The sequence below is a fragment of the Schistocerca piceifrons genome, chromosome 6 (genome assembly GCF_021461385.2).
Source record: "Schistocerca piceifrons isolate TAMUIC-IGC-003096 chromosome 6, iqSchPice1.1, whole genome shotgun sequence".
Lineage (NCBI taxonomy): Eukaryota > Metazoa > Arthropoda > Insecta > Orthoptera > Acrididae > Schistocerca > Schistocerca piceifrons.
This window is the reverse complement of record NC_060143.1, coordinates 115,259,419-115,403,597: the sequence shown is the minus strand read 5'-3', so window position 1 is coordinate 115,403,597 and position 144,179 is coordinate 115,259,419. Positions and strand designations below refer to the sequence as shown.

Genomic DNA, 144,179 nt, shown 5'->3' with positions numbered 1-144,179 from the left:
ATTATTTATGTGAACGAAAGACTGTCCGCTGGCCGAAAAAACTATTCTTTCATGCTAGTTTTCAATTCTTTATATCTGTACAACAAATACTTGGGAAATAAAATGACGTTGTACGATTACAGAATGAACATTATAAATTTCTTCCTTCCACCAATGGACGTTCCACGAAATGTGAGCAAGAAACATCACAACAAACACACGTTGTGCAAAAGCGGGAAGCTACTGCAGGGAAGAAGCAAGTTATGGGGAAGTGGTGTAAGAAGTGCGCGGAACGAGGCAAGGGCACTGATACACCATACGTGTGTACAACCCGCCCAGACAAACCTGGATACTGCTTGAACTGCTGTATAATTTCCCATAAGTAGCAAAAACGCGATAATATCGGGGAAATTCTGATTATCAAAGACAACTTCTTTTGTTTCTTTTGACATTGCATGGCTTCTTCTTATGACGTGAAAGGTTAGAACTTTTTTTCACGAGTACTCAGAAAATGAGGTTTTCTTTTGTGTTAAGTCGACTTATTTCTTATTGCGTTGTAAAGCGTTCACTTCAGTGTTTTGCGAAAGAATTTGTTGTGCTAAATTTGTTTTAATAGCACCGCAATTGAAGTGATAGGGGACATGAGAGAAGCCTCAACGTAGGTTGTGTTTCGCTTTCTAATTTCTACACATCTTGACATCCCCTGGGCGCATATGATAAATGTAGAAGGCTAATTCTCTCATACCAGGAGCAAACGTGCTACTAAATTGACGACCTCTATCAGAGTCAACCTTAAAAATGCGCATTTGAAGTAAATATAATTTCAAATGAATCCAGTTTCCTTTTTTTCCTTCTTAAGAATTTGCGTTTTGGAAGCAAATTTTTCCTGAATGCAGTGGATTTGTTGCTTGTTTGAACTGTATTTTTTGTTACATTATCAACAAATCACGAACATTTGAATGACGCCTGTGACCCCTAAAGGTGTCAGACAACAAACAGACTTTAAAACATGCCCACAATACAGTCGAAGCTTATTTGAAGTAACGCATCTAAGGTGTCATCATTAAGTCAGTATATAACATGATCCTACAGATCTTACAAGGTCTTGACGTCAGCCTGTAGTTCAGGTGTGCTTAGGAGCGTCGGCGCCGAGCGGTACCTTCCGTTTCAGAGTGTTACCGGCCCGCACTCGAGCGTTACTGACCCGCACTCGCTCGTTGCCGGGCCGCACCGATGTCACGGCGAAAGTGTTAAAAAGTTGAAACTTCTTCATGCAATTTGGAAAGCTCCAGATAGGCCTATTCATTTTGTTGAATATTATAGAGCCTATAAAAAATTTACAATAAAATTTTAATAGCTGCAAAGAAACTTTATAATGGAAATGTTATTACATAAGCTCCCAACAATGTCAGAAGCACTTGGAAGATAATAAACAGAGAAAGAGGAAAGTCATCAGGAAATAACAATAAAAGCTTTAGCCTAAAAATCAATAATGTTGTAACAGAAGATCCAATAATCATTAGCAACATTTTCAACCAATATTTTACCAGCATCTGCCAACAACTTACACAGGGTAACAATAGTGATTCTCTGCAAGCCCAAAAACTAGATGGGAATAAACAAAAGCCGCCCAGTAACTCATGTTACCTGTATCCAGCAACTGAACAAGAGATAAGAAAAATAATGGAGAAACCATAAAATAAAGCATCCACAGACATAACTAGCCTGTCAAATAAAATTTTGAAGCTAACTACTTGGGAAATTGCTAAACCTCTCTGTCACTTAGTCAACTCATGTCCCGAAAACGGAATCTTCCTGGATAGAATGAAGATTCCCAGAGTACTACAATTATTCAAAAAAGGTGATCACATGTGCCCAGATAATTACAGACCAGTTAGCCTCCTTCCATTTTGTCAATCACTACATATTAATAATGGAGCTACACCACTATGGAATTAGAGGAACTGCTCTTGATATCATAAAGTCATTTCTGCAGAACAGAAAACAAGCAGTAGAAGTGTCACACAATCAAGGGAAACAGCTATCAGAACTACAAGATATAAAACACGGGGTGCCACAGGGTAGAATTCTAGGACCCCTCCTTTTCCTTTTATACGTAAGTGATTTACCTTGTAACTTAGACAGTGAATTGATACTCTTCGCAGACGACACAACAAACATAGCTGTGCGACCAAGCTTACAAGAGGTAATCTGGAAGATGGCCGCCAACTCGAAAGTTCGTCATGTTTCTCCCCGGAAAGTTCTATCAGTAAAAAGGAAGCGTGTACAAATTGCAAGGACGAAATAACAAAGTTAAAGGAATGTGTATCGAGCCTACAGTTTATAATCAGTCCTATGAAAGAAGATATTTCGAACTTTCAGCTCGGAAAAAGTGAGCCGAATTCTCTAAAAGTTCTGAAAAATATGGCTGCTGCCAGTGAAAAGTGGACTAAAATCACATACAAGAAAAACATCCAAGAACTGCAAAATCGTGTGAATAATGAGTGTATAGACATCGCAACCATTGTGCATGAAAACGCTTTCGAAGTGCTCTCAGTTATAGACAGTGATAATACAACGAAATGTGTCAAGTCGTATCAGATAAAAGACGACGAAACAAAGCACAACAAAAAAGCTTTAAACCTCAGGGAAAATACAATTCCACCATGAGTGTGGTCGCCAACAGTGCTTCAAAATCAATAACTTTTCAAGATGAATTATCGATACTGTGGACAAAAGACAAGAAACAATCTGTGTCAACACGCAGCACAAAAGTTCAAGTAGGCCAAATCACCATACAGCAAATTCTGGGAAAATAAACCTGTTCGTTGAAAGTCAGGGGAGGAACATAGCAGCTGAATTTCAGTGTAGAATCATTCACAGCATTACTAGGACAGCGAAATCTGGCGTAACATTTCAAGCAGTGACTTCTACAATTCATGTTGAGAAAACAGCATCAACAAAGACTTTTTCGTGTTCTTATCGGGAACGAACGATGTAGCAAGAAATGAAACAAAAAGCCTAATGATCTCACTCAAAAGGAAGCCACATGAACTTAGAAACTCAAATGTTATCACCTTCTCGGTTCCACATCGACACGACTTACCAAATTGGTCATGTGTAAATTAAGAAGTGCAGCGAGCAAATAAGGAAATACAAAATATATGCTCGAGATTCGAAAATGTAACATTTGTGGACATAAGTAGCATAGGAAGAAGATTTTCCTCAACCCATGGTCTACACCTCAACAAACTAGGAAAAGACCTGGTTATAACACAGGTTATAACAACAACCTGAATGCGGAGTGTTATGCTACAGTGGCCATCCCTCTCAAGGACAAAAATCACGAATTCACGGATGAATCAACCCCGAAATACCAGGTCAGTGATACAATACATCAACAGGACAAAAGTGACGTTTTTTTGGGACAATAAAACTTTCCACCAGTGGAACACCAGATGCAAGTGTATGTGATCCACATATGCCTCAAGCAGACCTCAGCTCAAACGAGTGCAATTTATCGTTTCTGCGTTATAATGCACAGGGTTTAGGAAACAAAATAGATGCATTTGAATCATTCATCACAGAGCTAGATCCACATGTAGTAATAGTCACAGAACACCAAAAAACGGTACACAACATGCATCAATTCAAATTAGAAGACTATAACCTAGCAACATTCTACTGTAGAACACAAAATAAAGGCGGCGGTGTCGCCATTTACGTGAGAAAATGTAAGTTAATAACAGCCACAGAAAAAGTAATATGGACAAATAATTCATTGCTGACAAAGATTTCAAAATTACAGCTCTTAAACTCACGTTTTGTACTGTTTCGTTCATTGTTATAGGTATATATAGATCCACGAGTGGAAACTTTGACACTTTCCTGGAATCGCTTGATGGAGTTCTAAGTAAATCAATGTCAGGTTGCAGAAATGTAAATGTTATCATACTAGGAGATCTGAACATAAACACCTTACTTGACAACCAGGAAAGCAAGCGTTTTGCAGATTGTATCCTCTCCTATGCGGCTAAAGACATTCTTGCACTAGTACCCACTAGAATGTCTAACACACCCACATCAATTGATCATATCATTACAAATTATGACCATATCATCTCAGCAGACATCATAAATGGTCACCTTTCAGATCATTTAGGCCAAACACTAGTACTAAACTGTAATACCAAGTTCAAACCAAGAAAAATGTATGAGCACAAGCGAATACTATCTGCAAACAACATTGCCAAGCTAAGACTTCGTTTAAGTCAGGAATCATGGGAATCAGTTATTACCCAATGGGATAAACAATAAATGGAACGAATTTATAGAAATCGTGACAGGGCACCTAAATAGGACCATGCCAATAACAAAAGTAAATATTCACAAAAACCAACCTTTAACATCAAAACCTGTGCCATTATACTGTAAAACAAAAGATCTAAAAGAAAAAATGGAAAACATGTATCGCTTACACAGACCAACTGGCTCAGAGGTACATAACGAAACCTACAAGCAGTACAAATACAAGTACTGCAAAGAAGTCAGAAAATTAAAAGCAGAAAGAATCAGCCAAGAGATACAAAACTCAGATAATGTCTCAAAGTCTTGCTGGTCACTTGTAAATAAAATAAGAAATAAGGAAACAGACACCAAAATTAATAAGGTAGAATTAACCATGAACAATAATGTCATTTCCGATCCCTTTCTGGACAACAATATTTTCAATAATTATTTCATAGACACTGTCGAAAATGATGTCTGTATGAAACAGGACAAACAGCACATATTCATGACTAGTTACAAACAGAACTGCAGTAGTACACTACCCGCAGTAAGTGCTTATGATATTTTGCAGCACATTGATAGCCTCAAAAACAAAAATTCAGCTGGAATGGATGAAATTTCTCCATATCTAATGAAGAAATGCAAACATGAACTGTTGTAACCACTACTTCATCTTATAAACTGTACACTCTAAGAAGGTGTGTTCCCTGACAAGTTGAAACTTTCTGTAATTAAACCATTACACAAAAAAGGGGAAAGAAAGCATGTACAGGACTACAAGCCCATAGCCTTTATCTCAACATTCAGAAAACTGATAGAAAAAATAATATTAAAAAGAATCCTGGAACACTCCAATAACACTGACATACTAGGGGATTTAAAATAACATTAAAAAGAATCCTGGAACACTACAATAACACTGATGTACTAGGGGATTTCCAACATAGTTTCAGGAAGGGTCAAAGTACCAAGTCAGCAGCTGTACAATTTGTTCATCATGTACTTGAAAACATAAATTAAAAGTCTCAAAGAGCAGGAGTATTCTTGGACCTCTCAAAAGCTTTTGACAGAGTACATCAAGGTGTACTCTTGTCAAAGTTTGCGAAGAGCGGTGTCACTGGAAAACTCATGCAATTGCTAGAAACATATTTAAAAGGCAGGCAACAGTGCACAGAAACCCTATATTACAACGGCGAAATACTAGAGCGGAAATGGTCAAGTATAAGAAAAACACATTTTGGGGTTCCCCAGGGCTCCATTTTAGGTCCAGTCCTATTCATATGTTATGTAAATGATTTCACAAGTTCTCTAGATGCTAAGCAATTGGTCACTATGTATGCCAATGATACATCTGGTGTCTGTTGTGCAGACAGTGAGACCGGCCTAGTCAAAGAAATTCGTAGCTTTATTGAAAAGGCAAGAGCATACTTGGTAAAAGACAACTTGAAAGTAAACATGGAAAAACAAATATCTTTCATTTTAAGCATGGTGGTATAAACCGGCACAACACTGAGACTAAGGAAGCTCTGTCAAATAGCTGTTCAGATTGTAAATTCTTGGGACTATACACAGATGACAAACTTTTCTGGAAGCAGCAAGTTGACCATGTCTGCAAAAAAATAACATCCAGTCTATATGTAATAAGAATATTATCACCATATCTCAATTTGGAAACTCTAAGGACTGTGTATTACGGGTCAGTATACCCTTTCTTGTCATATGGGATAGTACTGTGGGGCAGCACATGCCAAACAAATATGAGAAGAGTCTTCCTACTGTCAAAGCGAGCCTTAAGGATTGTAGCAAAAGTAAAACAAAGAACCTCTTGTAAAATACTGTTCACTAGACACGATATTCTTACAGTTTATGCTATGTATATACTAGAAACCATAATGCTAGTGAAAGAAGACACTAAGATCACAAAAAGAAACATGGACATCCACCACTATGAAACAAGGCGTAAAAAAGACTTTCATATGGTTACCAGAAGATTAACTCTAACAGCAAAAAGTCCTTATATCCAAAGAGCTGTCTTCCACAATTCATTACCAGATGAAATCAAAACAGTGATGGGCCATACTTTTAAAAAGTGCATCAAGCAGTGGCTTATTAAAAATGCCCCTATTATCTGGACCTAAATGAATTATGATGTAATAAGATGGCAGATGTAATAAGAAATAATGTAAAAAGAAAATTCTAATTGAAAAACGTAATTTTTATTTTTTATATACTTTATATGCATTTATGATGTAATAGGAAATTAATTTTTATTGTTTTATATACTTTATATACATTTATAATGTAAAAAGAAATAATGAAAACTCTAATTGTAAAAATTTCACTTTAATTATTTATATATGTTGTTAAAAAAGGCACATGCATGTAAAAATTACGTGTTACGAGAAAATTAAATAAATCAATAAAAGTAAAAGTAATCAAACAGTTCAAATGATCACCCACTGGCTTGAAGTGAATAGGTTAATTCTCAGTTATGAGAAAACTAATGCAATCCTATTTAGGAACAACAAAAGAAAAACAAGTGAACTGACAAATTTGTAAGAGCTAGATGTAAGAGTAGGTGAAAGTCCTAAATTTTTAGGGATCACCATGGACAGTTGTTTAGGGTGGAAAGATCGTATTTCCAATAAAGCAATAAACATACTGAAGATGATGTGTGCATGGTGTATTTTTCATACTTCAATCCTATAATGAGCTACGGTATAGAAATCTGGGGCCACTCGTCTGAGACAATTAAAATATTCAAATTACAAAAGAGAGCAACTAGAATAATAGGAAACAAAAGAACAAGAGATAGTTGCAAGCCTCTTTTCAAAAAATGTAAGATTCTAGTAGCAACAGACATAGAAAGAAAGCACTGCCACTTACTTGTTCAAACTTTAGGGCGATCAGATCATCTCTGTCAGATATTAAAAGCAAATATTATTGTAGAAAAGTCTGCTAAATTGAATGCATGCAAGAGGGTCTTCTCAGAACCAAACCTGTGTCATTTCTCATCTCAGTTACAACATGAAGGGTGGGAGGAAGTGTATACAGAAACAAATGTAAACAAAATGTTTAATAAGTTCATGACAATATTTAAACTAAAATTTGACGAAGCACTCCCCAAAACACTGCATTCAATTGGAGCAACAACAAAAAAAATGGTTGACCAGAGGTATCAAAAGATCCTCTGAAAACCTAAGGTATCTCACATGCATCAAAAATAGCCAGACTGACTCGGCTTTTTTAGAGTTCTACAAAAATTACAGGAGAACTTACAGAAAAGTATTACTAACTGCAAAAAAACTTACAAATGGCAGAACATTACTGAAGGCTGATAATAAAAGTAAAGCAATCTGGAACATAATTACACTCAGCAAATTGTGGACAAAAAGTCTGGAAACACAGATTGAAAGCAAAGATGTTGAAATCAGCAACCCAAAGGAACTAGCAAACTTTGTGAATGAATACTTTGGTGGGATTACTAAGAAATTGCAAGAGAAATTTCCAGACACATATGTTCTACACCAACAGAACCAGCCACCACACTCAATGGTGCTCTTTCCAACAACAGAGCAAGGGGTGGCACAGGTGGTACACCATCTAAAGAATAAAAAATCCACAGGGTTAGATGAGATACCAGTCAGTGTGCTAAAGAACTGTATACACAACATAAAAACCCCATTAACAATAATAATTAATGAATCTTACAGATCTGCTGCTTTCCTGAATACCTGAAACAAGCAAAAGTAATACCAGTACTAAAAAATGGCGATGCAAAAAATGTAGAAAACCACAGATCAATTTCCTTGTTATCTTGTATTTCCAAAATAATAGAAACCATAATGAAAAATAGACTAATGAACTACCAAGAAATATTTAACCTTCTCTGCAATGAACAATTTGGTTTCAGGCCCACAAAAAGTACACAGACGTGTATAGCACAGTTTACCAAAGTCGTACTAGAAGCATTAGACAAGGGAGAGAATGCAACAGGCATTTTGTTGGATTTATCAAAGGCTTTTGACACAATTGACCACAGAATTTTATTACACAATTTAGAACTGTTAGGAATAAGGGGTACAGCAAAGGAATGTTTTAATCATACCTGGAAAGCAGGGTGCAAAGAGTTGAAATCTCACATATTTGCAAAAGATTGGTATATATATGATATCCCACAGAGTGTGAGGCATGGGCACAAAATACTATTTGCTGATGACAGCACTGTAGTGATTACAGACAAAAGCTCAACACTGTTAATAGAAAAATCCAATGAAGCTCTCAGAGACATCCACAACTGGTCACTAAAGGATTAAGTACCTCTAGATGTCAAAAAGACAAATTGCACAAACTTCTGACTAAATAAAGAATCCATTGACATTACACTGAAAGTAAACAATGAGGTACTTGATTGTGTAACAGACAGCAAATTCTTGAGGATGAATCTAGACTCTCAGCTAAAATGGACAGGGCAGATGAGAATTTTAGCAAAGAGCCCAGCAATCTGTGAATCCTTGCACCAGTGTAAAATATGTCATCCTTCAAAGTAGCCTGCTTTGGGTATATGCATTCAGTCCTCAGTTCTGGGATAATGTTTTGGGGGTAAGTGCTGGAAACATACAAACTATTTTCAAGATACAGAAAAGGGCTGTTCAAACTGTAAAAAACAGTAGTAACAGGGCACACTGTAAAGAGTTGTTCAAAAAGTTAGAAATTCTGACAGTTCCGTGTGAATATATTTATCAAAACATAATGCATTAAAGAAAAACATTCATCTGTATACCAAACAGCGCAATTCACGACCATGGAAGCAAATCTAGACATTGTTTATGTCTAAACAGAAGAAACAACTCAAAAACTCAAAATAGTGTATTATATATCATGGTATTAAATTGTGCAACAGATTACCACTATAAATAAAAGATGTAAATGATCCCACACCTTTATTCAAAAGCTAAAAAATATTTACTAGACAACAGCTATTACACTGCAGATGAATATTTAAAATAACTGTATACTAATGTTCCTGAAAATTGTACTGCATAACCAATTTAACCTGTCATGATTAGAAAAGTAGAACAAAGCATAGGAGCTGTATATACTGTAAAGAGATATGTTTATTTTATAAGAAATATTGTACCAACATTTGATGACATCCGTGAAATGTACATTGTCCTACAGATGAATAAATCAGTCGATCAATCATTCAACCTAACTTTCTACAGGTTGTACATATATAAAATTCTGCTTCTTGCTTGGGATCATAAAGATAAATTCAACAAAAATGAAGATGTACATCACCACCACACCAGAAACACCAAGAAATTAAGAATTCCACAGCAAAACACACTCAATATGAGAGAAGCAGTGGTTACATGGCTGTAAAGTTGTACAATTCTTTACCAAATCGAAGGATAAGTTTAAACCGTCAATCAAACAACTGCTACTACAAACCTCTATATATCCAATCAGAGAATTTCTTTCAAACGAAAATAGCTGAAGCAAACAGGCATAGTACACTACCACTGGCACAGAGAAAAAGAAAAATGTGTTAACGTCTTAGCAGCATTGTTTTATCTAAATTTTTTTTTCTACAGTATTACTGCTGTTAAATTTTTTTTTATAAATGTAAACAAAACGGGATCTAGAATATGTATGTGCTATATAACTGTGATATACCATATACATAAAATGACGGACCCATAGTATAGAATTATTGCAATTAAATGTTCTGTAAATTTGGTACATAGATTATGTATGCCTCATAAAATCTGTTCAGTTTACAGTATCTAAAATTTTGTAACTATGATGTTAATTTCCAGAAATGTTGTGGCTAAAATTGATTAGCTATCTTAGCAAAACTATAGTTAGAATCAGTAAAAGTAATGTATTTTATTTGAAAACTGACAAAGCAAATATGTACTTGGACTTACTCCATAGATGTACATCATAACCTCCAAAATAAATAAATAAATAAATAGAAAAATCCAAAGTAACAAAACAATCTTATCATAAAAAGGAAGGAAAAGTTTGAAGACCCTCTATATGTTGCTAATATGTTGAGGAACTCAAAAGTTGGTAAGTCAAAAGTTCTTACAAATGATGTTTTTGTACCCAGTTGTGTACTCAGAAGTAAGAACTGCAATTAATAAGCTGAAAAATAAAATGTCTTGTGGATGTGATGGTATTCCAGATAAGATCGTAAAACATAATGCAAACAAAATAATAACTGAATTAGATGATATTAATACATCATTTAACACTGGTGAATTCCCTTCTGCACTTAAAAATCAATAACAAAGCCACTTTATAAAAAAGACTGACTGCATACCACATAAAGTTATAAACCATTGTCAGATTTTGCTTAAGTTATTGAGAGGATTATGTAGGAGAGACTTGAGTTTCCTAAACAAATGCAAAATTCTAAGCTCAGCACAGAATGGGTTCAGAAAAAAGAGGCCTACAGAAACAGCTGTATATCACTTCTTGGAACAGGTTTTAACTGCAATGGATAATGAGGACTTAATCAGTGGAATAATTTTAGTTCTATCCAAGGCATTTGACCTCATCAAACATGATATTTTGACAGAGAAACTGTATTGCTATGGAGTCCGTGGAAAATCATACAGCTGGTTAAAATCATATCTGTGCAACAGATATCAAAGTGTTGAAATAAGAAAATGGCCCAGATCTGAAGTGTGTGTGTGTCTGTGTGTGTGTGTGTGTGTGTCAGTGTGTGTGTGTGTGTGTGTGTGTGTGTGTGTGTGTGTGTGTGTGTGTGTGTTTTATGAAACAATGCGTGTATAGTGTGTTGCAGTGACTTATAGTGAGATATGAGTGAACAGTGTGTCATTACGTTATTAAATAAGCTATGTGTAAAAAAAGTATTGTATACCAGGAGTAAGTCTAATGAATGTCTCCAACTAGAAGTCTGTAAATGTATGTGTATACAATTTAACTTATTTTAAATTGGTCTAAACTTGTAAATATTTTGACATGTCCAATATCCTTGTAAAAAGAGATCTACAGACACATAAAACTACTACTACTACCACATAATGCCACAAAATATTACTTAACATACCAGGAAGTCAACTGAGGTGTACCCCACAGATCTACTCTATGCCCTTTGCTCTTGTTAGTTTTTATTAATGATTTTCCTAACCATCTAACAAGAGCAGAATCAGTACTTTTTGCAGACGATATGAGCCTTTTTATCAAGGGGGTTAGTGAAGCTGACCTACAAGAAAAACTAACTGCAACAACAAATGAATCAGCTGAATGGTTCAACGACAATTACTTAATTATAAATGACAACAAACCACTTGGATGAATTTTAGGCACATAAGGAGCAAAGTAAAAAATAACATAAGAGTAAAGATTTGGAAATGCCTAATAGAACAAACTTCTTTTACAAAATTTGTAGGTGTTTGGCTGGACAGTAACTTAAGATACGAAACTAATGAATAAAAAACTTAGTAAATACTGTTATATATTAAGAAAGCTTAAAGAAAACTGGAATTTTAAAACAGTACTATGTGCCCACTACTCTTACATACGTAGTCATCTAACATATGGTATTATATTTTGGGGGAATACAGGTTTCACAAAAAGTTGCTTTAAGCTCCAAAAGAGAGCTATTCATATTCTGAAGGGTGTTGCCTACAGATATCCATGCATAGGACTCTTTAATGAGTTGAAAATTTTGACTCTCCCTAGTTTATTCATCTATGAATTAGTATGTTTCCTCAAGTCAAACCAAGAATTTTCTTTTCTAAGCAGTGCAGTACACAACTATCAAACCAGAAACAGGCTTGATTTTCATAGATACATACATTCAAAAGCCCAGCAACAAAACAGTGTGACGTAACTACCCAAAATACTTCTCAATGCCTTACTAAAAGAAATAAGAAACATACAAGGCTTATATATAATTAAAAAAGAAAGAGGGTACTATTAGGTCAAAGTTTCTATAATGTTGATGAAATTATTTGCTATCTAAACAGGTACAAAGTAGTTGCTCATCTTTTGATTTTTTTTTTGTATAAACCTTTGTCTTTTTCATCTTGCATATAAAAAGAAGACAAAATATGTAAAGTGTAATTAAGAAAATGTTATAATTTGAATTGAATTGAACTATGATCAGCAATACAATAGGCAGTTAATCCAAAGCTGACAAAATAAGATATCAGATGTTCAAGAATCAGAGTTTACTTCTGAATAGTTTCTTGAAAATCGTTTGAGAAAGAGCACAGATAAGCGAGCTTGCTGTTCATGCTGGCAAGCAGGCATGAGAAATTCTGCTCCGAGTAGGGCTAGCATTATCGTCATTTGCTGACATGCTGAGCACACACTTGCAACTGCATTTCACTCAACTCACCCTGTACTCAACTGTCAAAAGTCAAGTTGATCTACCTTAACACTCTAAGATCTGACAAAAATAATCACACTTGTCTACTCTTAAGAATCTCAATATGATGTGATTCTTCAAATTCTCTAGGCATATTTTATGACAAAGTAAATCTCGGGTGAACAGCCTAGTATGAGTGTGCATAGGACACAATATTTCGGCAATCGACCACGTTGCCATCATCAGGTGCGCTGATGTACTGACCAGCGGTGGGCCGGCGCCATGTATATATAGGACAATCCCCCTCCCACTCCTGCCTCAGGCGCTTCCTATGAGTCGGTGCGGTCCGTGCACCATGCGCAGTCCAGGGGCAGCATCCGTTCTCCCGCCATCTGGGCGCTGCGTCCTTGGCATTGTCGTTCAGTAGGGTCTGCCTTTACCGTTCTCGTTATTCTCCCCTCCTCTCCCGAAGTCAGTACACTCTGGGAAACATCCTTTTTCTTCTTAATCCGCGTGATCGCGGGATCCCACACCTTGCTAAGGATGTAACCGCTGTCACGATTTAGTTGTGGCTCCATTATTCTGATCTCTATGGCTTCTTTGATGACACAGTCCCAGTATTTGGAAGTCTGTATCAGGACTTTGGTTTGATCATAATCCATGCTGTGGAGTTCCGACAGGCAATGCTCAGTGATTGCCGACTTGCTGGGCTGTTGCAGTCTAGTGTGCCGTTGTTCTCGGCATCGGTCCTCAATGGTACGAATGGTGTGCCCCATGTATACACTACCACACTGGCAAGGTATCTGATAAACCCCTGTTTTACGTAGACCAAGGTTGTCCTTGACACTACCAAGAAGGCTCTCGGTTTTGCTTGGAGGATGGAAGATGGTTTTCACTTGGTGTTTACGTAAAATGCGTCCAGTTTTTCCGTATAAGGCCCCACAAAACGGAATAATAGCCAAGGCCGCCTCCTCCTGAGGTTCATCCTCAGTTTCCGCCGGTGCTGCAGGCGTGGGACGTAGAGCCTTCCGAATTTGTCCTTCCTTGTAACTGTTCCTCCGAAACACGGTCTTCAGATAGTCCAGTTCTTGTTGGAGACAGTCCCTGTCGGAGATGGTGTGAGCTCTATGTACAAGACTTTTGGCCCAAAGTGCCATCAGATCGTCTTCTAATCAAAACATCTAGGAAAGGGAGCATCCCATCCGTTTCGATCTCCATGGTGAACATAATACTCTCTGCTGCACCTGGACTGCGGGTGGGGCACGGACCACACCTACTGATGGGAAGCGCCTGAGGGATGAGCAGGAGGGGGATTGTCCAATATATACATGGCGTCATCCCACTGCCGGTCAATACATCAGCGCGCCTGATGATGGCAACGTGGTTGATTGCTGAAATATTGTGTCCTATGCACACTCATACTAGGCTGTTCACCCGAAATTTGTTTCGTTATCTCAATATGAACCCAGTGAAGAAAGAGTAGGTGGATTTATTGTGCTTCACTTCCTGAAACTGAATTCTTGATGATAATCTCTCAGTTTGTTTCTTCTTGTGCAAGCTTGTAAAAAATAGGTTCTGGTAGCAGATTTATATTTGATGTTGTCTTTAAGTAAACAGTCTTGGCCATGATGTCATTTTAACAAGTGATTTAATCTCTGATTTTGATACACTTTCGCATTCATAGTCTACAGAGATGTTAATATATAACTATCATGTAATATTTATAATTATGATGTAATATATATAATTATGATGTAAAAGTCCATAGAGTGAGCTTGAAATACATCTGCTTTTAAACATAAATGTCTACATGATGACGAAGTGCCTTGTCAGCTTTGTTTAGGCAAAAACCTTCCAAAATCCCCAGGTTCAGGCTGTAGTTATTCATCTAGCTTTTGTTTACATGCTTTTGTATTAAGTTAATAACATAATTAAAGGTATAAAGTACATTAAAGATATACTGTATAGGTAGTGAATGAAGCTTACAGTCATTATTGGTACTCATTTATGAGAATGTGAATATCTATGTTGTGTTGACAATTGTAAGCTTAATTTTGCCTACAGCTTGTTTTTCAATCTCTCGCAACCCATTGTTTAGAAGTTTTGTAATTTTATTGAATAAGTTACATAAGTTTTGTGTCCAGTTTCAGAAATATGTATCTGAATTTTGGTGTGAATAGTTTCGTGAATTAGATGTTTCTGAAACCAAAATTACAATGCAATTTCCACATTTGAAATTTGAATATTTTCTGTTTGGGATAGATTTGATGAAAACTAGAAAGTGTGTCAGCACATCTGTCTGCTACGTGTTTTGATATGATATAAAGCCCAAATGGTGGTAATTTAATTTATAATTTACTATAATTGGGTAGAAATTTTATATATCAGTAACACACTATCATGCACTGTAGCACAACAAACCGAGAAAAAAAGCCCATCACTAGGTTGGATCTATAATGCACTGTAGCATTGAAACTACGAATTTGTACAATAAGTAAGTATAAATACGAAATCCACCAAATACTGCACAATAGCTTTGGAAACTATGAAATCGAGATTGCACTGTATGATGAGCTTAACATTTACACAGCTAATCCACAAAATGTTTTGCCCTTCTGCCATATTGTGAGATGGCACCACTGATGTCCTACCACATTCTCTCCACGTTCTGTGTGAAAGGAAAGCTTTTGTGTACTTACAAAGTTCAAACAACTAGCTCCCAATAGCATACCTTTTTATTTAATTTTTTTCTCGTTATTAATTTATATAAATGTTATCTTTTCCTCATTAGTAATAAGAAATTTGTACATTCCCATAGAAGATGGCAAAGATAGGTTTTTAAAATTATCTTTGTAACAGAAGAGCAATGTCAGGAGAATATTCAATTTTTTAACAACTTTTGTTTCAGTCTCACTTGAGAGTACTTACTTATTAGATCTCACACAAAAAGAGCGAGTAATTTTTACTCATGCGTCAACAATGTGTGTAGTAAATGCTTTGTTTGTAAAAAAATTGCAATGACATATACATACTAAAAGTTATCATAGCCACAAGAATATTTTTATTTATTACGCCAATATTTGTTCACAATCATGACTTTTGCCTGCAGTCATAAGAAGAGGCAGTAATTTCTTCCATCCTGCAAGACATTAAGCACCAAGTTCGCCGCTAAATCACACACTCTAAAGTCTATTCACCGAGAGCTGGGACGAAACATAAACAGTGTCACGTGAGCGACTACGCTCGTTTCCAGAGAAACCATTCAGTGTTCACGTGATACGTAAGGGTGTCGAAAATCCTTGGCGCACGCTTTGCAGCTGGCGGCGTTCGGTTGGCTGCCGAGCTGTCACAGCGGACCGTGAGAAACCTGAGCAACAATGTACGAAAAAAATTTAACAATCATGTTACAATAATGTTAAACTGAGTTCATTCTGTCGAAGCATATTTATTTTCATTCAGATTGCTAACAAAACGCTCCATTCAAACATAATTATTTGTTAATTTTAAGAACAATACCAGTAATAATAATGATAAAGGACGATACAAGGTTCACTCAGTTGAACTGTTTTCATTGAGGTTTATAACAAACTGCTCCTCTCTCTCCTCTATAATGCAGTCTAATTTTCACATTTGAGTTTCCACTTTTTCTACGACATGGGGGATGCACTTGTTCCAATCCTCTGCAGTCACTGTTCTTCCTGCTTCTTCTAGCAGCACTTTAACTTCTGGCATTTTGTATGTTTTGTTTTTCGCTACAACATAGCCTTTAATTCTGGCCCATACTAACTCGATGGTGTTTAATTGACGGTGGTATGGAGGAATTCTGAGAACAGTTTTCCCTGCATTCTTCGCCATTTCATCAATTGCGTATTCGTTGTGCGCTGTTCTGTGGTTTTTAACTATATCTAAAAGTTCTTTCTTCAAAATACCGTCTTCGAAATCGATGTTTTTAGATTTTAGCCACTCTGATATTTCGTGCTTATTGGAATTCGCATTGGGAACTTTGCCGGTCGTGCTGGCCGAGCGGTTCTAGGCGTTTCAGTCCGGAACTGCACGACTTCTACGGTCACAGGCTCGAATCCTGCCTTGGGCATGAGGTTTAAGTACTTTAAGTTCTAGGGGACTGATGACCACAGATGTTGAGTCCCATAGTGCTCAGAGCCATTTGAACCATTTTTGAACCATTGGGAACGTTTTCTCCAAGAACGGTACGGCGCGTTATCAAGAACAATAACTGCATTTTCATGAAACCACTTCTCGAAGATTTCGGCGCATATCTCCTCATGATAATCTTCACTTTTCTTGGATTCGAAAGTCCACAAACATCCTTCAACGAACCCTGCTTTGCTGCCAATGTGTGCGATAATCAGACGTTTCCCTTTACCTGATGGGCCCTTGCTTCCGGTGGATAATCGGGACAGAAACGCTTCTTTTGAGGAATTTATAGTGTCATCTACCCAGACGTAACTTCGAGTATGTCCTGCGTTCACCCACGTCTCGTACAAATAGTAAATGAGTCTGCCTTCATCTCACAACCATTTAATGGTTCGAAGATAACGCCGCCTCCATAAAATGATGTCATCCCTGTCTATTAGCATGCTATCGCGTCCTCGCCGGACATATTTGAAATTCATTTCTCTCAATAACTTATAAAATGGAGTTCTCCGAAAATTGCCCAGATCTGCATCTTCGTTCACGACTGTAAGCACTTTGTCAATTGTTGGCAATTCGTTACGAAAAAAATTCTTATACTTTCCTTCGTATCGCATTTATATCGAAGTCATCAACACTTTCAGAAAGTTTCTGTCGTAATTTTCCTTTCTTGGGAGACTTCAAAGAGTGTGTGGCCTTGTACTCATTTATCACACGATACACCTGTATCAACACCTGTAGCTGCAGCTGTTTTCGAAACAATGTCACTCATCGACTGCTCTGGATGTAACAGTTCCGTTTTATACACATTAAGCACCATACCTTAATGATTTCTTCTTTGCTCGCTTCTTTGGTGGACTCAAAACTGACACGTCGACCTCGCTTGCTGAATCCGTGGATGACATAATGAGGACAGCCGTATGTGATGTTAATGCAATAAGTGAATATGTAAAATAAGAAACTATGCGATGCTATTGGATGCGCACATAAACAGTGAATGCTCAGTGTGACTACAAACACATATACTTACTCTAATAATCAACAACTAGTCTTTCAAGCGTCTTTACAGATGAACTTAAGATATCCTGAAATCGCTGCTGTACAACACCCACTAATGCTCGGTTTACAATAGCAAGTTATTGCGGCAATTTACTTGCGCGGAGGAACTTGTCGCGCGATTTGCGAGACAAAACATATCGCCAAGTCGACTTGCAACTGTAGCAATTTATTGCGGAAGTGACTAGCTGCACGTTTTCCGCTTCCGGTGTGAACACCACGCAAGAAGTATCTGCAAGTAACTTGCAACTTTTAGGATTTATTTCTATTTCCTGCAAGTAGGAAGTGCAAGTTATAGTAAGTATGTCGTATGCATAACACTCATATTTAACATTTTTAATGTGGTGACTTAATTTTATGCAACCATCTTACGTATTATATGCAAACAAATTTCAGAAATGGAGGAGAAACGGGAATGGATAAAGCAGGGTACATAACATTTTATTGAAGCCGTAGAGAGCTACCCCGAAATACGGAACGTCCATAACCAAGACTTTAAGGATAGAGTGAAGAAGATGAGCGCATTAAATGAAATCTTGTTGCTATTTGACACATCTATAAAAGAAGTACATAGGAAGTAGCATAACTTGAAGACACAACCCCTTTGCCACCTGCATCCACTCGCTTGTTGTTTTAGAAGTCTAGAAAAAGACGATCTGTAATTATTACATGTTCTATTTATGAAGCTTGTCACTTTCCATTTTATGAGCATTAGAAAAAAACATTTTTATAAGCATATCATTCTGTAAAATGCAGTTTATTTCAATAAAAATTTAATTTCATTGTTGTGTTTTCACATACCTTCAAATAACTTTCCATTTTCAAGACGTTAAAAAAGGCTCTACATACATCGGGTACGATCAGAGAAATCGTGCTGACGGGAATATGAAACAAGTACATTAGGGACTTGTATGAGTCTCCTACAAAGAAAATATTGAAAAATCAAACTTTTTTTGGTCGTATGTTTCACATAAATAAATGAAATGCCTATTTTATTCGTAGCTCACCGGTAGCTATAAATCATGGAGTGACTAGCAAACGTCCCTTTGCTAAAATAGCAGTACCGAAGTTTATGTCTCGTTTTGATATGACGAGCGCTATTAACATCAACAAATACTCTGTATCATTTGAGGACATTCTGCAAAAGTTTTCAAAAGTATCCATGCTCTCGAACTAAGTTCTTGCAAAAGGTTATTACAGGCACCATTTTGCGATCTTCTCATTATCTACTCTCTAACACGAACACTTCTCTTTTTCTTTTTCACGTTTTGCATTACAATTACAAGAGCTGCAGCATATCTCACCCGCCTACTTGTCATTTTACACTTCGGCTGACACTCGTGGTACTGAAAGCATTTGTAAACAGTATCAGCAAGTTGTTGACGCAAGTTTCTTGCCAAAGAACTTGCGAAAGACTCTTCTTAATTCTTGCGCTGCTGTGTAAACACAGCTGCAAGCGGCTAGCAATAACTTGCAGCAATAATTTCTGCAAGCGACTTGCTAGTGTAAACCCAGCTTAACGAGCTCACACCTGCAACTGATACGGCCACACTGACTGAGCGCCGCGCCTGCGAACCGCACAATGCATCGCTCATAAAGGACAAACGGTTGCACCCATCGCATTCGAACAAACTACAAAATTAAATTCAAACCTTTCTGAAACTTTTCTCGCTTACGCCCCCACAAAAAAATTAATGCGGGAAAAGTTTGTCGCTTACTATATTTCGGATGATGATTTGGTAAAAGTTCAGCATCAGACGTGTGATTTTAATTTATTACTTCACTATTAATGGCTCTATTGGGCAGACGTCATCAACATATAGTACTGAAGGCAATTATAAAATTATTTTGCTGTGTGACACACAGTTTAGGAGATATGGCGTGATAAATATAGAGTAATGCGAAAAAAAAAACAACTTTTCCTGACAGCTTAAATATTTCTCTTTTTCAGTGAGAATAAATTTTAATGTAATATAAAAAAAGGTGTCGGAAGGTAGTTCTCAGATCACTTTATCATGTTCAGGTGTCAAATTATAAAAAACACTACTTTCATCTTTTAATTTCTGACGCCCCTGCCTTGTACACCCCTCAACGGCAGCGCTGTGGTCACACGCCTTGCTGTGTTTAAAGTTTGTCTCTTGTTTCGATGAATGGAGTATAAAAATCTATGTCAATAAAATAAGAGAAATTATCCTAGACACAATATTAATTTTTGCACCTTCAGTATTTGTACATTGCATTGTATTTTTCTTACGCATTGCACAAATTTAGTTTCAACAAGATTTCACACTTTAATTCCAGTATTGCAAGTAGTAATTATCTCTCATTACGTAAATTTCATGCCGATTCATACTCTTTGTGTTAGCTGTTAGGCTGACTCCCAGTGTGGTTATTCCAAAATCGACCAACAGGCGAGCACACATTCCAACCTAAGCTCTGGCTATGCTAAAGATCAATCTGTCACCAAAGGCAGATATCTTGGTTTCAAATTTGTTGGCTATGCCAGTTCACAACCAAGCTGTTTGATTCCAAACTAACCTAGACCTCTGGCTACGCTATAGATAAGTCTGTCACCACAACTAGGCTTTTTTGCTTTAACATTCATTGGCTTCATCAACTCACTATCAAGCTGTTGCATTTCAACCTAACTTGGATCTCTGGCTACACTATAGATCAGTCTGTCTTCACAACCAGGTTTACTGCTTTCACATTCATTGGCTTCGCTAATTCACAACCAATCTTTTGCATTCCAACATAACCTAGACTCCTGGCTATGCTAGAGATCAGTCTGTCACCACAACCAGGTTTTTGGCTTCATATTCATTGGGTTTGCCAACTCACAACCAAACTGTTGTGTTCCAATCTGACCTAGACCTCTGGCTATGCTCCACGTCAGTTTGTCATCTCAAGCAGTTTTTTTTTTCCTGCTAATTCAAGCTGTGGTCTAATGTCAGAACCGAACAGCAGTATAAAAATTGTGAGAAATACAGCCAAAACAGCCTAACTACACTACTGAAAATCGTGACGTATCCATAAAATAGCAGCCAGGCAATTGTAACAACAAAAAATGTAAAATCCACTGCTTCACTCCCAGCAGTTTAACCCTACATCACTGATCTCACCTAGAATTAACAATTGCAGCTGGAACCATTTTGTGGTTCCTGCCAACATTTTGAGCAGTACAGTTGTCAGTATAGGGTGCAAACCCAGGACACTTTGTTTTTTATGTGACGTACTCGTTTAGACTTTGTAAATGTAATTAACTAGTGCATAAACTATAAATTATGACTTCCTTGGAATTAAAGTTCTACGATTAAATTCTGTTATGTCTAAGCCATCCCATACCTTCGGAAATCACTATATGGAAACCATGACATATTCGGAAAAAAGGGACTATATATTAATCGCAAACAAGAGTAGCAATGTAATTTTTTCATTTGAATCAATTTAAAATGTCCTCTTACATCTCAGCTAACCAAATCTCTGATGAAAAAAACGAGAACCAAAATTAAATATTAATTCACAATTCCGCTTATTTCTATACTGCAAAATTCCTACATAGTCCATACTGTCTGTATATTAATTTGTGTGTGTAAGCGCTCGACGAAATAGTCGCTTTGCCATTGGCTGACCAGATAATGTCTGCTATGTTTGTTGTAATTGGGTAACTAGATCACGTGTCCTGTGCTCAGCTTGTGTAACAAAAGCACACCATACAGCACAATTTCGATTTCTCACTTTCTGAAGTTACCATGCCGTATTTGGTGGACTTCATATTTATACTTTCTTATCGCACAAGTAATCAGTTTCAGTGTAATATGTCCTTGTTTGTTTCATAATTCAGGTTATCTGAATAGCTGCATATTTTAAAATATGGTTTTAAGCTCACATTGTTGACAATATCCGATGTGGCAAGATTTATATTCACTCGAGACCTAAGGTTCGACCATAAATCTTCCATGAATCTGTCGGTACCATGTCTATAATGTTATAACATGCCTTGACGTTAGCTCGTCCAGTCAAGACAGTTCACTTGTCAATTACATCTAAAATGAGTGAGACCATGATCAGAGCAGTTCTTCAACAGATGCTAGCAGATGAATGATGACCATTACGATTCTTCTTTCAGAAGCTAACAATCTACTACGTGATCAGCTTATGGTAGTCAGCTGCTTGCACTGCACAAATTGGTGCAGCATTCCACTGATGATACTGAGGTCAAACCAGCTACTATTTACTCTGATCACTGACCACTGGTGGATTCCGTAGATAATCCATGAAATAGCTGCTCCCCACGCCGTTTCTGAATTGTTGAATACATCACACAGTTTACGACTATGTGCTCAGCACCTCAAGGGCCATGGATACAGTCACAGCTGACTATCTCAAGTACAAGCAGTTTTAGATTATATTAATTATGACGAGGTAGCGAAGACACAACAATACGATACACAAATATGCAACTTCCTGCAAAATACCATGACTTGTTTGAAGCTCGACAGTGGTCCTCCTCATAAGTCTGGTGCGATGAGTTGCAAAATTGACAGTATGCATACCTATTTTTTACGTCTTGCACAGACTGTCACTCCCAGGAATTCCCCCCTCCTCCCCCCCCCCCAAACTGGTCACTGTCTGGTTTGTCTGGCTGAATGTGAAACAAAACTGTAAATAGTGGACTCAGGCTTGCACTGCTTGTCAACACTGCAATGTCAGATGGCTGATGGGAAACACCTAAAGGATGGTCACAACATGTACATCTTGATCTGCTCAGCCCTCTCCCAGAGTCTGAAGGCTTCTGATACACTCTTTCCATAACTGATCGTGTCACCTGCTGTGTTGAAGCCAAACCTTTGGCAGATATAATGGCGCAAATGACAGTGACAGCATTTGTTCACTTTGGATATCATCTTTTGGCTGTTCCAACTCCATTGTGTCTCTTCAGAAGAAATTCCATATGGCGAACTACTCACTCTGCCAGTAGATTTCACTTCTTCACTGCAACCTCCAGCAACTTAGAGCTACCTGCTCTTGTCAAGACAGTGAAACAACACATTGTATGGCTCAGACTATCCCCATCACAGCCACACAGTTTGACAAAAATGTTTATACATCAAAGCCATAGCAGACTGTGAATATGATATGTTACGAGTTTATACCTGTTCTGTATCAATCACACTTAAGTCCTCACACAGTACTAATGCAACAAACTACAGTTTTATTTCCTGACAGTTCAGTTGCAGCTACAATCTTCCCACTGACGTCATACTCGACCTTGATTGGCTCAACATTATTTATTGTCAAGTTCCTATCTATCAGTTTTCCAAAGCCACAATACTTACCTTCAAGCATTCAAGTGGAGACAAGTGTCACCACATCTACTCCCCCATCACCTTCTCAACCCAGCACTACCACACTGCAAGTCTATGAGCTCCATGCAGACCAACATTGCCGCTAGAGCTGCCCTTGCTGCTCTACACCCTATCTCAGCCAATCTCACTTGTATTGAGACAGGTTGAGGATTACAACTTCACGTTCTTTTTCTTCTTTTTCACCAAGAAATGGCCCAGCCAGGCCCTGTGTAGCAGCCTGCCACAGCATGGTTGGTCATGTGCACACTTAAGGAGATTGCGTTGACAGCTACAACCTACCGATGACGCCTGCCCCAGTACTCCACGCTCCCGGAAGGCGGTGGGACAGAGGCAAGGGGGTCTGTGGAGAATACAGTATTGATAATGCAAGTGCAACTGAATAAGACACATTACACAGTGGGTTCTGCTCCCACACATTATAACTGACGCTTTCAGTTTGCTGTGAACAACTGTGTAGCACACACACACACATTCAAGTTATATCTCTTTGTGGTTAAGAAAGTGTATCGTAGCAGCATCAGTCTGTTCTTTCATTTTACTACGTGCACAAGCAAACTCCACAACTGAGATTATGCGGTAGCCAAAAGATGAGAAGCTATTTATGGTGGGCAGAAGGAAGATTTCATTATGATGAGAAGTACATTGATTCTGTATTATATCAGTTGTGGTATGCTACAAATAATACTTTTACATTTTTTGTAAATGTTTGAAATTCCGTAGATTCTAATAAATCATGAGTGTGGCCAGTCAGCGATTGTTCAGATTGTTTCAGAGTGTCTCAGGACTTTTAATTCCCTGTCAGAAGTAAGTATGCCATCCACGTGTTATAGAGTTTTTACTCTGGCACTGCTACTCTAACTTCATCTCATGTGTAATGAGGGGAAAAGCCTAGTTATTAATAAATGAGAGTATTATGGCTGTGTACTTCTTTAAATCACATGTTTAATCATACTATACTTTTACATCCATGTAAAATGTGTACATCCCATACTCATAATGTGAAAGTGAAAGAAAATGTGTGTACTTCCATAATTAATATGCAGATACTTATTCATATATGATTGTGTAGATACATAATGAGATATTTCAGAGTCCTAACCGTGTAATGAGACTCTGTTGGGAACATTCATATTTTATTCTTTGATGTGTTATATGTATGGTAGTTTATGTGTTCTCCTTGATCTTCATTATGTACATCGTTGAATAAATAGTCTCTAAAAATGTGTGTTCCTGGCAATGTGGTGTGTTGCGTATTTGATTAAAAGGTCAACTTTATAATCTCACAGAGGACTAATTAGAGTCAATATTTAATAGGTTACGGGCCCAGGAGAGATTAGTGAACTTCCCATACCAAAGAAATAAACTGATAAATCGAGGTTACATTGACAATCACTGTTTAATTTTGAAAAGTTGACCGGTATGACAAACTACAACGAGTGGAAATTCACGATGGAAATGTACCGGAAACATGAGGGACTATGGGACACAATTGCTGGCACTGACGAAGATGAGAAGAATGTACAGAAAGCATGATCGAAATTATGTTTATCTGTAAATTCATCTGTGTACCCAAAACTTCGTGGAACAACGACTGCTAAAGAAGCATAGCAAAATTTACAACCTGCATTTGAAGATAAGAGTTTATCTAGTTATATTGGGCTGTTAGAATGCTTACTGAACGTACGATTGGCTTCTGAGAAAAATATGGAGACGTATTTGCCGAAAATTATGTCACTTGCTCCACAAATTCGAAGCATTGGTAAGAAAATGGACGATGATTTCGTAGCTTCAATTATGCTAAGTGGACTCCCACCAGATTTCCAACCCTTGATTATGGCAATTGAGAATTCGGGCGTCAAGATTACTAGTGATTTAGTTAGTCAGCGAATAATTCAAGAATCGACGAAAAGTTAGTTTGCATCCACAAATGAGACCACAGATGCGGCGCTGGTAGCTAGTAAGCAAGACAGTAAACACGAATAGACAAATATCCAACGTGATGTTCGATATATCAAGCCATTTAAGTGTTATAAATCTCAGAAACCTGGTCACAAGGCGAATGAGTGTAGAAAGAAGAGGAAACCAAATAAATTTTCAAATTCTGCGAATGCAGTGAGTACTGAAAACGAAACTGTGTTAATGGCTCTAACTGCATCTTCGCATCATAGTGATGGCTGGTATGTGGATTCCGGGTGTTCACGACACATGACGAATCAAAGAGACTCGTTCAACGCTTTCCAGTCGACCACAGCTGCTAAAATGACAGTAGCAGATAATACCGATCTTCAGGCTATTGGAGAAGGCGATGTTCATCTTCGAGTTGCTTGTGACGACAAGAATAAACAGATAACTGCTAATGATGTTGCGTATGTTCCAAGCCTTGCTTACAACCCATTGTCGGTTAGTCAGATGACAATACGTGGATTGTGTGTATTGTTTGACGATGTGCAGTGCGGTGTATACAATAAATGTGATGTAATTGTTTCTGGAACACCAGTAGCAACTGCAACTCAAATAAATGGTATGTATCGATTAGATGAAGTGCATCATTACGCAAATGTTGTAGAAATTGACAGTTATGAATTGTGGCATCGAAGATTGGGACATTTGAATCGTGTAAGCAGGCATTTATTAAAAGAAAAAATGGCTGATGGACTTAATTGGATGAACGTCAATTTAGATCCGTGTATTCCCTGCATAAAAGGTAAACAATCTCCATAACCTTTTCCTAAAAAATCAGGTAGAAGAGCAAAAGATCTACTTGACATTGTGCATTCTGATGTTTATGGACCAATGAGCATGGCTTCATGGGGAGGATCACGATATCTTCTCACTTTTACAGATGATATGTCAAGAAAATCTTTTTGTTATATGTTAAAATCAACAACAGAAATCTGTGACACATTCATCGAATTCAAAGCACGAGTAGAAAATGAAACTGGTCGAAAAATCAAAATATTTCGAACAGACAATGGAAACGACTTCGTCAATCGGCGCATGAAGTTATTTATAAAGACAAATGGAATTAAACATGGAACAACAACTCCTTACACGCCAGAACAGAATGGTGTTGCAGAACGCTTAAATCGGGCAATCATTGAAAAAGCAAGATCAATGTTAACAGATGCAGGTCTAAGTAGACAATTTTGGGCTGAAGCTGTAAACACAGCAATTTATTTGAAGAATCGATCTCCAACAAAATCTGTTAAGAATGTCACTCCAGAGGAATTATGGAGTGGTCGTCGGATAAATTTGAGTCATTTACGAATCTTTGGATGTCGAGCATTTGTACATGTACCAAAAGAAAAAAGGACAAAATTAGAAGACAAATCTAAGGAACTTATCTTTGTTGGATATTGCGAAGATTCTAAAGCATATCGTCTGATAGATCCAAATTCACAAAAGACAATTGTGAAAGCCCGTGATGTGCGATTAATCGAAAACTCAAAGTGCACTTATGGAAACAGCATTCCAAACAGTAACCCAATTGATGATAATCGTATAGACAGTCGTCAACTAGCGCCAGCACCTAACATCATTGAAGAGGCACTGAACTGACACAACCTGCTGAAGCTGACAGAAATGCAGTTTATCTTGCATTAGCACAAAGTGACACTGAGAAAACAGTAAATAGCATCGTACATAGTCACACGGAAGTTGCGCAGCCAGAAATGCAACCAGAAATTAGAAAATCATCACGTGAAAGAAAACCAAATACTAAATATTTTAATGATGATTTTGCTTGTCTTGCTTGTATTTCTGAACCAAATTCGTATGAAGAAGCAATGAATTGTGATGACTGTGAAAAATGGAAGTAAGCCTTAGATAATGAATATAAATCTTTACTTGAAAATGACTGATTTACCACCAGGAAGGAAGGTAATTATTTCGAAATCGGTGTTCAAGGTGAAAGAAACGTCAAGTGGTGAAATTGAAGGTTATAAGACTCGTTTTGTAGGGAAAGGTTATTCCCAAATACCAGGAATAGACTGTGATGAAATGTTCTCGCCTGTTGTTCGTCATTATTCACTTCGCATCCTGTTAGCTTTATCAGCTGAATTTGACCTTGACATTGAACATATGGATGTTCAAACTGCGTTCCTATACGGTGATCTCGATCAAAAGGTTTACATTCGTCAACCTGAAGGCTACGTAAAGAAGGGGGAGGAGATGAAGGTTTGCAAGCTGAAGAAGGCAATTTATGGTCTAAAACAGGCATCACGCGTTTGGAACATGAAATTAGATGTGACATTACAAAAAATGAACCTAAAGAAGTCAGAATATGATTCTTGCATTTACTTCAGATGTGAGAAACGAAACATACTCATTATAGCTGTTTATGTAGACGACTTGATCATTTTCTCTAATAGAAATAATAAGTGGAAGAAAGAATTGAAGAAAGGATTAATGAATCAGTTTAAGATGAGAGATCGTGGTGAACTTAGTTTGTGTCTTGGCATGAGAATAAAACGAAACAGGAAACAAGGGACGATTAGTATTGATCAAAGCAAATATGCAGCAAACATACTCAAGAAATTTGGTATGGAACATTGTAATCCGGTTGCATATCCATTTGAACTGGTTCAAAGCTGCAAATATGTGAAAATAAATTAACAGATGAGGAAAACCTTGTGTTACATTGCATTCCTTATCAGCAAGCCGTAGGATCACTACTGTATTTAGCTCAAAGCACAACACCAGACATTGCATATGCTGTGGGGGTTCTAAGCAGATTCAATTCAAATTATCGGAAAATCCACTGGGAAGCAGACAAACGAATTATGCGATACATTAAAGGCACAGTCAATGTAGAACTAACTTTCCGAAAAAGTGGAACAAATGAAATTGAAGGTTTCTGTGATGCTGATTATGCATCAGACCTCCATCAGTGGCTATCAACGACCGGCTATATACTCAAGTTAGCTGGGACAGCAGTTTCCTGGACTTCAAAACGACAACAAACCGTCGCTCTATCAACTACAGAAGCTGAGTATATGGCTCTATCAGCAGCAGCGCAAGAAGCGGTATACCTTCAAGGATTGCTTCGTGAATTGTGTGTTATGCATAGTGAAAAACCAGGAAGTGTATGCTGTGATAATAGAGGTGCCATTGCACTGAGTCACAATGGTGTGCATCACTCTCGAACAAAACACATTGACGCGAGGCACCACTATATTCGTGATTTAATTAAAACAGGAAAATTCAGTGTGAGACCTGTAAGTACCGATAAGCAGCAAGGTGATTTTTTGACAAAGGCAGTGCCTAAAGGTAAACATCAGTGGTGCTGTCAAGCTGTGGGACTTTCAGAGTTCACGAATTGACATCTTGAGGACTTGTGGGGGTGTTGGGTACATTCATATTTTATTCTTTGATGTGTTATATGTATGGTAGTTTATGTTTTCTCCTTGATCTTCTTTATGTACATCGTTGAATAAATGGTCTCTAAAAATGCGTGTTCCTGGCAATATGGTGTATTGCGTATTTGATTAAAAGGTCAACTTCATAATCTCAGAGAGGACTAATTAGAGTCAATATCTAATAGACTCATCGATCTTAACATGCATTAGAAACTGTATGTATGCAACTGAAAAGTACATGTACATGTATAGCTTCAACTGACAATGCCAGTCATGGGGTAAGCATGCTAAGAGGCTAAATATTAGTCGTATTCCTGTTGGATCTTAGTATTTCTTTATCATTCAGTGAGCAGAGGAGATAAAAATACCATAAATTTGGTTTGCATATTTCGCTGTCATAGACGCCATATCGAATAGATTTTGTGGCAACATCACACAATTAACAAACAATCGTGCCATTAAATTCTTTGCAACAGTCACCAGAGTCACTGTGTTATATATATATATCTGTTTTTTTTTATTCTTTGATTATGGTTTTTATATTTTTGTGTCTTTCATGCCCAGGGTTAGTTTGTGCATAGTTATGAGATAACTCTGATGTTTGTTCCCTGCATACTAACTTATTTTCAATTGCAAGCTCGGAATGGTCGAACAAACTGTCAACTGTGGTTGTGATAAATAAGGCTAACAATTGTTCGAGGGAGTTTTTGTGTAGTCTGGTTCCATCGTATTAAGTAAACGCAGGACCTAATGGTCGAATGATACTCTGCACAGCCTGTACCAACAGATTTCATTGCTTTGATTAGACCTTTTGAGTAAACAGCCCACAATGATTTTTTCATTACTGTTCACCTTTTTGCCATAGGGGCAAATGCTCATATTTTCTTTATTGTTGTTGTTGTTGTTGTTGTTGTAGTCTTCAGTCCTGGGACTGGTTTGATGCAGATCTCCATGCTACTCTATTCTGTGCAAGCTTCTTCATCTCCCAGTACCTACTGCAACCTACATCCTTCTGAATCTGTTTAGTGTATTCATCTCTTGGTCTCCCTCTACGAATTTTACCCTCCACACCGCCCTCCAATACTAAATAGTGATCACTTGATGCCTCAGAATATGCCCTACCAACCGATCCCTTCTTCTAGTCAAGTTGTGCCACAAATTTCTCTTTTCACCAATTCTATTCAGTACCACCTCATCAGTTATGTGATCTACCCATCTAATCTTCAGCATTCTTCTGTAGCACCACATTTCGAAAGCTTCTATTCTCTTCTTGTCCAAACTATTTATCGTCCATGTTTCACTTCCATACATGGCTAGACTCCATACAAATACTTTCAGAAACGGCTTCCCGACACTTAAATCTATACTCGATGTTAACAAATTTCTCTTCTTCAGAAACGCTTTCCTTGCCATTGCCAGTCTACATTTTATGTCCTCTCTACTTTGACCATCTTCAGTTATTTTGCTCCCCAAATAGCAAAACTCATTTATTACTATAAGCTCTCCTTTCCTAATCTAATTCTCGCCGCATCACCCGATTTAATTCGACTACATTCCATTATCCTTGTTTTGCTTTTGTTGATGTTCATCTTATATCCTCCTGCCCTCCAATACTTTTTCTTTATTGAGGAATTGTAAACAGCTGCCATCTTACCTTGAGTGCGTATTCCTTGCCTTTATTTTTCTACAAACTCGTGTGACACCTACACACTAATCAGCCAGAAATTTATGACCACCTACATAATAGCCGGTGTGTCCATCTTTGGCGTGAACAACAATTCTGACAGTTCGTGGCAATGGAAGCAATGAGGCCTTGGTAGGTCGATGCAGGGAGTTGGCACCGCATCTGGACACACAGGTCTCCCAATTGCTGTACATTCCGGGTAGGAGCTTGATGAGCTCTGATGCCACATTCAATCACATCTCCGCTGGTTTGATTGTGTTCAGATCTGGCAAGTTGGAGGCCCACAGTGTTCCTTGAACCACTCCATCATGCTCTTGCCCTTGTGACATGATGCATTATCTGGTTGAAAAATGCCACTGCCATTGGGAAACATGACCATCATGAAGGGGTGTGAAAGGTCTGCAACCAATATAAGATACTTGTTGGCCATCATGGTGCCTTGCACGAGCTCCACTGGACCCAATGATGCCCACGTGAATGTTCCCCACAGCATAAAGGAGCTGTGCAAGCTTGTCTCCATCCTGCAGAGCAACTGTCAGGGAGCTGTTTCCTGAAAGACGACAGATTCGTGCCCTCCCATTGGCATGATGAATAAGGCATCAGGATTCATCAGAGCATGCAATGCTCTGCCATTGCGCCAACATCCAGTCCTGATGGTTACGTGCCGATTTCAGTCGCCATCGCAGCTGTGTGGTTTTAACATTGGCAGGTGGACAGGTTGTTGGCTGTAGAGGCCCCGTCGTTGGGACTGTCTGGTTCACTGTGTGCTCAGTCACACATTTGAGCTCTGCCAACCATTAAAGTCTGAGGTAGTTCCGCCTGTCCCATTTTACATCTGCCCAGCCTGTAACATCTGTAATGATGGGTGGCCACCCAACCCTACAATGTCTGGACATAGTTTTACCTTGGTGTTGCAATTTGTGGAAGACACTCACCACAGAACTCCTGGAACACCCGACAAGTCGTGGAGTTTCCGAAATGCTCGTGCCGAGCCTCTGGGCCATCACAATCTGTCATCAGTCAAACTCGGGCAGATTGTGCACCTTCCCCATTCTACACACCGGCAACACGCTCACTGGTACCACATGCACTGTGCGTGTACCTGACTAGCAGTCATTCCTTACCAGGTGTCACTGCTATTGCCTGTACGAGTTTGTATCGATAGTAGGTCGATGGTCACAATGTTCTGGCTGACCAGTGTAATTTCAATAAATTCAACGGCTCACTCTGTACCGCTACGGCGGACATGCCACCGCCGTCACCCCCCGTCCACCTTCTCCAGTTTGCCGATGACACCGCCTTCCTTGCCCTTGCCCCCACCCTGCAGCGCTCCCAACACCTTCTCCAATCCCATCTTGACCGGTTCACCGCTTGGTGCAACCAGTGGTTGCTCAAGGTCAATCCCTCCAAAACCCAGGCGATCATTGTAGGCAAAACCACCCCTACCTTCCGCCTCCTTGATTTCTATCTCACCATCTGTGGCCGTCCCATCGCCCTCACCCCCACCCTTAAGTACCTTGGCGTCACCCTCGACCGTCGACTCTCCTGGACCCCCCATCTCCGGACAATCCAAGCCAAGGCACGCTCTCGACTCCTTCTCTTCAAGCTCCTTTCCGACCGTACGTGTGGTCTGGAGCCCTCCACCATACTCCACACCTATAAATCCCTCATCCGCCCTATCCTTTGTTACGCCCATCCAGCCTGGATCTCCGCCCCCCCCTACCTTTTATAATTCCCTTCAAATCCTTGAACGCCATGGTCTCCACCTCGCATATCGCATCCTTCTCCCTTCTCCCACGCGGATCCTGTATGATCTCGTTCCGTTCCCCCACCTCCTCCTTTTCCTTGAAAGGATACAGATCCTGTACACCTCCCGCAAACTCGATCCTCCTCACCCGCTTGTCTCGCCCATCCTCTTCCACCCCCGCCCGCTGCCGCACCTGTATTCCCACGTCCCACCCGGTCTCCATCTCTCCACCCTCCTTACCCTCTCCCAAGGTGGCTTCCACCAGCTCCCTCTCCCTGATGATGCCCTCCTCCCCTACATCTACCCCTCCTGCCAACTTTGATCCTCCCACCCTCTTCCTGTGTTTGCTCCTTTGGGCACCCTCCCTCCCTTCTCTCCTTCTTCCCTCTCTTCTCCATGTCTTACCACTCCTCCCCCGGGCTTCCCCTCCCCTGTCCCTCTCCTCCTCCCTCCATCTCCTCAGCCATTGGCATCCTTGTTCTCCCCTCGCCCCCACCTCACCCTTATTCCCCTCTTGGCAGGTCCCTGGACTCGCACACACTAAGTGGACATTCGCCCGCCGGAGATCATCGATCATTGCCATCAGTGTCTCGTGTGTGCCGTCGTGTTTAGTGTTCAGTGTACACCGTCACACTCCATCGTTCACCAGTGCCATCGACATCTTCAGTGTTTGTGCTTCGTGTCAACAGTTTGTCGTGTGGATTGTCATCGAGTGTGAACGGCTTCATGTTTTTTTATGTTCATGTGTCTACTGTTTTTTCCCCGCCGTTTTGTTCCAACTCATGTGTCTTCTCTGTTTTTATCATTGTACTATCTTTGGCTGAAGAGCGGCGTATTGTGCTGCTGCCAGCGTACCTGTTCTACGGGTTTTAAAATCACAATAAAGAAAAAAAATCTTTAGCGTTCTGACACGTACCAGCCATTTTAGAGTTCACTGAGCACCTGCAGACGGGAAACACCTGATTGAACAAAAAGCTGAGTCAAACCTGAAACTTCCTGGCAGATTAAAACTGTGTGCCCGACTGAGACTCGAACTCGGGACCTTTGCCTTTCGCGGGCAAGTGCTCTACCAACTGAGCTACCGAAGCACGACTCACGCCCGGTACTCACAGCTTTACTTCTGCCAGTACCTCGTCTCCTACCTTCCCAACTTTACAGATGCTCTCCTGCGCAGGAAGTTAGGAGACGAGGTACTGGCAGAAGTAAAGCTGTGAGTACCGGGCGTGAGTCGTGCTTCTGTAGCTCAGTTGGTAGAGCACTTGCCCGCGAAAGGCAAAGGTCCCGAGTTCGAGTCTCGGTCGGGCACACAGTTTTAATCTGCCAGGAAGTTTCATATCAGCGCACACTCCGCTGCAGAGTGAAAATCTCATTCTGGAAACATCCCCCAGGCTGTGGCTAAGCCATGTCTCCGCAATATCCTTTCTTTCAGGAGTGCTAGTTCTGCAAGGTTCGCAGGAGAGCTTCTGTAAAGTTGGGAAGGTAGGAGACGAGGTACTGGCAGAAGTAAAGCTGTGAGTACCGGGCGTGAGTCGTGCTTTGGTAGCTCAGTTGGTAGAGCACTTGCCCGCGAAAGGCAAAGGTCTCGAGTTCGAGTCTCGGTCGGGCACACAGTTTTAATCTGCCAGGAAGTTTCATATCAGCGCACACTCCGCTGCAGAGTGAAAATCTCATTCTGAGTCAAACCTGTTTTGTACACCAGATTTGCGACGAGCTGCTGTCCTCATGCTACGATTTGTCTGCGCAGATATTGGTTGCGCACATGTAATATCTGCGCTGCACTCCATAGACCTGCGAAGTGCGTTTAATAACTTTGATATTGGAGACAGAACACAAAAGTAAACAGAGACAGACTAAGATGAGTTTTGTGACGTAGTCTGTCAAAGTGTGTGACGGTAGATTCTGACAGTGTTTGAATGACACTGTCTCGTAATGGAAATTTGCGTATTGTGCCAGAAATAGGATAAATGTTGTCTATGTTTACGGCGCATTTATGTGTTCTCAATGTTGCCAATGACATATTACGTGCATTAGGAGAAGTGCAATGTTGTACAGTTTACTAAACATTGGACTTTCAGAATGAAAGAGTAGAGTGAAATATTTGTAATCAGTGTTGGAAGTTTATGCGACGCTGCTCCTCGGTTTCAATCTCTTTAGAGCCGTAAAACGGCTGTAAGCGAAATGGAGCCAAGTGGTGATTTTAGAGAAGTATTTATTGAATTGAGAGAGAAGTATGAAAAAGCTTGTTTGTTAATAGAAGAAGAATCAAAATCTGATCCCGAGAATGCTCCATACCGCTCAAAATATGCTGCCAGTAAAATTTTAACTGAAATGAAATCGAAACTAGTGAACATTCTCGACGATATTAACGCAGAAAACTCGGATTATGTGACAGTGAAAGCAATGCTTGGAATTGTGTGGTTGTTGTTGGGAACGGTATCGTTAGATACAGAGGAGCTATCAACTGGGGAAGAGCAACTAATGAAATGTGTTGAATGTCTTTCTGATGATGCTTTAAGGCCAGAATACATTATTTCTCAGATAACAGCATTAAATCAACTTGGACTATTGTGGTCCCAACGAGACCAACCAAAGAAATCTCAGGAATTTTTAGAACAAGCAGAAACTCTGTATAAGACTTACTCTAAAGAAATTAATCTACCTGCCATTGATGCACCCAGTATATTTAAAGCCACTGTTCCCGAGACCTATAGTTCAGGGCCAGGTACATCATTGGAAAAAACACACACATTGACATTATATTACTTGGCACAAATATACGGCGCATTGAGTGACAATAGGAAGTCTGCTATATATTGCCACACAACGCTTAAAAGACAACTTGAGACAAAAGATTTTGATCCTATTGATTGGGCATTGAATGCAGCCACATTATCACAGTACTTAATGGAAAAAGTTGGTTTTAAAGAAGCAAGGCATCATCTCGCTGCTGCTTCATTCATTCTTGATCAATATGAAGGTGAAATGGGTCATATGAATTGCAATGAGGAGGAGTTAGCTGCACGGTAAGTACTAAACTTCTAAATTTGTTATGACTTGATTACTAGTTTCTGCAAATGGCTAGAGTGATTGAAGAAATCATCATGTAACCAAAGTCATTGCTGCTTTGTGACCACAACTGTTGACGTAGGAAAATATTCTCAGTTGCCATGTCAGACAGTATCAATATTTTGGTTGGACATAAAAATACAGAGCCGTTTTTTCGGGGCAGAGCAATTAAGATTTAGTAAGGTCAACATTAGAATGTTTAGAATTGTTAAAAATTGATGGAAGCATAAAGTGGAAGACTGACAGTTTAGATTAGTCTTTAGTAGTGAGACAGCATTTTAAACGTACAGTGGACTGCAGCATTTGATATTATTACTAGCAGCAGCTCCTAAACGGCTGTTATTAACAACTCATATAAACTTGTGACCTTTGTGTGTGTTTATGTAATAGTATGACGATGTTACTAGTTTCACCTTATGATATTTAATTTTTACTTGATGTTTGGTACGTATTATGAAAGTGCACCATCATAGCTTGTATTCATTATTTAAGTACGAAAGACTATTTGTGATTTGCTATGACACACACTAAACAAAATTTTAAAATCTGAATCAGTGGATATGTTTAGTGGAACAAGTAATGAGTCATAGCTAAAAGAAACACAAACTGAGAAAATAATTGCACCAATTCACTCATGAATGAGAGAGACAAGAGAGTTTAGCAGGGACGCCAAAAAATATGCTATAGAATGTAAGACAAACGTAAGTCTACCAGGAGTGCAAGGGAAGAAGTGTAAGAAGAGAGTAAGTGACATGGAAGTATACAAGGAAAATGTGATCAGATGGCTCCTAATTTTCAGGTTCTGTGGAGTGCTGTTCTGGTCTTGTTAAACATTTTAGTATGGCATATATCACTGAGTGAGCTGGTGCAGTAGTTATGATACTGAGCTTGTGTTTGAAATACAGGTCATCAGTTTATTTGCCCTCATCACTATAAAGTGTTTGTTGCAGAGTGTGTGCAAATCAAATTAACATTGTACGATAGGCACCAACTGAATTAAGCAGTGCAGTTGTTGACACTCTGATCTCATATTTAGAAGGATGGAGTTTTCCCTGTTTGACCATCCTTATTTAGATTTTCTGTGATTTTCTAAATCATTTCAGGCAAATGCTAGGATGGTTCCTTCAGAAAGTTCATGCCCAGCATACCACATATTGTGTATATTCTGCGAATGTGTATATTTGGATCAATTTATTGTCATTGATTATGATGACAAATTCTATATCATTGTGAGGTGCTCCCAGGGTTGATAAATATGTCAAATTAAAATCCAAAGTTAGGCTTCTGTTTGTTTTCCTGAATCACTAAATGCAAATGATGGCACAATTTCTTTGAGAATGCTGTGGCCATTTAATACTCCATCCTGTGCTGTCCTAGCATGTATTTAATTTCTAATTGCCTCCTTATCAACAAGTCGCTTGACCTTAATTTTCATTCTTTTCCAGTGTGTTATTTGACAAAAATTATACTTGTTTTCAAAAATATCTCATTATTAGGCCACTCCCTAGCTATTTACAGATAATTAGACATTTATTTCTTGTAGGGGCCTTATTTGTGATCTGGAACGGATTGTAAAGATTGAACAACTTCATGCGCCAGTTAGTTTCGGTTTTCTCTGGGTTATAAGTTTACTTATTGTAACATGATATGAAGAGCAAAAACAGAAACATTTGACATTCAAGAGTAACTTTTATTTACTCACTAAATAGCTTCTTGTCTGCCATCAGATGACGACTCAGCTGTCAGGTTGAAAGATTTATTGTGGAAGCTTTCTGTAGGCTATAGCTAAGCCATTCCTCCACATATAATTTTATACAGGACTGTGAGTCCGCTATTATAAGCAGGAGTGCTTTTGGAAAGTAAGAGATAAGTGTAGCAGATTTGAAGCTGTGAAGGGAGGTTGGGAGTTGTGCCTGTAATGTCATTTGGTAAGATGCCTGTAAAAATCCAGGTTGCAAATTTGAGTATTGGAGTGGCAGCCTGCCCTATCTGCCAGAACTTAAAAAAACAGTACATACTCCAACGCAGAATGAAAAATTCATTCTGGAAATGGCAACTCATTAAAAGATCACAAGAAGGACAGAAAATTTGTGAATCTTGTGAAAAAAATCTTATAAATTTCTTTTTGTGTAAGTGATATGGTATCTCATTATGAATTTTTTGAATTACTTATTTTAACTTTCCGTGTGCATTTTTCTAAAATAGAAAGTAAACAAGCCATGCGTAGCCATTAATTCCATAAAAATCTAACTTCTGAAATAGAATATTTTAATTGCCACTATAATATGCCTTGGATAAGTTGTATAAGGTTGAAACTGACAATATCCCCCCCCCCCCCTCCTCCCACACACACACACACACACACACACACACACACACACACACCTCTGTCTACTGTAGTTTGTTGTTTCCATTGCCATCACTTTTGTTTGCCATTCTCATCAATCGTTTGCATTTCATAGCTTCTCTTTAACTTTTCCTTGTGAATTGATCCTTTTTGTTAACTTATGTTCTACTTTTCCCTCTGCAGCCGATTTTTGTCTTACATTTTGGTCTCTCTTTTTTTGTCTCTCTTTTTTTCAGTGTGACAATCTTTTCTCTGAGTTATGAAGCAAGATACTTAAGCCACTAGTGTTAAGCTTTACACCTGCTTTCTGCATTGCCCACAGGAACTATAATCGAGTGTCAGGTGGAGTTTGCATTAACTCAGTCTGTAGTGCAACTGTGCCCCATCAAACCCCTCTTGAAGCTGTGGCTGTCGGAATAAGGAATACACAGGAAATAACTGTCTCCAATGTATATCTTCCTCCAGATGGTGCAGTACCCCTGAATGTATTAGCTGCACTGATTGATCAACTCCCTAAACCTTTCCTACTTTTGGGAGATTTTAACGCCCATAACCCCTTGTGGGGTGGCACTGTGCTCACTGGCCAAGGCAGAGATGTTGAAACTTCACTGCCTCAGTTCGACCTCTGCCTCTTAAATACTGGGACCGCGACAGATTTCAGTGTGGCTCGTGATAGTTACTCGGCCATTGATTTATCCATTTGCAGCCCAGGACTACTCCTATTTATCCACAGAAGAGCACATGACGACCTGTGTGGTAGTGACCACTTCCCCATCTTCCTGTCACTGCCCCGGCATCAGGTCCACAGGTGCTTGCCCAGATGGGGGCTTTAAACAAGGAAGACTGGGAAACTTTACCTCTGTGGTCACTGTTGACTGTCCTCCACATGGTAACATCGATGTGATGGTTGAGCAGGTGACTACAACAATCATTAATGCGGTGAAAAACACGATCCCTCGTTCTTTAGGGTGCCCCCCAGTGAAAGGCAGTCCCTTGGTGGTTGCCAGAAGTTGCAGAGGCAATTAAGGAGCATCGGCGGGCTCTACAGCGGCATAAGTGGCACTCTTCCCTGTAGCACCTCATAGCCTTTAAGCGGCTCGATGCCCACATTCACCAGCTTATCAAAAGACGGAAGCAGGAATGTTGGGAGATTTATGTCTCGACCATTGGGTGCCATACGTCACCTATCCAAGTATGGACGAAGATCAGACGTCTTTCTGGGTACCAGACCCGAACATTTGTCCCTGGCATTAACAGCAATGGCATGTTGTCTACTGACACAAATGTGATTGCTGAGCTCTATGCTTGAGCCTCTGTGTCGGAGAACTACCCCCCAGCCTTTCACACCCTCAAACGGCAGATGGAAAGGAAAGTCCACTCGTTCGCTACATGCCACAGTGAACCCTATAACGCCCCATTTACAGAGTGGGAGCTCCTCAGTGCCCTTGCACATTGCCATGACACAGCTCCTGGGCCAGATCGGGTCCATGGTCAGCTGATTGAACATTTCTCATCTGACTTCAAGCAACGTCTCCTCGTGATCTTCAACTGGATCTGGTGCGATGGCATCTTTCCATCGCAATTGTGGGAGAGCACCATCATTCCGGTGCTTAAACCCAGTAAAAACCCACTTGATGTGGATAGCTATTGGCCCATCAGCCCCTCCAGTGTTCTTTATAAGCTGCTGGAATGTGTGGTGTGTCGGCGTTTGGGTTGGGTCCTGGAGTCGCATGGCCTACTGGATCCAATGCCGGGGCGGCTTCTGCCATGGACGCTCTACCACTGATAATCTTGTGTCTCTCGAGTCTGCCATCCGAACAGCCTTTTCCAGACACCAACATCTGGGTGCCATCTTTTTTTGATTTACGAAAGCGTATGACATGACCTGGCGACATCATATCCTTGGCACATTATACGAGTGGGGTCTCTGAGGCCCACACTCGATTTTTATCTAAAATTTCCTGTCACTTCGTACTTTCCATGTCCAGGCTGGTGCCTCGCATAGTTTGCCCCATATCCAGGAGAATGGGCTCCCGCAGGGCTTGGTATTGAGTGTATCTCTATTTTTAGTGGCCATTAATGGTCTAGCAGCAGCTGTAGGGTCATCTCTCTCACCTTCTCTGTATGCAGACGACTTCTGCATTTCGTACTTGTCCACCAGTACTGATTTTGCTGACGGTGCCTACAGGGAGCCATCTAAAAGGTGCAGTTTCCAGTTTTTGGCCGCAAAGTCATATGTTATGCACTTCTGTTGGCATCGTACCATTCATCCAGAACCAGAACTTTATCTTGATGACAATCCACTCACTGTCGTGGAGACATACCAATCCTTAGGGCTGGTTTTCGACGCCCGATTGACTTGGCTTCCTCACCTTCATCAGCTTAAGCGAAAGTGCTGGCAGCATCTCAAATCCCTCCACTGCCTGTGCAACATCAACTGGGGTGCAGATCACTCTATGCTGTTGTAGCTGTACAGAGCCCTTGTTCAGTTCCGCCTCGACTATGGGAGTCTGGTTTATGGTTTGGTGGCACTCTCAGCATTGCATTTACTTGACCCAGTGCACCACTGCGGGGTTTGGGTAGTGACAGGAGCTCTTAGGACCAGGCCGGTGACCAGCGTCCTGGTGGAGGCCGGAGTCCCTCCATTGCAGGTTAGTTGTGCACAGTTGCTCTCTAGTTATGTTGTGCACGTTTGTAGTTCTCCTGCGCATCCGAAATACCGTCTCCATTTCCCGCCCATGGGGTTCTCTCCCTCATCAGCGGCCCAGGTCAGGGTTTATGATTGCAGTTCGTGTGCGATCCCTTCTCTCCGAACTGAAGTCCTTGCCTTTACCACTTATACTTGTGGTTCATTCACGTACACCTCCATGGTGTACACCTAGGCCGCGGCTTCGCTAGACCTTTCGCATGGCTCTAATGACTCAGTTAACCCTGTGACTCCCCGCTGTCACTTCCTCTCGATTCTCGACATGTACTGGGGTTGTGAAGTGGTTTACACTGATGGCTCAATGGCTGATGGTTACATTGGCTTTGCCTATGTTCATGGAGGACATATAGAACAGCACTCCTTGCCAGATGGCTGCAGTGTTTCCACTGCAGAGCTGGCGGCCATATCTCACACTCTTGAGCACATCTGCTCATGCCCAGGCAAGTCATTTCTCCTGTGTACTCTCTCCTTGAGCAGCTTACAAGCTCTCGACCAGTGCTACCCTAGTCATCCTTTGGTAGCGACCATCCAGGAGTCCATCTATGCCCTGGAACGGTCCTGTCATGTAGTGGTATTTGTCTGGGCCCCAGGTCACATCAGAATCCCAGGCAACAAACTTGCCGACAGGCTGGCCAAACAGGCCACGCAGAAACCCCTTATGGAGATCGGCTTCTCTGAAACTGACCTGCGTTCAGTATTACGCTGCAAGGTTTTGCGGCTTTGGGAGACGGAATGGCATAACCTCAGTACGCATAACAAACTGCGTGCCATTAAGGAAACTAAGAATGTGTGGAAGACTTCCGTGCGTGCGTCAGGCAGGGACTCTTTGGTTCTCTGTCGGCTCCGCATTAGCGATACGTGGGTGATGCATAGTTTCCTCCTCCGTCGCGAGGACCCACCTCAGTGTCGCTGTGGCTCATGAATGATGGTTGTTCTGTAGCCGGACTGCCCACTTTTATCTTTCCCAGCACCCTACCTTCGGTGTTGGGCGACAATGCCTCAACAGCAGCTTTAGTTTTATGTTGTATTTGTGAGGATGAGTTTTATTTTTTGCTCTAAGATTTAGCACATGTCCTTTGTCCCTGTGTGTCCTCCACGCTAGTGCTTTCAGGGTGGGGGTTTTAATGTGTTGCTGAGTGGCTGGCTTTTCCTTTTTATCCTCATGGTCAGACAGCCATGGTAACATGCTTTCTTGTTTTAACCTCTTCTGCCTGTTTCTTGTGTGTCTGTAGTTTTCTTGTCCCCTTTTGTCCATTTAAGTGTTTGTTACCCTTCAGTCGTTGTTGTGGTTTTTCCTTTCATTCTGTTTTTTGTTGTCTTATTGTCACCCTTGTGGCATTGTTTCCTTCAGAACAAGGGACTGATGACATCATAGTTTGGTCCCTTCCCCCCTCTTTTAAACCATCCAAGCAATAACTAATATGTTGTCGAAGTCACAGTTCAGATTTCTAAATGGTTCCGATGTTGAGAATGCTATCTGCACAAACAGTGAAAATGTACTTACTTCTTTAGACAAATTACAGGCTTCTAGTACATTTTGTGATTTGTCAAACACGTTTGACTGAGTGAATCACATTAGCCTTTTTTGTAAATTAGAATATTATTGTGTGGCAGGAAATCCTGCAGAATGTCATTAGGAAAGAGATGTGTATTAAGCTACCAGGCATCATCCAACTGGGAACTAATTACATGTGGTGTCCTTCAAAGTTCCATCTTGTGGCCCTTATACAGCCATTGCAATAAATAGCAAATCAAATATAGTCTTAGAAAAATCAGTTAATAAAGTCTCCATGGACATTAATAAATGGTTCCTAGCCAAACCAGTATGTGTCTAAAATATGACAACAAGCAGATAGAAGAAGTTGACAGTATTAATTTCTTGGAATTACGGCTTGATAATAAATTCAACTGGGAGAAACTTATCACAGAACTGATGAAGTGCCCTTAATGGGTCTCTGTTTGCACAGTGATATAAAATAAAGAAGCTGGCATCCTTCACTTGATTTCATTCCATGATGTCATATAGGATTATTTCTTGGGGTAACTCATCAAGCCAAGCTCAAATTTTCTGAGCCAGGGATGGGTGGTAAGAATTATTTGTGATGTGCACTCAAGAACATCCTGCAGAGGTCTGTTTGGAGAACTAGGGATACTGACTACTGCTTCCCAATATATTTATGCTTCATCGAAAACATCTCTTTTTTTTTTAAAAAAAAAAAAAACAGCCAAGTGGCTCAGTCTATGGAGTCAGTACTAGGAATAAGAATAATCTTCACAAAGATTGAAAGTCACATACTTTGTTACAGAAAGATGTTAATTATTCAGAAACACACATTTTCAGTATATATATTGTCCAATTGCTGACCCATTGATAGATTTCTTAGCAGGTCTGATTGATGTGTATATGTTACTAATAATATCAAATAATGGGAGTATTATATACAATCAGACTTCTGTACAAATTCATTACATTAATGTAATCATTGTATCACCAGATTAGTGATACTAAACAGATGCAACATGAACTGAAAGAGCTGAAAATAACATTCCGTGGGAATGGATACAACAACAAGGACATATAACGAGCTATGGGGTATGATGAAGACAAAATGGACAAATTTATAGAAGAAACTCTTCCTGTTGATTGCCTACCTTGTGCTAGAAGCATCAGTGGCCATGTAGGCAAGGCTCTGCATTATGGACGGATCAAACCCATATTACAGAGTGGCTGTAAGCTCGGAGATCTGTTGAGATCCGCTAAGGATGCTGTGGATGTACTCCACACTACAGGCACTTAAGAATTTCAGTGTGAATGCAGTGAAGTGTATTTTGGTGAAACTGGGAGACCCATTAGCACTCACTTGTTGGAGCATGAACATTACTAATGACTGGTAAAGAACAAGAAGTCAGCTGCAGCTGAACACCACCAGGAATGTGGCATTTCCATCAGTTTTCTAGAACCTCACATCATTTCTCAGCAGTTGCGAATACAGCAGTGAAATATAAGAGAGACTATTGAAATAAACAAATGCCCTAATAGCACAGACACGGAGGATGGTTAAGAGTTGCCTGCAACCTGGCTGCCAGCGATTCCAGTCTGGCGGATTGCATGTCATCGCCAGCCAGCAACACCACTTGACCCAGGTTTAACAGCATAAACAGTAGACACAAGAGACCTGCTATATGACCTTAACACTTCACTGCTTGTAAACACAACCCCTTCACCAATGAGAGTCGCCAACAGTCACTTACTAGAGTGGCATAAGCATTAACCTGCCGATACTCTCTTTCCTACCAATCATCTACTAGAGTTGCCTTCTAATCAGTCACCAGAATAGCATAGCCTGTCATACAGACATTCCCCTGTATAGCAGCGGCTCTTCTAATTGTCCAGTGACACCCCATGTATGTGAGGTCAGTTGCCACCGGTATGCTTCACTCTGAAGAGGACTGCAGCAGGTCGGTCTTATTGTCAGCAGTTTACTTGCTTTAGTGATTTGTAATGACAAGACCTGATACCCAAAATTATTTTATTCATAATTGTGAAATAGCATTGTAAAATATTTGTATTTCATGATACATGGCTACAGTAGCCTACAAATTATCAAGTGCACCTCAGTGTATTGAATATTTACATATTTTATGATGCATTTGTTACTAACTTTTAAATGAAAATATGTTTAGGATTTTTTGACTTATTCGATATCCATGAGGACCAACTCAGTATCTGTGGAAGGTACATTAGTGCAGTATATCTATTTTTCTTTGTAAATATTTGTTGTATATTTCCATATTATGAGAAGGAAATGGCTACTCACCATGTAGCGTAGATGCTGAGTCGCAGATAGGCACAACAAAAAGATTTCCACACCTAAAGCTTTCGGCCAGAGGCCTTTGTCAACACCACACACACACACACACACACACACACACACACACACACACACACACACACACACACATATATACGCGCAGCCCCCCCCCCTCCCCCCCACACACACACACAAACCCAACTCACACACACGACTGCAGTTTCAGGCAACTGAAACCACACTGTACATTTCTGTTTTTTAATATGTTCTACATCCTGGAGAATCTCCTTCTTGTGGATATGTTGTAACAAATAGTACGAGTACATCTAATTTAATCTAATATGGGTGCCCATCATTACAGGGAGTTAACGAGATGTTGTACAGAAACGGTTTCTAGTAGCCGCAATCCTCTAACCATGTATCCAGGCATGGTGCTGCTGGGACAGTGAGACACCGTAATTATATTGAGGAAGTGGGGAATTAAAGTCCCCATCATTTTACTCTACGAATTAAAGTTTCTTTTTTTAATTTTTTTATTTATTTTTTATTTACAAATCATATCTGACATATTATCTAATGATTTCTCCATCTCTGTGAATGTGCAGTAGTGCTATGTCTCAAATGAGCTTAATTTGATTGTGTGTAAAGCTCTCCTTCTGTTGTTTTAAAATACACATTGCCACTCTGTGTATTCCTGATTGAGTGCATTACTGAGGGTATATGAGTATGTAATTGAAAATAGCAAACTGTTTGAGGGTGTACACTGTCATGTGTTCCTTAAATATTTTCATGTACTTGTAAAAATACTGCAAGGTAGGAAAGGGTGGAAATATATAACATTCGTGTCACCATCTTCAGCCAGTAATGGAACAAAAAGAACCAATCCAGTTATGCATGCTCTCTGTACAGTGCTTGTGTATCCCCAGTCAAGGGAATTAATGATAGAGTTGAGGAAGAAAGAGAAAAAAGGGCAAAAAGATTTGGTTGCTTTCACACTTTAGTCTAAGAACCAAGACTGTTCATTGCATCGAACGTACCCCTCATTTCTGCAACTCTACTGGTTTCACCGAGTGGGGTGTTCATTGCATCGAACGTACCCCTCATTTCTGCAACTCTACTGGTTTCACCGAGTGGGGTGGTGCAGTGGTTAGCACACTGGACACGCATTTGGGAGAACAGTGAGTCAGATCTGTGTCTGGCCAGATTTAGGTCTTCCATGATTTCCCTAAATCACTCCAGGCAAATGCTAGGGTGGTTCCTTTGGAATGGCACAGTTGATATCCTTCCCCATTCGTGAAACAATCCGAGCTTGTACTCTGTGTCTAATGACCTCGATGTTGGTGGGACATTAAGCTCTAATCTTCCTTCAACTGATTTCAGTGTGTGGTATATTTTCACTCCTTTCTCACCCCATTCTACCTTTCTGCCACTGGTGCTTTTCTAACTCCTCAATTTCTTAATCAAATTGTACAACTTTGAATCTTTGCCCTCTTCAGATTTCTTAACATTTTTTGCAGCAGTCCCCTATCCTCACCCCCCCCCCCCCCCCAAAAAAAAAAAATCCCACCCCCAACAATCTCAATCACCTCCTTGCAGCCAGTTCTCCTATGCATTAATATTAATAATAAAATGATTAAATCATGCAGTAGTCATTTGCAGCTTTTGTAATTTGAAATTTTATGGACAGTGATCTATTTCATATAGATTTTTAAATGTATTAATTATTTCATGCACATGTTGAGTGAATCACATTCTGTACAGAATATCACATTTCTGTGAATTTTGTTAATAATCTGCATGATTTCATGTTGCAATATACTTTTATTTTACTGCTATATGCTGGAACTCACTGCATTTGCATTTACTCTTTCCTCAATTTAAGTATCTGTAACTCCACCATTTTTTTAGCAGTTGGATTGCAGAGTAGGAGTTTTGTATTAACTGAAGTATTTGACACTACTTTCTCCTCTCAGGCAGAATGCCACCTTTGAATGTAAACCTAGATCTCAGGCTAGGCTACAGATCAGTATGTCACTATAGCTAAGATTTCATACTCACATTTGTTGCCTTCACCACCTCACAACCAAACTGTCACTTTCCAACTTAACGTAGATCTTGGGCTATGCTACAGGTCATTCTGTCACCACGTACTATTATATAGGCACAAAAGAAATATTGTCAGTCTTCCGTTCTCTTTCTGTTTGCACACATAATAATGTCACATGCCACATCACAACTACATTTTGGTATGAAGCCAACATCCACTATTAGTGGGTTCAGTTAACCTGAATTTTTCAAAAAAATTAACTGCTTTAGTGTAGACTTAATTAGTGAATAAAGTCATGTCAAGCTGAAGTTTGAGCTCTTGCATATGTTTATTTAGTTGCTAATTCTTAAGCTAGATGGTATGGTTTTACTGAATTCTAATAACTGTTTTCATTTATTAACTTAGGGGAGAACGTCTTGCCCATAGGAGAGCTGATGTTACAAGATGTTGGGCTAAATATGGTCTTTTGCTTCTGTCAAATTCCAAAGAGAGATTAATGGAACAAGGAGAAACCACAAATCAATCTGAAGAAGTTGAACAAATGAATGAAAATGGTATACTGGAAATATTTATTTCTCTCTCTCTCTCTCTCTCTCTCTCTCTCTCTCTCTCTCTCTCTCTCTCTCTCTCTCTCTCTCTCTCTCTCTGAACTTACGGAACATATTATTCAAGCATACAACAGTAAAATAGGTTATATGGATGTGAGACAAAACATTTAATTTCCACATTATAATTCACTTTCTATATCTCTTCATGGTACATTAACCGTGGGGAACAGCCAGAAATGAAATGTACCGAAATACAAAAGGAAACTCTTTCCTACATTTAATGTTCAAGTTGTCTTTCAACAGTATTTATAAGTCTGTGAAAATGCCATGAGAGTTAATCTCAAGTGACCTAATGTATCTTTCTAATGTTGCGCATGGATTTACAGACTTCAGTAATATGAGAATGAAGACACTCTGCATCATGTAACAGGTTTCGATACATGAGAGTTTTATATTACCCCACAAATAAACACACAGGTTGTTTCAGGCCCAGAGCATATGGATGTCAGAGAATTGGTACCTCTTCCTCTCCTTCGGTTATGGAATCATTTGTTTAGATTCCAATGGACAACACTGAAATGACAAGCTGCTCCATTATGCATGAAGTACATATGTTGGCACACTGATAAAGGCACATCTTCTAGTGTGTAAGATAGAATATTCTCTAAGAAATTATTGTGTGTTCGTCTGTTAACTTCTGGTGGAAGAACATGAGCCCTAACAGTCACCAACTATGCCAACCCAAACATTGATAGCAAATTTTATTTGATGACATGCTTCAACAGTTATATGAATGCTCTTGCCATCCCAGCTATGCTAACTGTGAAACTACTAAGTCATAAAGTTCAAATGATGCTTCATCTGTGAGCAGCACAGTTGCCCTAAAATGTGGATTTGACACAGTGTTGAATAAACTATTCACAGAAGTGTACCTGTGCAGAAAAATCAGGTGCTCAAACTGTCTGCATGTGCAGTACATCAGGCTGTTCCAGATAAAGTACTCACCTGTGGGCAGCCAGCTGTCCACGGGCTCAGGTGTGTGTGGGTGGGCAAGCAGCCTATGCGACTATACTGCACTGGCCAAGCATCTACAGACAGGAGTGTTTGAGTAACTCACGCTTATGCAGAATACTTGCAGTAGGGCTACCTGATGGGTTTTCTGTACTGAATCTGTCCACTGGTGAGCTGACAAGTGCTTATAGGTGTCCGTGCCTCTTGAGACAACATTAAAAGAGCCTGTTGTACATGGCGTGGATACAGCAGGTTATCATATAACACTCACTATTCAGTCTTGCCATTGACATTACTTCTTCTAACTTCTTGTCTTTTGCTGACACTAGTATCATCATGGCATGAAGAACTGCCTCCTTCATTTCCAGTGCTCTTGTCCTCACAGGCCTCCTCCAGTCACAAGTAGCAGGCTTAAGTATTCCATACCGCCTTAAACAGTGAGTGACCACTTGCTTCTAATGTTGTCCTACTATGGCACTCTTCCTTTTTGGAAATCTCTCTTGATACAAACACTTACTTTATTGTGATGTCTAATGGACAGCATTTGTGTACACTTACATTGCATTCTACTGGAAGCTAAGTGTGTGACAAATGCTAGTAAAAAATTCTCTTCTCACCAAGACTATTGGTTGGCGATGCACATAAGTAAGGTAGTAAAGTAAGTTAGTGAGTGGGAGAGTGAGTGACAACACAAGCAGTGACATGAATTATATGTCAACATTACCTTCGGTGAAATGGAGGACAAAACTCTAGTAGTGAAACTAAAAATTACAGCTTAACCAGGTACAACCAAGATGGCTTCAGAACATTTTCTGTGAGAAAGGGTTTCAGGTAATATGATGGTACTCTCTACTCCTAAACGTTTCCAATAGTTAATTTTGTGGAAATAAGGAGTTCATGAACTCATTTCAAGTCACATATTTCCTTCTCCTGTGTGTATGAGGGGTGTCCTCAAAGTTTGGCCATAGCTTTGTGTTGTGGGCTGTATAAATGGCCTGGTAGATAACCATGGAAGCTCTATAAGACTGTTCATGGACAAGTGATGTTGTATAAGGCGCATTTAAAAGGAAATGAGCAAGAGGCTGTAAAATGAAAACAGCTGAATGGATCGTAATGCTGTTGACTACAGAAGAAAGTATGGTTTCTATAAGGCTATGTTCACATGATGGAAAACAACCAATCACGTGAGGGAGTGTTGACACACATTAACACAGCTTTTACAGAAAAAGTTTCTAGATGCAGACAAATGCACATTCATACGCAATTAGAAAAATAGATAGCACCTATGTGCTATTCAGTTGACCATGCGTTTGTCATGTCCAGATGTATTTTCTGCGTGTTTCTGTTGCTTTTGTTTGTTGGACGTTTTGAAAAATGAGTGAAAGCAAAGTCTAGAATATTGCCATTGAGATACTAATTGATGAAACAGACAAAAGGGCTGGCAATTTGGAATAGTGCATCAGAATCATTTTAAAATGAAATTGCTAGACAGCAACCTTCAGAGGAATTGGTTTTGATATTCTGTAAGCGAAATGACTCTGAGGAAAAAAAGAAGAGAATAACTAAGAACAACTTTGTTGTTATGAAGTACACTTTTGTTCATATCGTATGATGCGTGCATGTTTAAGTGTACCTTCATTAACAAAATAGTTGGTAAATTTGGCCTGAATGTTATCAGCTGGTGAAATGGATCACCCACTGTGGGTAGTTTTTAAGCTTCTGAGATTTCCTTCTAAAGTATCATCAAGTTTAAATCCATTTCTCATTCAAACACAGTTGCAAAGTGCAGTAATCACTTTTACAATGTGTTTTGCACAATCCACACTGATATCTAATGGGTGATGTAATATTCTCCACTTATTACACACTATACCAAAAGTACAATCAAAATATCAACAGGGGTTGGACAAAAGTATGGAAAACACCACAAGAAAGTGTGCTTGAACATAAGTGCAGATTTTAGCCAAGCCTGCAGATTGTGCTGTTTTATTTGAGCACGAACAGCATCTGCAAGTGTTGGCCATGTTGGAGCTAAATGAATATGAACGTGTACAAACTTTAAGTGCTCATTTGGGGGGTACTTCTGTAACCAACATAGTTGAAGTGTATGGTGTTTCAATAGGCACCATATTGAAGATTTATCCACATACAGGGAAAGCAAAAAACTTCATATGCTAATTCACACTGTGGATGAAAATGTGTTTTGAGAAATTGTGGCAGATGGTCATCAAAGAGAATTGTGACGAAAAATAAGGGGCTGACAAAACTGGAATATGTGATGCTGAAGCCATAAAACCTGGACTGTGGAGCGTGAAGAAATTTATTTGGTTGAATGAGTCTTATCTCACACTGTTCCCAATTTCTGGCCGAGTTTATATCTGGCGTATGCTGTCCCAAGCGTACAGTGCAGCTTACGTGCTGCCAAGAGTGAAACATGGTCACGATTTGATGATGATATGGGCAGCCATGTTGTGATATTCCATGGGCCCATAGCTACTCCACAAGGTTGTAGTACTGCCAAGGATTATGTGACAATTTTGGTTGATCAAGTCTATTCCAGAGTACATATACATTCCCCAGCAGTGATGTGTTCCAGACTACAGGGTCTCTGTTCTCACAGCTCGCATCACCCAGGACTGGTTTTGTGAGCACAAGGGTAAATTGTCAAATCCCCTCTGCTCACCACAATCAACAGATCTTAATATTATTGAGCCTTTGTATTCTATTTTGGAGCAAAGGGTGCATGATCGCTATCCACCTCCATCAACGTTACCTGAACTTGCTACTATTTTGCAGGAATAATGGTATAACATTCCCTTGAAAACCTTACAGGACTTGTACTTATCTGTTCTGAGTCAACTGGAAGTAGTTTTGAATGCTAACAGGTTTTCTACGCCATGTTGCAAATGGTAATGTGTTGTTATTTTTGTTTTTCTGTGATTTTGTCCCCCACCTGTACTTATTAAAGTTAGGCAATAGTTGATTTTTTTTTTTTTAAATCAACTGTGTTCTGCATTAGGACCTCAATGGCTTGTGTGTATCTATTTAGATTTTAGTGAGTTTTTGATATAGATTGGAATATCTGAGAATTCCTAAATCACTCTCTCTTCGTAAGTATCAGTGTCAACCCTGATAAAGTAATAGTGTCACATAGCGCCAGCAGCACTAGAGAAAAAAGTTTAAAAATTTTAAGATTGAAGTATAAGGAACCTGAATGTTCCGGGTATTGTATTCTTATTTGTTTACCATTGACAACGCTGATGCAGTGAAGAAACTTTGTATACTGTTTAAATTCTTTAGATATTTCAATCCATTTTTCTTCATCCGGTTTTGGCATTGCAGTCTCTTTTAATTTCGTGCAGGTAATTTTGTGTACTTGACAAAAAATGATACCATGTGTAGTCAATTTTCCAATTTTAAATTACTGGTGTGGCTCCACTTGAAATATTCCTGTAATGATTAATATACATAACTATTACTTTTTACTGGTGCTTTGATACAGGCAAAATGGAAAAACTTAATGGATAATTTCATTTTAGTGATGAAGAAATGAAGATCAGGGTCTGATGCTTGCTAGAATGATTACTTTCACTTTAAAAGACCCCTGTTCCTAAAGTCTTGCATGCCTGCTAGAGAAAGGCATAGTAATTTGAGCATCAACATAGATGAAGCTGAGGCAGGAGGAAGTAATAGTGTGAAGGCTAATAACAATCCACTTAGCACCACCACCTTCCAAACCAGCAAAGAAATTCAAACCCATTGATAGTGATGACAAGCTCACTAAATTTCTAGAAAGGGGTTACAGAACACAGGTATCCTGAGTTCACCAAATTAACAAAGAACAAAGATGATGTGACAGATGAAGACAGTTCGTATTGCTTATCTTTAGTGAATGAAATAAAGAAAATCCCTGAACATAGTCGGCTCAGAGCTAACAAGGGAAACTCGTCATCGCATCCCCATCAGATTTAGTGGTAAGAGGACCCAGTGGACAGCTCATCAAAAACTGAACACAGATCAACCACGAAAACAGGAAGGTGGTGTACTGAACTGTAAAAAAAAGGTGGGGGGCACAGTAGAAACATAAAGTGCAAGGTAGGGCAAGCTAAAAGAGCAACGGTGTCGTGGATAAGTGGTCACAGTGTTCGACTGCCACACGGCCAAACCGTGTTCAAATCTCTCTTGAGCCAACTTTTTTTTTCGGCAACTTTTTTTCCCGCAACTTTTTTTCCCGCTGTTCACTGTATTCAAATTTGTGCTTGTGTCATAGTGTAATGTTCATTTGCAACAGCGAGGTGTAACCTATAATCACAGTTGATTCTGCACAACTACTCTATTAGCAGTGGAAAGGAAGTGACTTTCCAATGGGAATCACAAACGCTTGATGACAAGGTGACAAGTCAGCCGAATCCTCCACTGGAAAACGCATCGGGTGTGTCATAAGTGGCATCAGTGGCGGTATGTGTGTCATATGACAGGAATCTATTATCGACGCACCTAATTTGTACGCCTGGTAATTGAATGAGATATGTCTCTTTGCCCAATTTAGGTGTTCATGTGAATGTGATACTCCCAAGGAAATGATGAAAACATAATAGTTTGTCATGTAAGATGCAATAAGTGAATGCAGTAGTTTCACAAACACACAGTTTCCCTGTGAAAACATATGATTTTAACATTTTTGAAGTTACGTTCTGTTTTGTAAGTTTTTACTCTTGAATTCCTTTGTTGTAACGAAGTTCACATCCATTTATTTGTTGTTTTCATTTCTGTGAGACATCTATGTGGAACCTCACCTGCTGTCACTATTCATCACATTTACTTGTGACTGTAACGTATTCTTCCCACATGACTCATATTCCATAACCAGTATACAGTATGACAACTGCCAAGACTACAGGACTGGATAGACAGTACATAATGTTGTGAAAAAAAAATAAAAATAAATAAATGGCATGAGGCAGTTTTGAACAAGGATTGTCCTTATCACAGTCAAATATGGTGGCCACTTAACCATGATGTTGTGACTGTTCATCTCCTTTCCATATTGTACTTGTTAGCTTGGACTAATCACACTTTTTATTTTGCTTCTTTTCATAGTTCAGTACACTTTCTTTCTGTTTTTATGCTTGATCTGTGTTCAGTTTTTGATGGGCTGTCCATTGGGCCATCTTACCATTAAATCTGAAGGGTGTGCAATGGGGAGTTTCCTTTGTAAGATAGATACATACAATATAATGACACAGCACCAAAGCATGCACAATGACATCACCTGTCCATCAACATCAGAGTATTCACATGAAAACAATTTGCCTGCACAACAGTTTTTTTAATTGTGCTTATATAACACATGGGAGCATTTAGCACCAAGGACAACTTCATCAGTTGTCTCCATTGATGGTTCACAATGTCATTTGTTTTCTGATTGTTAAATTGTTGAATCTTAACACCGATAAAACTAAATGAATACTTACTGTAAAATACTTACAAGTCTTCCTTTTCATGAAATGCGATATCTGATGGACTTCTGGTCTGCTTTAATATCATCTTAGATGAGAGGGAGCAAGTCGTCAAATGATTTTATAAACATTCTGAAGTAATTAAAAATTTAGATTCATTGTCCATCAGTTGTGGGGCCAAGGTAATACATAATGTCACACAGAGCCTGTCATTTAAAATTTAATATGCCCAGTGTGTGAATTTCCACATTTTCTTACAATACAACCACACAATTATAGCTTCCTCCAAGTCCATATTCTGGGCTACACCAAAACAGTCTGCAAGAGAATAACTTCAGCAACTAATGTGCTCCATCGATCACCATCTGAACTGCCTTGAAATTCAATTGCACGTTAGTAGAGTCAACACGCTATACATCTGAACGTAGTCTAAGAGTGATGAGGCTCCAAGCTCACCGTTAGTGGGACAGAAGCACAAACCCCCTTGTGACAGAGCAAGCATGTACATGTGTCAACCATTCACTACATTCATTAGTGCTGAAAACAAAGGAGTGGAGGCTTGCAAAGAAGATCAAAATGGTGTAGTACTGTTTCCTTACAGCAGGAAGAGTTTGGGGAATGGAAAGTGATTGGAGGAATGACACAAGTGTACAGAGAGAGCACTGCATGTGTGTTGCGTTGCTGGTGCTCATACCAACCTGTGAGGCAATGGCTCCCACCATAATTCACCTACCTTCAGTAGTGAGGACATCCACCCACTGGACAATGGTATCGGCAAACATCCATCCATCAATCCTTCCTTGAATTGCTTGTGACACGCCTTGATCTTTGCAATGGACATGCAGTGCTGTTTGTACAGTTGTCCTGTTTTTTGATGAATTTCCATTCCCTACAGTCCTTCCACTGACAGGTAACGTATTACACCATTTTGCTCTTCTTTTCAAGCTTCCGTTTTCAGCATGGCTGAGTGCAGTGGATGGTCAACACGTGCACATGCTCACTCTATCATCAAGTGTGTACGTGCCCTTGTCCACCGAGCGAGGTGGCGCAGTGGTTAGCACACTGGACTCGTATTCGGGAGGACGACGGTTCAATCCCGTCTCCAGCCATCCTGATTTAGATTTTCCGTGATTTCCCTAAATCGTTTCAGGCAAATGCCAGGATGGTTCCTTTGAAAGGGCACGGCCGATTTCCTTCCCCATCCTTCCCTAACCCGAGCTTGCGCTCCGTCTCTAATGATCTCGTTGTCGACGGGACGTTAAACACTAACCTCCTCCTCCTCCAGTGCCCTTGTCCCTCTAGTGACAAGTCTGGGGCATCAGTATTCTTATAGGGACCTCATCTTCTTCCGTAGGCAATCACACTATGATCTGTCATCAGTTTTAATTTTACGTCCCCAGACTTGTTTAATTTTGAATGCATCACATACATAGGAAAATTACAATGCCAGAAAAATTCTAGTAATTTTATGAAGTGTTGCAGAATATCTACTCTAAGTGCAGGAAATGGGTGTTGACTTCAATAAATAAATAACTCTGATTTGCGGTAAATAGTTGAAAAAGCCTAGTTATTATTTGATTATACCGTTGACCGTGAATATCTGGAAACAGTAATTACTGTAAAATATCTGGGAGAAATTCTCCAGAATGACTTAAAATTGAATGGCTATGTAAAACTAGCTGTAGGTAAACCTGGTGCCAGGCTGAAATTCATTGGAAGAATCCTAAGGAAAAACAATACAATCCTGAAAGAATGAAACTATATTGTTCGGAGGCCTTTCCAAGTTTCAATCATTTGTAATGTATTAATAATGTTAGAGAAAGTGTAGAGTGCTGCTTGCTGTAAAGATAACCCTTTGAGATGCAGAAAAGGCAACGAAAAGACTGTTACACATTATAATTTTCGCCCAAAGTCTGTGCTACAGTCACGTGCACAGGAGGTGTGTGGGGGTTTTCTTCACTGAAAAAGACTATGGCCAAAAGCTATAATGTGTGACAGACTTTTCATTATGTCTGTCTGTGACTCAACAGGTCACCTTTACAGTTATTAGCAATCTATCCTTTTCCTAATGTTGCTGATATTCCAATGTGAAGTTTACGTCTATGGTGTAGATATGCTGACTGAAATGACGAATGAAAATGGTACAAATTTTCATTTGTCATTCAGTCTTCACATATATATCAACCTTGAAGGAGAGAACTTACAAAACACTCGTTTGACATTTTTTTAGTATTGCTTATCATTGTAGAACACTTCATTAATTGAGGAGGTAAAGAAGATCCAAAGAGGAGTGGCATGTTTCATCAAGAATTTCTTCAATAAACATGAAGAGAATCACAGATTCTCAACGACGTCCAGTGGCAGACGCCACGGAAGTGTTACGTATCACAGGGAAGTTTACTGCTCAAATTCTGAGAGCATTTGTTCTTACAAGTCAGGCAACATATTACTTTCTTCCAAGTACATGGTGCCAAGTGATGGGAAAGTCAAAGGAATTGCATTAGATATGGTGGCTTATCCACATTAATCCTTACCATCCCCCCCCCCCCCCCCCCCCCCCCCCCTGCGGGTTCGGGGGTAAGATTAGGCCCGCGGTATTCCTGCCTGTCTTAAGAGGCGACTAAAAGGAGTCTCAAACGTTTCGGCCTTATGTGATGGTCCCCTCTCGGGTTTGACCTCCATCTTTCTAAATTCTTCCGAAGAGCAAGCCAATTGGGGAAGGGCACCTTACATGGTGCGTTTTGTCCATCGTGCATTGAGACCTCTAGCCAGCTTTACCGTCGTCGCATTGCCGTCCCGCTCATTCTCCATCTCTTGGGCGAGGATGCATTCCTGGGTGCAATTTCCATTATGCACTGTGCAGTGTTGCTTTTTGCGGAGGCAACGACCATGGACTTTATTGCACCTAATATCCAGCACAGTAGCCAGTCCATTGTGGTTGGGCCGCCATGTACCCTGTTGGTTGTAGCCCCCTGACAACACAGGGATCGCTCTGCTGATGCCTGCGCTGTTTACTCCCCATGTATGCCAAGGAGTAGATGCCCATCTCCCTGGGGCATCAGGACTCCCGGTAATGGCCATCCTGCCAGGTGGCCCTTGCTGTGGCTGGGTGGCGCCCGTGGGGAGGGCCCTTGGTTGGAGTTGGTGACATCAGGGTGGATGACACGCAATGAAGTGTGGCACATCTTCTATTGCTGGTAGTCAGCCACCAGCAGTCTCTTAAGCGTTAGAGGGCTCATTTTAAAGCTAATGTCTACGACCCCAAATCGTTCCCCTACCTGGCCACACCATGGGAGGAACGAAAGGCAATGAACGGAGGTGAGATGTATTTGCCCAGGTATCTCGTCTGTACCAGAGCTGATGGGGAATCCTTTGTATCCGTGGAGCCTCAGTTCTTTGTAGAGCATTTAGAGGACAAGTTTGGGGAGGTGGAGGGCTTGTCCAAAATGTGCTCTGGGTCAGTTTTGATAAAAACGGCATCGTCTGCCCAGTCACGCAGGTTACTTGCTTGTGACGAGTTGTGGGATGTTAATGTTACCATCACACCACATAAGAGTGTAAATATGGTCCAGGGTATTATTTTCCATAGGGACCTACTTTTGCAATCTGATGATGAGCTGTGCGCCAACTTAGAGCGTCGAGGTGTCCATTTCATCCAGCGCGTTCATCGGGGTCCCAGGGACAATCAGGTAGCAACCGGTGCCTTCATCTTGGCCTTTGAGGGTGATACATTACTGGAGAAGGTCAAGGTGATGGTCTACCGATGTGACGTCAAGCCCTATATCCCTCTCTCGATGCGGTGCTTTAAGTGCTGGAAGTTTGGCCACATGTCTTCCCTCTGCACTTCCAGCCTCACATGTCGAGATTGCGGACGCCCATCACATCCCGATACTCCATGTGCCCCGCCTCCCATCTGTGTCAACTGCGGAGAGCACCATTCACCTTGCTCCCCAGACTGCAGGATCTTACAGAAAGAGCGCAAAAGCATGGAATATAAGACCCTGGACCGACTGACCTATACTGAGGCCAAGCGGAAATATGAACGATTACATCCGGTATGAATGACTTCCTCCTGTGCCGCTGCAACGACAACTGTGTTAGGCCCATCAGTTCAGCATATTCCAGCCCAATCACAGAGCCGTACAACTCCACATGCCCCCTTGCCCATGGGGGGCATTATCCCCCCTGTTGCTCCTGTGCCACCTACTACCTCGGGAGCAACACCCCCCCACACATCGAGGACATCTGTCCCCGCTTCTAAGCCGGAGAAGTGTCCAACTTCTTCGGCTTCTCACACTGGCAAGGGGACCCTTGGGTACCTCCCATCCCAGGTTTCCACAAGCGGAAAGGCTGACGACCGACAGTGGTGTAAGTGCCCACAATCAGCTGGTCGTAGGGCTTCGCGATCCTCCTCTGTCCCGGAGACTGAATTGGTGAAGCCCTCCCAGCTAGTGAAACCCAAGGAGCAGTGTGAGAAATCCAAGAAGAAGAGCTCTAAGCCTAAGGAACTCACGGTGGCACCCACCCCACCACAGCCTTCCAGCTCTGCGTCTGAGGACGAGGTGGAGATTCTGGCGTCCGCTGAGGACCTCAATCTCACCGGTCCCTCAGACACCATGGATAGCACTGGCACAGGTGCTCAATCGGAGGCAGCAGGTGACCCAGCAGCATAATCTGCCTTCCCAGTCCCTTCACGCCTTTCTGAGTCATGGACAATATCATCCTCCAGTGGAACTGCAGCAGTTTCTTCCATCATCTAGCTGAGCTCCGACAACTTATCAGCCTTCACCCTTTCTTGTGCATTGCCCTTCAGGAAACTTGGTTTCCAGCGATGCGAACCCCCGCCCTCCATGGCTATTGGGTTGTTATAAGAACCGGGCAGCTTATGAAAGGGTGTCTGGTGGCGTCTGCATCTTATGTCCTTCACTCTCTTCACAGCGAGTCTCCCTCTACAAACACCTTTAGAGGCTGTCGCTGTTCGGGTGTGGACGCCACAGGCTGTTACTGTCTGCAGTCTGTATCTTCCACCGGATGGTGATGTCCCACAGCCTGTCCTGGCTGCGTTGATCGCCCAATTGCCGCCACCTTTCTTGTTACTGGGCGACTTCAACGCCCATAACCCTCTGTGGTGTGGGTCAGTGGCAACAGGTTGAGGTGCCATCGTTGAGAATGTATTGGCACAGCTCGACCTCTCTCTTTTAAACGATGGTGCCTTCACACATTTCAGTGTGGCGCATGGCACATACTCCGCCATTGACCTTTCGATCTGCAGCCCTAGCCTCTTACCTTCTGTCCAATGGAGTGTGCATGATGACCTGTGTGGTAGTGACCACTTTCCGATCTTTCTGTCACTGCCACAGCGTCACTCTTCTGGGCACCCTTGCAGATAGGCTATGAATAAGGCTGACTGGGACTTGTTTTCCTCCACTGTCACTATTGACCCTGTTTCTCATGAAGCCAGTGATACGGTGGTTCACTCAGTCACCACCAGCATCGTTACTGCCGCAGAATCTGCCATTCCCCGTTCTTCTGGGTCCCCTCGGTGGAGGACTGTGCCTTGGTGGTCACCTAACATCGCTGAAGTGATTAAAGATCGCCAGCGGGCGCTCCAGCATAACAAGTGACATCCCTCCATAGAACACCTCATCGACTTCAAACGGCTGCGTGCGCGAGCCCGCCGCCTTATCCACCAACGCAAGCAGGAGTGCTGGGAGCGGTATGTGTCCACCATTGGCCTCCATGTCACTCCATCGCAGGTCTGGGCCAAGATTCGACGCCTCTATGGCTATCGGACCCCTGTCAGCATCCCTGCACTCTCACCGAATGGAGCAGTTTGTACTGAGTACAACGTAATTGCCACCCGCTTGGCAGAGCATTTTGCTCTAAGTTCTGCTTCTTCAAATTACCCACTGGCCTTCCGCTCCATTAAAGAGCGGATGGAACGTCGGAGTCTTTCATTTCGCACCCACCATCCTGAATCCTACAAAGTTCCATTCAGTGAGTGGGAATTTCACAGTGCCCTCACCGCTTGCCCTGATACCGCTCCTGGGCCAGATCGCATCCACTGTTAGATGCTGAAACACCTTTCAGTGGACTGCCAGCGATGGCTCCTCGACCTTTACAACCGTCTCTGGGTCGAGGGTGAGTTTCTGTCGCAATGGCGGGAAAGCATTGTTACCCCCGTTTTGAAACCTGGCAAGAACCCTTTGGAGGTGGACAGCTACCGCCCCATTAGCCACACCAACGTTCTTTGCAAGTTGCTCGAACGGATGGTGAGCCGGCGATTGAGTTGGGTACTCGAGTCACGGGGCCTCCTGGCTCCGTCTCAGGGTGGGTTCCGTAAAGGCCTCTCCGCTGCTGACAATCTGGTGAGCCTGGAGTCAGCCATCCGTACGGCCTTTGCCCGCCGTCAGCACCTGGTCGCTGTCTTTTTCGACATGCGGAGGGCGTATGATACTACTTGGCGCCATCACATCCTCTCTACACTTCATGATTGGGGTCTTCGGGGTCCGCTGACGATTTTCATACGCAATTTTCTGGCGCATCATACCTTCTGTGTGCAAGTTGCGGCCTCTCTTAGTTCCTCCCAAGTTCAGGAGAACGGGGTGCTACAGGGATCTGTTTTTAAGTGTCTGCCTGTTTTTAATAGCAATTAACGGGCTCGCTGCGGCTGTGGGGAATGTCTGTCTCGGCGTCCTTGTATGCTGACGACTTCTACCTTTACTATAGCTCTACTGGCATTGCAGCTGCTGAACGTCAGCTGCAGGGCGCTATCCGCAAGGCGCAGTCTTGGGCTGTAGTGCATGGCTTTCAGTTTTCGGCAGCCAAGACCTGCGTTCTGCATTTCTGCCAGCGACGCGCTGTTCATCTGGAGCCGCGGCTTTACCTTGATGGCGAACTTCTTGCTGTGGTGGAGTCACATAGGTTTTTGGGTGTGGTTTTTTATGCCTCGTATTCTGCAGCTTAAATAGATGTGTTGGCGACATCTAAATGCTCTGCGATGCTTGAGCCACACCAGCTGGGGCGCCAACCGCTCTACCCTCTTACGGCTCTACCAGGCATTAATCCAGTCCCATATGGATTATGGGAGCCTGGCTTATGGCTCAGCATCCCTATCTGCATTGCAGGTGCTTGACCCACTCCTACACAGCAGTATACGACTTGCTACTGGTGCCTTCTGGACCAGCCCTGTGGACAGCATACTTGTGGAGGCAGGTGTCCCTCCACTGCGGTTACGGCGCCAACATTTACTGGCCGCGTATGCTGCCCATGTTTGTAGCTTGCCCAGGCATCCAAATTATCGTCTTCTGTTCCCGCTGTCGGTCGTCTGTCTCCCAGATCGTCGGCCCCGGGTGGGTTCTATGATTGCGGTCCGCATCAGAGAGCTCCTCTCCGGGCTTGGGGTTTTCCCTCATCTGACTCCTTTCCGGGCCCCTCTGCGCACACCCCTGTGGTGTGTGCACCGCCTTTGCCTTCGGCTCGAATTGGCACAGTGCCCGAAGGACTCAGTCCCTCCAGAGGCCTTCTGCCGCTGCTTTTATTCCATCCTAGCCACATGTCAGGGCTCTGGCGTTGTTTATGCTGACGGTTCAATGGTTGCTGGTCATGTTGGTTATGCTCTAACTTTAGGGGACCACTACGAACAACGTTCCTTGCCAGCTAGCTGCAGCATTTGCACTGCTGAGCTGGTCGCTATCTTTCGTGCCCTAGAGTGTATCCGCTCCTGCTCAGGTGGGTCCTTCGTTATCTGTAGAGATTCCCTGAGTGGATTACGAGCTCTCGACCAGTGTTCCCTCGTTCTCGTCTGGTGATGGCTATCCAGGAGTCCCTGCATACTCTTGCCCGTTGCGGCCACTCTGTGGTCTTTGTATGGACCCCCGCCCATGTTGGCATACCCAGCAATGAAAATGCTGACCGCCTAGCGAAAGAGGCCACCAGTAAGCCATCTCTGGACGTTGGCCCCCCAGAGACTGATTTGCGAGCCTTCTTACGCTGCAAAGTTTTTGTGCTATGGGACGCTGAATGGCGCAATCTGACCGCACCCAATAAACTCCATGCTATCAAGGAGATGACGACTGTGTGGCGGTCATCCATGCGAGCCAATCGCAGAGACTCAGTTGTCCTTTGTCGGCTCCGCATTGACCACTCCCGGCTGACGCAGAGTTATTTACTGCGTTGGGAGGACCCTACTCTATGTTGCTGCGGGGCGGCTTTGACAGTGGCCCACGTTTTGTTGGCCTGCACCCGTTTAGCTGTGGTCAGGCAGACATTTGCACTGCCTGATACGCTCCCTGCCTTTTCAACTGATGACACTGCTATGGCAGGCTTAGTTTTGCATTTTATTCAGGCAGGGGGCTTTTATCATATAATCTGAGTGTTTGTTATGTTCCTTTGTGTTGATTCTGGCCTTTGGCCTACGGTTTCAGACTGAGTTTTTAATATGTTTCTCGGTGGTTGGCTTTTCCTTTTTTTCTGTATGGTCGGCCAACCACCGTCACACTCTGTGTGATTTTAATTTGTTTTGTCTGATCTCTGTCAGAGTCTCTCTTGTCCTTTGTCGTCTGCCGTCTTTTCTGTTGTTCGTTTTTTATTCTCTGTGGGTGATTTTAGTTTTTTGGAAAAAGGGACCGATGACCATCACAGTCTGGTCCCTTTCACCCCCCACCAACCAACCAACCAATCCTTACCATGCATCTCTTTCCAATTGGAACATTAAACAAACTAAATCTTATTGCTACCAGATGTACCCTGTGCCACACGTTGAATGTTGGATTGTGTAGGTTGGAGATGGAGTTTATCAAGCAAAGAATTTACATTATCTGGTAGAATGTCTTTGAAATGTACAAAATCCATCTATCCGTTACGTAACACCAGTGTGGAATGTGATTGTCACTCACGTTTAGTGAAGACTGCTGCTGTTAATGGTGATGTCTATGAACATAGAGAGCGAATGTCACTCTTGCAAAGGTGCTCCAAGAGCTGAGGAGGAGTGCTGAAAGAAGATACAGGCCTCCTAACAGCACTCAATTCTGCATTACGGGTTTTCGGTCTAAAGATCTAGTTTGCCACTTGATGCACTGAATTTGTACTGTTTAAGATATTAACCCATAAGATAAGCCCTGTGTGATCACATCCAACACCACAGAGCAATACTAAAGAAGGGGGCAGACAAGTGTGGTGTAGAATTCACAATCTTTGGTAATAAACATAATGGATGTTGTCTCTGGAGATGTGTACAATTGCATTTCTTTGGTGTACTGTACAACACTCAGATTATGCTTAGTTCAAAAGTACTTCTTTGTTGCACACTACTGGATGATATGTTCTGGTTTCTCATCAAGCTGAAATGTGGAAGGTAAGTGACGTGTAGCAATGAAAATAACTGTCTGCCAGTGATCTGCACTCCAGTGTACAAGTTGTTGGCACTATCATTCAGAATGTTCTGTCCTTAGAGAGTGGTGGAGAGATGAGTTTTGTGTGCGTGGTTGCATTGCATTCATGTCAAGCTTGGTTAAATTGTGCAGTCTGTTGCCAAAATAAGAGGACAACTTGCTGCGCGCGCGCGCACACACACACACACACACACACACACACACACACACACACACACACACACACACACACAAAACACTCCATGGACAAAATAAAAGTGGTTTGGAATGTCATTAAACAAGTAACAAACAAAAGTAATTGTGGGAATGAAATTGAAGCCCCAGATAGTTGTCATGGCAGAATGATATAATGACACACTGAATCATTGGCCACCAAGTTTGGTAATTATTTCCTCTCACGGAAAGCAGATGTTGCATCTGTTTATTAACAACCAAATGTTCATATATTAGATTTACTCCAGCATACAGAGTTTACATCACCAGCATCCATTAATCTGAAAAGAACTATGCCAGAGGAATTTACATAAATCATCGTAGCACTGAAAAGTAGCAGTTCTGGCTAAGATGGTGTTTTTTGAAGAACTCTACTGTGGAAGCTATACAGTACCTCATGAAGAACATCCTAATAGAGGTAAACAGTAAACCTATCCCACTAGCATATTCTGTGACCTTCACAAGGGCTTTGATTGTATAGTAATTTGAATTTAATTTGTCTGATGAATTCTGCCATTTGACTTGTGGTTGCTTTTGAAAGCTAACCTGGCTTATCTGCTGTTTGTCTTACAAAGTAAAAAAAAAAAACCTGGTCATCACCTCAACAATAGGACAACAAAGATAATAAATGTATCAGAAAATGAAACCAAAATTGTGGTGTTGTACACATTATTAAGAAAATGCTATACAGTATTCATAAAGATTTTCAGTTTCACAGCTACAGACTGGAGTGCCATCAAAAAAGGCAGAGAAGAGGTGACGAAAATCAGGTTGGTCGTCTTACAAATGCCATTAGATCAAGTTGGCTATTACAGTATCTCCCTTCAGTCACTCTAAAAGCAACAAATGCTTTTCCAGCCTCAAACATTGACTTGGTTATTATGTGCAATGACACAAACAGCCTCAGTGCCTCACCGATGTGTCTGTCATAGTTAGATGAAGTACGACTTTCTCCACACATTTTTTGCCAATTGTTTCAGATTTTATTCACACTATTGCAATTTTTCACATGCCATGGAAACCAGTGTGCACAGTAATGTTGAAATTAATGGTATATTTATTAATTTTGTATTGGATAGTAGAGGAGTTCAGAGTGGTGGAAAACATTCCGATAATTTCAGAGCAGTATTGGGGACATCAGCTGAAGCAAAATTTTCCAGTATTGTACACGCTTGACATTCTTCAACTATGTGGGCAATATAGATTAATATTAAATTAGAAATAAAACCTTTAAACAGCCATCATTATAGTGCAGCATTTATTTTCATTATTAATTTCAGTAAACTAAGTTGCCATCTTCAGATCTTACGCAGTACACTTCAGTGAATCTCACCCATGTGTAGATTGCACCATGTTGTGTCATAAAACGACATTTCAAGAACATCAAAACCATAGTATATCAGCATGTCAGGTATAAAACAATGATTAAATAAAATGCTGCATATTGCACTGACTGTACGTGCTCATACTCATACAGTTGCATTTATAGTCGGTGCAATATGCGTGGCATTTTATGTAATGATTATTTTATACTTGACGTGCCAGTGTACTAATTTTCATGTTCTAGTGATGTCTTTTTATGCTGTGATAAGGTATAATGTGTGCATGGCTGAGTTTCATTGAAGTGTATTGATAACATACAAAGATGTAACAGAGTTTTACTGAAGCCGGTAATCAGAATAAATGCTGCGCTACAATAGTCTTGGCTGTTTAATGTTTTTACTTCTAATTTCAGAATTTTCCCAATAACCATAAATAAGAAATGCACCATTGTGAAGCAGTGACTATAAAACGACAGCCACTCAATAAGTGCACAGAAGTTTATCTGGTTTGGGAGAGTCTAGCCTTGCTGTTTTATCTGACTAAGCTCCTTAGTTCACACACACTACTGTACTGTACTTATTAGGATAAAAGTTCATTCATACTCTCTGTATAAGTTTATAACATGTGGTCTTTTGATTTCATTATTAATAACACTGCAGTTAATGTATTTCCAACACAAACTGCACTTTGCGAACACATCTACATTGTGAAGTTGGTCTGACATTCCATGTGACTATGTATAATGTGTATATTACCTATATGCAAATTGACCATCAAGAAACCAAGCACCATCAGTGCTGTTTTAAATAGCCTGGTGTGAAAACGATGTTTGTAGTTCAAAACTAGTCACCAGCATAATTAAATGTGACTGTGATGGAAATTCAATAAAGAATTTACATTGCGCTTTGGTGTACCATATGTTGACCATCTTACTGCAACATCTTAAAAAGTCAATGGTATTGTAGTACTGATTGATTGATTGATTGATTGATTTAATAGTCAAGCTTTATTCGGAAAACATCCCAGAAAATTCATGTCAAATGTAATTGGCCACAGATAGGAATTTCAGGTTTGCCAACATTTGACTATTCAACTGAAACCATTATCTTCAGATAATTTAATTAGTAACTGCACTCCTTAGCATAACAGATATTATCTGGCGGAGATTCTTTGAAATGCACACCGTTCCACTCACTTGGCTATCATTTTACAGATATAGCTCAATATTGGTACGTTTCTGACCTGTGATTATCTGGAAAGTTTAGCTCAATTCAATGTTTCTACTCTGCTGTGCTTGTTTTTCTCTACTGTGTCTTTTTTTATGTCCTACTTTTAGAATTCTTTAAATGATTTCCATCTCTTAAGCTACTACATAGCATTTCTTGAAAGACCATTTGTGAAAGGCACATGTGATGTGTAGGGAGTGAATATATCTTTGTTCATATTTACTAATAAAAGACAACCCTGAATTGATTATGATTGTATTTCACATACTCTCTTTTGTATTTTTAATTGATTTTTGTGCTATCATGTTACCTTTACTGCAAAAGAAGCCAGCAATAAATATTGTGATTGGTTTTGTAAGTGAGGATTAGCGAATAAATTGTGTTGGTTGCTCCCAATGTTTTGACTATCCTGACACTATTCTGATATTTCAGACAGGATTTTCATTTCTGCTGGAATGCAATAGATCCAAAATACAAATTATTTTAATGTATTTCATTATTTGCACTCCTACATTGTTTTATGGCCTCTTTATCTTAATTATTTGCATAAAACAGTGTGTGTCATATAGTCTATATTGCTATTTGGTAATTTAATATAGTGATGTGGTTGGTTTTTGTAGGTGATGTACTGTTTGCTTTTTCATCACTAGAAGTGAATAGTTACGAAGATCAGATTACTGACAAATACATTCTCACATTTGATGATGCGAGGAAAGTTTTCCTGAAAACACAGGAATGGTTAAATGAAGCTAAACAGTATTACACTCTTGATAGCCACGCCTCTGATTATGTTCAAATTGTACAAGATCACAGCCAGTTATTCAGCCACCTTGCTTTCTTTGAAGATGATGAGGAAAGGTAAGCATGTATTTCAGAGAGAGTCACTTTGATATTGTAAAAATCCTTGTACATATTCTGAAGATGTCCATATCAAGACTAAAAGTAAGATAAAGATACTTAATCAACAATGACCTTTATTCTTCATGTTATGTACAATTTTTCTGTTTGTGCAACTTTCTCTTTCACCTAATAGTCAGATTAAATCATCAATTCAAATATTACAATGTGTAGATTGAAATGCTCACACATTTTTGATGGCCTGAATTTTATGAACAAAATGAGGTTTGAACCCTCTTGCAGTTTACACTACATCCTAAACTGAAACATTTGTGCTTATCCCTAAGCTCTGTAGAGCAGAACCAGATGTGCCCCATTTTAATTCATAGTTTTTCTGTAATTTTCTCCATTTTCTGTAACCTGCCATTTTTCACCTTACATTACTATTTTAGCACCCTTTAGAGATTGTATGTTTCCTTCTGCTGTGTATTGTAAGATGAAAAATCTCACACATGTTTGTTATATGAATTGAAAGACTGTTATATCATTACATCTACATCGGTATGTATGTATGTACATACATATGTATAAAAAACAAAGATGCTTTAACTTACCAAACGAGAAAGCGCTGGTATGTTGATAGACACAATAAAATAAAAAACACACAAACACATACAGCCTGAATATTTGTGTGTTTTTCATTTTATTGTGTCTACCAACATACCAGCACTTTCTCGTTTGGTAAGTTAAAGCATCTTTGTTTTTTATATATTTTTTTCCCACGTGGAATGTTTCCCTCTATTATATGTACATACATACTAATACATACATGCATACTCTGCAAGCCACTGTATGGTGTATGGCAGAGGGTGCCATTTCCTTTCCTGTCCCACTCACAAATGGAGCAAGGGAAGGAGGACTGTCTGTACGCCTCCATATGAGCCCTAATTCCTCTTGGCTTTGTGGTACTTATGCAAAGTGCACATTGGCAGCAGTAGAATCATCCTACAGTCGGCTATAAATCCTTTTTCTCTTAATTTTCTCAATAATATTTCATGAAAAGAATGTTTTATATTCTCATTTCACTTCACAAAGCATCTCCACAACACTTGCTTGTTGATTGAAACTACTGGTAACAAATCTACCAATGTGTCTCTGAATTACTTTGATGTCTTCCTTTAATCCAACCAAGTGGGGATCCCAAACATTCAGTAATGAGTTGCACAGGAGTTGTGCATGTGGTCTCCTTTGCAGAAGAGCTACACTTTCGTAAAGTTCTCCCAGTTAACTGAACCTGACGATTGACCTTCCTATTACTATCCTTATGGGTTCATTTGTGCTCATACCATTTTACATGGGTTTGCTAGGTTATGCATAGCTACTGATCTGAATTAACTTAGATTTTTGTGCATTTAGAGCAAGCTGCCATTCATAACTTCAAATAGAAATTTTGTCTAAGTCATCCAGTATCCTCCTACAGTCACGTAACACTGATACTTTCCTGTATGCTGTCTTGTATCCATCAGCAAACAGTAGAAGATTGCTGCTCACTGTAGCCACACTAAGAAAGTAGAACCCATTTTTAATCACAACTTCATTTTTAACTATTATCCCAAACAACTACACTTCACAAAAATCAAAAAATCATATTTGTGTGAGGTTCTGATTTGCAGCCTTTAAATACCTTTAAAAATCATGTTTTGGCACAGTAGTTGTTGGTCACTTTGTTACTGAAGCACTACCAAATTGTCGAACTAAGAAAAACTTTAATTACACATCATGGCTACTAACATGGTCATTTGAATTAAAATCACTCTTGTTCGTGCTGTATCAAAACTGCAAAATGTACAAAAGTAACAAAGTTACCATGAGGCAATATGTCGTCAGGGCAAAGGATAAGACGCGTCATTTTTATTGTCGAGGATGGCTCGTTTGGCCCAAACTGGTAATGTTCAAGAAAAGAAGTAACACACAGCTGTGTTTCCAAATCGTGATTTTTGAAATCTCAAAAGCAGTATATTAGCATTGTCTAACTATACAGGGTGTTACAAAAAGGTACGGCCAAACTTTCAGGAAAAATTCCTCACACACAAAGAAAGAAAATTTGTTATGTGGACATGTGTCCGGAAATGCTTACTATCCATGTTAGAGCTCATTTTATTACTTCTCTTCAAATCACATTAATCATGGAATGGAAACACACAGCAACAGAACGTACCAGCGTGACTTCAAACACTTTGTTACAGGAAATGTTCAAAATGTCCTCCATTAGTGAGGATACATGCATCCACCCTCCGTCACATGGAATCCCTGATGCGCTGATGCAGCCCTGGAGAATGGCGTGTTGTATCACAGCCATCCACAATACGAGCACGAAGAGTCTCTACATTTGGTACCGGGGTTGCGTAGACAAGAACTTTCAAATGCCCCCATAAATGTAAGTCAAGAGGGTTGAGGTCAGGAGAGTGTGGAGACCATGGAATTGGTCCGCCTTTACCAATCCATCGGTCACCGAATCTGTTGCTGAGAAGTGTACGAACACTTCGACTGAAATGTGCAGGAGCTCCATCGTGCATGAACCACATGTTGTCGTACTTGTAAAGGCACATGTTCTAGCAGCACAGGTAGAGTATCCCGTATGAAATCATGATAACGTTCTCCATTGAGCGTAGGTGGAAGAACATGGGACCCAATCAAGACATCACCAACAATGCCTGCCCAAACGTTCACAGAAAATCTGTGTTGATGACGTGATTGCACAATTGCGTGCGGATTCTCGTCAGCCCACACATATTGATTGTGAAAATTTATAATTTGATCACGTTGGACTGAAGCCTCATCTGTAAAGAGAACATTTGCACTGAAATGAGGATTGACACATTGTTGGATGAACCATTTGCAGAAGTGTACCCGTGGAGGCCAATCAGCTGCTGATATTGCCTGCACACGCTGTACATGGTACGGAAACAACTGGTTCTCCCGTAGCACTCTCCATACAGTGACGTGGTCAACGTTACCCTGTACAGCAGCAACTTCTCTGACACTGACATTAAGGTTATTGTCAACTGCATGAAGAATTGCCTCGTCCATTGCAGGTGTCCTCGTCATTCTAGGTCTTCCCCAGTCGTGAGTCATAGGCTGGAGTTCCGTGCTCCCTAAGACGCCGATCAATTGCTTCGAACGTCTTCCTGTCGGGACACTTTCGTTCTGGAAATCTGTCTCGATACAAACATACCGCGCCACGGCTATTGCCCAGTGCTAATCCATACATAAAATGGGCATCTGCCAACTCCGCATTTGTAAACATTGTACTGACTGCAAAACCACATTCGTGATGAACACTAACCTGTTGATGCTATGTACTGATGTGCTTGATGCTAGTACTGTAGAGCAATGAGTCACATGTTAACACAAGCACCGAAGTCAACATTACCTTCCTTCAATTGGGCCAACTGGCGGTGAATTGAAGAAGTACAGTACATACTGACGAAACTAAAATGAGCTCTAACATGGAAATTAAGCATTTCCGGACACATGTCCACATAACATCTTTTCTTTATTTGTGTGTGAGGAATGTTTCCTGAAAGTTTGGCCATACCTTTTTGTAACACCCTGTATAAAAGAACAATGTGACATGCTTGGGGCAGTGTTCATTGATCCAAATAAATTTCTTAATGAAAACTGCTTAGGAAAGGATGGCCTGCATCTAAATAGACTGGGGTCTCAAACACTCAGTAGAATGTTCACAGATGTTTGCAAGGTAATAAGAAGCAAGGGAAACTAAAAAGGCTTGGTAGGAGTGAAAAACTGGACAAAGAAGCTAAAACGTTCAAAAATAAGCATCATCCAAGGAATGTGGAAGGACAGAATACAGACCTAAAAATTGGTTTTCTAAATACTCAAGGACTGAACGACAAGGAACTGGCACTAAATGATTTTTCATCAGTGAATAAATTTGACTTGTTGTATTTAAGTGAACATTGGGCCACTGAAGCCGAACTTTCATTCTGTAAATTAGAAAATTATAGTCTATTAAACAGTTATTGCAGAAGAGTCCACAAGAGACGTGGTGTAGCAATCTATGCTGACACATCAATGGACTGCTTAATTGATACCTTAGATTTAGATTATCTATGTGAAGAACAGAATTTTGAGTCCACTAGTATTGTTATTAGTAGTATGAAACTAATAGTAATATCATTGTACAGGTCTCCCAGTAGTATTATTAGTGTTTTCTTAGAAAAATTGGACATCCTCTTATGTACACTTACTGAGAACAAATTTACCAACTATGACATTGTAATAGGTGGTGGTCTTAATTCGGATTTTAACATGTTGACTGATAAAGGTAGTGTTAGTGACCTGAAAAACCTATTGTGGCAGGTCAACCTACAGTATACTAACTATAAACCTACCAGGGAACTAGCATGTTTAGACAATATATTTGTTAACTTTAAATATGCCCAAGATCAATGTGATGTAACAGTGTTCCCTTTTTCAGACCACAAATCAGTGTACTTAATATATGCAAATAGGATCAGCTCTGTCACTCCTAGTGATGCGTCATCCAAATCAAAAATGGTGACCACTAGGCCAATGAGTGAAAGAAAAATTGATAAGTTTAAGGAATCTCTTGCAGATATGGCTTGGTTTTTCCAGAAATATGATAGTAATATTTGTGCACCAAAAAATGCAACAGCTAAGAAGTGACTTTTTGTGACCTGAGTAAAGCATTTGACTGTGTAGGACACGATACACTACTAGCGAAACTCCATTTATATGGCATCACGGAAAACAACTTAACATCGTATCTCCAAGACTGTAGGAAAGTTGTGTGTATTGGCTCAGAAAAGTCTACTGAGAAACATACTAAGATGGGAGTTCCGCAGGGCTCTGTCTTGGGACCATTTTTGTTTTTGGTTATGATAAATGACTTACTCTCCTTTATAAGTTCCAGTAAGGTCCTATTTGCAGACGACACAACCTTCCTAAACTACAATTTTGACCTTAATAAGCTAAACGATTCTGTGGACAATACACTTGCCCAAGCAAAATATTGGTTTAAGTCAAATGGTTTTCTCCTGAATGAGAACAAGACACAAAAAATGTTATTTAGCCTAAGGGACTAAAGCCCTGTTAATGATGTACAGTTCTTTGGGATATACTTAGACAATAAATTATCCTGGGAACAACACATAAAATATATTAGTATCAAACTGTCTAGAGTAATTTATTTGTTAAGATGTCTTATAAAATATGTACCAGCAGCCTATGTTAAGACTTCGTATTTTGCATTCTTCCAAAGTATTGTGTCATATGGACTTATTCTCTGGGGAAACTCAAGCCATGTTCAAAATAGATTACTTCTGCAGAAGAAAGCAATCAGAGTCATTACATGTTCCCAGCACAAAGCACATTGTAAGCCCTTGTTCGCTGAACTCAAAATAATGACTGTTATAAATCTGTACATATACCAAGTGTTAATTTATACAAAAAAAAAAACGTACATGAAGTAAAACGTAGAAATAATATCCATGGTCACAACACAAGGAAAAACAAGTCCACATATAGACCATACTCTAGACTAGTAAAGACAGTCAATAGCTATGAGCTAGTTGGCCATAAACTATTTAATAAGAGTCTGCAGACAGTACAAGATCTTCCAGAGTGTGAATTTAGGAAAACATTAAATAAGTGGCTTGTTGCGAACCCCTTTTATGAATTAAAAGAATTCTTTGACCGGGACATCGAATTGTAAGACAATAATGCTTTATTATTCTGTTTATTAATGTAACGATTGTGCTGTACAAAAATTTGTCTATTGCTGTAATGACCTAACTACAATAAAATTATCTTATCTTATATAACTATTGACTCATATAATAATAAATATTTTTCTCTAGAAGTTAATAATATTTGAGCTTTTGTGCCTCTGCATAAAACAAAATTCTCAGATATTTTATAAATTCAGTTGCAGATACTAATTTTATAGTTGTTTCTGAGTAGTCACTGACGCTGTGTCAACCAACAAATAAATGCAGCAGCGTTACTATTACTTATATAAAACAGTGAAACATCTGGGATATAATAAAGGATAGATTGCTGTCCTTCATCACATGAATGTGCACCTCACCCCCTCACACACACACACACACACACACACATTGCCAATGTCATCTCTGGGTGCTAAAGCTAGATTCTGCCTCTGCATTCTTACAGACTGTGGCTGCATCTGAGGCAAGTAGCGGTCTTTGCTGGAGTGGGTAGGAACCTTAATGGAGGTGAAGAAAATTCTAGTGCTGCCTGTGATGGTGTGAAAGGAAGTAGTGGGTACAGGATAGGGCTGACAGTGCAGCACTGGGAAGCAGTGCTGTAGATGGTGGGGGAGAGGATGTGGGGAAAGGAGAGAGGAAAGAAGTACAGAAGGGAAATGGACTATGTAGATGCATTGAAGGCCTGAGTAATAATGGGGTGGGAGCAGGGAAGAGGATAGGCAGGTAGAGGACAGAGACTTGGAATGGTTGAGGCCAAGTGGATTACAAGAAGGAAAGATAAGTTTCAGGGAGAGTTCTCACCTGCAGATCATGAAAGCTGGTGTTGGTGGGAATAATGCAGATGGCACAGGCTGTGAAGCAGATGTTAATGTGAAGCACAGTGTGATGGGCACATGCTTAGCAACTGGGTGGTCCAGCTGTCTCTCTGCCACAGTTTGGTGGTGACTATTCGTGCAGAGACAGGGTGATAGTTGTCATGCCCACGTAGAATGCAGCAGAGTGGTTACAGCTATGTTGGTATATCATATGTTTGCCTTTACGGGTGGCCTTGCCTTTGATGGGGTAGGAGATGTCTGTGTCAAGACTGGGGTAGGTGACAGTGGGAGGCTTTATGGGACAGATCTTCATCTAGGTCTACTGCAGGGACACAACCCATGAGGCAAAGTGTTGGGAGCAGGGGTGAACAAGGATATTGCGTAAATTGGGTGAGCAGCAGAATACCACTTTGGGAGGTGTGGGGAGGCTATTTCTCATTTCAGGGCATGAGGAGAGGTAACCAAACCCTTGGCAGAGAACATGGATCAGTTCCACCAGTCCTGGGTGGTACTGAGTCAAGAGGGGCTGTTCCTATGTGCCTAGACACTGGGTATGTGGGAAATAATAGATAACTGGGGAGACAAGTAATTCTTTTTGTAAACAAGGTGGGGAGAGTAATTTTGGTCTGTGAAGTGCTTAGACCCTTGGCATATTTGGTTAGGAACTGCTCATCACTACGGATGTGATGACCCAGGGCAGCTAGGCTGTATGGAAGGGCTTCTTAGTGTGGAATGGGCGGTAGCTGTTGAAGTGGAGGTATTGTTGGTGGTTCGTAGGTCTGATGTGGCTGGAGGACTGATTTAGCCATCCTTGAAATGGAAGTTGATATTAAGGAAAGTGTCATGCTGGGCTGAAGAGGACCAGTTCAAACAAATGGGGAGGGTGTTGAGGTTCTGGAGGAACGTGAAAACAATATCCTCGCCCTTAGTCCATATCATGAAGATGTCATCATTGAACTGAACCCAAGTGAGGAGTTTGGGATTCTGGGTGCCAAGGAAGGATTCTTTGTAGATGACCCATGAAGAGATTGGCCTAGGGTAGTGCCACATTGATGACTAATGCTGTACCAGAGATTTCTTTGTAGGCAATGCCTTCAAAGGAAAAAGAATTTTGAGTGAAGACATAGAGTTAGTCATGAAGATGAGGAAGGAGGTTGTAGGTTTAGAGTCATTCGAGTTTTGGGGATGTTAGTGATCAGTATCAGCAAGGCCGTGGGTATTTCGGATTTTAGGGTAGAAGAAGGTGGCATCAGCAGTGACAAGCAGGGTGCAGGGTGTTAAAAGAAACAGGAACCGGGGAGAGTCGCTAAAGAAATTGGTTGTTGTTTTTTGTGGGCTTATATACTTTTGGAAGCATGTAGGATGTAGGAGTGCACCTTTAACACACCCACACCACTCTCAACACTACATTTTCACCACCACCCTACCAGTCAAACTCAATTCAAAACCTGACTCAGTTACTTCTCCATCTAATTGTGATCCATCTCTACTACCACCAAATCATCCCTTGTTAACTTTTCATAATTTCCTAACCTCAAGCCTTGCCTCACCATCATTCCCAAATTCCATCAGTGTGGAAATCAACCTCACAGTCTCAGAAAGGACCACAATCCTCCACCCGCAAACTGATACCGACCGTATAATTTCAACTGGTGTCAAAGGCTCCACCACTGTCATTATGAACTGCAGGGATTATCTCACAGAGAGACTCTACCAGCTGTAGGATACATCTGCGTAAAATCTCTGCCACAGTCACCCCATTTCAGAAATCTAGCAGGATCTCCAGTTCCTCCTCTAATCCTTAGATCCATCTCAGAATGTCTCCACTGAGTCCATCCCTCTCCTCCGATCTAGATGCAGGTTTGATTTCTGCCGAGTATTAACCAAGTGAAAGCTGCTTATTCTCGGGAATAAGCGAATATTGTTAACAAGAAATGACAGTAAGGAATATGAATATTGAGAGGCCACTGTCAGAATACCAGACTTGTGAACTTACACCACTTATTGCCGGAACTGCTCATTTCTGAGTCAAAAATATCCTTTTAGAATAGAAAGAGTTACCCCAAAATATAATACCATACAACATAAGCGAATGAAAATAAGCAAAGTAGACTAATTTTCGTGTCGAACGATCACTCACTTCAGATACCATTTGAATAGTAAAAATGGCAGCATTAAGTCTTTGTACAAGATCCTGAATGTGGGTTTTCCACGACTATCTGTCTGAACACCTAGAAATTTGAACTGTTCAGTTTCACTAATCATATGCCCATTCTGCGAAATTAAAATGTCAGGTTTTGTTTTGAATTGTGTGTTAGAAACTGTAAAAACTGAGTCTTGCTGTGATTTAGTGTTAGTTCATTTTCTACAAGCCATGAACTTATGTCATGAACTGCACTATTTGAAACCAAGCCAGTGTTGCACACAACATCCTTTACTACCAAGCTAGTGTCACCAGCAAACAGAAATATTTTAGAGTTACCTGTAATACTAGAGTAGAGGGCTTATCATGTATATAAATAAAGAACAGGAGTGGCCCCCACACTGATCCCTGGGGCACCACCCACTTGACTGTATCCCACTCAGACCCCACATCACAGCCGTTATCAACATTGTGAATAAAGACCTTTTGCTGTCTGTTGCTAAAGTAAGAGGTGTAACAATAAACAATTGTGAGCTACTCCCTGTATTCCATAATGGTCCAACTTCTGGAGCTATATTTTTGTGATCAACACAATCGAATACCTTAGTTAAATCAAAAATATGCCTAGCATTTGAAACTTTGTGTTTAACCCATCCAGTACCTCACAAAATAAGACAATATTGCATTTTCAGTTGTTAAGTGACTTCTGAAGCTGAACTATACATTTGTTATCAAATTGCGTGATATAAAATGATCAATTATCCTTACATACACAGCCTTTTCAGTAACTTTAGCAAACGCTGATGGCATAGAAATAGGTGTAAAATTATCTACATTATCCCTTTCTCCCCTTTTATAAAGCGGCTTTACTACTGAGTACTTTAATCGTTCAGGAAACTGACCATTCCTAAAGGAAGAATTACAAATATGGCTAAATACAGGGCTAACATGTGTAGCACAGTACTTTAATATTCTGCTAGGCACTCCATCATAACCATGAGAGTCCTTAGTCTTCAGTGATTTAATTATTGACTCAAGAGGGAGACTGTCTGTATCACAGAGTATTTCAGACATCAGTCTCGGAAAGGCATTTGCCAAGGAATTATGATTCCCTGTGGAAACTAAAATTTTTATTTAATTCACCAGCAATGCTCAGAAAATGATTGTTAAATACTGTACATATATCTGATTTATCAGTAACAGAAAGCCGGCCGGAGTGGCCGAGCGGTTCTAGGCGCTACAGTCTGGAACCGCTCTGCTGCGACGGTCGCAGGTTCGAATCCTGCCTCAGGTATGGATGTGTGTGATGTCCTTAGGTTAGTTAGGTTTAAGTAGTTCTAAGTTCTAGGGGACTGATGACCTCAGAAGTTAAGTCCCATAGTGCTCAGAGCCATTTTAGAGCCTAACAGAAATATTTTTACTGCGAACTGACTTTATGGTGTCGACCCTTTGCTGCTGACCGGACACTTCTTCACAACTGACAATATGGTTTTAATTTTATCCTGTGAATTAGCGATTCTATTTGGACACCACATAACTCTTTGCCTTCCTAATAACATTTTTAAGCACCTTACAATACTGTTTGTAATGGGCTACTGTAGCTTGATTGTGACTACTTCTAACATTTTGATACAATTCCCGCTTTGTTCTACATGATACCCTTATCCCACTAGTCGGCCGCCCTAATGGAAAGCAACTCTGAAAGAGCATGAGAAATGTGTTAAGGAAAGCATTATATTTATCATCTATGTTATCGGCACTATAAACATCCTACTACTCTTGTTCCCCTCTATTTTTGTTGGGTTAACTTTCCTACATAGTTTGTAATTAAATGTGACATTTGTTTTGAGTACCAAAGCCTTTTTAGTGTTAAAATTTGTGCATCATGGTCTGAAAGGCCATTCACCCTTTTACTTACAGAATGCCCATCTTGTAATGAAGAATGAATAAAAATATTGTCTATGGCTGTGCAACTGTTCCCCTGCACCCTAGTTGGAAAAAGCACAGTCTGCATCAGATCATATGAATTTATGAGATCTACCAACATCCTTTCTCCTGCACCATCGTATACAAAATTTATATTGAAGTCACCACATATAACTAATTTCTGGTACTTCCTACAAATTGTTTCAAGAACCCTCTCTAGCTTGAACAGAAATGCTCTGAAGTCAGAGTTAGGGGACCTATAAACAACAACAATTAGAAGTTTAGTTTCACTAATTTGAACTGCCCGTGCACAACATTCGAATATCTGTTCAGTGCAGTGTTGTGATACATCTATCGACTCAAATTGAATACTGTTTTTTTACATACATAACCACTCCACCACCCTGCAAGGAACTCTTTGAAAAACAGCCAACTAATATGTATCCTAGTAAAGGAAGCCTCTGAATTGTCAAATTATTTAAGTGGTGCTCTGATATACCAATAATTTCAGAGTCAACATCTATAAGCAGTTCACTAACTTTATCTTTAATACCTCTTATATTTTGATGAAATAAACTAATTCCTTCTCTACTTGGAAACATTACATCCTCTGAAGGTGAGCCCTTAGTTAGAGGGACTTCCTTTTAGCAGGTATACCTATCAGCTGATTTCAGTCTAAAAGAGGTGCAGCTCTAACACCAACTACTACAGGAATTTTTCCATGAGTGATACCACCACCACCACCACCACCACCACCACCACCACTACATGTATAAGCTTTGCCGGCCTCTCCTTCCCATACCTATTGAGGTGGAGGTCATGCCTAGTGAATCCCAATCTACTGATAGACCCAACTGACACCACTGAGATGTGACCCACGCCCTCTGCCATCAGCACCCTCCCCAGCCCCATGTTAATGCACCTAAGAGCCTCATTAAGATGAGGCTAATCATGACACAGAAACAGTTGCACGAAATGCTATTAGTGCCACCAGTTTGAGTGTCTATCTTTACCAGGTCACCACCTACATCATATTCCCCGTCCCTATCAAGACTGTTCCCTGCTCCACGCACTATCACTACCTGACCCTCCTTCATAAAATTCCTACATAACTCCCCTATGCTGTCTGTCACTTGAGCGAACCCTGCACTAGGCTTCACAATGCTGGTGAAATGGTACTCACTCCCCAACACTTCTTGCAGCTGTTGGCCCACACCTCTACTGTGCGAACTACCTAGCAGCAGAACCTTCTTCTTTCTGTTAGACTTTGCAGCTGACCTAGGCCTCCTAACTGCTGAGGACTGCTGCATGTTCCCTGCATCTACAGCTACACGAGGCTCCTCTCCACTCAACTCTGATAGTTGGTCAGATCCATTGCATATACACAAAGTGTAACTGTCTAAATACGTCCTTTTCCTAGCTGCCTTCTTGGCAACTGCCAGTTACCATTCCCCACCACCCTTCACCCTCCTCAACCTTTCTAGTTCCTCCTTTGCGTGATGTAACTGCACCTGAAGAGCACAGATCTTATGCTCCTGCTCCTCTATCAACTTATTTCTACTACAGATTCTGCATTCCCAGGGGAGTATCTTGCTAGAATGCCCAGTGGCTTCCCCACTGCATTCCTCCCAATGAAAATACTTTGAACAGATCCCACACTATAACCCACTACTCACAAACCTACAACAGAGCCCACACTTCTCACTCATGGTAAAACTTTACAGTTACTGGGGGAAAAAAAACTGTACTTCTACAAAACCAAAGTTTAGTTACACCAGTAGAACTATTTACAGAACTAACAATAGCGGTCTCAAAATTCTGCGTCAACCAAGAAAGCAACTACTTGTATGATCTGGATCAATGACAAGGACTCTCTATCCACATTCCTCCAGAATCTCAACACCTTCTCCCCCATTCACTTTGCCCGGTCCCCCTTAGTCTAACAAACCACCTTCCTATATGTCAACCTCCGCAAGCATGGATACATCAGTACCTCTGCTACCAACCACCAACAATACCTCCACTTTGGCAGCTGCCACCATTTCCACTGTAAGAAATCCCTTCCATAGCCAGCCATAGTCGTCACATCTGTAGTGGCAAGCAGTGCCTCTCCAAATAGCCAAGAGTGTCACTGAGACCTTCAGAGATCAAAATATCCTCCCCACCTTATCTGGAAACAGGTCTCCCATGCCTCACCGCCCCAGACATCTACCATACCCACATATCTACTGTTGGGCCACAAAGGAGCGTCACTCTCGTGGTCCAGTACCACCCTAGACTGGAGCAAATGAATAAAATTTAATAAAATAAATTAAGTTGATATTAATGGACTATGTGAACCATACAGGTTAGTTGTGTGTCAGAAAAGGGAATTGTGGAGATTGGGTAGGGCTGCTAGATGCAGCAGCAGGAGGCTGTGCTGAATTGGACTACTGCTATACATCAACACCACAAGAGCCTCCATGAAACCTATCCCACAACCCCTCATCGCCGTCAAAACCTGCATTGCAGACATGAAACCTACCCCACAACTGCTCATACCTGTCAGACCCTGCCTTGCAGACATGCTACATTTACCAAACCCTCAGAAACTCCATCCCAACACCCTGCATAGTCATGAACCTGTCCTCCAAAAAACTCTGTTCCACAGAAGTTACAGTCCTTTCCAAAGGCCTTATATTTTGTCCCACTCCCAGATTCAGTCATGCTGGGTTTGTTAAAGACCTCTCCTCCTGGTCCCTACAGTGGAAACACTTTTTCACTGCTAATCCTAACAATCAGTCCCATTCTAATACCAATATTGAACCCTGCCTAATTCAGTTCACTCCTCCATCCCTGCCACCAAATCATTACCTGGTAACTTTATAGAATTTCCTAACCTCAGACTCTGCCTCACTATCATTCTCCAAGCCCTAGCATGGAAACCAACCTCACATCTTCAGGAAGAATTCCTTACAAACCCTGCCACAGTGACACCATTCCAGAAATCCAGCAGGATCTCCATTCCCTCCTCAAATCTCTAGGCCCATCCCAGGACCCCTCCCTCCCCCTCTCGCTCTCCCTCTCCCTTTTCACCTGCACCACTCTCTGCACTCCTACAGTTTACATGCTTTCTAAAGTATCTAAATCCAACCATTGTGGCTGGTTACTGTCCAACCTCAGAGAGAATCTCTACCCCTGTGGACCAATACTTGCAAACTATCACCCATAGCCTAACCTTGTTTACTCAAGGTGTTACAATGCGGGAGATCTGGGAAAAACCTGGGAATTTTTTCATCCGGGAGAAAACTGGGAAAAACCCGGGATATTTTTAGAATTCTGGGAATTTCTCATTGTTTTAGTTTTCAGTTAATTTTTTGTAATTTTGACTGGTAAGAACTGATACTCTAACAAAGGATGTTACTGTATTCTGCTACTTCAGAATAATACTTCAACAATAAAACATAAACGAGAGAAAAAAAAACGAAAATAACTTAAATTGAAAAGGAAATATGCCATATACAACAACGACACACAGTGCTCATGCAAGCGTCTGTCGATTGAAAATGTATCTAAGGCTTTAGGAAGAGTATGCAGTGCTTCATAACAACAAATTGCCTCCAGTGAGCATGAAGTCGCAACTGTTTACATTCAATTTGTTTTAGTAGTTACGCGCAGACTCATGTGCATCCGCAGTTGAGTCACGTTTGAGTAGTAGATTCTCCTGCTTCTGGCAACAGGAATGTGACTGTTGGCTGTGCAAGCAGTCGCAGCAAGCAGCTAGATACTACCGGGAAAAGGGGGCGCCAAATTCATATTCTTGAGGAAAAAAAACTTGTTTCACAAAGCACCGAGCATCCAGCGCACGTTTGCCTATCGATTATTCATATGATTTTGAAACGCTTCCCTGTTGGTTGTTGAACATTTTTGAACACATTTTGATTTCTGAATGAATCATAAGTTGACTTTTGAATGCATGCACAGTGTACGTGATGTCTCTGTCAGGAGAATCCTCGTCGCATCTAGAAATAAACTTTCCGCAGACAGAAGGGGACGGGGCTATACGAGCTGAGAGAGTAAAGACGAACGGATGAATGACAATCGCTGTCTGATTATGTGGTTGATTTGGATTTGCGAATGATCAGCATTGTTATAATAACTAGTGAAATCCACAGATTCAGACTATCAGAATGGAAATAAACGACTCACAGGAATAACAGGTGAGAAAAATTACGTATTATCTTCTCGGTGTATCCAAGAAAATGAAATTTTGACAGAAAATTTTTGGCCAGATCGCTATACTAGTAAGGACCAGTAGTATAGTCCCCAGCTAACAGCCACATAAGTTCTATTGTGGAAGTAACATGGAAAACATGTTCGAACACGTAATAATGCCTAACCGGAAAATAATCGCGGGATAACTAAACCTGTGATTCTGTCAGGGTTAGTGAAGTTAATCGGCGAACAAATTTTGACAGTGGAAGCAATAGCTACAGAATTGGTGATGACAAGATTGTTTGTTAGGACGAGGAAGGAGAAGAAATGGGGACATCACACAAATTGTGGAAAAATAAGACGATTCCAAATTTATTAAAAATTTCGTAATACTACTTTTCGATCTCATGCTTGAGAATCTGGTGCTTATGAATGAAAGGTGAAACTATTTCCTAACATAAATCTTTTTGCTTGTAGTAGACCTAATAGGCATTTGATATTGGTTCTTGTTGGATTATATTCTGTCGTGTTATAAAAATGGCCATTTGTGCAAAAACAGTCTCGTTTATTTGGTGTGTTACAAAATTGCTGCCATATTAGAAAGGCCTATTTTGTTTTATCTAGCAGATAGTGACAAAATAGACGTAATCAGATTGAGAAACCACACCAGTCTTGGGTATTATTTGTATTAACAGCTTTTTCAGTATTAGATAACGACATTTTGATTTTTCATGTAGCAAAACGTATGACGAACTTTGATGAGGTAATAGATTCTTTTGCAGAAAGGAAAGCATGCCATGTAAAGCTGTAGCAAAATTAGAGAGAGAAATGCTAGGTGCTAAGGTTTGAAGAAATGTGTAATTTCTTGCTTATCTCTTGTCAGTATTGGTTTTATATATCCTATATTTAATTTTATGTTACACAAAACAGCAAGTTATTAACTAATAGGCAATAAACTCTTCAGATTTTCTGAAGAGTTCTTGTTCTCTTGATTACAAATAATCCCATCCATTATTAATTGCTAGATTTTTTTAAAAAGGGGCAGGCTGTCAAACCGGCCGACTGGGAGCAGGAGACGCATCACAGGACATTTCGATTTCCACTCTCCTGAATGTAGTTTGGACGTGCAGTAGAAAAATGCTTTATGAAGAGGTGTGGCACTGCACTTTGGCATACTTAAGACCAAATAATATCTCTTACATTTCCTCGAATACATATGTTTTATGTTTCAGACTTTTCAGAAAGATGTGCGCTAAAAGATGAACATATTTTGAAAATTCAATTTTTTTAAGTATTGACCCGGGTCGCAAATGTCGTAGATCCGGGGCTGTTGCGCAGAGTTATAGTGGATAGTCTCCACGTGACCCGTGTTTACATTTAGTGATTTTGTTTTTTCCCCCTTCGTTTACTCTCACGTCAAATGAAAACAAAGCGGATATCTGTCTTCTGTTAACCTTTTCCGCAGAGGCAGTCAATGTATTTGAAACGAAATGTTTAATTCCACAGTACTGGCTAGTTTCAACTGTTCGCTGCATTTCAAGTGCACGCTTTCATTTTCTAGCACATATGGCATTATGCCATAATAAAGAACCAAACATGATATAATACAGTACTGGTGCTCCAAGAAAATTTACATCCCGAAAACCACACTGAAAAGCTTAATATCAGGTCGAGGCCTACTTCATTGGGAATCTGGACATACGAATGTGCCCTTAAGTATGCACTTTAAATGTGCACATTTTAATGTGGTTCACGAAATTCTGATGCTCTTGCAGTATCCTCTGATGTCTTGTTTCTTCTATGATGTAATGTATGATCTTTCAATGTTTTACATGTGCGTACATAAGGGCTTCCTATGTCATGATAGATACCCAAGCGCGGTGCCGCCTGTTATCCACGTGTTCTGGCAACTGCTGAAACGAACCTATTTCGTGGGAAAATATTGCTAATAGTGGTTTGAAAAGCGTTACTTTCAAAGTAAATATCCTTTTACATAAGTTGAACTATGTGCAAGAATGTACCATGAATTTATTAAATCACAGAGCATTTGACTCTCATTTAAAAATAAACTCTTTGATGATGAGCCATTTAGAAGGATTTTGAACACTGAATATCACACATTTATGTCATTATTAAAAATTTTACTGGCACATTTGTGTGATATATCTTAAAGTGTAACACGCGCAAAGAGGGTCAACAGTATATGCGAAAGCTTAGCTTCTCTTGTAGCTTGAGACCAATATTATATGTGAAACATATGCAACACTATGTATATTAATTTAAACTATTAACTTTCCCTGTTTGTGTGTTCTTGCTACTTAACAGCGATGTTGCTGTTGGCTGACTACATCACGTGCCCTATGCTCTAAATATCCGCTGTCATCGGCTGGCGAAATCACGTGACATGAGCTACGAACGGCATACAAAAGCGCATCGAAATCTCGATTTCAATTATTCGGAAAGTAACATACGGTGTTTGGTGGAATTCCAATGTATGCTTTCGTAATACGAAAATACGCAGCATACATGTTGCTGCACATCAAAGATATTTCCAAAACGTGTTTTTTTTTCTCTGAGTTTCGTTTTCTAAAGTGCCGGGAAATTCTACACCTGTGTGTAAAACCATAACCATTCAAAGGATTGATAAGGGAAAACATACTATCACCCGGGAGAAAGTGTATTATTAATCGAAAAATCCTGGAATTTTTTTTCCTTGTCCACGTATACACCTTGTTATTAAAAACATGAATCATTTCCTTCTGTGACTCTCCACAGTTCCTGTTTCTTTACAACTAGGCACCCCACTCATCATTGTCAATGCCACCTCCCTCTACACAAATATCCACGATCCCCATGGCCTACAACCTCCTTCCTGGCCATTGTGAGCAACTATATCACCACCAACAGTTATTTCTCCTTAATAGGTATCACCTATAAACAAATCTGTGGTACAGCAGTGGGCAGCTGCGGTACCATCCTGTGTTAACCTTTTCATGGGCTGCTTAGAGAATTCCTTTCCGATCATCCAGAATCCCAACCCCTCACCTAGTTCAGATTCATTGATGACATCTTCACGATCTGGACCAAGGGTGAGCATACCATATCTGCATTCTTTGAGAACCTGAAAACCTCCCCCATTCGCTTCACCTGGCCCTTTTCAGCTCAGCAAGCCATTTTCCTCGATGTCAACTGCCCACTCAAAAATGACCACATCAGTATCTCTGGCCGCATCAAACCTACCAGCTACATCCCTGCATGATCCTGCAGGCAGAATCAGCAATTTCCGCCAACCCTACCCTGCCATCGCTCCCCAACATCACCCTACCTCTTCCATACCCCCACTATCCAAGCCAGCAGAGGTTTCTGTTTTTTTGCAGACACAGTTGTAGTCAGGCTTTGTCACCTAGAGATGACAGTGGCCATGTGTTTGTGGGTTGTGCTTGTGCGATTTTTTTTTTTTTAACATCCGGTGAAGAACATTGTCTGTAATCTGAAATATTTCTAGCACGGACCAGATACATGAATGATATCCTTTGTTTAATTTATGCACCTCCAGCAGAAATTGATCTGTTGCATGCAGATATGAACACAATACACAAAAACATAAGATTCACAATTGAAGAAGACCATGACAACCAAATAAACTTCTTAGATATAACTATCAAAAAAGAAAACAGTCAGCATAACTTTGAATATTACCTCAAAAAACCTACTGCAATAGACACTATCATATATCAGACTTCAAATTGCCCATGTTCACAGAAGCAATCAGCACTCAGATACATGCTTCATAGACTCAGCACAGTACCACTCAGCACAGAAAACCACCAGAAAGAACTAGACATCATCACACAACTAGCAACAAACAATGGGTACAATATTGGTCTAGTCACAAAGCTAAACAAAAAAATTAAACAACAAATGCAGTCAATAAATGTGATACATATTCAGCCAAAACAGCAGCACAACAAAACACCACACAAACAAGCACACACAGCAACAGAACAACAGTGACTCAAAGAATATCTGAGGACAAGAAAAAAGGTTCAGGATAATACACTGTGACCTACAAGCACAAACTCACACATAAAATAACAAACATTTTCAAAAGACAAGGCATAAACGTGGCATTCAAAACAGACAGTTCAATCCAAAAGTACATTAAAAAAAAAAAGACACAGACATCTACCAAAAAGCAGGAATATAACAGTTACAATGCAACTCATGTGATAAAAGATAAGGAGGACAAACCAGCAGAACATTCAACACCTGGTGGAAAGAATATATCAGAGCATGGAAATATGGGACAAGTCACTCAACTTTTGCAATACATTTAAGAGTAATTAATCACAAACCTACAACAGCAGAGAAAGACACAAAAATAGTTAGCAGAAATTACGAAAGACACCATGTAACCTTACAAGAAAATTCCCACATGTACTGAACAAAGGCGGAATGCAAAATGACCAAGTGAATACGACTAACTCCTCATTGTTCACATTGATAGATCATATAGTAGACAGTAATCCCAATATTTGCTGAAACATTTTTGTATGTTAAACAATGGAAAGTTCAGAATGGAATAACATGAAAATGATAAATTTCTACTTAGCACACAGAGGATGTTTTGAGCTGCAGACAGTCACAGAGGTGATAAGAGACCTGTACTATGAGACTCTTTGCCCTGATCACTGGTTCAATATTTTCTTATTGGTACAGTGGTGTCCAGTACCGGAAGTGTGGCTGTTTAAAATTTCCCACTTACAGCACGTACACATGATGATTGTGTACCACAAATGTAAGACAGGTAGTGGACCCTACCATGGTCAAAATGTTCAAATGTGTGTGAAATCTTATGGGACTTAACTGCTAAGGTCATCAGTCCCTAAGCTTACACACTACTTAACCTAAATTAACCTAAGGACAAACACACACACCCATGCCCGAAGGACGACTCGAACCTCCGCCGGGCCAGCCGCACAGTCCATGACTCCAGCACCTACCATGGTCAGATAGGCATGGTTTTATTATAGGGTTATAACTGAGTTTTAAATATTAGTGCTGTTCTAATTTCCTACAAGCTGCAACATGGTCGCGAATCGAACAGTGACCCAAATATAGAGTAAATTTCCTTTACTTCATGTCTATGGTCACAAACTTTTTGTGAGCATACTAGACCGAAACCAGTAGTCTGATGACAAAAAATTTGTGGCCACAGATGTGAAGTAAAGGAAATTTATCTTATTTTATAGTTCCACATAATTTTTAACCGTCATAAAGAGTTTGTAGGTGACAAAAATGTCGTTCAATCAGAATGAATTTTTCTCTCTGCAGCAAAGTAGGCACTGATACGAAACTTCCTGGCAGATTAAAATTGTGCACTGGACAGGGATTCAAACCCAGGACCTTTCACTTCTGCAAGCAAGTGGTGTAGCAATTGAGCTACCCAAACACCACTCACAACCCATCCTCGCAGCTTTACTGCGACTACTACCTATCTGGTATGGGTCCCACACACTTGAGCAGTATTATAGAACCGGTTGTACAAGTGATGTGTTAGTAATCTCCTTTGTGGTATTCTACTAATAAACTGAAGTGTACCACCAGCTTTACCCACAGCTGAGCCTGTAAGATCATTCCATTTCATGTCTCTACAAAGTGATACACCTAGGTATTTGTATGAGTTTGCAGATTCCAACAGTGACTCATTGATATTATAGTCATAGGATATTACTTTCCTTTTTTTTTTTTTAAATATTGTGTGCAAGGTCGTTAATAATCAATACGAACACCAAGGGCTCAACAAACTTCCTTGGGGCACACCCAAAGCTGCTTCTACACCTGATGATGATTCTCCATTGAAGATAACATGTTGTGTGCTCTCTACCAAACAGTCCCCAATCCAGTCACAAATTTCACTTGATACCCCATATGGTTATATTTTTGATAATAAGCATAGTTGTGGTACTGAGTCAAATGCTCTTTGGAACTCAAAAATACTGCATCTACCTGCTTGCCTTAATCCAAAACTTTCAGTATGTCATGTGAGAAAAGTGTGAATTGGGTTTCACATGATCGATGTTTTCAGAATCCATGCTGGTTGGCACGGAGGAGGTAATTCTGTTCGAAATTCCTCATTATCTTTGAGGACAGAATATGCTCTGAGATTCTACGACAAATAGATGTCAAGGATATTGGACGGCAGTTTTTGTGGATCACTTCTACTATCCTTTTTGTAGGTGGGTGTGACCTGTGCTTTTTTCCAAGAACTGGGTATGATTTTTTGTTCGAGGGATCTACAATAGATTATAGATGTAAGAGGGGCTAACTCAGCCACAAATTCGGTATAGAATCTGATGGGGATTCAATCAGGTCCTGGAGCTTTGTTCAGTTTTAAGGATTTCAGCTGTTTCTCAACACCACTGACATTAGTTATTATTTAATTCATCTTTTTGGTGGTACAAGGATTAAATTGGAGCAATTCTTCTGGGTTTTTCTTTGTAAAGGAACATTTGAAAATGGGGTTAAGCGTTTCAACTTTTGCTTTGCAATCGTTAATTTTGGTTCTTATCTCATTTGCCAGGGACTGGACACTAACTTTGATGCCATTAACAACCTCTACATACAATCAGAATTTCTTTTGATTTTGTGAAAGATCAGTTGACAAGATTCTGCTACGGTGGTCATTAAAGGCTTCATGCATTGCTCTCTTGACAGACAAATGCATTTCATCCAGCATCTACCAAGGGAGGTAGTGCACTGGTTAGCACACTGGACTTCCATTCAGGAGGATGACGGTTCAGACCGCATCCAGCCATCCTTATTTAGATTTTCTGTGATTTCCCTAAATTGCTGAAGGCAAATGCTGGGATGATTCCTTCAACAAAGGGCACGCCCACTTTCCTTCTCATCCTTCTCTAATCTGAGCTTGTGTTCTGTCTGTAATTACCTCGCTGTCAATGGGATGTTAAAAAACTAATCCCCTTGTCCTCCCTCTCTCATTTTGAATCTCTCTATCTGTAGTCCTATGCTTTTTTTTTACAGCTGTCATGCAGTAATCTCTGTTTCTTTAAAAGTTTCTTTACAGTGACTGTATGCAACGGAGGCCCCACCCATTATGAACTGTTCTACGGGGTACGTATCAATCCAGTGCATGGTCAACTATTCTTTTAAACATGAGCATTAGTTACTCTTCATGTTCCTGACCTGTGCTAAAAGTTTCAAGTTCCCCATTGTGATATGACACTACTGTTTTTTTATCTTTCTGCTTGTCTTAATTGTTCTTTCTAATTTTATAATCACTGTTTTCATAACCGTGCCATGGTCACTGATACCAGTTTCAATGTGGATGTCCTTAAAAGAGGTCAGGTCTATTTGTTGCCATTAGATCAATATATTTTCATCTTGAGTGGGGTTCTGAAGTACCTGTTCTGTCATTTTCAGAGAAGGCATTTAGTAGTGTTTCACAGGATGTATTATCATGCTCTCCACTAACAAAATTGAATTGTAATTTTCCCAATTGATTGATGGTTAAAGTCACCACCAATGGTATGATTGGAGAATTTACGTGTGTGTGTGTGTGTGTGTGTGTGTGTGTGTGTGTGTGTGTGTGTGTGTGTGTGTTTTGTTACATCAGGAGATGAGTCTCCTGGGCAATAGGATCCAATTATCATTTTACGCCCACACCTGATACTGAGTCTACTGAGTCTTACCCAAACATTCTCACATGCAGCTTCCATTTCTCTCTCAGTGGATTAGAGTTTCTTGTCTACTGCAACAAATATATCACCTCCATTTCCCATTTGCCAATCCTTTCAATATATGCTTAAATTTTCCCCAAAAATATCACTGCTATTAGTTTCAGGTCTCCACCAGCTTTGTATACCTAATATTATGAGAGTTTCACTGCTTTTCAGGAGCGCTACAAACTCTGACACTTTATTGTGAATGCTTCGGCAGTTTACCTATAGGATTTTAATACTTGCACCTGTGGGAGGCATTTCCTTTGGTCCTACACTGATACTTCTGAGTTTCCTATGGCTATCATTATCTGGATTGGATGGAGAGTCACCTAATGTAAAAAATTCTTGTGTGCACCCCACACACAGTCAGCTACCTGAGTAGCAGCCTCTGATGTGCAGTGCACACCTGACCCATTTAGGGAGACCCTACAGTTCTATGGTGCAAGTCCAGGAAGTCGCAGCCTATCTTTTCACAGAACCTTCGAAGTCTCTGGTTCAGTCCTTCCACTCAACTCGGAACCAAAGGGCCACGATCAGTTCTGGGGACAATGCTGCAAATTCTGAGTTTCTTTGAAATTCTATCGACAAGGCTGGTCTTGTCAACCTTCTCTGCCAGTCGCTAGAATTATTTTGATTTGATTTGATTTGATTTATTACTCATTTAGAGACCTGTTGCCTTACATTTTATAACAGGTTGTTCATTTTACAGATTTTCAAGTAATTACAAAACATATTCCATATTTCAAACAGTGATTATTGTTTTCAGCAGTTACAATAAAACTAATAATAATTTAAAAATACATTAGAAATTGAAAGAAAAAACACAAAAAAATTGAAATTTCAAGCAGATATGATGACAGATGAGAGGAAAGACGGATAGAAAGAGGGAGAGCAATGTTACCCTATATGAGCCAGCCTGGTGTGAAAGCCTTGGAACTACTTTGAGCCTTGCAGTCCCGGTTTGCTAAAGTTTAGTTTACGGATTAATATTTCTGAACTCTATTTACAAAAACACTAACTATTATGTACATTGTGGAAAGCACAGTGGTGTGTGAGTGTAAAGTATGTTATTTCTTGGGATTATTAATTAACCTGCAGTTTCCTATATTATGTGTCTTGAATTTTACCTTTTATGTTACTTTTATACTAAGTGTTCAGTTGCAAATGTTACAGCCCAACAGAGGTGTAATGACCTCGGGATGGATATGCCTGCTGTTTATACTTAAGTTAGAACATGTTTACAGGGTTGACTGCATTACACCATTTATTCTGATGCAGTTCAATTATTTTAGATGTTTTCACTAGAATTACCCAAGTATGACCTCAGAGCCCAGGTGACGGGCATCATTTGTTCCAACGTGTGCCACAGTCTGCAGCTGGTTACACTCTGTTTCCTGTGGCTTTTGGACCTGATGTCCTTTCCTGTCCCTTGCTGCCATTTCCCTAAGGGGTACCATCATTTGACATACGTTCAAACTGCTGATGATTAGTGACTAAGTTTCAGCGAAAGACAACACCTCAAACTTGTTGGTTAGGGTGACTGGTACAACACCTTGAGCCCTGTACAGGACACCTAGCTCTGCCACTGAAACACCACTCACAGTCAAGTGGATGAACAATAACAGATCCCATGTTTTCTGCAGAAAAGGCAGTATCTGCAGGAGCAGATAGTACTCGAGTTATCTTTGATACTGGTATCGCAGATACACGATTCTCAGGAGCTCTTCCAACATTGTGACTTGCAGCAGCTGCCAATTGTTTGACAATAGGCAGGGCAATTTCCAGCAGCCTGTAAATGTCAACCAAGTCATCTCGTATTTGAGAAAAAGATTCACAGTAGGGTTGCATTTTAGCTGGTGTGATGTATTACAGGCAAATGAACAAATAACTTTACATTAAGCCTGCTGATTATCTTTTAATTTGTTGACCTAAAAAGTGCTAATTTCCTATAAGAATTGAAGCAAATACACAAAATAAGATGTCTATTAATGCAACAGAAAAACCTGTGGTAAAAATTTCTAGTTACCTAAAACTTTTTGAGGTTAATTATAGCTGTTAACAAACTTGAAAACAGAGTGAATTTATGATGAATGTAGACAATGTATAAGGAAAACTAGATGTAACACAATGTGTTAGTTAGAATACTGCTACAGTAACTAAATCACAAACACCGATTTAATACGAATTATATTGCGTACAGGACAATGGAAGCTTCTGAAAATTCTCGAAAATGCTCATTTATTTGTGCTGGTATACAACTAAATTCAGGGGTGGTCTATTCCTTGACAGTAATGATCAACCACAAACACTGATTTGCCATGAAATAAGTTACATATCCAAGACGCTCATACTGTCAACTTACAAAAATATAGTTTTGTAAGTGTCCTAAAATTCTCAAAAACAGAATATTTCTCAAGTAATTACAAAATGAAATTAGAGAATGATTGTTTTGAAAAAAGCTAGGCGTACTGTTCTCAAAAATTTTAAAAGAGCACAAGTAAGTTTAAACCTACAGTTGATAATAGTACGATTTTATGACAGCACTCATGAATGTTTAAATTTCACAAGATACCACAATACAAATGGATATTGATACAATCAGTAAAAGATTATACATAAGCAATGTGAACAGTCAAATATGCAAATCTAGAACTTCAAATTGGTGCACGAACATTGTACATGCGGTCTCACACAAAGGAAAATTCTGAACTTTACTTTTATATAAAAATAAATATATGAATTGTAAGGATTTTTCACTTAGCTGTTTCTGTGCTGACTTCCACACAGGCATGCCGAAGAAGAAACTGTAGCCTTAGTTTATCTCAATCAGTATCACTAAAATGTGCAGCTAACAATATTTCATTGATTAATCACCAGGATAATTTAAAAATGTGGGAATACACTATTAAATCAGTGCAGGTTTTTAATATCTTCCAGGAAAGACTGAATTACTGACTTTCAGTGACACAAAATTAAAGTATTGAACTGGAATTTGAAAATTAGGGTATATGTTAACCTTCAGCTTGTGGATGAGCAAGTGATTGCATCTGAACACGAAGAAAACACAAATTACATATGTAGAAAATTAGTGGAGGAATCCAAAGAGAGAGATATGGAGATAAGTGTTGAAAAAAAAGTGTTGAAAAAAAAGGGTAAAGCTATTCACTCACACAAGAAAGCACACCTCACACTGTCATGACTACCAACTCTGCTCTGGCCAGAGCTGCCCAAGTTGGCAGTCATGTGTGCGTGAGGTGTGTGAGTGGATGGTATGTGTTTCTGTTTTTCTGGCAAAGACTGTAACAAAAAGCTTGTGTGTAAGTGTCTTTTAATTTAAGGTCTCATCTGTACAGTAAGTAGCAATCTTATCTTTTCATATATTGTTGATATTCCTACGTGGAGCTTCCATTGTTCAAAAAAAGGATATATATTGTCATGAGTAAGGAAGGACATGATTCAAAGACATACAAGGGAATTACTAAGAACGGATACACCTTTGGTGTGGCACTTTGGAATGAAACAACTATAATGGTATGGCCATACAAGATGTAGGGGGAATACCTCTGAAAGTATGAGTATGGTGATCTCTAAGAAGGCAGAAAGAAGGTAGACCTAGTAAAGGCTAGAATGCAGTAATTGTAGAGGCCATGCAAGAAAGACAACTGACAGAAGTTACTTATATAGATCATGATTTGTGGAGACTGGATAATGGTAGATTGCAGAGGACCTTGTGATACAACCACTGCAATATTATGTAATTTATTTAGTGCTTGTGTTTTCAAACTGATGTATATTTCTGCATATGCAGCACTTTATTTTTCAGTATAATTTGTAATTTCTTTTTCTTTTTTAATAACAAGGAGGAGCATTTTAGTTTATAGTGCGGTCCATAATGTGCACGTAGCTATTTATTAGATCATGTTTTCTGCCACTCTCTTCTTTGTCTTGTCCTGCTGTCAGTCTTAACTCAAGGACCAGGAAAACCTTCTTATTTCATAACAATGACTGAACTCTCCATCTGTGTTTGGCAGAACATGATAATATTAAATAGGAAACTCTTATCAATGTTCTGCAAAATAATATTTAGTTGGTCACAAACCAGGTTTCAGCTTCTTGGGCCATAGTGTGGAGATAGCTGAATGTCACGAACAAAGATAAAATGACATGTGACTTACACAGATATTATTTATACAGAAGACATGAAGTCTTGACATGTAGCGTGTTTACTTAGAAAGTATTAGATATAATTTATTTTTTGTGTCATTCAGAAATAGCTAAGGCCTCCATTAACAATAAAGGAAACATAAAGTTTTTCGTGTGGAGATACATTCTACAACTGATAAATAAATAAAGCTGAATTTACAGGTTTAATCCAATATTTGTATAACTTAAATTTAATTTAAATTCAGAATTATTTTTCATCAGTTATTAAAGGTAGCCCCACATAAAAAACTTTGTTTCCTTTTTTAGTTAATGCGGCTATTTCTGCATGTCAAAATAAATAAATAAATAAATAAATATGTAATTCTTTCTTACGTGAATACTCTACATATCCTCATATTTGTATATTTCATATCTTCTGTATAAATAATATCTATGTAAGTATAGTAAGGAAAGTTCTGCCAGGATGTAAATAATTTAGGGGTAAAGGAGACCACTCACAGACTAGCCAAAACATTGAGTCATCAACATGTGCACACACAAAAGAATGCACATAATTTTATCTGTGCACATAATTTTATCTGTGTTCACAACATTCAGTTGTCACACAACAATGGCATAAGAAGAGGAAAGCTGGTTTGTGACCAAATAAATATCATTTTGAAGTACAGTAAGAAATGTCTCCTATTTAATATTATTATTTTTCTTATTTTATATATATATGAATAAACCAGTTTCTTCCAACTCTGTACTCTATTTTGATAGATAAAGGGACCACTGTCCTTAAATCTCTCCCTCCCTCCCACCTGCCCTCCCTTCCTATATAGATTAAGAAAAGTGTGAAGTAAAGACAACTATAATTGTATGAATAAATTTCATAGTTACAGTTAATATTTTGTTATATTTTCTTAGGAATGAAAGTATCTAAAACATTCATTATTTAACTGGTACCTTATCTTTTTGTTCAGACAGAGTCGTATGCATAAACGACGTGTGGATCTTTTGGAATCAGTCTTACAACAGCTAAATCCACAGTACTATATGCTTGTATGTAGACAGCTGTGGTATGAATTGGCACTTACTTACTCTGATATACTTGACATAAAACTGGAACGATTACAAGCAAGTGATAGTCGGCCAACACCACATGCTCTGCGCAAGATCAATCACTTGGCTTCTAGCAGTATTGCCAACTTTACTCATTTCCTGGACTCACTTAAGGATCCTAGGCAAGTATCTTAGAAATTTACATTCTGTCTTCCTATTTATATATTATTTTGTTAAGCAGGAAAAAATGTCAGCCTGTCAGGTTTACATTAGGTAAATATTGTATGTGGTACTTTGTTTTAGACTACAACAGGCTAGATGCCAATAAAAATTAGATGTTTGAGACTGCAACAGGCTAGATGCCAATAAAATTGCATGTGGACTAATGGTGGCAAAGAGAAAAGTTGTGAAAAGGTGGTTTTCAGCAGTGAAAAAGAAAAGTAATCATGGATATAAATAAAAATACATTAAACGAAAAGGAATAATTTCTCATCAATTTTTTGCGTTATTAATTATGAAAGACATACAAACTTCCAAAAATAATGGAGAAACCACACAAATTAAAATTGCTTTTTAAAGCATAGATAATAAAAGAAAAATGTATGTCACCTGGTTGAGGAAGATCAGCTATGGAAAATTTGAAGGTGTTGGGGAGGAAAACAGAGAGAAGTAAAAGGATCTGTAGTGTCTAGACAGTTTGAAGAGTGGTAATAATGATTTTAATAGATGGCATGAGAGAAGGATGATGCAGAAAATTTGGTTCACATACTTACATTTGCAGTATTTATACTGGTTTTAAATAATCCAAATTTACAGAATGTATTAAGCAGGCACTTAACACTACATCCTATGCCCTTTATGGTGTTTTAAATGCCAGGATTTCTCTCTCTCACACTCAAACACTACAGTGCCATGTAAATGTCAGACAACATCCCATTGCATCCTTGGTGATTTTTGTTTATTGGGCACCAGGCCATGGTCCAAGACACCTTTCTGTGCCTAATGTTCCATCTCTTAATGCTATCATTGTCTGGGAAATGTGGAAATGGCAGTAGCAGGTCATGCACTAGGACCACAGTACTTCCAAATCTGTTTCTCCAATACTGTTGTTCTATCAGGGTCATATCATTACAGTGCTAAGATGTACAGAGAAAACATAAGAAATTCAAAACAAAAACCAATTTTAACAAAAGAGGACAAGGATTGATATTAGACAGTTTGTGGACCTTAGTGTTAAGTAAAGCAAATAGTGTCAATCCTTCCTCTCAAGCGTCGGCATGACTGTGATCTTAAGCAGCCATCTAATAACTTCACGATACAACTGTTGTGTGGTTACATATAAACAGTTTGACTTTGTTGGCTTATTTAAGTTTGAACCTGCTGTCTGAGTCTTTATAGCCTTTGATGATGTCTGTAACATTAGTAGATGAAGTGTTAGGGGCAGAAACATGCCCTGGACCATAGTACAATGCCCATAAAACAGAAATCACCTAGGATTCAAATAATGCCTGTAAGCCTACATTGTATGATTATGTAGATGATGTCATTGTGTGTTAATTGTGGTGAGAGCCTTGCTGTCTGTAAGCAAGACCATTTGGTTACATGGAGGAGGAAAGAGGATTCAGGAAATTAATCAGATGTATACCATCTGGTGAAGGGAGTTTGTTGTTTAAGGCACGAGTGCCTGCCTTTTCAACATCACTGTTACAGTGAAGAAATTGGTACACACAATGTGTGTGTAAAAATCTGTACCTAGAAATGTGCATATGAAAGTACACCAACCACAATAGAGGCCAGCTCCAGTGAGCAGCTGGAAAATCCTGTACTTGTCATAGGTGCATAGCAATCTACATATGTCTACACAGCAGTCAGAGAAGCATGAATCTCGCAGTATATCTGCAACAGACTGCATCAAATCTTCAACAGTTGCCACTACAGTTCTCACTTTCTACTGTGTAACAGTTTGCTTCCTCTACCTACTGCCACATGAGGCATTGATGCTGGTGCTTGTCTTGAGTCACAATTCCCTTGTACAATACTAATTATTTCTGCCATATATTTCACTGTAGATATTGTATTTGATGGTGTTTCATGAATGTTGTTTTCTGATTTTGCTTTAACACTAAATTCTCTCATGATTTTACTCCCTCTGTCAGAAAAATTCCAGGACAGATTTTTTTTTTTTTTTTTTAAATTTCTGAGTTTACACTACTAAGGGGGAACAAATGGTGTTTTTATGTTACCTGATATGTATGCATCCTTGAAATGACCTTCTCCATGTTTCTGTGCAAACTCACTAGGTGGCAGGGCTGTGCTTAGGATTACATTTGTTTGGGTTTTTGACACATTAGTTATCATGACACAGTGGATGCTGATTGTATGCAAAGGCAAACATTAAGTAAGTTCTGCATTTAGCTTGGAAAGACTACTAGTGAAACATTAAGCAAGTATATGCGAGTGAGGCACTTTCAAGAAGCCGCATTTTCAAGTGGCTCAGAAGGTTTCATGGAGGCAGAGATTCAGGGTAAGACAATCCCGGAGCTGGTCACTCGTCTACAGAACTTACGGATGCAGACGTGGAGTGTGCAAGGCAGTTATTGCAAGAAGACCATCATGCAGCTGTCTGTGCGATACCAGAAGAATGTAATTGATGTGTGTCTTAAGATTTTACGTGAAGATTTAGCTCTCGCCTTGCAATTTTTTCTTGTTTCTGTGAGTGGAAAGGCAACTGAAAGGAAAACTTCATCAATATATCACATACATCCCACAGGCTGTGACAAATGAGCTTAGAAGCATCGCGTTTAAAAATTTCTGTTCTTGCTTCCAAGACCTCCAGAAACACTGGCAGCTGTGTATAGGTAGCCAATGGGACTACTTCAACAGGAGCTAGGATCATTACTTGGTAAGTGCAATTTTCTGTTTTTTTTTTTTTTTTTTTTTTTTTTTTTAAAAAAAAAAAGAAAAAAGAAACCTTGTCCTGGAACTTTTCTGACAAAGGGAGTATCTGTTGTTCTCTGCCTACAGAATCAAATGTTTTCTTGAAAAGGTTGTTTGTACAAAGTTTCAGCAACTCTGTTCAGGTGAATTTTTGATATTATTTTATATGCCAGTGGCAGAAGTGACACACTTCAGTAATTATTGTTGACTTGTTTTGCCACCCTTTTTAAGTAATGGATGGATTAATATTATTTTCTACTATTCAGGAATCTTTTCTGTTTTCCAAATGTTCTCAAAAGCAAGTGTGTGTATCCTATAATCATTGGTTCTGAACATTTCAATAATTGTTCTGTATGGATAGTCTTCATCACTAACTTTTTCGTTGTTGTTGAATGTATTGGTGGCTTCATGAATTTCTAGCACTATTGGCAGGAAATGCTCCTCAGAATATTCAGGTGCTGCTAAAAATTGTAATTTAACTGTTGGAACTAGACAGTTCAAGAGCCTGTCAAAAAATTTTGCTGATATTTCACAATTTTCCTGGTTATTTAACCAAATTTTGCTATTTTCAACTTTGAAACAAATACTTGGTACTTGACATATTTTAAGCATGTGTTTGAAAGTATGGTAAAAACTTCTGGTATTACTTTTGGTGGAATTTTTCTTGGATTTTTATAAACTGAGATTTTTTAAATTTTGTTTCATTTTTTATTTTTTGGATTACTTTCAATGTTTTTTTATTTGCTGTCTGAAATGTTCAAGGTGTTTTTATCTTTATTTTTTTTAAAAAAAGCCTTCCCTCTTTCCATTTTTGAGCCCGTTTTTATAGAGCTTCTTCACACTCTTCATTTCATTATGTCATTTTATTCTTAGTCAGTCTTAAGGTATCTCTGCCACTTTGGTAATTTGTACATGGAGTTCATGCCAGTCACCTTTCTTAGCTGACTAAATTTCTTCTTTAAATTTTTCTCCGTTTTCTTTTGCATACTGCTCTACTGGAGTTGTATTTGATAACTTTCTGGGTCTTCTTTTTTATTTCATATGGGAGAAAACGTATTTTAACCATAGCCAGATAAAGACAGGAAATAAATTCTCTGTTTCTGATTGCTTTAACACTGATAATTTCCTTGAAATTCCTTACGAATATTGATGTGGGGTCCAGCTGAAATTCTCGTAGATTTGTAGTTTCTTAGTAGTTTGCCAAAATTCATGGACGTTACTTCTAACTGGAGCATATTACTCATGTTGATCAGTCTTTTACCATTTCTGTTTGTTCTTAAGGGTGCTGTATATTTGCCTACAATATCCTTAAATTTATTTTACTTCCCAACTTGTGGACTGAAGTTGCCAAGAAGTATATTATTGTTGTTTTTATATATGGTGGAGACTTCAGATTTTAGAAAATCCCAAAACTAGTTTACTTTCTGCAAATTTCATCTGTTATCTTCATTTATATGTTCATTCAGTTTATAAGGGTATAGCTTTTATTCTTGCCATATGTTGTGATTTTGACTTAATATTTGTTGCTCTGTCTACAGATTTTTTGTTTTGTTTGCAGAAAATGTTGATTCAACCATTTGTATGTTTTCCATTATTTGCACTGCTGGCTTCCCTTTATAAATTCTGTAAAGTTGTGTATCAACTACATTCTTATCTAAGAGTGTAAAATTTGTAAATGATTCTTCTACAGAAATGATTCCATTTCCTTTTGTTTTACAGTTTTCAGAAGAGAATTTATACTTAATGTTCCAAACCTATCTTTGAACTTAAAGGTATTTCAATACACTCCACTTCTTATTTGCTGCGAATGTTGAGGCTGCCCAGAACCCTAGATCCCAATGCATTACAAATGTAGTAGTGGATTCATCATTTGTGGCAGTGCATCCTTGATATAAACTTTACATTTTGTAAATTGTGAATTCCCATAATAAGACCAGATTGCGAGCCTGGAATTTTATTGATTTAGCTACCATTGACACATGGAATAGTTGCTGCTGAGGTACCACCACTAACGTGTGGCACTGTCATACCCTCTGTCTAAATAGCCTTGGACAACAGGATACATTTTTCAACAGATTTGCCATTTCAGAGTTCATATTCTCCACCTTTGCTACCATTGAAGTCTTTACTGTAACCATTGGAAGGTGCCGTTACCTGGTACTATAAGCCAGGCCTAATGAATCAGCATTTTTTAAAAGACATGTTACTGCTTTTCTTTGGGCTTCTAACAAGCAACTTTGAAGCCCTTAGGACCTAGGTCTATGGAGACAGTGTTAAATAGAAATATAATTTGGTGCAGAGAATTCAGGTCCTTGGAGAGAGTGTTAAATAGAAATGTTTTTTGGTGCAGAAAAGGTGTGCGACTTTAACTTGGAGGCACAATATACTGGACAGCCCCATCAATGTAGGTTGGTTGGGCCTTCCTATCACAACCCTATTTTCAACATTGAGTTCATTAAGCTCTGTCATTCGTTCCATAGCCATTGAAGGTGCAGCACTCTCCATAGCAAGAACTCCGATTCAGTGCCATTCATTTTAGGACATTTTCAGACTTTTTTGTTCCTCCTCTAACCACTATCCACTGCAGTGGTATGCACATTAGAAGACAGCTGTGTGATGCTTTTGCAGCATCGCCAGTGTGTTCTCTGTCCAACATCTCACTCTTGTCCCGTTGTCTACCCTGGTCACTGGCAATGCTGGGGTGAGCACTACGCTCGGCCACTGTTTCTGCTTCTGACCATCCCTAGTAGAAAACTGCCCCTGTTGCTTCTTAACATAATACTGGTTGTGTTTGCATTATACCATCCATGATGATCATTCAGCTGCATCCACCAGCAGCATGTACTCTGGGATGTGTGTTTAACATTGAGGTTGATTTTCATGTAAGGCTGGGTGTGGTGAGCTTATTTTGACACTAAGGAGACAACTTCAGATACTAATTTATCCCAGAGAAAAATGTTCTATAGAAAGTTAATAAGGTCATTGGCATCAACAAAGTATTACTTATGATTTGGACAACAAAATTTACATGAATTACTTGGAGAAATAACAATCTGGCCATCTTCTGTACACTGGGTATATACAGGGTGTTTTTTCCACTGTGTGCAAACTCTAGGGACTGATCAATGAGAGGATACAGAACACAAAAGGTCTAGTGAACTTATGTCCAGAGATGCATGGTTTCCATGCTAGAGACCATTCATTCACTCATACTTCATTACAGATACTGCAGTCCAATACACACTGTACTATGCAATGACAGTTACAGTATGTATGGTTTCCTCCTAAAGGGTGGCACTGTTCCTCATACGTTGTGCCCGAGCACCCTCTCCTGTCATAGTAATTGGTAATGTTGTGTCTGATTCAATTCTCTTGCTGACTACCTTGTAGTGGATGTGATACAGTGTTGTACACAATGGTTCCATATTTAAATCGAGAGCTTGCCAACATAGTTTTTACTTACAGAAAGCCAAATGGCAATGAGCAGCGGCCACCAAGGTTATATTAGGAGACCTATCCCCACTAACAACAATCACAGCATTCAATGTTTGCAACAGTCTTTTGCCATTTGTCTGAGATAGGTTCGTTTCAGGAAGCAGGAAATGTACGGACCCCAGACTCGGAGGAAAATGTTATTAGCTCTGTGGAAGGCAACCTCTGTGTCAGTACTAGGCAGTTGGCCTGCCATTACAGGGTAAGCCAGACGACCGAGTGAAACATTCTCCATGTCAATTGCTACTATCTTTATCACTTAGAGCATGTGCAGGACTTATTAGCAATAGACTTTTCACTTCGGGGAGCAGTTTTCTCACTGGTTTCTTCAGGCAACCATGAGTCCAGGATTTGTCCATCCTATGCACAGATGAGGCCACTTTATGCAGAATGGTATCTTCAACTTTCACAAGTCATCTGTGGGTAGTATACAGAACCCCCATGGTATGGTGACAGCGAATCATCAGCGTTGGTGCAGCCATAATGTGTAGGCAGGGATAATTGGTGACCATATTTTGGGACTAGTTTACCTTCATGTCACCTAACGGGCCGCAACTATTGGCGTTTCTTGTGGGTGACTTTTCCTCACTTGCTGGAAGAAATGCCACTGATAATTCAAAGTGTTATGTGGCTGTTACATAATGGTGCTCCAGCCCACTTAATGTCCAGATGCATCTCTATCATGTCTTCCCTGGTCCACAGACTGGATGAGGGTGTCCAGCTACATGTCCTGTTTGTTCACCAGATCTAATCCCGTGCTATTTCTGGTTTTGGCACCATCTCAAAAGTATCATGTGTGCAAAGCACATTCCAGAAATGGAGACACTGGAGCAGCATATTCATGCAGCCTTTGACACTGTTCGGATGCAGCCTGCCCATTATGAATGTGAAATAGTACACCCTACGGCATGAACGCGCATGTGTTGAGGTACATGGAAACCATTTTCAACACATACTGTAACTGTTGCTGCATGGTACAGCACGCATTAAACCACAATCTCTGTAACAAAGTATGACTGACTAAATGGCCTCTAGCATGAAAACCATTCATTTCTGGGCATAAGTTCACTAGTCCTTTTTTGTTCTTATCCTCTCATCAATCAATTTCTAGAAGTTTGTACACAGTGGAAAAAAATCAACCCATAGAATATTCAGCTGATAAACTAAAGGGAAAAAAAGAAAATAAATAAATTAGTTAAAGGAGCAGAATAAAAAGTGGGATGCTATGTTTAAAGGTCCTCGTGGAATCTAAAGCTATTTGACTGCTCCAGAATTTTCAGCATTTCAGACTGTGGCTTATCCTACCAATAAACTGATTTTTACAATTCGCATGTGAACTTGCTATCATTTGTGATTTATGCAAAGTGTGACATAGTCACACTTGATGTGGGGCACATACCAACCATAACCCGTTGTTCAACCAGACTGTTGCACTGGTTACTGAGTAGGCCCAGGATTATTTTTTGTTTACTGGGTTATGTCACTATTGTGTACATTTTTGAATAGCTTATTCATAAAATTTTAAATCGCACAAAAGTATGCACAGATTTCCCAAACAGGGGTTCCACTTGGCTGATCTTTGATGTTCCCTGAATGTGTCCTCAAGATCCATTTACCAAGTGAATACACTGCATTTGATGTGGACTTATATGCAAACTTCTGGACAGTGGAGACGAAGAATTTTAATTGTGCTGAGAAATTCTTGTTCCAACTCCCAGAGCAACCTTCTGCCCAGCACTACCCAGGACAGCTTTGTATGCCTAAAATGTCTGGGGAAGGTTGTGGTAGCCTACTGGGTATCAGAAAACATGAACAGTCAGGGAAACAAATTATCAGGTGCAGTAGCCATGGAAAAGTGTACTGAAAATCCCAATGTACTTTGTGCTACTACATCATCCCCTACCACCTAACTGTTGATGTACAGAGTCGTGTGCTAGTAGGAAGAAGAGCAATTGCCACTGACTGAAAATGAACTGTACCTTGTAAAACCACCTATTTTGTTGAACTGTATATCCTTGAAGCCACTTGGACAAAATGAAATCCATCTCTCCTGTCTATAAGTGAGACATTGACCCATTGGGGCTCCAGTGAGAGGACCCTCTAGTGTGTGATACTTCATTGTGAACAGACTTCCACGTGCCTTATTTTGACAAGTAGTATTTTAGGTTCATAGAGAAGGGCAGAGCTACTTTACGAGATGAGCTGCCATCTATTTTAGCAGGTGATGAAACAAATGTTATAGAGAATTTTAAGATTATTTGAAATCTCTGACTTGTTCCCTAAATTATTAGGGATGAAATTTTATTGGGACAGTTCACACACAGAATTCCCCTCACCCCAAAAAAAGAAAAAAAATCTTGAGCTGTTACTTTGCTCTTTTATTGCATCGAAGCTTTAAGAAGGTTTTTGGGCAGTGACTGTGTTTCTAATTGGAAAGGTAGTACAATTGTGTGGGTGACTATAAGTGGATATGGGAAAGAGTGAATAGGATTTTTCAGTTTCTGTTCTATGATGATTTAACTTTTATGAATTTCAACTGTGTTTGCCTCAGACTACTTTAAATAACATCACCATTCATTGCCCTAAAATCTCTCTCTCTCTCTCTCTCTCTCTCTCTCTCCCCCTCCCTCTCTCTCCCTCTCTCCCTCCCTCCCTCTCTCCCTCTCCCTCCCCTTCCCTCTCCCCCCCTCTTTCTCTCCCTCTCCACTGTAGATTATTGCATTAGTTGCATAACTGTAGCAATTATTTGTAGGTGTTCTTTGGGAAACCTTTTGCCCTGTAGGAAATATTTGTAGGTGTTGTTGTGGTCTTCAGTCCTGAGACTTGTTTGATGCAGCTCTCCATGCTACTCTATCCTGTGCAAGCTTCTTCATGTCCCAGTACCTACTGCAGCCTACATCCTTCTGAATCTGCTTAGTGTATTCATTTCTTGGTCTCCCTCTACGATTTTTACCCTCCACGCTGCCCTCCAGTACTAAATTGGTGATCCCTTGATGCCTCAGAACATGTCCTACCAACTGATATGTTCTGTGCTAAATCAGATGCCCTTTTACAGCTCATTTTTATTATTACTCGTTTTTGCCTGCATGTATTAATTTGTTATTCTCTTATGTCTTTGCTTCCACAACATTTTATGAAAGCATTATGCAGTCAGTCATTTGCAAAACCAGGCAGCATACCTAAATTTACATTATGTGTGGAATTAATTGATTAGTATTGATAATTTTTGAGCATGCATTAAACTATATTATTCACACACTTGTTGGAGCAATTTGGCTTGGTGGCTGATGGGGGCTAGCTGAATTGATACAAATCAAAGGTTCGTGACAGCACTGACACTGACAATTTTCCCTTGCTTCCAACCTCATTTGACTTTATTAGCAGACAGCGCATAGTCTAGCATGTCTGCTTTTGTTTATGAAAGAAGATGTGACACACACAGTGAATGACACAGGAAACAAAACTGAGCTTGCGGACACAAAATATGATGGCGACAACAATGCCAGTGTCACTGTATTGTATGCTGGCCTAAGATCAGTAGCAACTTGAAGCAACTTAATATTGGTTGAAAGCTGTACACCCTCTTTTTATTGATTCTGCTATACTCATCAGGTACCACACAAAGTGTGCTCACAAAATGTGTGATGAATAGAGGTTTCACCTGTTAAAATTTAAATAATTATGTTTCCTACATATTTTTGACACCATATTTTCCATTTGTTTTATGTGTTAGTTTTCTGTCTGCTAAGTGACATGTTTCATTTTTTTTTTACAGCACCAAAGAATTTCCTGACACAATAAGTGAGGATCTTGAACGTCCTGCGTTGAATGCACATTGTCACATTGGTCGTTTGTACAGCAAGTTAGTTACTCCAGACAAGAAAGTAAATCGTGAGAATATTAAAAAGAGCATTGATGCTTACCAGGTAAGTTTCTGTAGCTGCTTGCAATTGTAAAAACCAGGTGGTTATAATTAAAGTGCAGCTAGTCACCGAGATCCAATGCGGGCTGCAGTTATTAGACGGCAGTGTAATTTGGTACATCTGTTAATGCATTAATGCAGAACTGATGTATGCTGGAAAAAAGTTAGTTCCAGTTTTGGCTAGCAAGTGCAAATATGGCACTATACAGCATCTCATCGACATCCCAGTGCTCCTATTGGACAAATTGCATAACCGGTGGTTAATAATAAAATCAGTATCGTGCATTTCTTGCTTGTTTGACCTTTTATGCCCACATCCCATTCCTAATCCACTACATATGGAAACATATCTGTATGTCCTTGTTCCCGAGTTGCACCCGGTGGCCAGAATTGCAACTGATTTTTTTCCAGTGTAAATTAGTTCTGCATTAAAATGTTTACCAACTTTTGCTGCCATACAATAATTACAGGCCGCATTTTACCTCTGTGAGTAGCTGAACTTTAATTATAAATACCCGGTAGTTGCATTTGGTAGTCAATATATGCATCTTACCTTCTACTGAATTACGCAGACCCTCATCTCAGGTAATGAGGCATTTTGAGGACATATAATTTATTAACTGGTGTTAAAAACCATCGCAAGACTAGCAGAAAAAACTAAAGTAAGAAATGCTAATTCAGAAGCAATTTTCACTGTATTATGAGTTGTCAGAAGCATAAAAGAATGTGTTAAAATTCAATCATGGAAATTCAAGAGTGGAAATAATAAATGAAATATAACTATGGCAGTGACTCTCCTACAGATGAGTGATAGGTGATGCAAAAGCATGATTGAAGCAACAGAACACCCCTTGTTATGATGTGGTGCTCATGACATTTATTCCCCCCAGGGGGGTTCACCGCTCTTTGGCAGGTTTGTGCTTGGCTACCACAGGGCCCCAGCCTTTCTAGCATTTTTCTCCTTCAATGCTACAAAACTTTCCTCTTGGTATTCCTTTTTCTCTAAGAACAGTCTCACCATTGTTTTTGTTCCTTTTTTCCTTTCTTCATTCACCTCCTCCTATCCTTTCGAAAGGTGTTCGACTCAGTTCCATACTGTTGCTTGCTCCAAAAAGTGTGTGCTTACGGTCTATCTCATGACATATGCGGTTGGATAGAAAGTTTTCTAACGGACAGGGAGCAGTATGTCATCCTGAACGGGGTGACTTCAACAGAAACAAGTGTAACTTCAGGTGTGCCCCAGGGCAGCATAATAGGTCCCCTGCTTTTTACAATTTACATAAACGATCTGGTTGATGGTATTGACAGCAGTACTAGACTGTTTGCTGATGATGCTGTTGTCTACAGGAAAGTAGCATCACACTAAAGTTGTGAACAAATCAATGAGGATTTGCAGAAAATAAATGTGTGGTGTAATGACTGGCAGTTATTTCTCCGTATTAGTAAGTGTAACATACTGCATATAACAAGGTGAAAATTCCCATTAATGTAAGAGTACAAAATAAATGCCCTGTCTTTGGAAGCAGTAACATCCATCAAGTATCTGGGTGTGACTGTTTGAAATGATCTCAAATGGAATGATCAGATTACACAAGTAACAGGCAAGGCGAACTCTAGGTTGCAGTTTATTGGTAGAATCCTGAAGCAATGCAGTCCTTCAACAAAGGAAATTGCTTTCTATACGTTAGTTCATCCAGTCTTAGAGTATTGTTCGTCTGTATGGGACCCTTACCAGTTGGATCTGATTCAGGAGACTGAGAAGGTCCAAAGAAGAGCAGCAAGATTCATGACTGGTACATTTAGCCATCGTGAGAGCGTTACAAATCTGATAGAAAGTTTGAAGTGGGATGCATTTGCAGATAGGCAGTGCGCTAAACGGAAGGGGCAGCTTGCTAAATTCCGAAATCCGATCTTCACCAAGTATGTAGAGCATATATTATTACCACCAACTTTCAAATCGTGCAATGATCACCATCCAAAGATAAGGAAAATTATAGCTCGTACTGAGGCGTTCAGACAGTCGCTTTTCCCTCGCGCATTCCACAAGTGGAGTAGAGTGGGGAATATGACTTTGGCGCAAATTGTGCCCTCCGCCACACACTGCTTGGTGGCTGGCGGAGTATATATGTAGATGTAGATATAGATCCTTCCTCCACTTTGACGTTTCAGGCTCCTCTTTTTCTTCTTCCCCCCTGTGCGCTCCTGAAGGCCAGCCCACACCTCTGACACGTAACAGGTGACTGGGTAATATGTAATCCCAGCCCCGGGTGGACAGGTATGGTTCACATGTACCCCCTCGTACAGGCCAGACCCAGAGAGGGCAGAGTGCCTGAGCTGCTGCCTTCCCAAATTGTTGATTGATCCCTCTGTCAGGTATTTGTGTGGTGTGAACAATCACCTAAGGTGAGTGAGCCCACCTCTGCCCCCCCACCCGTTGGAACGAGTGTGCCATCGGAAATGCTCAATCATCATCTACACAGTCCACATCTACCAAACATAAATGGAATGAAGCTCCTGATTCAAAAACCCTCCCAGCTGCACTGGTTTCTCGTGGTTTCACGTACTGAAGACAGTCAGTCCTTTGCAACAATAAATCCATTTATTATTCAGAAAGGTGTTGATGCAGTTGCTGGCCGTGTGAAATTCTGCTCTCATTTATGCAATGGCACTTTGCTTTTGAAGACTACTTTTGATTCTCAAGCACAACTGCTTGCCGCTTCACTTCTCCACAGCTATCCTGTTCGTGTCGAGGCCCATAAAACTCTGAATTCTTCCCGTGATGTTATTTACACTAGGCTGCTCGATGGTCTGACTGAGACAGAAATCTGAGTGTACCTCTCTGATCAAGGTGTTGTTGCCATCCATCATGTGATGAAAAAGGTAGATGTATCCTTAGTGTCCACATGCACTCTCTCTCACCTTTGACAGAGTGGTGCTTCTGTCCAAGATCAAAGGAGGCTATGAATTTATTACAGTCCGACTGTACATTCCGAACTGGATGCACTGCATCCCTTGTCACTGTTTCAACCACACTTGAATGTCTTGTCGACACCTGGCCAAATGTGCAACCTGTGGTAGGGATGCACACGAGGATGATTATGCGCCTCTTTCTTCGAGATTGTACCATGTATCTCGATGAGTGGACTGTCCAGGTGATCTAGGTGAAGGAAAAAGTGCCTTACCCAGTCGCTCACAAGTATTGACTAATCGCAAATGGTGCATTCTACCATCTGGCACTTACTATACTGTTCTTGCTACATCTTGCTCCATGAAGGACATGGACAAGCAGACATGTGACCTCAAATACAGCACTGCACTTTTGAAATCGCCCAGTGTCATGGTAGCATCACCATCTACTCATCCTGCTGTGCAACAAGCCACCAAAAATTGCCTCCCGGGGCAAAGTCACCGGCTACACAACCGACAGGCCAGAAAGGGCAGAAGGAATACTCCCGCGATGACTTCCAATGTCCCTACAGCCAACAAACATCTTAGTCTTCCTCTGCCAACTGGAAAGGCTCCAAGAAGTCAAACAAAGGCAAATGGTCTTCTCCTCCACAGACTAGGAGATCCCCTTAGACGGTGTCACCACATGATACCCTCACCCGGCCGACCTCCATGTCGTCAGTGCGCACCGTCAACTATTTTTCTGCCCTGGACTCCACACGTCAACAGAGAGAGAGTGTGGACACCTCTGTAGACCTCATGGAGCATGATCCTCCTGTCTCAGTGCCCTGTAACAGTGTGTCTTCGAAGGCTGGCACTCGGCACCCACTGAGGTGACACCCCTTCATTTTTTCCTTCCTCCTCTTTCCTCATTCTAGCTCTCCTTCAATGGAATGTTTGTGGCCTTTGATCAAACCAAGACGATTTGCAGCTGCTCTTAGAATTGCAGCATCTGCTTGTTTGGGGGGGGGGGGGAATTGTGTCCTCACAACCACTTTGAGCTCTTGTATTTCCTCCCAGTCCGTTTTTATCTCCCCCTACTCCTCCCCTCCATGAGGACAGCATTTCATCTCATGGGGGAGTCATGCTGCTCACATGGGATGATGTTTATAGTAAACCCATCTCAATGACTACCTGCCTTCAAGCTGTTGCAGTTCACCTTTTCCTTTCTCACATGACCTTTTCCCTTTGTACCATTTATATCCCTCCGTCATTCGATGTCACCAGAGCAGACTTCTTCCAGATTATTGGGCAGCTACCTTTCTGCTGTAGTGCACATCATCCCTTTTGTGTTCCTCCCAGAACCTGTCTGAGAAGTGCCCTTTTGCCTGACCTCAATCAACTTAACCTCCTCTGTCTTAACGCAGGAGCACCCATGTTTGTTTCAGACTCCACGCACACCTATTCCCATTTGGACCTATCCTTCTGCACTGCCCAGCTTGCCCTTCATCTTGAATGGTCCATTCTCTCTGGTACATACTTGAGCAACAATTTCCCGTGTGTTATCCATTTGCTGGCTCCTACCCCACCTATGTGACCTCCCAGGGGGCTCGCCACTCTGTGGCAGGTTCGTGCCTGGCTGCCATGGAGCCCCAGCCTTTGCAGCATTTTTTCCCTTCCAAGCTGTATGTCCATCCACTTGCTATTCTTTTTCTCCTCCTTTAGGGAATATGTCTGGGGTGTTATAGGAAATATTCTGCATTCTGTCACTGACATACAAACAGTCTCACCTTTGTTTTTCACTTGCTTTTCCTTTGTTTCCCTTCTCCTCTCATTCCTCCACTTCAGTGTTTGAGGATCCTCTTTTTTCTTCTTCCTCCCTGTGTGCTCCTGAAGGCCGGCCCACATGCCTGATGCATAACAGGTGACTGAGTAACGTGTAATTCCCAGCCCTGGGTCGACATGTAGGATTCGCACGTATCTCCAGTACAGGCCAGGCTCAGGGAGGGGTGATTGCCTGACCTTATAACCTTTCCAAATTGCCGATTGGTCCCTCTGTCAGGTGTTCGGGAGGTGTGAACAGTCGCCTAAGACGGGTGCGGCCCCTTGTGAAGGGGGCACACAGTTGGAAGGAGCGTGCCATCGGAGACTCTGGCAATTGTGGGGGATTTGTCTAAAAAATGTAAACGAGTGGAGGCTAATGATTCAAATACCCTTCCAGCTGCAACACGGTTCCTCGTGGTCTCATGTAGACAGTCAGTCCTTCACCACAGTAAATCTGTTTATTATTCAGAAAGGTGTTGGTGCAATTGCTGGCCCTGTGAAATCCTGCTCTCTTTTATGTAATGGAACTTTGCTTTTGGAGACCAATTCTGATTCTCAATCACAACTACCGCTTGCTGCCTCGCTTCTCCACTGTTATCCTGTTCGTGTCAAGGCCCATAGAACTTTGAATTCTTCCTGTGGTGTTATTTACACTAGGCTGCTCAATGGGACAACCGAGACCAAAATCCAATCTTTCCTCTCTGATCAGGGAGTCATTGCTGTCCATCGGGTGATTCCTCCTTAGTACCCACCTGCACTCTTTTTCTCGCCTTTGATAGAGCGGTGTTCCAAGATCAAAGCAGACTACGAATTTACCACAGTCCGACCGTACATTCTGAACATGATGCACTGCTACCAGTGTCATCATTTCAACTACACTAGAATGTCTTGTCGACACCCAACCAAATGTGTCACCTGGGAAGGGACGTGCACAAGGGTGATTGTCCATCTCCTTCTCCCCATTGTATCAACTGCAATGGCAGCTATGCTGCTGCCTATTGGGATTGTCCCGTGCATCTTGATGAGGCGGGCTGTTCAAGAGATCCTGATAAAGGAAAAAGTGCCTTACCCAGTCGCTAGAAAGTTATTGGCTAGTCGCAAACCCTGCATTCTCCTATCTGGTATCTATAGTTTCATTCTTGTTACCCCTCGCTCCATGAAGGACATGGCCACGCAGACATGCAACCTCCAATTCAGCTCTGAGGTTGTGAAATTGCCCAGTGTCAAGTTAGCATCGCCATCCCCCCCATCCAGCTGTGCAACAAGCCATAAAACTCTCACCTCAAGGGCCACCAGCTACACAACCGGTTGGCTGGAAAGGGCAGAAGGAGTACTCCTGTGAAGAATTCCTCTGTCACTCCAGCCAAACACCCGAGTCTTCCTCTAACCAGAAAGGCTCGAAGATGTCCACCAAAGGCAAACAAACGGTCTTCTCCTACACTAACTCGAAGATCCTCTTCGATGGTGTCACCACGTGATGCCTTAGCCCGGTCAGTCTCCATGTCGCCGGTGCGCACCAACAACCATTTTCCAGTGTTGGACTCCAAAGACCAACTGCACAAGCAAGCTGAGACTTCTGTGGACCCCATGGAGCAGGATCCTGCTGCTTCTGTGCTCTCTAGTAGTGACGCTTCGCCAGCTGTCACTTAGCAGCCACCAAGGTGACACCCCTACATCTCTTCCTCATCATGACTCTCCTCCAATGGCACATTTGCGGCCTTCAGCCCCACAAAGAGGATTTACGGCTTCTTTTAGCACTACAGTGTCCCCTTGTACTCTGGCTTCAGTAAACAAAATTGCGCCGTTACAATCACTTTGAGCTTTCACATTTCTTACCGATTCATTTTGACCTTGTCCCTGAGGTCGGCATTCCATCTCATGGGAGCGTCATGCTGCTCATACGGAATGACATTCATAGTCAAACCATCTTCCTGACTACTAATCTCCAAGCTGTTGCATTTCGCCTTTCCCTTCCCCACCTGACTTTTTCCCTCTGTGCCATTTATGTAACTCCATCATTCGATGTCACCAGGGCAGACTTCCTTCAGCTTATCGGGCAGCTACCTCTCCCATTTTTGCTACTCGGTGACTTTAATGCGCATCATCCCCTCTGGGGTTCTCCCAGGACCTGTCAGAGAGGTGCCCTCTTGGCTGACCATCTTAACACTGGAGCACCCACTTTCTTTTCTGACTCCTCATGCACCTATTCCCATTTGGACCTACACTTGTGCACTGCCCAGCTTGCCCCTCGTCTTGAGTGGTCCGTTCTTTCTGACACCTACTCGAGCGATCATTTCCCGTGTGCTGTCCATTTGCTGACTACTAACCCACCTGCATGCATGCCCAAATTGCAGCTTCCTAAGGCTGACTGGCAGCTTTACTCCTCTGTGGCGACCTTCGAGGAACAAGATTTCCCCATTTGTGATGACCTGGTGGAATATCTCACAAACATTATCCTTACTGCTGCAGAATGTTCCATTCCCCACACTTCCTCTTTGCCACATCGTGTCCCAGTCACTAGGTGGACTGAGGCATGCCGCGATGCAATTCGGCATGGAGACGTGCTCTCTGCGTTTCTAACCGCCATCCTACGATGGCAAACTGCATTCATTAAAGCAGATGCATGCAAAGTGTTGACGTGTTCTTCGGTATAGCAAAAAAGCTAGCTGGATTTCATTCACTAGTTCTTTTAACAGTTCCATCCCTTCCTCTGTTGTGTGGGCCAATCTCCGACGGCTCTCTGGCACCAAGATCCATTCCCCAATTTCTGGCCTGACAGTCACTGACGATGTCATTGTGGACCCTATTGCTATCTCCAACACCTTGGGCCGCCATTTTGCGGAAGTTTCGAGCTCTTCCCACTATCACCCTGCCTTCCTCCTGCGAAAATGAGAGGAGGCAGTTCGGGCGATACCCTTCTCTTCTCTGAATCATGAGTGCTACAATGCCACCTTCACTATGAGGGAGCTCATGCTCTCAGTTCATCCCGATCCTCCATCCTAGGGCCAGATGCCATCCACATTCAGATGTTGCAACACCATTCTCTTGTGGCCAGGTACTTTCTTTTTAACACGTACAACCGTATCTGGGCAGAGGGCATACCTAAGCCCGGTCAGAACTACAACCTTCCTTCTAGCTACCACCCCATCTCTCTTACCAGCTGTGTTTGCAAGGTGATGGAACGTATGATTCATGCCCGGCTCGTGTGGTGGCTCGAGTCTCACAATTTACTGACGCATGCACATTGTGGATTTCGAGTGCGGTGTTCTGCAGTTGACCATCTCATTACTTTGTCCACCCATGTCATAAATGGTTTTCTGCAGAAGTCCCAGACTGTGGCCATGTTTTTCGATTTGGAGAAGGCCTACGACACCTGCTGGAGAACTAGTATCCTCCATACTCTTTACATGGGGCTTCCATGGGTGCCTGTTTTCTTCAGGCATTTTTAAAAGACCACATGCTCAAGGTGTGTGTGGGTTCTGCCTTGTCGGACACCCTTTTCCAGGGAAATGGTGCACCTCAGGGTTCCATCCTGAGGGTTGTCATCTTTGCTATTGCCATTAACACTATAATGACCTGTCTCCTGCCCGGCATCTCTGGCTCTCTTTTTGTTGACAATTTTGCCATCTGTTGCAGTTCTTCACAGACCTGTCTCACTGAGCGGCATCTTCAGCGATGTCTTGATCATCTTTACTCCTGGAGTATTGACAAGGGCTTTTGCTTTTCCACTGACAAAACTGTCTGTATGAATTTCTGGCAGCACAAATGGTTTTTCCACCAGCTTTACATCTTGGTCCTGTTGCCCTTCCGTTTGTTGTAACTACGAGATTCCTGGGGCTCATGCTAGATAGGAAACACTCTTGGTCCTCCCATGTGTCTTACCTGGCAGCCTGTCCTACGTATCCTCAATGGTACTTCCTGGAGTGCCAACTGAACCACTCTCCTTCGTTTGTACTGGTCCTTCGCTCATTTGAAACTCGACTACGGGTGCTATGTTTATGATGCTGCACACCCATCCCGTTTATGCTGTCTCAGCACTATCCACCATCGTGGCATCCATTTGGCCATGGGTGCCTTTTACACCATCCCGGTTGAGATTTTGTATGCTGAAGCTGCTGAACTACCACTGTCGTGCCGGCGTGACTTTCTCCGAAGCAGGTATGCGTGCTGTTTGTCTGCCATGCATGGCCACCCCTCCTGTGCCACCTTCTTTGATGATTCCTTTGATCGTCAGTATGGGGCTCGTCCCTCTTCTCTTTTACCTCCTGGAGTCCTCTTTCGGCACTTTCTACAGCGGCTAATCTTCATGCTACCTGCATCTTTCCCAGTGGGTGTGAACCCTTCACCACCATGGCTCTGTGAAGCAGCCCATGTTAACCTTGGCCTTCATTCGCTTCCTAAGCACACTACTCCAGCCTCGGTCTATCGCCTTCAGTTTCACGACCTTTGCATAGAACTTCACAATCTCGGACAGACCGTGGGGTCGGGTGTGCCTTCATCATTGGCACCCGTGTCTTTTGATATCGGCTTCCGGCACACTGCTTAGTATTTACAGCCGAGCTCTTCGCCTTGTATTGGGCCATGGAGTGCATCCGGCAATGCAGCCTTTTCAATTGTGTCCTACGCTCAGACTCAGACTTTGAAGGGTGCTTTGTGCACTGTACACCGCCCATCCCTTAGTGCAGCGGGTCCAGGAAAACTGTCAATTGCTCACTCTTGGTAGAGCCAGTGTGATGTTTCTGTGGGTTCCTGGTCATGTCAGTCTACCAGGAAACGAGGCTGCTGACACTCCTGCAAGGCTGCAGTCCTCATTCCTCAGCCCACTAGTTCTTACACTCACTCTGATGATCCTTGTGTTGCTGTCTGTCAGCAGGTGGTGTCACTTTGGCACCGCCACTGGTCCCCCCTTCATGGGAACAAGCTCTGGCTTATTAAGCCTCTCCCAGCAGCTTGGACGAACTCCTCTTGGCTCTCTCACTGTGAGATCATTTTAGATAGGTTATGTGTCGGGCACTGTGTTTTTAGCTATTGCCATTTGTTAAGTGGTGCTCCCTCACCTCTGACAGTCTGCCATTTCCTGACGGAATGCCCTTTTTTTAGCCACTTATGTTTTTGTTTGTCATTTGAGTTATTGGCCATTTTAGTGAACAACGTGCAGGCAGTTGACCGTGTTTTACTTTTTATCCATCGTAGCAATATGATGAAGGCCATTTAATTTTTAGTTCAGGACCTCCATTTCTCTATGGCATATTTTATAGACTTTCTCCATGTCCCTGTTTTTAGCTGTCTTCCCTTCCGTCGATTGTTGTTAACATGTGGTTGTTTTTAATTCCTCTCTTTTTCATGTTCTACAGTTTTGACATGAGCGTGTATGACCCTAGTTGTTTTGACGTCCCAAAACAAAATGAAACAAATAAATCACGTTTATTGAACATGAAACACAAGAACAGTTGGCATGAAGTAAAAGTCCAGGAATAGTCATAAGTAAGCAGCAAGTAAGAATCCAGCCAACACAATAATCTGTAGCAAATCCATGGAATAGATAAGTGCCATGATCAGTGATGTGACTTCAGTAATAACATCTACTGAGCAAACATGTGAATCTGCTTGTGCTTCACTGTGGGGGCAGGGTTGTGTTTCATTTCCTGGAGTGCCACTCTTCCTGAAAGCCAATGGAGCAAAGCACCACCTGTGGTGCTATGTGACAAATCTTGATTTCTTGTCTGCATTTCTATTGCTGATCCCTCCCTCCTCTGAGATGGTATGTTGACTTGGAAAAGCCCCAACTTATGCTGGTTTTGACATGTAAGAAGGGATAGTACCTTGAATGTTGTGTGTTAGAGTTCCTCCATTTCAACATCCCTTGCAAGCAAGGTAGGATGCTAAGGAAAAATTGGCGAATCTGTCTCCCAGTGCAGCAGTGTTGTTGCTGGTAGTGGTGGAGTGTCACCACTGTGGTCACCATGATTGACTGATGGAGCTGTGGAATCAATAAAGGCTGCTACTGGCCTGCTATGGGGAGCTAGTCCATGGCCAGAGTACTGGCAGTTGTGAAATTTTTGCTGTTGCTGTCGAGGTATAGTCAGCAGTGACAGAAGAGTAGATGTTTGCAGTCTGGGTCAGAGATTATGACAACCAGGAGATGCCAACAGGTTCAGTCCATGATGTAGCTAGTTTTGGTAGTGTTGCCATTGAAGACTATGTGTGTCCACATAGTATGAGTAAAGGCAGCATCCCAGGGCACCAATGACTGTTGCGGGCAGCTGCCCAAGGTGCTGTCTGAATGTTAGTGCCCGTGTGTATGTTTGTGTTTGTTTGTGTATCTATCAACCTGCCAGCGCTTTCGATTGGTAAGTCACATCATCTTTGTTTTTAGATATATTTTTCCCACGTGGATTGTTTCCCTCTATTATATCCATATACAGGGTGAGTCACCTAACGTTACTGTGGGATATATTTCGTAAACCACATCAAATACTGACGAACCAATTCCACAGACCGAACGTGAGAAGAGGGGCTAGTGTAATTGTGTAATACAAGCCATACAAAAATGCGTGGAAGTATGTTTTTTAACACAAACCTACATTTTTTTAAATGGAACCACATTAGTTTTGTTAGCACATGTGAACATATAAACAAATACGTAATCAGTGCCGTTTGTTGCATTGTAAAATGTTAATTACACCCGGAGATATTGTTACCTAAAGTTGACGCTTGAAACCTCCGACGTTCAGTTGCGTGTTGTAACAAACACGGGCCACGGTCGGTGAGCAGCATCTGCAGGGACATGTTTACGATGATGACCGTGTTTACGAGTGTGGCTGTAGTGCACTGTTGCGGTTTGGTCTAGCTGTCACAGTGTCCGCATGTAGCGCTTGCTGCTATTGTTATTCTGCATTCGTCTCCACACGCAGACCAACTGTAGCACACCGTGTTACCAGACGTCTGTGATAGTGTAGTGTTGTAGGAACTGTGACCATGGTGTATTCGATCTCTGAAAAGGCGGTGATGATACTCATCTATGGCGAGTGTCGACGAAATGCAGCTGAAGCCTGCAGGGTGTATGCAGAACGGTACCCGGACAGAGAGCATCCAACATGCCACACATTGCAAAACATCTATCGCCAACTGTATCCAACAGGTATGGTCGTAGCACGCAAACGGGTCCGTAACTGGCCCGTCACAGGAGAAGCGGGTGCAGTTGGTGTGTTAGCTGCTGTTGCCATGAACCCACACATGAGTACACGGGACATTGCGAGAGCCGGTGGACTGAGTGAAAGTAGTGTCACGCGCATACTGCATCGTCACCGCTTTCACCCGTTTCATGTGTCGCTACATCAGCAATTACATGGTGATGACTTTAATCATCAAGTGCAATTCTGTCAATGGGCATTAACAGAGAATGCATTGCAGTTCTACCTGTTTACCGATGAAGCGGGTTTCACAAACCACAGGGCAGTGAATCTACGGAACATGCATTACTGGTCCGTGGACAATCCTCGCTGGCTCAGACAGGTAGAGCGACAGTGACCGTGGACTGTAAATGTATGGTGCGGAATCATTGGCGACCACCTCATTGGTCCTCACATCATTGCAGGGGCCCAAACAGCTGCAACATACATCGCGTTTCTACAGAACGATCTGCCAACGTTTCTTGAAAATGTCCCACTGGAAACGCGTCGACGTATGTGGTATCAGCATGATGGTGCACCTGCACATTCCGCAATTAACACTAGGCTGACCCTTGACAGGATGTTCGACGGGCATTTCATAGGACGTGGAGGACGCATAAATTGGCCAGCCCGTTCTCCTGATCTTACACCTCTGGACTTCTTTCTGTGGGGTACGTTAAAGGAGAATGTGTACTGTGATGTGCCTACAACCCCAGAGGATATGAAACAACGTATTGTGGCAGCCTGCGGCGACATTACACCAGATGTACTGCGGCGTGTACGACATTCATTACGCCAGAGATTGCAATTGTGTGCAGCAAATGATGGCCACCACATTGAACATCTATTGGCCTGACATGTCGGGACACACTCTATTCCACTCCGTATTTGAAAACGGAAACCACATGTGTACGTGTACCTCACCCCTCATGTGCGTCAGTGAAAAAGACCAATAAAAAGGTGTTAGCATGTGGACGTAATGTGCTAAGGTCCATCACCGTTCCCTTTGGATCCCTACGTAATTCGGTGCTCTCCAATACACGCAATCGAACAGCGGAGGAGTGGCACTCAAGCGTAAACTTTAGGTTACAATATCTCCGGATGTAATTAACATTTTACAATGCAACAAATGGCACTGATTACGTATTTGTGTATATGTTCAGATGTACTAACAAAACTAACAGGGTTCCATTTAAAAAACGTAGGTTTGTGTTAAAAAATACACTTCTGTGCATTTTTTTATGGTTTGTATTAACCAATTACACTAGCCCCCCTCCTCACGTTCGGTCTGTCGAATTGATTCATCAGTATTTGATGTGGTTAACGAAATATATCCAGCGGTAATGTCAGGTGACTCACCCTGTAGAAGTGACATAGAGATGGTCCTCACTCATGCTGCTCCAACTACAATAGGTGGAGAAGTATGACAGTCAGTCATGCAGGAGCTCAGCTGGGCTCTTCCCAATGATCTGTGGTGACCTATAATTGCTTAAAAATACTAGGATGTCCTCTGATGATGATAGCTGAATCAGTGTCTTCATTTTCTCTTTAAAGGTAGAGACCATGTGCTCTGCCTCCCCACTTGATCGTAGTTGTAAGGAATCGGTAAGTTGATGCTTGAGGCCGTATTGTTCACAAAACTTTGCGAAGGATGTGTACTTGAATTGGGAACCATATTCTGTTACTACTACTCTTGGCAGACGAGCAATAGTGAAACTATGAGTCAGTGCCGTAATTGTGGTTTGTGACATTATAGAATGCATCTTCTTCACATATGGGAATTTTGAAACACCACTATAATTCACATCATATTCGCAATGACATCAACAAAATCAATATATATTCGCAATGACATCAACAAAATCAATGTGAACCGAGTCCCAAAGATAGGATAGTTAAGGCCATTGATAAAAAAAAAAGGACCATTGGGGAGAAGCTTATCAGGGTGCACAATCCAAACTTGAGTGTACTTGTTGCTCAATCTCCTTGTCTATTATTGGCCAATAGGTAGAGCAGTCAGTAAAAATCTTCATGCGGGTGATGCCCTAATGTACCACATGCAGTAAAGGAAGCACCTTAGAGTAGAGGATGTATAGAACTACCACCTGTAAGGACTTAACTTTTGCAATTAAGTGACAACTCAGTGAAAAATAGACTTTCAGTGCCATGTTTTCTCCTACTGGTGGGTGATCTGACCAGCTTAACTTCAGCCATTTGAAGACTTGTCAAGGTGTGGATTCGTACTGTAACTCTACTGCAATTGTGGAACTGGTGGTCAAAAGTTCTTCCAAGTACTGTTCCTCTGTTTTGATCTTAAAACAAAGGACTTATGTTGGTCAGAATTGAGATTTGCATCAGTCAGAAGCCTAAATTGTACAATCGCATTGGCATGACAGCTGGTAGTCTTGTACCCAATGTGACAGTTAAATATGTTGATAAGAACAGAGCCTGCTGCTGGGGGCCACAGATAAGTAATTTTTTACTCTTCTTCTTTTGTCCCAGACTCACACCCAGTTAGTCAGTCCGAGTACTGATTCTTTTGAACGCTATTCGTAGGTACTGTAATTCGTCAGTGCTGCTTTCCTTGTCTGTAAGTGTTTGAGCTCTATGGACCAGAGTCTTTAGCACTCAATTTCTTTGTGAGGGCTAGTGATAGCGTGAGGTGTGGAGGTAGCAGTTTGTTTGGGTTTTCTATATACGAGGTCTGTTCAAAGAATTGTTGAACTTTGTCCACAAAATTTTTCTATGCATATCTTTTACTTATTGTGCATGGTCTCATGCGAAATACTGTCCTACATAACTGATACACCGCTCCCAGTGCCTTTTCCACTTCTGGAAGCAGTCTTGGTCTGCCTCTTGCTGTATCGCACAAAGCGCCATCTGTGATTTGAGTGCAATAGTTTTGCACCAACAGGATGAATGCATGGGTGAATTATTGTGATGCAAGAGCCGTGAACTGTATCGCCGCATTTCAGGACATTTCCTTCTCACATTTTCTCACAGCCATCGCAACACGCCCCAATAGCACCACCAATTAACAGTTTGTCCCTGTGGCATGAGTAATGAACTAATCCTTCAAAGTCAAAGGAAACTGTCTGCATGGCTTTGACATTTGACCTGACTTGACAAGGTTTTTTTTGCCTCGGAGAACCTTTCCCAACCCATTGTGAAGATAGAACCTTGGTCTCAACATCATAAACATAGACCCACATCTCATCACCAGTTATGATTCTCTTAAGGAACATCTCGTTCTTATTTGCACGATCCAAAAGGTTTGTACAGATTGCGAGGTGAAGGTCTTTCTGGTCTTGATTCAGGAGCCATGGGACGAACTTGGCAGCAACTCAGTGCATTCCAAGATGCTGTGTCAGGATTTCATGACATGATCCAACTGAAATTTTACATTCTTATGCAGTCTCTTGGAGTCAGTCTTTGATTGGCATGCACAGTTGCATTGATGTACCTGATGTGAGTATCATCGGTAGATGTCGAAGGGCATCCTGAACGAGTGTCATCTTTAACTTCCGTCTAACCATTCATAACTTTGAGTATAGCATAAGCACTCATCACTTTAACCTTCCTGCATCATTTGGTGTGTCTCTAAACGTTTTATGGAGTTTCATGCAAAATTTAACGCGGATGCATTGCTCCTCTAACTCTGCCATCTCGAAATTCGCAAACTGTGCAACACAACATTCTACTCAATACAGTACTGAACAATAACTAACATTCATACAACAATGAAAATTTAATGAAACTTTCAGCAGTTACACATTAAACACAAGTGTATGCCGGGGTGCCAAATTGTTGCTAAATTATGAATGTTCCGAAATTTTTTGAACGAATCTTGTACGCTGTGGTCCAAGAATCTATCCATTCTTCTATTAACTAACATGTCAAGGAAAGACAACAGACCATACTTTTCAGATTACATTGTGAATTTTATGTTATGGTGGAGAGAGGCTAAATGTTTCAGGAACTCTTAAGAGTTTTTTTGGTTCATGTGGCCACACTACATATGTGTTGTCCACATATCAGTGGAAACATGTTGGCATGAACTTGGCAGATTCTAGTGCCTTTGCTTCAAAGTGTACCATGTATAGGCTTGTCATAACAGACAATAATCGACTACCATTACCGTGCTGTCGGTTTGTTCATAATGTTTTCCATTGAACAGGAAATAAGTTGATATCAGAACATTCCCGAAAAGGTCAGAGAAATAGTTGAACTTTTTTGCAATTACTTAAAACCATTCAGAAAGTTGAACTCTTGTATTGGGGAGACCTCATCATCCCAGAGCTGCAGTTGACTGATGTTATGTATAAAGTGAGGAGAGTTGCAAAATTATTGTTGTTACTTCAAATATTTGCTGAGAGTGTGTTACAGATATTTTGTGAGCTGGTATGTAGGTGTGCCAATATTACTAACTATGGGTCTTAGACCAGTGCCATCCTTGTGTACCTTAAGAAGCCCATATTGTCATGGTGGCACAGCTGCATGTGTTCAGAGGCCATTAATGATATTATGTGACGAGCATGAGTCACCAAAACGAGTCATCGTCTTTCTCTCCATTTTACTCATAGGATCAGCATTTGTCTGTAGAGAATTACATTCAAAGGATCAGAAATGTTTTTGTTATGATCCATTATGGTTGTAGCTCTTGTTAGCTGGTAGAATTACAGTCCCTTTCTTCTCTTGCAGAGTGGTAGGGACTACTAGTTCTTTCTTGGAGAATTTGGATTTAAGCATTGCCACCTTTGTAAGTGCTCAACGGGTATTTTGACATAGCTCTTGTGCTGCTTCTTCCATGGAATTGATGTGATCTGTTACTGGTAGCATTTTTGTAGCAAGTGTGAAATTTAGTCCTTTAGTAGCAATCTTCATTGTATTAATTAAGGAATCTATCAAAATAAAGAGATGTAAAACCAAATAAACTGGGGTGGAGGATTTAATTTAAGCAAGGCTTGGTGTCAGACACTAAATTTGTTAATAACTCAATGCCCATCTTGTCCATCAGAATTGGAAAATGCTGTGAGAGTATGTGTTTCTTGGACTACCAGTGTGGGATCTAAAAAGCAGATCAGCATCAAAGAGTGTAGCAATCGCTGGGAGTTGATTTCAGCTATATATAGTAGTGCAACATAAACAATATTTCACAATATGTTTGGAGTCAGATAATGAGTACGCCCAATAACACAGCTCGCAGCACCTAAAGAAAGACAACTGGATCAGCTATTGAAATATTGTCACAGAAGAAGCCGAGTAGCACAGTCGCCATAGTGTAGTGGTTATGATACTAGATTGTTGCACGGAGGGTTGTGAGTTCAAAACTCACCTGAACTGAAATATTTTAATTTCTAACTTCGGTTCGAGTACATTCTAGAAGTATCCACAAATGGCAAGAATCATTGTACTGGAATGTTCTGTAGCTGTATATATATCATATGTGTTCTGGCGCTCTTGTATGTGCAAATGCTGAATAAACCTTCGTTAAGTGAAGTTAGTGTTCGACATTCATCTGCTTACACCTTCCTCTACGTGACATTATTCTGGTGGAGACACCAGGTATTGGAACTTGTGATACTGCACATTATCGATGACACAGTGGCTTCCATCAGGCCACAACAGAGTCGCCGTTTACGTGGCGAGAAACCTGAGTTCAAGCCATATTCAACAGATCGCAGTCTATCGGAGACAGAAGAAGAAGAGGATGTCATGATGACAGCAACTGTGTGCCACCACATGAGACATCCTTCCGGGTTCTATGTTGACGATGGCCAAGATCGAAACAAGTGGCTGAAGGTATAAGGAGGTTTCAACGGCAGACAACTTCATAAAATGGTGCCAGTATATCGAGACAATGCATCAAAAACGAATTACACACAAGAAGTTTGAACAGCTTCCAAATGTCGTATGGATGTCTGTGATGGAGGAAGCAACTGATTTCACAAGTGTTCTTTGTCACATAGTGAGAGAGGAAGTTCAGAAGGCACTTGGATTGCACGGTGAGCAAAAAACAGAGACGCTTCAAGAGGTCATAAGGGAAGAAGTGGAACAGACATTGAACCCAATCTCTTGTCCTTCATTTCCCTTTAAAACAGTAAAAAAGTTAAGATCCAGGCGAAGTTACATTTCTACAATGCTGCACGAGGAACCTGTTTGGGCACCAAGAAAGCAAGAAAGACTGATGTCTGGAGGACCCAGGATAACCAACCAGTATGTCTCCACTGCAGATGACCAAGACATGTGGTGCACTATTGTTGAGAAAGGTGGCAGATATTTGATGACGCCCACGCCAGAAGACAACAGACCAATCTTAGCCAATGCCAACTCCGGGACGACGAAGATGAACACAAAGATATGGGTACAGGACGACGTAGGTCACCATCGCCACAAGCTAACAAGCTAGCCGTTGGAGAGGACAATCCCCAACACGCTGATCAAGGTCTCCATCACTGTTTAGAAACTCCAGCCGATCACCTAGCTGCCGCAACCTGGAAAACTAAAGGGTGCTACCTTCCTTGGAGGTGAGGTCGCCGAAGAGAAAAAGCCTCCACCATCGATCACTACCATAATGATAGGAAACTACGTCGATATCCTCATGTATGGCCGACCAGCCCAAGCTCTTGTGGACTCTGGAGCATCATACTCAGTCATTTCGGAGAAGTACTGTCACCAGTTGCAGAAAACCATATTCGTCGACAAAAAAATCTATGCTGAAGGTGGCTAATGGGAAATATGTAAAACCTACAGGAAGATGTGTCATTCATGTCGGTATAAGTGGCCATACACAGCCCTTAGAATTCATCATCTTACAAGAGTGTAGTCATGACGTCATTCTCAGATGGGACTTTTTGAAAGCTTCTCAAGCAGTTATAGATTGTGGTCGCTCGAAGATTATGCTAAACGAGATGAGATACTGTGAGCAAGAAGATGTGCATCCGAGTGTGTGGAGACTATGTGTGTTGGATGAAGTGATCCTTCCTGCAGTCAGCGCTAGAAAGGTAACTGTCATGTGTCATGCCATGCATCAACCCATGGATCTTGTAGTGGAACGTAAGAAAAGCATACCACTGAAGAATAATTTGGTCATCCCAGTCTCTGTCGTCTCGTTTAAGAAAGGATTCGGCGAATTGTGGGTAGTTAACTGTCGCCGAGAACCGCAGATCCTTCCAAGGTGCATGTGTAGCAAATGCTGAGTCGTTACTTGCAGAACAGCTGAGCGTCATAGAAACCTCCCATACCGAGTCTGTGGGCGAAATTAGCACTACCACTAAGAGACGAGATCTTCTAGCTCGACTATCACCAGATCTCACTAAGGAACAGCAGAAGAAGCTACTTGCCATTCTTCAGGAGTCTTCTGAATGTTTCAATCCACAGGTGAAGAGCAAATTAGACAAATCATTGGTGAGGTACCGGATTAGCACTGGAGACCATCAACCAATAAGCCAGAGAGCATACCGTGTGTCAGCGATGGAACATTGAATAATTAACGACGAGGTAGAGAAAATGATGAAGAATGACATCATTCAGCCTTCGCAGAGCCCATAGTCATCACCAGTGGTTCTCGACAGGAAGAAGGATGGCAGTTGGCGCCTTCCTGTTGGTTACAGGAAGCTTAATAAGATAACTAAAAAGGACATTTACCCTCTTCCACAAATTGACGATACACTAGATTGTCTGAAGGGGGCTACATATTTCTCAACCATGGACATGTACTATCCCGGATACTGGCGAATTGAAGCAGATGAGGCTGATCGTGAGAAAACTGCATTCATCACCCCAAGTGTCTCTTTGGAGCAAAAGAAATCAAAATACTTGAGCACCTTGTGTCAAACGAAGGTGTGCAGACAGACCCAGAAAAAGTGAGAGCTATAATGGAATTTCCTATTCCTAAAAGTATTAGAGATGTGAGAAGCTTCCTTGGATTGTGTTCTTATTACTGTCATTTAATCAAAGACTTTTGTATCAAAGCCAGGCCACTCCAAGAGTTGTTAAAAGCCGATGCTAAATTTATCTGGGGTGGTGCTCAACAAGATTCTTTCGATGTGCTGCGAAAAGCTCTGACGACTGACCCTGTACTTGGTCTGTATGATGAGAGAGCACCTACAGAACTACACACAGATGCCAGTGGGTATGGGATTAGCGCTGTTCTGGTGTAGATTTCAGATGGAAAAGAGAAGGTTATAGCCTATGCTTCTCGGACACTTACAAAAGCCAAGAGAAACTACTCAACTACAGAAAGAGAATGTCTTGCTGTGATCTGGGGCGTGTGCAAATTTCGACAGTATCTCTATGGAAGACCATTCACAGTTGTTACAGACCATCATTCACTTTGTTGGTTGACAGGTCTTAAGGATCCAACAGGACGGCTCGCCAGGTGGGCACTAAGTCTTCAAGAGTATGACATTAGCATAGTGTACAAAAGTCGAAGAAAACACCAAGATGTCAACTGCCTCTCAAGAAACTCTGTGCGAGACCATCAAGACTTTGATGAAGATAGTTACTGTCTCGCTGCACTCGAGGATCTCTCTGCTGAGCAGAAGGACGTCAAGATATCTCAAATTATGCTTGCCTTAAATCAATCAGAGGATGTGAAAGGACAATTTAAGGTAGTTAATGAATTACTTTGCAAGGAAAACTTTGAACCGTTTGGAAAGAGGTGGCGATCAGTGATTCCTAAACACATGCACTTAGATGTTCTACAGAAATCCCATGACACACCTGAGGCCAGATATTTAGGATTTATTAAGACATAAGATAGGATCCGCAAGAGATTTTTCTGGCCAGGTTTATTTAGGAATGTCAGTCACTATGTGTCGCACTGTCGAGAGTGCCAGAGGAGAAAGGCAGTTCCTCAGAAACCACATGACCGACTCATACCGATTCCACCAGTCGAAACGCCTTTTCAGCGTGTTGGGATTGACCTCCTCAGACGATTTCCAACGTCTGCTAGTGGCAATAGAGGGATTATTGTTTGCACTGATTATCTGCCATTACCAAAAGCCATGAAAACAGCCGAAGCATTCGAGGTAGCCAAATTCATCATAGAAGACATTGTATTAAAACATGGTGCCCCAAGGTCTTGAATTACAGATCAAGGGAAAGTTTTTCAATTGAATCTTGTGACAGAGATAAACTGCCGGTGCAACATTACCACGAATGCTTACCATCCGCAAACTAACGGGCTTACTGAACGTCTTAATAATACCTTAGCCGACATACTATCAATGTTCGTCAATGTTGAGCAGAGCAACAGGGATGATGTTTGCCTACAACACCGCCAAACAAGACACCACAGGATTTATGCCATATTTCCTGGTGCATGGGCATGAGGCGACGACAATGGACACTGTGTTTCCGTTACATGCTGATGACGTGGACGATGACTACATCAGCCAGGTGTTAACCAGAGCTGAGGAAGCTCAGCAGTCAGCTCAACTCTGCACACTGCAGGCTCAATAAAACGATCACCGAAGGTATGATGCGAGCCACCACCCTGTTGTCTACCAGCCTGGTGACCTCGTCTGGATCTTCGCTCTTGTTCAGAAGGTCGGTCTCTCTGAGAAGCTCCTCAGGTGCTACTTTGGACCTTATAAGGTCATAAGACAGTTGTCTGATGTTATTTATGAAGTTGAAGATTTTGACCCTGACACAAGATGACAAGAGGTCAGAGATATAGTCCACATCCTTAAAATGAAGGCCTACAAGTATCCTGCAAACCAGTGTAAATTCGAAGCTCCAGCGACAGGCAACAAGTGGAAAGGTAACAAATAACTTAGCGGCAAGGGAAGATCTAAGCAGCTCGCCACCAGGGCGAACATCAGTCATTGGGGGTCGGTGTATGCATGACCAATGACTCATTCCCGGACTAGGAGGCCATAACACGGAGACACTGTTCTCTTAAGGAGGGAGCAATGTTGCAGAAGAAGCCGAGTAGTGCAGTCGCTGTAGTATAGTGGTTATGATACTAGATTGTTGCATGGAGGGTCGCGAGTTCAAAACCCACCTGAACTGAAACATTTTAATTTCCATCTCCCGTTCGAGTACATTCTAGAAGTATCCACAGATGGCATGAATAATTGTATTGGAATGTTCTGTAGCTGTATATATACATATATGTGTTCTGGCCGGAGGCAGTTCGCTCCGCACTCTTGTATATGCAAGTGCTGAATAAACCTTCGTTAAGTGAAGTTAGTGTTCGTCGTTCATCTGCTTACACCTTCCTCTACATGACAATATTGTGCAGGCAAATGGAAACAATAGTGCACCTGAACACCCAAAAGTACACCATTAGTCAAGTGTGCCAAGAAGGCTTGAGAAATCACATTGCCAATATTTATTGAAAGCTTGGGATACTTTTTATTTGCAGGAGATATCCTCGGTTTTGTGGGAGATAGCTTTAATGAACGAATTCCTTCAAATAAGATGTGAAAGCACTGCTCAGCTCTGTGTGTGTGTGTGTGTGTGTGTGTGTGTGTGTGTTGGGGGGGGGAGGCACGTGCGCCACGTATGTATGTCCGTACGCACTTTTTGAGACCAGCTTTTGAAACAAATTAACTGTCTCACTCATATTAGAATGTCAAAATACCTTGACTCAGCAACTAGTTTCTCACAAAAGAGAATATTTGAATTTAAAACACCAATAAGAATACATCAGTTACTTCAGATGCACTGATTTGAGAAATTCTGCTTTCAGAGTCTGCTGAAGCGTCTTAACAAATCTCTGTTTGCAATGCGAATTTTGTCAGACATAGGGGATATAAAAATGAAAAAGCTGGCATACTATGCTTACTTTCATTCCATAATGTCATGTGGGATTATTTTCTGGGGTAATTCATCAAGCCAAGCTAAAGTTTTCCGGGCACAAAAACGTGCAGTAAGAATTATATGTGGTGTGAACTCAAGAACATCCTGCAGAAGCCTGTTTAGGGAACTAGGGATACTAACTACAGCTTCCCAATATATTTATTCCTTAATGAAATTTGTCATTAAAAATATATCACTTTTTCAAACCAACAGCTCAATTCATGGAATCAATACTAGAAATAAGAATAATCTTCACAAGGATTTAAAGTCACTTAGTCTTGTACAAAAAGGTGTGCATTATTCAGGAACACACATTTTCAATAACTTGCCAGCAGCCATAAAAAGCTTAACAACCAATGAAATTCAGTTTAAGAGAAGCCTAAAGGATTTATTGGTGGCCAACTCCTTCTACTCCATTGATGAATTTCTGAGGAAAACCAACTGATTTGTATATAAGTACAACATAACTTCTGCACAATTTCAGTGCAGTAATGTGTTCACTGAAAATTTGTGTGTGTGTGTGTGTGTGTGTGTGTGTGTGTGTGTGTGTGTGTGTGTGTGTGTGTAAGTATAATCTAACTTCTGCACCATTTCAGTGCAGTAATGTGTTCATTGTAAATAAGTATTACAGTAGTTGTATTACATGTTCTTACCTTATAAATAAATAAAAAACTTTTTTATTTTAAATTCAGTGCAATAGTATTTGTAAAATGACTCTTAGTGTTCATTAAAAAGTGACGATCATTCCACTTGGGACCTGTGGAATGGTACATTAGCTTATTTGTTTTAGTTTAAATATTTGTCATGTATTGTTGTTTTTCTGACATGTTCCACATCCTGGAGGACCTCCTCACTACGGATCAATTGGAATGAAAGTAAATCTAATCTAAAATCTAATCTTCAAGTGATACTCTCTCTCTTTTAACCCTCCATTGCTCGCGCAGATGACACTCGTTATCCACATGACTTTCCCGCCCAGTTTTGTCTGACAGTACCTTTCTGTTATCTCTCCGGCTGTTAGCTCCAATCATTGTTGTCTTTCAGTTATGAAAGATACATTGTTTATGAAACATTATTATAGTCTGGAGGACACTTGTCATCCACACGAGCTCTGCTGCCACAATCTGAAACAAAGTAAGTCTGTATAACTTTATTGCTTTCCTAGATTCAAACGGTCTTTCATGTGTGTAAATTTAGACATATTGAAACTGATTGCAGTTAGCTTCCATGTTACCTAGTATTCTCTTTATTTTTAAATTGTGGAAGAAATGTCAAAGGCAAAAAAACCTTGGACAGAGTTTAGTAGAGATCCTAATGTATGGTGGAAATGTTCAATGAACTGAGTGATGAAGATGCTCACAGTTATAGCGCTGACTCAGAGACTGAGGATTCTGTTCATGAAAGTGGTCATGATTCAGGAACAGAACAAGAAGTGTCAGAAAATAGTGAATATGAATCACAGGAAGACGTAACTCAAGAGGATGCATTTTTTTTAGGGAAAGATGGAATAACTAAACGGAGAAAATATAAATGTCCTACCAGTGTGAGAAGCAGATCTTGTAATTTTATTACGCATTTGCCTGGACCAAAAAATCAAGCTCGTATAAAAAAAGACAGAAATAGATATTCTGAATTGGTTCTTGGATGAAAACATAATAAGCATTATCGCAACATGCACTAATATATACATCAATTAAGTTCGTGGGAACTTCTCTAGGGAAAGGGACGCTAAAGAAACAGATGCAATAGAGATCAGAGCTTTCATTGGTTTGTTATACCTATGTGGATCTTTGAGATGTTCTTGGAAGAGTATATCGAAATTGTGGGATAACTCGAAGGGAAACTGACTTGAATCATGTTATTTATGCATAAGTGAAAACCGATTCAGGTTTTTGTTGAGATGTCTGCAGTTTTATAATTTCCATGACAGAGGTGTTCGCAGAGAGATTGACAAGTTGGCTGCTATCATAGAGTGCTTGAACTATTCACAAACAATTGTCAAAAATATTTTTCACCTAGTGAATATCTTACTGTTGATGAACAGCTTATGGCATTTAGAGGAAACTGCCCATTTAAGCAATATATTCCTAGCAAACCAGCAAAGTATGGGTTAAAAGTGTTTGCTTTGGTGATGTAAAACAGCTTACACTTTGAATTTAGAACAGTACGTTGGTAAGCAACAAGAGGGACCATGTAATGCCAGTAATTCAGCTGAAGATATTGTTCTTCGAATGGTCAAACAGTTTCAAACATTAGAATATATTATACTGTGTACAAATATTAAATGTATTATATTTAGATTTAATAAAAAGTCATAAAGACCATTCAAAGTGTACAAATAGACCACTTGCTTTGTGGATGACACCAGTCATCCGCGCGAGTGACGACGTCGTGAATTTTTGTGCGAGTAATGGGGGGTTAAGAGGATTTTTATGGAAAGCAGTAATTCAGGAATGAAAAATTAAATAGATTTTTTATCCATTCACTTATTTATACAGTGCTAAAAGTGTAGACAGATAGTAAAGTATAACAGGGCATTAGGACTTACAATAATTTTGTTTGTTCAGTTATTGTATCATATAAAATTTGGGCAGCTTTCCTAATGTGACACAGAAAACTTCAATTTGAATCACACTATTTTTTTAAAATTATCTCATTATTTGGTTAATGACCATAAAAGTATTGTAAGAACTGACTCTTTCTCATTAATTATCTGATCCTTGAATTTTTAGTAGTATTAATGATGCCATCTTACACAGAATTTTGACTGGTTTCCTCAGCTGTCTTTTTCAGGTGTGCTGAGGACTGATATCAGTTTCTTACTATTTGGACTCCAGCCAAAGTGTGAAACAGACAAACCATAAGTTGCCTTTTTATCAGTGACTGTTTTCTGACACTGGTAATTGTATTCTATCACATTCCCTGTTTAAAATTATGATCTCTTATGAGACCTAGCCAAATTGAGTAGACATATTGAGTGCCAGGTTCAACACTTCAGTTTATAGCAGAAGCCCTAATCCTCTTTTATCACACTCTCCCAGAAGTTTGGTGCCTGCACCACATTGCTTTTATTTCCGTATTTCATTTCACACTTACAGATAAGGTACTGCCTGACACTAGCTGATTTTTGTTGGTTGGTTCAATCAGATATAACATTAATGCTTCTTACATCTTTGCCCTGCAGTTCTTGTACTGTATCACACACATCGTGCTACACGACACATTATGTGATGTACATGTGGTAATATTTTAACACAAAATGAGGGGCCTTTTTTTATTGCATTGTGTTAAAAATGATCGTCTGTGGATTTGTTATGTGCTGAGGGGTTAGTAGTCTGTGGACCAATTACTAGATGAGTGTTGTTGGCATGCTTACTGTGTTTACAGTCCATACTTTATACACAGGAAGAATGGATTCAGTTTTTCAGTTCAGTAAAAAAATTAAAGTAGTGGGCTGCATGAGACTACAATTTGTCTTTCAAACTTCAGCTTAAGTCTGTAGTACAAGACTGATGCATTATTACAACATAAGAGTGAGCCACCCATAAAAAAGTCATGGCAGTGTCAATGTATTGGATATTATCAGACATTTAAAACTTTGGTCATAAAAGAAGGAATATTTTGAGAGTGAGTATATATGTTAAAGTGAAGTTTTGGGCACTTGGATAATAATCTCTTTAAGTAAAGTTACAGTGAATAAATAATCTTTACATATTCAGCTTAGATTTTCTCACTGATAACCCATGCTATTTAAAAACTTACTTTCAAATCTTAATCACCACCACAGACTTGTTGAATATTATGAGAAATCTTTCTTGCTTGAATATTGCTTCAATCATGTTAACATAAGTTTCCTTATGCAACTAACTTTTCTTTTAGTTCATTGTGGATTACTGCGAGAAGCACGAGTCTGGACGCCAGAAGATGTCCGTAGAACTTGGAGTTTGCCAAGAGATGGTGCAGCTGCTCCCTCTGAAACTTGAAAAACTCACTCAGGACGTTAAATGAGTGCTTTTCATTTGCAACAAAATGACAGTGAGATATGCTGAAGCTAATGCAAATAAAATAATATTTAGAGTTAATGTGACAATCTGTAAGCTTCTTACTATGCACTGTGATTGTAATTTTATCATATATCAGCAGTTTCTCATAATCCTTTATTTATATAGTTGTCTGCTGAGAATAAATTGATTTTGTATGCTTTGGAAATTCACTTTTAAATATTTTGATGTGTATTCCTGGCATTCCGGTCAGAGTTGTTGGATATGGCAGTCGTGTGTATGAGGTGTGATTTTGTGTGTGTGTGTGTGTGTGTGTGTGTGTGTGTGTGTGTGTGTGTGTGTGTGTGTGTGAGTGTATGTGTGTAGATTTTCAGATAAGGCCTTGCTAGCTGAAAGCTCACTTTCCAACAGTCTTTTTGTTGTGCCTCTTTCCAACAGCCTTTTTGTTGTGCCTCTTTCCAACAGTCTTTTTGTTGTGCCTATCTGTGACATGGCATCTCTGCTGTATGGCGAGTAGCAACCGTCCTTTTTGTAATATTGTTACAACTGATGCCAAGATATTCACATTCAGCAAATTCATTTTGAATCTAAAAAGTAAGATTGACAGAAAGTGTAAAATGGTTAAACAGAAATGGCTAGAGCAAAAAGGCAAAGCTATAGATGCGTGAATGACTGTGTGAAAGACAGATGCTGTGTATAAGAAAATTAAGGAAACCTTTGAGAAAAATGAGAAGCAGCTATCTGAATATCAGAAGCTCAGTAAGGCTGGTATTGAATTATCATATTTCTTTGACAAAGATTTGAAAGATATGATCAAATATTCATCAAATTTGTTTGACAAAGATATTTAACATCGCGCTAAAAAGGGGTATTACACTATAGTCATATTTTTCATCAAATTTCAAGATGACAGACAACAACCTCTTATTATGCACTGCAGTTGTGAGTACCACAATTGCACTGTGTGTGTATTTGGAAGAAAAGCGGCAGAAAAAAAGGAAACATACCTGAATGAAGCCATCGGTATTACGTCGAGATAGTAAAAGCATTCAGCAAAATGTCTCGAGAGCTGCTAATGGAGGACGTAAATTACTTACGAATGGGTGAGAGTGTATTTCGGTATTTGCTCAGCAAAGTGGCTTCTCATATTACAAAAGAGAATACTCTTTTCAGAAATACTTTACGTGCAGAAGACAGGCAAACTGTGACCGAAATCTTTTCTGTCATCTTACTTTCTCTTTTTGTTTGTGCAAGTAGATTCACTTTGTATTCACCTTCCCTTTCTACCATAATCTACCATACAACTTTATCCTGCCTATATATACTCAATAATACGTAACTTACTTCCAAACCATAACAAAAAAAATTTTTACCGCCTTCAACACTATCGCTGCTATAAAATCCAGCGTTCCCAGTTTACAAACATTTCTCGTGTAACCTCATGAATACTGTTTCACAGCTTCAGTTCCTTTCACCTATTAAACAACCATTTCGGCAAGTTCTAACAACTTTCGCTTTATTTCCATTCCCGTTTTTCCCACAACACCAATCATTTTTAGCAGCTTCCCACAGGTTTTAACGTTATTATTTCTTCGTCAGACAATTGTTAGCCTCATTTTCATAATCTGCCACCACATAACCAGTCCTTTTAATACATTTACACGCAGTTTTTTCAAAATTCTCCACCCTTTAGCGTGTTTTGGAGGTTAATACAACTACCTAACCTTTGTGCACATCATTGTTTACCAACCTAAGTTCACCACAGGATCAACATAGCTCTGCTTTAAGTAACACTTTTTCAACTTTTTTCACACCAGAACTCCAGTTGCTTTCTAGTTCACCTTTATTTCTCCCCATATATTTTTATTTTCATTTTAGCCTCATGTTACACTTTCCACTTTCTAAATACCATGTCACCCTCACAACATCCCGACAACGACCCAATCAAGTTTTATTTACATTCCCTCTGCAAACGTGCTTTCGCCCTAGCCAGATTACGCTCCCATATTTTATTTACTCAGGCTTGTCTGACATTTGGCATTACCCCCAAAGGCCTCACACTTAAAGTTCCCATCTCTGGTGTAACCCTTCCTTCCATCAGTCCCTATACCAGTTTCAAACTGAACAATCCATAGCCCTCACCTGCCTAATCCTTCACCTACACATCAACTCAGCCAGTGAACAAACTCGTCAACTCCAATCCCTAATGAACGTCCTCAATCTTTCCTCTCCTACATCCACACCGGCTGTTCAGAGCATCCTCCTACAGGCCAATCACAAATTAGAACAGCATGCCACCCACCCTCCACCTCAAAAAACTATCCAATCTCGTGGTTTCCCACCTCCGGAAAGTCAACTCACTCACCCTCCACAACCTTTCCAACAAACCTCAACCTCCTCTCATTGCACACAGACCCAGTCTCTCCCATCTACTCAATCTCCCACTTCCAGCTCCACTACCCCCAAAATCTCAAAATTCTAATCAACACAATCTGGAACAACAACATCCTAATTCAGTAGTTAACCTTTCGTCCAAACCTCTCTCCCAATCCGAAACCTCTGTCATATCCAAAGGCCTCACCTTCAGCCCTACGCCCAGATTCAACCAAACAGCCCTCGTCAAAGATTTGCTGTCCTACACTCATAGTCTCTGCTGGACATATCACTTTGCCATGAAGAAAAATAATCCTAATCCTACTCCTAATGATCCAGCTTCCAAAGACACTATACAAATTGAACCCTGCCTGGAACAGTTCTGTCCTCCGTCGCAGCGGGACCCACCTCCTCTTCCTCAAAATCTCCCTCTCCAAACCTTTCAGGAATTTCTTGCTTCCAGCCTTGCCTCTCAGTCTTTCTTGAAAAACCTTAATCCTACTCCCAACATCACCACAGCTGAAGCCCTGGCTATCCGTGATCTGAAGGCTGACCGATCCATCGTCATTCTTCCAGGTGATAAGAGTTCCACGATCGTGGTACTTTATCATCGGGAGCATGTGACTGAGGGACTGTGTCAGCTTTCAGGCAACACTACATACAAAGTTTGCCAAGGTAATCCCATTCCTGATGTCCAGGCGAGGCTTCAAGGAATCCTCGGAACCTTAGGCCCCCTACAAAACCTTTCACCTGACTCCATCAACCTCCTGACCCCACCGACATCCCGCACCCCTACCTTCTACCTACTTCCTAAAATTCACAAACCCAAACATCCCGGCCGCCCCATTGCAGCTGGTTACCAAGCCCCCACAGAACGTATCTCTGCCTATGTAGATCAACACCTTCAACCCATTATATGCAGTCTCCCATCCTTCGTCAAAGACACAAACCACTTTCTCGAATGCCTGGAATCCTTACTCAATCAGTTACACCCAGAAACCATCCTTGTAACCATTGATGCCACTTCCTTATACACAAATATCTCGCACGTCCAGCGCCTTGCTACGATGGAGCACTTCCTTTCATGCCGATCACCTGCTACCCTACCTAAAACCTTGTAACATTACGAGTCAAGACAGCTGTAACGGAACTTGAATAGCGTAAAGTTATCGTTAAAAACGCACGCCGCGCGATTTGTTATGATTTGGTCGGTCATAATAGTAGTAACATGCTTTTGAATACAATTAAAATATAACGGCGATACCTGTTTAGCGTTATTGGAAATAATATGTAATAAATTAATGATTAAGGTAGCCGATCTTATAAGAAGAGGTAAAATTGGGCATATTAAGGTGTTTTGCTTTATATCGACTAAGCCGATGATACGGCGTCTTTTTTTTCCGTTTACTCTTAGAAGAAAAAAAAAAAAAAAAACCAGTAACGAAGTGCTAATTGTGCATTGTGAAAAATATAGGGGCGAATTTTAAATAGCTACAGTGTATAATCAGACTAACAAATGGACATTCAGTTACGCGAAATAGCGGACAGTGAAGTGTGGTCATTAAATTGAGTACACCTACAGGGCGGTCAATTCCAGGATAAGTCTATTCGCGTCTCACGAGGCACGCGGAATTGAGACCGGTTTTTTTTTATTATATCACGGAGAGCGGGCTTCAATTTATAAAAAGGAGTAAAGCTGTATCATCATCATCGGCTGTTGGTGTTATGCAACCAAAACTGTTCATCAAAGGGTTTCGGTGAATGAGTGGTGAATGCGAAATGAAACTGTGAACGAAGTTATGTTAAATAAAGCAGAAGAGACAAGACAGTTTGGTCGTATCTGTTATTATTCCATAAACCGTAACATTTATTCTCGTTGTACGAAGCCTTTATAGACGATCGTTATGACAATTTGCTTTGAAGGGAGCTCGTTACGAGTTAAGTTTTGGGGACCTGGTCAACAGGGGATAGTTCTTAACTACTGCAGCTATTCTGGAATCAGGTGCTACCGTGACCGTTGTGTGTTGTCTATGGCTTAAGGTCATCATATCTCATGCTCTAAGATCGACGCGCCTTTCCTCTTGGTATAACGGTGTCTCACGGTAACCACGACAACGCAGACGGCGAAGGAAGATACGGTAGAAGTGGCGCCACAACGTGCGGCTCGATCGAGGAGGATTGCTGCATCGAGTCGAGTGTCATCCGGATTCACGAACCCTCGAGTTGGAAAATATTGTAGCAGCCAGTGAGTCTGTCCAATGAAAGAGGTATTCTTCAATAATCGCTAAAAGTGAGCGATACTACCAGGTATGATTAAAATAACTGTATAATTATAAAAAAAAAAAAGGAAGTTGAGACTTGTGATTTCGGAAGATAAATATATATAAATACATAGTGAAAATAAGTGTATGTCTTGGTAGTGAATAATCATGTCAAAACGAACGAAAAGAATACATGATAATGTGCAGTTGAGTAGAGTAATGAGTAGAGAGAGTGAGAAAAGTGAAGAGGATAGGGATGATGCATCCCATGAGCTCAATGTGGGACAGGAGACATGTACAGATAATAATACAGTTATTGATTTAGAGCCGTTAGGAGATTCAAATACAATGATAAGTAAGGTAAGCAGCGTGGGAGAACATAAAGATCTTGAGGTTTCGGATGTAGATCAGCAAGTTGATCCTCAAAATGGAAATATTAATCAAAAAATGTTTGATATGCTGGTATCAATAAATACTCAAATGGGTGTAATGAATGGAAGACTTGGTTCACTAGAAAAAGATAATAAGCAATTAAAAGAGGACAATCAAAAGTTAAATGAAAAATTTGAGGCCAAATTTGGTTCATTAGAAGTTAAAATGGATTCTTTGGAAAGCAAACTGAACACCTTTGATTATAAACTGGAAAATACTAAGAAAGAATTAAAGGCGGACTGGGAGACTCAATTAAATGCGAAATTTGGAGAACTAGATGTAGAGTTTTCTAACACCTTAGAAATGCAATATAATAATTTAATGGGAAAACTTCATGACGTAGAAAAGAAATATGAGGTAGTTTCGAAGAGTTATGATGGCCTGTCCAACAGGATGGTTAAGTGTGAAAGCAGCTGTTTCAATGCTAGCGCACAGATAGAAGAGCTTTCGAAACAAATAGTCGAGTTTGAGTCTGATGGTCGTAAGGGGATTGACAAGTATTTAGTAGATCAAACTAAAAGACTTGACGAAGATCTATCTGAATGGATAGAAATAAAAGGAAATGAAATTGTAGACAAGGTTAAGACTACTATTGGATCCCAGCCAAATGAAAATATCAATGAGCATCTAAGTAGAAATGATGAATTAATTAAGCTCTTCACTAGCGAATTTCAGAAAATAAAAGACAAAATAGTTGATGAGTTACCTAAATGGCAAAAGGAAACCAATCATAAATTGGCGGAGTTAGAACGAAAGTCATCACAAAATTTGTTGACAGAGGACGAACGTTCGGAGAATAGGTCGAAGAACAACCGAACATGTGATAATACGAAGTACAATTGTGGTGAAAAATTGCATTGGGAAGTTGATGATTCGGTTGGTAAAGATGATGATTCTTTTGGTCAGCGAGGATATTTGTCTTCTTTAAAGGTGGAGAACAGCATTTTTAAAAGTAGACAATTCCCAACATTCTCCACTGAAAAGAACAACCTGCATCCGAAAATCTTTATCAATAATTTCAAAAGAATATTTCCGCGTAGCTGGTCAGAACACGACCGACTTCAATTTATAGTATCCAAAATTACCGGAGAAGCCGCATTATGGGCTGCCGAAGTAAGTGAAAGTTGCCATACTTGCACTGAGTTTGAACAACTTTTTTTGGCTAAATACTGGTCGTCGAGTAAACAAGAGAAATTAAGAAAAGAGGTTTACCAACCTGAGTATTTTAACAGTAAAAGGAGTACTTTAAGGCAGTATTTTGAAAAGTACATAAATAAGACACGTTATTGGAGTGATCCAATTTCTCACAAGGAAGTGATCAGAATTTTGAAGGGAAGGTTGCCCATAAATATACGTGAAAAGTTAATAAATGTTCCTGACCACGATGTAGAACAATTCTTGTCGGTGATTGACTCAATAGATATGATTATGGAAGACGCAAGACAAATGAGTAGTAATCAAATGTCGACTCACCCTCATAGTAATACGAATAATTATAATAATAATTTAACGTATGATAATAATAATACCGAAAACCAGGTCAAACCCGCATCACAGGAGCGTGGACAATCTTCATCCTATGGTTGCAATAAAAACAATGATTATAATAAATGTAGAAGAGATACTTACTGTGCTAGAGGTAAACCTCGATATGGTGACGCGAATGTGCATAGTAGTGATATTAATAAGGGTAACAGGTACCCAAGTGATGAACCCAATTGCATTCGACCTTGGGAAGATAATTCGAAGCATAATGTTCATCGGCAGGATGGAACAAATGCCTCAAGTCCTCATCCAGCACAAGGAGTTATACCAATGGGCGAAGGAGCCCCCAATGTGCGACGGGGTGAATACCATAACTCAGATCATACTGTACGGATTGTGGAAGTTCATGAACCCCCACCGATGACTCAGCGAGATAGATTAAACTAATACCAGTCACCAAATGCCTTCCTAGGGTGACTGGAAAGGAGAAGGAAGGCAGGCATCAATTTGAACTGGGAGTATTAAGGTATAATAATGATCAGGATATAAGGAATGAATTAATTGAAGAAAAACCTGAAGTTTCTAATAAATGTGGACAAATTTTACAGGCAATAATTCCAACAAGTATAAATAATGTTGATGTTGAAATATTAATTGATACTGGAGCAACTATTAGTGTCATGACGTTGGACTGTTTAAAACAGATAAGCCGAGGGGTAAAAATGCCCACTTTTCCTATTACAGGATGTACCGTGTCTGGCGCGTTCAGCGCAAAAATGCAAAAAGTTGTGAAACAGGTACGTGTTGACGTTACAATACAGGGGGCTCAAATAGAAAGTACATTCCTGGTTGTTCCTAAAATGACAGTACCATGTATCTGGGGTTTGGATTTTTTATGTGAGACCGGTGCAATCATTAATTTAGAGAACGGTGAATGTATATTTAATTCAAATGGTAATGTTTTGACAACTACCCTGAAAAAGGGCCGAGTAATTCCAAATCAATTGTGTATGAATCTAATGGCAAAATATGTCAGTATTGATGATGAAAATGTGTATGATATATGCCTTATTGAATGTTCTGAAGAAATGATGGATAAAATGTCATTGCAGGAAAAGGTGTTAGAATCAGAATATTTATCTGTTATCCAAAGGGATGAACTGTACTGCTTGTTGGAAGCATATCAGTCAATTTTTAGTAAACGTCCGGGTATAATAAAAGACTTTGAATACCATATAAAGACGTATGCACATAAACCCTTTTGTCGTACTTCCTATTCTATCCCATGGACAAAGAAAGAAGTAGTCAGAAAGGAAATCAATAAAATGTTAGAATGGGGTATTATTGAGCCCTCAGATTCTGAATATTGTAACCCTCTTGTGGCGGTAATTAAACCCAATGGTGACATCAGATTGGTGTTGGATGCCAGAGAGATCAATAAGATCATTATACCTGTACAAACGCGACCGGAGAACCTAGAAGAGTTAGTACAAAAGTTTTATGGTGCCCGCTTCTTAACTTCTTTGGATATGCGTAGTTCATATTGGCAAACAAGAATATCGAAAGAATCTAGAAAATATACTGCATTCGTTTTTCTGGGCCGAAGTTACCAGTTTACTGTCATGCCATTTGGGTTGAAAATAAGCGGTGGTGTTTTCATATCGGCATTAGATACCGTACTGGGCAGAGACCTTTTGAATGAAGTTACTTTATATGTGGATGATTTGCTAATTGCTTCTGAAACTTGGGAGGAACATTTGGACTTATTAAGAAGAGTTTTTGTGAAATTTTTGGAATACGGAGTTACTGTAAATTTGAGCAAATCCAAGTTTGCTCATAACCAATTGAAATTTCTTGGACATATAATCACTCCTGAAGGGATAAAACCAAATCCTAAAAAGATGGATGCGATTAACAGATGTGCTTATCCAAAGAATAGAATGGAATTAAAGTCATTTATCGGCTTAGTTTCATTTTTTCGACGATTTTTACCCAATCAGTTAGGAAGTCAAGACTGTTTGTTACGGCTGTTAAGAAAAAATGTCATGTGGGAGTGGAATTCCGAATGCACGCAAGCTTTTGATAACATTTGCAATGCTTTGACTAATGCTCCACTGTTACATCATCCGAGACTTGATCAAGATTTTTATATTGCTGCGGATGCTTCTGAAACAGGATTGGGTGCCACTCTTTTCCAGATGGACAATCCAGAAGATATCAGTACCATCAAGATAATTGGGTTTGCCAGCAGAACACTCTCTAGCTGTGAACGTGCATATTGTACTACTGAATTGGAAGTACTGGCCGTGGTCTGGTCACTTAGAAAGTTTCGCTATTTTGTATATGGAAAGAAGATCATTGTATTCTGCGACCACAAAGCTTTATCTTTTATTTTAACAGGAAGGATGTTCCATTCACGTTTAACCCGGTGGGCCTTGCTACTGCAAGAATATGATATTATGCTCAAATACATCAGAGGGAAAGACAACATCATAGCCGATGCTCTTTCAAGATTACCGAAAAGAAAGAATGCTGACGAGTGTGAAGAATGGACTATTGACTTTAAAGTCATGAATTTATCAAGGCAATATTGTGAGAGGCAGATTTCACAGCTATCTCGAAGTCTTCCACAACTGCAAGAAGATGATAAGTTGTGGAAAGCCATTAGGCAGGCTGTTGAAAGCAAAACGCTAAGTCACTCTCAAGAACAGTATCAATTAAAATCCGGAATATTGTATCGGAGGAAGGATGAAGATGATGTTTGGAAAGTTTGTGTTCCAAATAAATATTTAGAATTACTAGTATGGTACACTCACTTGAATTGGGGTCATTTTGGTACCGCTAAATGTACAGCCAAAATAGCACAATACTGATATCATCCAAATTTGGGATGTATAGCTACAAATATTATTAAGAAGTGCAAAATATGTCAGAAGGCGAAACCCATAAACTATTGTCGGAAGATAGAATTACATCCTATCATCCCACAACAACCTTTAATGTTGGTGTCATGTGACGTCTGTGGGCCATGTCCCATGACACGTGGACGGTTCAAATATGTATTGGCTTTCTATGATCTCTTTTCGAAATATGTGAAATTATATCCTTTGAAAAATCTCCACGTTCGACCCATGTTATGCAAATTTATCAACAACTATATAACTGAGCTTGGCAAACCTATAATGATCTTGACAGACAACGCTGCTTATTATACAAGCAAAGTATGGAGAGACACTATGAAAGAACAAGGAATCCAGCACATTTACATCTCAAGATTTTACCCTTGTGGAAATCCGGTTGAAAGAATCTTCCGAGAGTTGAACCGATTTTTACGGACGTACATACCCAAACAACATTATAAATGGATCGATTGGATTTATGAATTTGAGAAAGTGTATAATGACTTACCACACTTATCGACAGGTTATTCACCTAACCAAATAGTATTTGGTGAAAGTATTGTGCCAGAATGGATGAAGAAATTACCTGCAATAGAACAAAAGATTACCAAGAAAGAAGATATGGTGAAGAAGGTCTACGAAAACCTGAAGCATCAAGCACAATTGAGAAAAACCCGTTTTGATAAAAATGTGAAGAAAGTAGTCACATATGATGTAGGGGAAGAAATTTTATTGAGAAATCACCCAAAAGCATCAACCAGGAAAAGACTGAATAAGAAATGGCAATATTTATATACAGGTCCATATAAAATAATGAAAATACCTCATGAAGGGAGCTACCTCCTGGCAGATTGTGATACTGATGTAATTAAAGGCTTGTTCCCTCACATAGACCTGAAGAAGTATTATCAATAATGAGCAAAATATAGATTCAAGAAACACTGAATGATACCAAGACTACACTCAGTGGACTAAATAAAAGCACCAATGGATAAATACGTACTTATACTAACTTACAAAGAAAATTAAAGAATGTACCGATGCTTTCCATGAGATACCTTCTTGGTATCAGCAACAATGACGACGCTGAAATACGATTTATCCTCTCACTGAACGACGGGGATGGATGATTTGAAAGTGGAATTAAGAGGAAAAGAAAAGGACCAAATCCTCTCTGGTTAAACAAGTGGCCTAATAAGGGTTTTGGCCTAGGATGCCAATCGTCGAACCCGGCTGTGATCCCTGCCTTGCACAGTCGGTTGAAGAACTGAGGGCTTCATCAAGAAAAAAAAATGTGGTGTGAATATGAAGTGATTAGTGCGAAGTGCTTCTAAGACAACCTATAAACAAATGTGGAATTTAGTTAAGGGCATTTTGTCTAGGCCCATTAACTCAACTTAAATATTGTAGAATGTATGTACTGACTTGTTGAGTGAATCTGAGAGTGAGTGTATCCACCGAAACAAATACCCTCTCCCGTCACAGTACACAAAAAAAAATAAGCCTGTTCTGTCTGGAACCCTCTTCAAGACATCACAGTCTGGGGGGCCGTGTAACATTATGAGTCAAGACAGCTGTAACGGAACTTGAATAGCGTAAAGTTATCATTAAAAACGCACGCCGCGCGATTTGTTATGATTTGGTCGGTCATAATAGTAGTAACATGCTTTTGAATACAATTAAAATATAACGGCGATACCTGTTTAGCGTTATTGGAAATAATATGTAATAAATTAATGATTAAGGTAGCCGATCTTATAAGAAGAGGTAAAATTGGGCATATTAAGGTGTTTTGCTTTATATCGACTAAGCCGATGATACGGCGTCTTTTTTTTCCGTTTACTCTTAGAAGAAGAAAAAAAAAACAGTAACGAAGTGCTAATTGTGCGTTGTGAAAAATATAGGGGCGAATTTTAAATAGCTACAGTGTATAATCAGACTAACAAATGGACATTCAGTTACGCGAAATAGCGAACAGTGAAGTGTGGTCATTAAATTGAGTACACCTACAGGGTGGTCAATTCCAGGATAAGTCTATTCGCGTCTCACGAGGCACGCGGAATTGAGACCGGTTTTTTTTTATTATATCACGGAGAGCGGGCTTCAATTTATAAAAAGGAGTAAAGCTGTATCATTATCATTGACTGTTGGTGTTATGCAACCAAAACTGTTCATCAAAGGGTTTCGGTGAATGAGTGGTGAATGCGAAATGAAACTGTGAACGAAGTTATGTTAAATAAAGCAGAAGAGACAAGACAGTTTGGTCGTATCTGTTATTATTCCATAAACCGTAACATTTATTCTCGTTGTACGAAGCCTTTATAGACGATCGTTATGACAATTTGCTTTGAAGGGATCTCGTTACGAGTTAAGTTTTGGGGACCTGGTCAACAGGGGATAGTTCTTAACTACTGCAGCTATTCTGGAATCAGGTGCTACCGTGACCGTTGTGTGTTGTCTATGGCTTAAGGTCATCATATCTCATGCTCTAAGATCGACGCGCCTTTCCTCTTGGTATAACGGTGTCTCACAGTAACCACGACAACGCAGACGGCGAAGGAAGATACGGTAGAACCTCTTTCCTCATTACCTTAGCCAGCTTCATCCTAACCCACAACTTCTTCACTTTCGAAGGCCAGATATACCAACAATTAAAGGGAACAGCCATGGGTACCAGGATGGCCCCCTCGTACGCCAACCTATTTATGGGTCACTTAGAGGAAGCCTTCTTGGTTACCCAAGCCTGCCAACCCAAAGTTTGGTACAGATTTATTGATGACATCTTCATGATCTGGATTCACAGTGAAGAACTCCAGAATTTCCTCTCCAACCTCAACTCCTTTGGTTCCATCAGATTCACTTGGTCCTACTCTTAATCCCATGCCACTTTCCTTGACGTTGACCTTCATCTGTCCAATGGCCAGCTTCACACATCCGTCCACATCAAACCCACTAACAAGCAACAGTACCTCCATTATGACAGCTGCCACCCATTCCATATCAAACGGTCCCTTCCCTACAGCTTAGGTCTTCGTGGCAAATGAATTTGCTCCAGTCCTGAATCCCTGAACCATTACACCAATAACCTGAAAGCAGCTTTTGCGTCCCACAACTACCCTCCCAACCTGGTACAGAAGCAAATTGCTAGAGCCACTTCCTCATCCCCTCAAACCCAGAACCTCTCACAGAAGAGCCCCAAAAGTGCCCCACTTGTGACAGGATACTTTCTGGGACTGGATCAGACTCTGAATGTGGCTCTCCAGCAGGGATATGACTTCCTCAAATCCTGCCCTGAAATGAGATCCATCCTTCATTAAATCCTCCCCACTCCACTAAGAGTCTCTTTCCGCCATCCACTTAACCTTCATAACCTCTTGGTTCATCCCTATGAAATCCCCAAACCACATTCCCTACCCTCTGACTCCTACCCTTGTAACCGCCCCCGGTGTAAAACCTGTCCCATGCACCCTTCCACCACCACCTACTCCAGTCCTGCAACCCGGAAGCTGTACACGATCAAAGGCAGAGCCACATGTGAAAGCACCCGCGTGATTTACCAACTGACATGCCTACACTGTGAAGCCTTCTGTGTGGGAATGACCAGCAACAAACGGTCCATTCGCATGAACGGACACAGGCAGACAGTGTTTGTTGGTAATGAGGATCACCCTGTGGCTAAACTTGCCTTGGTGCACAGCCAGCACATCTTGGCACAGTGTTACACCAACCAGGTTGTCTGGACACTTCCCACTGACACCAGCCTATCAGAACTCCAGAGATGAGAACTTGTGCGTCAGTATATTCTCTCTTCCCGTTACCCACCCGGCCTCAACCTCCGCTAATTTCAAGTTGCCGTCCCTCGTACCTCACCTGTCATTCAGCAACATCTTTGCCTCTGTACTTCCGCCTCG

At 40.5% G+C, this 144,179-nt stretch overlaps 1 protein-coding gene across 1 annotated transcript; it reads left to right on the top strand.

Moving 5' to 3' along the window:
• Positions 1-33,780: 33,780 nt before the first annotated feature.
• LOC124802875 (KIF-binding protein) lies at positions 33,781-131,025 on the top strand. The gene is made up of 6 exons (XM_047263920.1): positions 33,781-35,007; positions 46,369-46,517; positions 65,756-65,993; positions 93,696-93,956; positions 103,979-104,129; positions 130,696-131,025. The coding sequence occupies exons 1-6, from the start codon at positions 34,163-34,165 to the stop codon at positions 130,822-130,824; spliced, it is 1,773 nt and encodes a 590-aa protein (XP_047119876.1). The 5' UTR covers positions 33,781-34,162; the 3' UTR covers positions 130,825-131,025.
• Positions 131,026-144,179: the final 13,154 nt, after the last annotated feature.

Excerpts from the sequence above, each read along its gene's own strand:
- LOC124802875 (XM_047263920.1), top strand. The coding sequence starts at position 34,163 with ATGGAGCCAAGTGGTGATTTTAGAGAAGTATTTATTGAATTGAGAGAG. Across the intron at positions 46,518-65,755 it reads TGAACAAATGAATGAAAATG|GTGATGTACTGTTTGCTTTT; the intron begins GTATACTGGAAA and ends TGGTTTTTGTAG. Across the intron at positions 93,957-103,978 it reads GACTCACTTAAGGATCCTAG|CACCAAAGAATTTCCTGACA; the intron begins GCAAGTATCTTA and ends TTTTTTTTACAG.